We start from the raw sequence: 118,325 nt of genomic DNA on the forward strand, positions 1-118,325 counted from the left end.
TATCTGTTGAAATTGCTGAAATGGAAGGGAAAATAAAAAAGGGGATGATGAAGACACAGAAATATTCACGAGGCAAATATTCATGCAATTACGTGAAACAGGGAACAAGAACTTGCACCCCTTTTCACCCCAGAAACGTACAAGGTCATGATGCGTTCAGACCCCCACTGAGCATGCGCAAGGGTGCTGATTTGAATCGTTGAATTCCATCGGTGTGGTAATACAATTTGCACTCACTCCGCTTTGCTTGAATCCGCACCACGTGACTTGCCTTGGATTCGATTCCACCTCGATTTGGAAAGGCAACCAAGTGTGATAAAATATTCACATTATAATGTGAATTTGCATAGCTGAACCAGGAGTCACCCCGGATCTGAGCTGCAAAAACCTCCATGTGATAAACACCATAGTTTACGACTTACGGCAACCCTATCATGGGGTTTTCTTGGCACATTTCTTCAGAGTCCCAGGTAAAGTAGATCCATTGATTCAGTTGCTGAATAGTAACTCAACACATAAATAAATACTGTTTATTCTAGTTTGGACTAGCAACGGGATTTAGGACTTCGTGTGATAATTTTGCGCATTAAATATCCGCAGATTTCCTATGATCTGGGCATATAACAACATGTTTCTAAAGTATGTGCTGGTATCCACATACTTCCGTCTGGGTACCTATACTTTGTGTGCATGTGTGCCTTGCTTGCTTGAGTGAGATGTAGAATGCAAATACTCCCCACATTAACAGAAGGAGGGGAACTGTTTGCTGTCAGGGTCATTACTGCCACAGTGAGGCTAAGTCTTATGGAGTAGAGATCAGAGGCAAAAGGGCTTCTCTCCTCCTCAGTGCTGTCTTTAGGAAGGGGTGTCCCTTTTAGCCAGCCAGCTGCTTCTGTTGTTCAACAGAAATTTTTCAAGCTGCTGAAGATCAACAGATGTCTCCTCGTCTCCCCAAAATGGTAAGTGACAACAGGGGAAAGCGAGGGCTGCCATACAGTGCTGTGAAGGTCTGCACTTTTCACTTGCTCTTTCAGGCTCCACTGCACAAGGAAGGCATTGGTGGGAGGGCGGGACAGACACAGTGCTTCCGCTCCCCAAACGGTATTGTGCAACTTTATCTGCCTTTCTTCTGAAAGGACAAGATTTGTTAGCAGACAGCAGCCCTCTCTCCCATACATATTGCTTCTTCTCATGCACCTGGAACTTAAGGGCGAGGGAGGGAGGGAGGGAGGTTGGAGGATGTGGTTCCTCTACTTTGAAAAGTAGGGAGGGAGGCATTTTAGGACTGGGGTGCAGTTGGTCTCACCCATGCAGCACCCTAATGCCACTTCAAACTTTGCCAGCAAAAATTCCCACAAGCTTTATGCATTATAACTCTTTAAAGCCGTGTTGTCTTCTGCAGTTGATAACCCTAGCATAGCATTCTTCACATTTCTCTCTCCTCCAACTTTATGCCACTGCTGTGTGCCTCCTGCTTTCTAAAATCTACCACCTGAGACAGATTGTCTTAATGATAAGATCATGTACATGATCTTCCTTACCCAGCCTGGGTAAGGAAATTTTTCCACCTGTCCTGAATGGGGTCACGCTCCCCGTGAAGGACTCTGCTCGCAGTCTGGGGGTGCTTCTGGACTTGTCACTCCACCTAACATCTCAGGTGGATGCGGCGGTCAGGAGCACTTGTTATCAGCTTCGGCTGATACGCCAGCTGCGTCCCTTCCTGGGCCGGGGGGACCTTGAAACCATGATACATGCTCTGGTAACCTCTCGGTTGGATTTCTGTAATGCGCTTTACATGGGGCAACCCTTGTACCAAACTCGGAAGCTTCAATTAGTGCAGAATATGGCTGCTAGGCTGGTTACTGGATGTTCCAGGGCCAGCCATATAACACCAGTATTGAAAGATCTCCATTGGCTGCCTATTCGCTTCCAGGCTGAATACAAGGTGTTGGTTATTACCTATAAAGCTCTAAATGGCTTGGGCCCAGGGTACTTGGAGGACCGCCTCTCCCCATACAGTCCGCCCCACACCCTCAGGTCGGGTGGGAAACATCTTTTGAGAGTTCCAGATGCTCAATTTAGTTCATCTCGGAGGGCATTTTCAGTTTCGGCCCCTCAGCTCTGGAACTCTCTCCCCCATGAGCTCCATACAGTCACCACCCTTGATGGTTTTAAGAAGAACCTGAAGACCTTTTTATTTCGCCAGGCTTTTCCCCCACGAGCCTGTTGTCATCTTTTCTCCCCTGGCAATGTAATTGGCAGATTCCATCTATCCAGCCATTTGTATGGGGTTGTTTTGTAGGGTTTTAATTGTTTTTAATTGTTAATTGTTGTATTTTTATGATATGATGTATGTTTTACTTGCTGTTGTACACCGCTGTGATCCCTGGAATAGCGGTATAGAAATAAATTAAATTATTATTAATTATTATTATTATGTACATGATGCACGAACAATTGCCTAAACGACCTGGAATTTGATTCTTGAAGTAACACCTCTTCATATATATGTCTGCCTGAGGACTGAGTTCTATCAGAGAGGCCCTCCTCTGGGTTCTGCCAATAAGGTGCAATGTGATTGGGGAGGACACAAGAGAGAGGAGACTGGGGCATCCCACTTGTGGAACTGCCTCTTGTTGAAGGGCCGACTGGCACCAATGTTGATTTCCTTTTGGTGCCACATCAAGATATTGATTGATTAATTGCTTGGTTATTTAATAAAGATAAGACTCTTTATTAAAACCTTTAGGGCCTAATTTACCTTTAGGCATATGTGAGCCCTCCACATTCGCTGCTGTTAGGGGTACAGAACCCCTGTAAAAGGGGGAAAAATACAAATAAAAAAACACTATTTTTTTTACTTGAGAGGACACTACTCTAGGAATCTCTAGATCCTCCAGTGCAACTCTATGCTCAACATCTATCATGAATTGATCATAGAATTACACTAAAGGACCTACAAATGCCTAACGAAATATTATCTCTAGGAATTTCTTGGCCTTCCAGCATGATTTCTAGTAGACTTTACTAACTGAGCTGGAGGACCTAGAGATTCCTAGAGAGAACATATTAATCAAATCCATGAATATTTAAAATCTACAAAAGTCAAAGCTACAAATGTGGAGGGCAAATAATACATGTTTTTTTAAAAAACTCTTTTAGCTTTTTAAGCTATTTTAACGTGGTTGAATTATGCAGTATCTTTTTATCTTGTTTATATTATTTACTGATTCTAATTTGTAATCATATGAATTATTGATATTGTTTTATCTGTTTATCATCCTGAGATCGCATAATAAAACGGTGGGATAAAAATATTTAAATAAATAAGTAAATAAATACAATTTTTGAACAGCTCTCTCCTGTACATGCCAGCCTATACTTTGAGAATTACTATCCTAGGCAGAAGACTTTCTGGGAAACACAGTACTCTTGACTTAACCTCTGGGGAAAAAAGAAAAGAAGAAAGTTTGGCTCAGTCACTTCCCGGATGTCTAACAGAAACAGCTTACTGCAACAACCAACATGTAGAAATTTTTAGGGTCTGAAATTTCCAAAATTAGTACATAATCACCTGCTAGCAATAAGTATACACGTACAGAACTACATATACTCTGCACCTTCATTGTAATGGTATAATTTTTAGCTTGCACACAATGTTGTCTGTGACCATTAGACTATAAACCTAGACACCTGCTCCAGAAAGCCACTTTATGCCACAAAGGCAATGCAGATGTCTGTGGATGTTTGGTTTTTTATCCAAATGAATTCTTTATTCAGTCAAATGCCACATACATGAATAATAATTTGTAATTTTTATCTACCACTATAAAAAATAACAAGACTGTCTTACCAAATGCTTCATCCTTATACATTTAGTTTATACTCCACCTTTCTCCCAGCTTGGGATCCAAGACAGCTTAGATGATAGACTCAAGTAAAATACAACTAAAACACTATGATTATAATTTTAAAAGTTTTAAACGGTTAAAAAAAGTATAATTTAAAACACTTGGAAAGCATTCAAAACCAAATTACAAAAATAGAAGTAGAGCACACAGGAGCATGCACACGCACATGTACACACATATACAACATGTACTGAGAGGCTTCTCAACAGCAAACTAATGGTCTAGTCCAGGAATGAGCAAAGTCTGGTAGTTTGCAGCCACATTGTCTTGTTTTCCCTTTGGCTTGATGTGCTCCTGACTGTCCTTATGCCCCTGATAAGTTTATATAACATTAGTCAGGTTGTTGACTAAACTATCCTAAAACAAACAAAACACATACAATCCTCAGGCATTGTTAGCAATCACTAGAGAAGAGCCACTGAATGAATGACAATTTACCTATGTGTTGACTCACCATTTAACCATCAGGTCAATTGGTCTACTCTAGATGGGACAAACCAATAGGATTTTAGCCAGTGTTTCCATACTGGAATCATGACACTGTGGAAGCAAGACAACAATTCTAGCCCATTGTTTGGCTACACATGTTCTGGTTTTCATCTGAAGAACATGCTACAAACAGGCTTTATTACAGATCAGTGCTCACAGAGAAAATCCTATCCTGCCCTGCCCTGCCATGCCTTGCCCCAATTCCAATATCAGTTATGTTTTCTTTTATTTCTCTTATGATCAACTGCAAGTAAAACCACAAAGTATTCAGATTAGCATGACAGACATAGAAAGCAAGCCCAGAAATCACTTTCTCCAGGATTCTCTTGTATTCTGCAGTCTACAGTTGTCATATTTCTGGGTTCATGCTGAGCTTGTTTTTCATTATTACAACTCCCAGAATCTCCAATCCATCTTGGCCAACTGTCATGCTGGCTGGAGTATTGTGAGAGCTGTACACCAAAACACTTTCATTTTTCTCCATTCTGCATTCACCTGTTAAGGTGTAGGCAACAGAAGAGATGGGAACAGGTGTGTTCATGTAAACCATACTACTGAATGATGCTGCATTCCAGACTACTGCACATAGAGCATGAAGGTTAGTATAAGATACTTTACACTCAGTTACAGAGCTCCTCGCTCAGGAGCCTGCTCTTATCAGGACCACCAGTCATGGGAGTCACAGTGAGCCCATTGCAGTTACAGAGCGCTGTACAATTTTTCATGGTCTACTTTGAGAGGTCTACAGTGCTCTTAGGTATACAGCCATGTCCCAGGGAAACTTACACTTGTGCTCATAGCTCCAGTTTAAACCTACCATGCAAGCAGGGAAATGTGAGGTTAGATCTTATGAAGGACCTAAAATTAAAGAAATCAAATCTCCAAATGTTAAGCAATCACATCATTAGAATGGGCACATGAGTTCAGAGGTAACAGAAAACAGAGAATTTGCTTTCAAAAACTCTTTATTGTGGAAGTTACTCCTTGCAGACAGCAATCTCTTCTCTTCTCTCTCTCTCGCTCTCTCTCTTTCTCTCTGCACATCAAATTACCTAAGGACCTTTTAATTCCCCGAGTGCTTAGAGACTGAAGTACAGTTCAGTGATAAATCAAATAAGGCCTTGCCTGACTGGCAAGTATTCTGTTTTCCCTCTCAGCCTAGTGCTGCCCCTATGTGGCAAGTCACCCAAGGTCAGTTAATCCACTGAAATGTGGTTAGAGGATGGGAAATGCAGGCTGTATAGAAACTGCAAATGAAATGTTTTTAAACCAACTAACCTTCTCCTATATCTATCTAAAGTATCTAATCCCACCAGTTATATCCCTTCCCCTTGTATTTCCCCCTTTAAAATGTTTTCAGTGAAGTTTGTTAAATGTAGGTGAATCATTTTAGGGTGACATGATGAAAAAGAGAACAAGAGCTTTTGTACCTTTAATAGATGTGCAGAAAAGATATTTCCATACTGTTCCTCATGGACTCTGTTCAGCTGTTGAAGGACTGAGCTGCTTATATCACAAGGTTCCTTTTAATGCACCTGCAACCTCAGCTGCAGTGGTGGACATGATTCCATTACCAGGGGGACCATAATTCAACTTATTTCAGCCCATTGAGCTTCTCTTTATGAGCATGGAAAGAGTCCTTTGCCTTAAGTTATAAAATGCCTTGGGCTGCTCCTGAGTCTGCTTCTGGAGATTTCAATTCATTCTAAGGTTACAAGATGAGATTCCAAAATAAAACCAGAGGACTGGTTCACATATAAAACAGCTGTCATGTGCAAGTGCTAAAGAAACATGCTTTGGTTTCTACTAAGTTCACACACTGCGTGTTTGTTTTGCAAATAGTACCCTTGAGCTTCTGTCTTCAGGGGAACAAAGGCATTCCTAGCTGGGGAGATTAATTTATTTCTTATGTTTATATTCCACTTTGCTTCCAAGAAGCTCAACGTGGCAGTGTATTTACCCTCTGTCCATTTTATTCTCACATTGGCACTTCTGAGGTAAGACAGGCTGAAAACACACTGAAGGTCATCCATATAATTTTTAGGCTGAGTTAGGATTTGAAACTGAATGTTCCCCAATTCCAGTCCAATAGTAACTCGGACATCACAATGACTAAACAATAATCACACAGGTTCATGATGCCTACTGTGAACAGAGCCAGAGATCAAACAGTGATCCTACTCAACCCAGAGACATTCAAACTGGTCCCAAACAAATACTCCTATGGCCTAGTACAAAAACTAGAATACACACACACTCATATATACATACCGTGCACATTTGATAATGTCACTCATAGTTTTGATGTGGTTTTCATAATTCTAGAGTATGATAGCTTCTCTCAAAATAAAAGGCATCTGGAAACTATGCAACTATACCCTCCAGGTGTCCCAATTTGGCAGGCACAGTCCTAAATAATCCTCTGTAATACTGTTTTTTCATATGCTTTTAAAATGTCCTGTGGATGACCAAAAAGAAACAAATGGTTCCTAGAACAGATCAAGCCTGAACACTTCCTGGAAGCCAAGATGACTAAATTGAGGCTGTCGTACTTTGGCTACATCATAAGAAAGCATGACTCATTAGAAAATACAATAATGCTAGTAAAGATGGAAGGCAGTAGAAAGAGAGGAAGGCTACATGCTAGATGGCTAGATTCAACCAGAGAGGCCATGACCCTGACCCTGCAGGACCTAAGCAGAGCAGTGAAGGATAGGGGATCTTGGAGATGTCGCATACACAGGGTCACCATGGGTTGAAGTCTATTTGAAGCTAGTTAGCAAATGCAACAACCAGCTGATGGACCTTGGGATTCTGATGGAGTCTGGTGTTCTAAATGCAACATGGCTGAAGTTCACTATTCTTGAGTAGAGAGATTCAACCTTGCCCCATTTCACAACATAACATTCAGCAAACAAATTTCTGTAACTAGTCACAACTCTCTGCTGGAACAGAGAGGTGGGACTAGGTAGGTGTTCTGAAGGCAAACAGTCCCCTTGTTGTTGTTGTTTAAATGTTTGGGTGATTGTTCAACTTGTGTTCATAACATTGCTATAGTTACTGTATTAAGTTTTTTTAAAAGGTGAACCACAACAAAGGCTCACAGGAGACCCTGTATCATTGAAACTTAAACGTTCATGTTTGCCGAAAGCATACTTTGCTGAGACTTGTACCCCTCTCCTCCCATTAAAATAAGGGTGCAGAACTGGTTTGGGATGACATATCAGATCCCCATTCTGCTTATTCCCACCACGGGCCAGATAATGTCAGAGGTGTCGCACATTCCATCCGAGCAGCAACATCAGGGACACTCAGCCAGTGTTTTGGAACTAGTTGAGTTCTGAGATGAGGACCAATAAGCCACCACCTGAGTGTACTGTTTGTTCCCCTTTCACATATGGGTCAGCCAGCTTGGATACCTCCCTTGGATACCTTCTGAAGAGGTAGGGCTTAGGGGTGAATCCCTGTGGATTGGACTAGGAATCCCAGTGGGCTGGGTTAGGCTGGGAGTTCCCTCTCAGCCTGGGCTAGACTGGGAGTTAAATTATTTGATCCACCTTTCTCCTGAAGGGTACTAAATGCAAAGACATTAGAAATTATAATTGCAGGTCTAATTATTCTGCCTCTTGGGGCAGAAGTTACACTGCGAGGTGTGATCATCATCTCGGCCTCAGAGGGAGCCATCAGGCAGACCCAGCAACATCAAGGTCTGCCTGAAGGAAGAGGCCCCTCCCTCTTCAACTGTCATCTCGGCCACAGAGGGAGCCATCAGGCAGACCCAGCAACATCGAGGTCTGCCTGAAGGAAGAGGCCCCTCCCTCTTCAACTGTCATCTCGGCCTCAGAGGGAGCCATCAGGCAGACCCAGCAACATCGAGGACTGCCTGAAGGAAGAGGCCCCTCCCTCCTCAACTGTCATCTCGGCCTCAGAGGGAGCCATCAGGCAGACCCAGCAACATCGAGGTCTGCCTGAAGGAAGAGGCCCCTCCCTCTTCAACTGTCATCTCGGCCTCAGAGGGAGCCATCAGGCAGACCCAGCAACATCGAGGACTGCCTGAAGGAAGAGGCCCCTCCCTCTTCAACTGTCATCTCGGCCTCAGAGGGAGCCATCAGGCAGACCCAGCAACATCGAGGTCTGCCTGAAGGAAGAGGCCCCTCCCTCTTCAACTGTCATCTCGGCCTCAGAGGGAGCCATCAGGCAGACCCAGCAACATCGAGGACTGCCTGAAGGAAGAGGCCCCTCCCTCTTCAACTGTCATCTCGGCCTCAGAGGGAGCCATCAAGCAGACCCAGCAACATCGAGGTCTGCCTGAAGGAAGAGGCCCCTCCCTCTTCAACTGTCATCTCGGCCTCAGAGGGAGCCATCAGGCAGACCCAGCAACATCAGGGACTGCCTGAAGGAAGAGGCCCCTCCCTCCTCAACTGTCATCTCGGCCTCAGAGGGAGCCAGCAGGCAGAGCAGCAACATCTTGGACTGCCTGAAGGAAGAGGCCCCTCCCTCCTCAACTGTCATCTCGGCCTCAGAGGGAGCCATCAGGCAGACCCAGCAACATCTTGGACTGCCTGAAGGAAGAGGCCCCTCCCTCCTCAACTGTCATCTCGGCCTCAGAGGGAGCCATCAGGCAGACCCAGCAACATCAGGGACTGCCTGAAGGAAGAGGCCCCTCCCTCCTCAACTGTCATCTCGGCCTCAGAGGGAGCCATCAGGCAGACCGGCAACATCCTGGACTGCCTGAAGGAAGAGGCCCCTCCCTCCTCAACTGTCATCTCGGCCTCAGAGGGAGCCATCAGGCAGACCCAGCAACATCTTGGACTGCCTGAAGGAAGAGGCCCCTCCCTCCTCAACTGTCATCTCGGCCTCAGAGGGAGCCATCAGGCAGACCCAGCAACATCGAGGTCTGCCTGAAGGAAGAGGCCCCTCCCTCTTCAACTGTCATCTCGGCCTCAGAGGGAGCCATCAGGCAGACCCAGCAACATCGAGGACTGCCTGAAGGAAGAGGCCCCTCCCTCCTCAACTGTCATCTCGGCCTCAGAGGGAGCCATCAGGCAGACCCAGCAACATCTTGGACTGCCTGAAGGAAGAGGCCCCTCCCTCCTCAACTGTCATCTCGGCCTCAGAGGGAGCCATCAGGCAGACCCAGCAACATCTTGGACTGCCTGAAGGAAGAGGCCCCTCCCTCCTCAACTGTCATCTCGGCCTCAGAGGGAGAGATCAGGCAGACCCAGCAACATCTTGGACTGCCTGAAGGAAGAGGCCCCTCCCTCCTCAACTGTCATCTCGGCCTCAGAGGGAGCCATCAGGCAGACCCAGCAACATCTTGGACTGCCTGAAGGAAGAGGCCCCTCCCTCCTCAACTGTCATCTCGGCCTCAGAGGGAGCCATCAGGCAGACCCAGCAACATCGAGGACTGCCTGAAGGAAGAGGCCCCTCCCTCCTCAACTGTCATCTCGGCCTCAGAGGGAGCCATCAGGCAGACCCAGCAACATCTTGGACTGCCTGAAGGAAGAGGCCCCTCCCTCCTCAACTGTCATCTCGGCCTCAGAGGGAGCCATCAGGCAGACCCAGCAACATCTTGGACTGCCTGAAGGAAGAGGCCCCTCCCTCCTCAACTGTCATCTCGGCCTCAGAGGGAGAGATCAGGCAGACCCAGCAACATCTTGGACTGCCTGAAGGAAGAGGCCCCTCCCTCCTCAACTGTCATCTCGGCCTCAGAGGGAGCCATCAGGCAGACCCAGCAACATCTTGGACTGCCTGAAGGAAGAGGCCCCTCCCTCCTCAACTGTCATCTCGGCCTCAGAGGGAGCCATCAGGCAGACCCAGCAACATCGAGGTCTGCCTGAAGGAAGAGGCCCCTCCCTCTTCAACTGTCATCTCGGCCTCAGAGGGAGCCATCAGGCAGACCCAGCAACATCGAGGACTGCCTGAAGGAAGAGGCCCCTCCCTCCTCAACTGTCATCTCGGCCTCAGAGGGAGCCATCAGGCAGACCCAGCAACATCGAGGACTGCCTGAAGGAAGAGGCCCCTCCCTCCTCAACTGTCATCTCGGCCTCAGAGGGAGCCATCAGGCAGACCCAGCAACATCTTGGACTGCCTGAAGGAAGAGGCCCCTCCCTCCTCAACTGTCATCTCGGCCTCAGAGGGAGAGATCAGGCAGACCCAGCAACATCTTGGACTGCCTGAAGGAAGAGGCCCCTCCCTCCTCAACTGTCATCTCGGCCTCAGAGGGAGCCATCAGGCAGACCCAGCAACATCTTGGACTGCCTGAAGGAAGAGGCCACTCCCTCCTCAACTGTCATCTCGGCCTCAGAGGGAGAGATCAGGCAGACCCAGCAACATCAGGGACTGCCTGAAGGAAGAGGCCCCTCCCTCCTCAACTGTCATCTCGGCCTCAGAGGGAGCCATCAGGCAGACCCAGCAACATCGGGGACTGCCTGAGAGCTGGTGGAGGACTACTTCTGCCGCTGCCCCCCCCCCCATGTCACCTGGGAAGAAGCTCCCCAGAACTGCGGAGGACTATCTTGCCGCTGTGGTGGCTTTTTACCAGGGGGGAGGGGTCAGTGAGAGAGGGGTGTTTTTATGTATTCTTAATTGTTTTATTGATATTTGCTGTGAACCGCCCTGATCTATGGAAGGGCGGTATAAAAATAAAAAAATTATTATTATTATTATTATTATTATTATTATCACTTCCAGACTGAACCTCAACATTTCTCTTTCTGGTAAGCATGTGTGCCTTTGCTGGTCAGTTTCCTTTCACTTGCAATCTCTCATGCTCCACCCCACACTCACGATTCCTAAATAATGTTATCAATTCTTCTGACAAGATAGATAAATTTTGCAAAAGCTGAGCTGTTAAGCAGAGTTTCCTGCAAGTCTTCAGCTCTGCCTGCAAGCTAATGAAGAGATAGATCGGATTTTCAGGAGCACAATGGCAAGTGAACTATGGGCAGAGTACACAACCAGCAATAACTTTGCTGGTTGTGTGTTTTGTCTGGAATTCAGCTTGTCCCTAACTCAGATTCTTCCCTTCAGCCTTAAATCCTAGCACTACAAAGTGTCTAAGAGCTTTTCCTCCAATCTCTCTACCTTGAGTACAGATTTTTTTAAAAAAGTGATAAACATAATTGGTTGGTTGACTGAATTTTAAACATCTTCTTTACAAGATGTTTAAAACATACAAACAAAACACAGCAAATTATATTAAAACACAACTGAATTTAAAGTAATATTTAAAGCCCTAAAAAACCCAAAGTGAGGTACTCCAGCTTTCCACCAGAGTATTATATCAGCAAGTCCAATAAACATTCTCTATGTACTGTTCCACCTCAGTCTTTTTTGCCTCTAGTGCCTAAATAAAACTATCATCACTATCACCACCAGCAGCAGCAGCCTCTTTATTTATACCTTGCCTTTTCCTCAAAACTAGAACTCAGTGCAACTTACAAATTAATATGTAACCCACATGGAGCTATGGAGAGACAGGTTGTGGGAAAGAAGACAAAAATGCCTTCTTACACATATCCTCACATCCTGCCTCAGGTTGCTTTTTATATTTCTGTTTTGAATATCTTTGCTCACATTCACCCTCGTGTAAGAAACTGCAGAACTCAAATGTATAACCTCAAAGCTAAATGCACTACAATTACTCTCTTGAACATTGGGTTTTTGAACTGCAATACTCATCATTCTCAACTAGCATAGCTATGCTGGGTGGAGCTGACAACTATTGTAGTACAATGTATCTAAAGGATACCAGAGCACCAAAGGCTGGGTTAGATTGTTCCAAACCACACCTTAATTCCAACTCAGAGCATGCCTGTCTTGGTTATACATGCTGTAATAAACCACTTTGTACAATCTCACACTTCTAGAATGAAATCTTGCTTGTATACTCTCATGTATGCATGGAATTTGCTGCCTGTGCATATCTGGGACCCACATACAATTTTTCTACAGAGTACTTATAACACTTCAAGTTGCACTGAACACCTAGAACACTTTAAACTGCTCAGAAAGTATGCAAAAGAGCAAGGGTCAGAGAAAAGGTCATGACAGTTGGTTATGTGCCATACCTGTGAAGGCCACATTTTCTCTAGAAAAACAGTCTCAAAAATGCACATTCCCCAAGCCATTTCACAAATAAGCACAGCACCATTTTTGGAAACCCCAATTCTTGTGGCACACATTCTTTAATAACTCCTGACCCCTTACACACTATCATACATCCAGAGCTTAGGAAAGATACCTTCTGGCTTGCAGCTCCCAGAATCCTCTTACCACCTAGGTCCTATTCCACTTGTAATGTTAATTCACTCTTTTACCACCTATCCTTTGAGGACTGAAAAACCAAGAAAGTGACATCAGTGATATACCAAAAAAACAACAAATTGTCCTATAGTATAAGATCAACAGTAGTTGTTTGAGCATTGGACTACGACTCTTGAGAACTGGATTTGAATCCACACTCAGCACACACAGAAACCCACTGGGTGATCTTGGGTAAGTCACACTCTCTCGGTCTGAGAATGCAGCAAAGGCAACCTCCCTCTGAAAAAACTTTGCCAAGAAAATCCTATGATAGGGTAGCCATAACTTGGGAAAGACTTGAAGGCAGACAGCAACAACGTATGATCAACAGTATACTGTAGTATGATCAAGAAATACACCAGACACAGAAAATAAAGTGGCAGACAGTGCACTGCCTGATATCTGGAGTTTCATTCACACTCATCTACATGCAGTGTTGGTGCTGTTGTCTGCCTTCAAATCAACTCTGATTTATGGCCACTATCCATATTCTAAGAGTTTCCTGACCAGATTTGTTGAGAGGTGGTTGGTCTTTGCCTTCCTATAAGGCTGAGGGAGTATGATTTAATCAAGGGCACCCATTGGGTTTCCATGACTCAGAAGAGAGTGGAACCCTGGCCTCCCAGAGTGCAGTTCTAATACTCAAACCACTACACCACACTGCTCTCAGAATTATGTGTACCAGAAACATTTCCCATTTTAGCAATCTAATGTCCAAAAGATCCTAGACTCTGAAGATCTGCAAAAATACAGGATGACCATGTAGCCAGTTTTGCAGAAGACAATTCTGTATGAGGATACGGTATCTTCTTTTTCAAGTCTAATCAGGTCCAAGTCCAACTCAAAGTGCTACCAGGAGGGCAAGGAGAGGCCTTGAGGTTACCTATCCACCCACAATGAACACCTGGAGCAGGCAGGAAAACACATAGGTGACCTGGCCACAATCCTCTCCACTATGGTAGTACCATTTAAATTACAGTCATTACCTCCATCTATTCATCAGGATATGCAAATTTTATATACAAATGACCCTCTTTTGCAGGGAATGTTACAAATCTAGCAAACTGCACCTAAAAAGGTGAAAACAGGGACAATACTTGATTTACCACCAGGACCAGAAAATAGGTGCTACTGCTGGTAAAGTGGGCTATTTGGACCATGAGGTACTACCAGTTGATATAGCAATATGGGAAGTTCCTGTCTGGATGTAAGTAGTGTTTCTTAATTACATCACTTAACTCTCCAGTCTTAAACATTTGTCAGGGTGCTATGCAATGCAACCACAGCATCATAGAAATACTGATGTAGCAACATACACACCCTTTGACTGACATATTGTCTGGGTACTTGTAAGTCACTGCAGCACAAACAACATTTTAAAACAAATTGTCCAGTTTCATTAAAATGACACTCTTAATCAATTAAATAAAGCTGCCTTGCCTACATTTGGCCAGACCAGGAAAGGAAGAGTTGGCTTACTTACAGTATAGGCAGCGCATGTAGGCTTGCCATATCCCGCCTGGGGGCGGGACTTTCCCAGTTTGGGGCGGGGCCACATGGTCCCACCCCAGTTTGGCCCCTCCCCCGGGACCTCCCCCCCCCAGCAAGGCCCTGGAGGCAGCTCCAGCCCTCCCCATGGCTGTGTGCCACCCATCCCTGCCTCCCTGCCTGACTTAAGCCTAGAGAGCAGGTCTTCAAGACATCTGCCACTCAGAGCTATTGCCAGCCCACTTGGTATATATACCCTGCAAAAGGCATTACTTTCAGGTTACAGTGAGCAAAGAAAAAAAGGCCATCAATCGTTCCTGTTTCCCTGGGAGTCTAAATGCCTCCTCATCTTTTAAATGTCTACCACTCAGTATTCTTGCAATTCTTTATCACAGGGTCGTTTTTGAGGCCCTAAACACCTTTACTTGGAATATGCAAATTTCTCCCGAAGCTGACCAATGGGAAAGAAGCAATCAGCCCCCCTCCACTTGGGTTGGTTTTCAATGGCTTGGTGAAGGAAGAGATTTTGCCTTGCAAGTTGCTGGTAAATAATAGAAGGCTTTGGGGTAGCAAAGGCTGCAGAAATAGTTTGACCCCCCCCCTTAAAAAACCATGGCTCAGTGCTATGGGATTCTGGGAATTGTAGTTTCTTGTGGCACCAGAGCTCTTTTGACAAAAGGAAGCTGAATGGTCCACAGAGGAGGCGTTGGCTGGGGGCAGAGCCTCTTGCCAGCAGTCTTCGGTGGAAGAGAGGAGGCTGATGGTCCTGGCCACTTCCCTTGGCTCCATCCCTCCTCCTCCTCTCAGAGTAGTCACAGCCAAGATGAGCTTCTCATTCACTCTCCCTGGCTTTTCTCTCCCCCCCCCTCTGCACTTTGAGACCCCTTTAACTGCCAAAGCTCAATGCCACAATAAACTACAATTCCCAGGATTCCATAGCACTGAGCCCTGGCAGTCCAAGCAGTGTGTTTTGGACACAGAGATCCTCCAAATGAATCCAGTCCCTAGCTTTTATATCTCTCACACACACTACAGGAATAATAATAACCCACTTTGAGACTGCTTTAACTCAGTGCTAGGGAATCCTGGGAATGCTAGTGTTTGGGAGACATTGAGACTTCTCTGTCAGTGATGGCTCTGAGGCCACAATAGACTACAATTCCCAGGATTCCCCAGCACTGAGCAGTCTCAAACTGGACCATTTCCTCAGTGTGGATGCACCTGGGGAGGAATTCTGGGCACTGCAGTTCAACTACGTTTGGAGGGTTATGGGACTCCCTGTTAGAGATAGCTCTGGGGCCACAATGTACTACAATTCCCAGCATTCCCCAGCACTAACCCAGGACAGTTAAGTCACTCTCGAACTGGATTATTCCCTCAGTGTGGATGCAGCTTTGGTGAGGAACTCTGGGCATTTCAGTCCAGCATTGTTTTATTTCTGCAGTGTATTTTGGACCAGAGACAAGGTGACCAGGCATCCTCCTCCTTTTCCAGGACATGTTCTCCATTTGGATCATGGCTAAGAAGCATGGATTTATAATTACATGGGTGTTTTTAGCTTTTATTTTTGGCCATGTCCTACATATTTTTGCTTGGGTGCCCTACATTTTGAGGAGAGGGCATTGGTCACCTTGGTCAGAGAGCTTTCCAGGGGTTAACTGCCATTCTGCTGTGGTGCTGGAACAAACCACCATTCCCAGAATTCCATAGCATTCAGCCAAAACAGTTAAAGTGGTCTCAAACCAGATTATTTCTCCAGTGTAGATGCAGCCCAAGCCTTTTGCCTCTCTTATGCCTGAGATTTCAAAGCCCAGCCTTGGCACCACAACAAACTACAAATCCCAGGATTCCATAGGATGGAGTGATGAGTGTGAAAGCAGTGTGGCAGCAGCCTAAGTGTGCTTAATGCAGTTCTTAACATGGTGCACCTCTTGCCTACAGAGTCTGACAAGACTTTTTTGTTTAACAACTTGTACCCATTAACTCCATTTCATGTCTCCTTTATTTAGTGGGGAGGAATACAGACAAAACAAGTCAAAATGAAGAAAAACCAAAGTCCCTTGACCAAAGGGTTTGGTTGTGGAATAAGCCTCTGAAATATGCAAGAGGCAATGTTAAAATAAAGCCATGTTCAATGCTCAAATGTGCTGTTTGGAATGGGGAGAGGGAGGTGGCCAGAAAGGGAAGAACATTTCCGTGATCTGTCTACGAATAATGTCAAAATGTCCTCCATTTTGATCATGCCTAAGAAACATGGATTTATATTAACATTTCTAAAAAAGCCTCAATTTTTTTGCGTGTCCTCCATTTTTATAAAATGTGTCCTACATTTGAAAATGTTGTCCTGCATTTGTCCTACATTTGTCCCGGTTTGGAGGTCCTCACTTATGGCAACCCTAAGCGCATGGTGGCCAGGGGATCTCCCCCATCATTTTTGAGTGAGCCCTCCCCCTCATTTAGTCCATGATCTGCAGAATTGGGTAGAATATTGCCTACATGTTTTATTCAGTGCTATAGATAAAGGGCAGGATCCAGCTGTATTTTAGCTTGCTTAAATTCTACAGATGTCAACAGAAGGGTGTCAAGCACATGACTAACTCTCTCCCATATCAAAATCTGTGGGATTACATGTGCTTAATCTGTATTGGATTATTCTCTATTCCCTTACCCTTGTTGCCGTTGTGGCAGTCAAAGAATGCAGTGCGATTAGCAAACTAAATGTTTAGCCACAGAGTAAAGTTTGTTCCCACTGTCCAGTTAACTGTGTGGCTAACAATTAGCAAGCAAGAAAGCCCCATGATCTAAAATAAAAGGCAGCCAACTAAGCAGGAAAAATGGCCTGATCTGCTCCTGTGGTTTTAACATCCCCAGAGGTCAGCTGCTACTGTGTGCAGATTAGCACTACTGCCTGCTAATGTTGCCTCTGCTGCTGGGGCTAAAGACAGAGGAGCAGAGGGCAGGCAGGAAATGGCAACATTGCTTGTAGGCCATTCCAATAGACTGACTACTTTCTCCTCCAAATTAAAAAAGAAGCAGCTTTTTCCTGCTGGTTTGTGTCCATAACAAACAAACACCCTTTCGGGGAAAAGCCGTTTGATCTGGATGTGCCATGATGGTTAGTTACAGTAACTTCATTTCTAATGTCAGCATAGCTTTTATTTTTATTTTTCACACTGCTGCTCCCTTCCCACATGTTGTGCAGGGCCCTCCTTGAGGTTCAGTGGCATACAAATTGAGAGTTAATTGATTTTAGACCCACTGAAAGATAGAGGAACACAAAATATCCTCAGCACAGAAAGGCCTAAGAGAAACTTCTTTCAGATGGATGAAATCTTCCTCCTCCATCCCTTTGCAAGCCCCAATGCACTTACCTCGCACAAGGCTCAGGGAAGTCTTGATGCTGCTCTTCAGCTGAGGGTCACCAATCAGCTCCACCAAACGGAAAAGTTTGTTGAGTTGCACCTTAACACCCTCATACCTCTGTGCCTCAGCCCTGATGGCTGCAGATGTCAGCTGTCTTTGCACATTCATGATGGATATGGTTTTTGGCAGGATGACTGGTCCAAGTTCTCTCAGGACATAGTGAGTAACCTACCCTCCGTTCTTTTTGGCAGACAACTTGAGCAGGCCTCAGGCAAAGCTACAGTGCTGCCCACCTCAGGAGTCTAGGCTCCCTTCTTCCTCTCTCTCTCTCTCTCAATCTCTCTGTCAGTTGCACTTCCTGAGTGTCACATTTCAAAGCCACAGCTTTCATTCGCCCCATCCTTATCTGATTCTGACATTAGGCTCGGGCGTAGTTCTCAAGAAGAAGAAGAAGAAGAAGAAATAACAGCCCAGCTGCTGCTTCCCAGCCAGACCTGTGAAACATCTCCCAAGATCTTAGGCAGAGCTGGGAACTCCCAAAGCAGGAGAAACAGGATTTGCAGGTGTTTTTCCTTCCCCCAAAGGGTATAATTAGTTCAGTGCATTTTTGGCAGCTGCATTCAGGTAAACAAAAAGCCATGTGGAAGCACAACAGGGGAGGCCAACAGCCATGCTGTTGACGTCATCATCCATAAACGCCCATCCAACTTCTCTGTTGTGTTATCATCATCTTCCTATCATAGCTCACCAACATTTTTAAATTTATTTATTTATTTATTTATTATTTATTTATTTATTTATTTTCTACTTGGTGCTAAGTGGAAGATAGTGCCCTTCCCGTCCATGTACAGAAGTCAACTAGACTCTGGCAATGGTGCTCCACTAAACCTAATGGCAGCTAGGCCAGTTTAAGAGTGGAGGGCAGGCTGTGCGGCACACTCCACTTTTTCCTCTGAGAAGGGGCAATTGTGAGGGGGGGATCCTGGAGGAATGGCTGCCACTGCTACCCAGTAAGTCTCAGCATCTGATGCCTGAGCTAGAAGAAAGTGGCACCAGGCAGTGAGATGCCCAAAAGTCCACAGTGGGCCTTGCAGTGCTCCTGATACATGTATTAATCCAGCCCCTGATACACATATTAATCCAGATAAAGTTTGATACAATGTTAAAGCACCAGCATAAGTGGACATGATATGTGATGACACATAGCACTAGACACGGAGGGGGGGGGGGGATGAATGGTACATAGCCTCTGCTGTGTGGAAGGATATGGGGCAGAGGAACCTTACAAGATAGAGCACCGACACCCCACCCCACCCCACCCCACCCTGCATTTCTGACTGAAACCTACAGCCATGGGATGAGTTCTTTCATATCAAACAAGACTAAAATCCTGTTTTATCTTTTATGTGTTCCTCAGCACCCGCTGCATGTCCTCACATTTTGGGTCATCCACATCTTGTCTTCATTTTGTAAAGTCTATGAAGTATCACTGATAACAAACCTTCTCATTTCCCAAATACCTAAACAAGCTCTTCGCTTTAGAAATGTTCTCAGGTTCTGTCAGAGGTAATCAAATGTTTGGTTTTCTACAGAACATTTACGGATTAAGGATATAAATATTACCCTCAAAACGAAACCTGGTTGTGACAGTTGCTGCAGTCAATTTATTTCCACTTGCACTGTGACTACTTCCTCAGACTTTTGTCTGGCTGCCTTTGTCCACTCTGCCTGTCTCTTAAAGCTGCTCACTCAAGCCTCGCAGCTTGAGCTTCTCTACCTATTAACTCTCAATGGATTCTTCCTTCAGAATCAGTAATTACACTCCCTCTCCTAAGCCTCTATTCCTTTAATAAAAGTTCATATAGTTTCACATGCCTTGGACCCTTATCAGTTATTACCAGTATACAGTGGTACCTCGGGATACGAAATACCCAGGTTACGAAATTTTCAGGATACGAAAAAAACCCATAGGAAATTATTGTTCCGGGTTGCGAAAGTTTTTTCGGGTTACGAAAAAACTTTTGGTGCTTTTCTGCGCGATTTCACACGGAATCGCGGCTTTTCCCCATTAGCGCCTATGGGAATTCGGCTTGCGAAAGCCTTTCGGGTTACGAAATTGACAGCGGAACGAATTAATTTCGTAACCCGAGGCACCACTGTAGCTGGTGCTGGATCCTGCAAAACCTGTTGTCCCCTCTTATATAGCCAATTTCTCCAAACTAATTATAGATTGTTCCTGGTGGTGGAGGCTCTACTAGCTGCATACATTTAGGGTAGCAACCTTGAACTGATGACTTCCTGTTGAAGAGATGCCATCTCATTCTTGGCCACAGGCAGCAAAAAGTCTAGCGCTTGTACACGTGGATTCAGGTGTAGTGGGGAGTGGTTATGCTTGTTTGCTGGTTAGCCCTTCCTCTGTCCCTTTAGGTACAGCATAAAGTATGAATGAGTAGAGCTGCTAGTTCAGGAGTACTCTAACCCTGATATTTCACTGCCAAAATCTGAGATTTAGGGATGAAATACATTCCAACAGTCCTGGCAGGGACAGCCCTGGTTAATCCTTTGCCATCCTACTTTCTCAGCTTTCTTCTCCCTCCCACTTTCACTCTTTGTACTCATTTTACTTCAGTTGCTGAAAACTGAGTTCAAGATGCAAAAGTAGTTTACATTTAGCTAGCTCAACTGGAGGGAGGAGAAATGAGTGTGGAGTGTTACTCTTTTTACCAGATCAATTTGGGTCACCCTCCCTTTATTTTTGGCTTTCCTATATGCAATACATAAAAACCAAACAATATATATATATATATTGCTTAAAACAGCATTTTTTGTGTATTCTTCCTCATGAATAACTTTTGTTCTTTTATTACCCTGGCCACACCCTTTCGACCAAACTGTGATGTCACTTGGCCCAGGTAGGTTTTACCTGTGAAATGTATGGGATGACCCTTTGTGACATCACAGAGGGTGAGCCCAGGTGATGACTTTACAAGAAGCAGGAATTCCAAGCTTGAGTTATAGCTAACTGATGCCCTGAGATTCCTCCCCATCATCCTGAGGACCAGAGATTCAGGGCCAGGACTTGAGATCTGGTAATGCTATAAATTAGCCTTCAGAAAACCAACGTGTTTAGGCCAGCCACTCTACGCATATAACTTGGAACTCGGGAGAGGAAGGCTAGGAGCTCAGGTGAAATTCCTAAGAAGATCATTTGTCCTATATAATTTTATTTTTAGCCCTTTCCCCAAAACAGAAGGCAATTTTGAAGATTATTCACAAAAGTTCTCTACTATTTCTTTTGTGCTGGTTTTAACCCCTACCCACTCCACCACCCCACAATGCTGCAGTATAGTGCTACTTTCAAGGCATTGTGGGAGACACAAAATGCTGGTCAGGCTACTACTGCAGTAAAACAATAATAGTCAAAATAATGATAATCCCATATAGAAGAGGTTGAAAAATGTCATGCCACAGCATCCAGGCTGATCTACTTCCAAGAAACTGTAGGATAACTTTTCTTCCCCTTGGAGAATATTCAGCAAAGTAGTGCCTCCATTTTTTATGCTTGCAAATACTGAATTCAAGGAGGCTGTTTTTGGTTCAGTTCTAAATAAGAAACCCAGTCGATGGCATTTAGAGTATAATCAGAAAAATCTCAAAGAAATCTCAAAATGTAAAAAGCCAAATTAAGGACATTATCACATGAGCCCGAATCTTGCAGGAATTGTACCAGTTCTGGTTTCAAAGCAGCCAGTCTTGCACACCTTATCAATCATGCAACTAGGGCTGCTTCTGCCATCATGCCATCTCTTCCGCACTCCCCTTTATCTATGTCAACCTGCCCTATGCACTACCCAGCATGTCTTCTATTTTTTAAATATTATTTTTATTTTCACTTTTTCATGCCATTCCAGAGTTCTGTTAATGCAATTTAAGTTTAAAAAAAAAGAAAGGAAAGGAAAGGAAAAAAGGAATAGAAAAATCAGTAAAGCCAATTGGCCTGCTTGGGAACAGTGAGGTGGAAGGGGGAGAGGGGAACAGGAGGAGACATGGACACCTGGCTCTGGGAACTAGTGCAAGGAGGTCATTGATGGGTGTGCCCCATCAATGAAAAGGGATATTTTAACCACACTTTGGAGACACAGCAGCTATGGGTTAGAGGCACTGTCTTGTGATAAGCATCTACAAAAGTGATGTTTTTTTCTGGCTGTAATCATGACTTTAAAATTGCACGTAATAATCTCCTGAATCACAATATGGATATTTGATAGGTCCAAGAATGAGAGGCAATACCCAAAAGGAACCTCTTTTTAAGCCAGGCTGCAGCAGGTTGCACCACGATGGACATCATGAACACTCTTTCTGCCTTTCCTCCACCCTTTTCTCTGCCCCTCTTTTCACCTCATGCACGCCAGGGAAGTGGGGTCAGCTGAAGATATGTACAAGCCCTATCAGCATAAGCGGGTCCATAGGATTACATATGTGCACACTGTAGAAGTATTATCCTAACAATATTGTAAAACTTGACATTTAGTAAAAACAAAAAACTCTAATTGTAATTCAAGGTCTCTTACAATCTGAGGCCATACATAGTAGTTAGCTTGTGTGCAAGTCTGGCACTGCTGGAAAGAAACTGATTGGTTGGAGAGGGCTTTGGAAATTAGGCTGAAGGCTGTGGGAGACCCACACTTGCTCTAGGTGCTTTAGAAAGGTTAATTGTACTACTAGAAGGTGATGGTACCATGCTGGTACCAACACACACACAGGGTACATGCCCAGTCTCCATGGCAAATCAAAGCTTTTGCCTGAAGAAGGCATAAATCTTTGCAAAAAGGGTCTTGGGAGAGATTGTGGGAAACAGGCAGTAAATAAAGGCACACTCAAGGGAGTGATGCTTTCCTGCCTCCAGCCTTGCTTTCTATCATGTAGCAACTGGCAGGGAAGAGATATTATTTGGACTTCTTGTTTTGAGTGTGTGTGGGAGCAGGGGGATCTATGGCCATCTTTGTCTGACATTGTTTTCAGTGCCAGGGCTTAACAATGGACAAGAGCTACAGCAATTATGTCAATAGCAAAAATTGATATGGTTGGACTGTTATGCTGAATGAGAGATTTTGGAAATTTTAAACCAAAAAAGGGAAGTTTTTTTCACCCTGGCTGGATAGCAGCCCAGAATCCATGGATATTTGAAAGGCTTACTGAGCTGACTCATGGAATGTCATGCCAGTCCTAACTCACATCTTCTGTTACTCTTCTCATTCTTGGGAGATCAGTGATGAGGGTGGATTAAGAATCATGGAAGTAGGAGATTGGCACACTTTTGTGAAGAGAAAATCAGATCTTTTGACCAGGCAGAGGTATGTACGTGACCCAATAGAGCTAAACCCCATTTTTTTTAAAATGGAAATGCCCTCCTCATGAAGGAGCAAGTGAGCAGAATATGTATATGTACTAAGCAATTCACTTGCCACTCGATAAGCCGGGTAGGGTTGTCAAGTTGCCATACTGTATACCAGGGACATATTTTGTGCCTTTAAACTGCAGTGGAAGACAAGACATCCATGGAATGTGCTGCCCACCTATCCTCCCTCAGTTTGGTGTACTTCCAATTGCCAGCCTGAAGTTGCAGCATGCATGAGTTCTTCCTAATTTAATAGAAGCCAAGAGGAACAGGAAGAAAAAAGCATAGTGCAATGCAGTTACAGTGTCACCAGCTGCAATAAGAACCACAGTGGTGCAACCTGTCATCCTTGATATATCCCAAGCACCCTACTACTATCTCACTACAACTAGAGTTAAAAGGTTTCTAGGAGGGATAAGCAAATTGATTTCAAGACATAGCCTTGGCACCAATAATTTTCAGAAATCAAGGCCTGTACACCTGTACCCCAAAGGATTATTTGATGACTGAAATACTGCAGGGAAATCCTAGGGGTGTCACTCCCACCTCTAGCATGGAACCACAGAACCAGAGAAACTGAGGATCCTCTTGTAGTTGGCTGGTGATGCAAGAAATTATCTGGATTTAACAGTCATTTACATACACACATACACATACAGAGAGGGTGACCAAATGGTGAAGGTTCTGGAAACCATGTCCTATGAGGAACGACTGAGGGAGCTGGGGATGTTTAGCTTGGAGAAGAGAAGGTTAAGAGATGATATGATAGCTCTGTTTAAATACTTGAAGGGATGTCATATTGAGGAGGGAGCTAACTTGTTTTCTGCTGCTCCAGAAACTAGGACCCAGAGCAATGAATGCAAGCTACAGGAAAAGAGATTCCACCTCAACATTAGGAGGAACTTCCTGATAGTAAGGGCTGTTCGACAGTGGAACAAACTCCCTCAAAGTGTAGTGGAGTCTCCTTCCTCAGAAATCTTTAAACAGAGGCTGGATGGCCATTTGTCAGAGATGCTTTGATTGAGATTTCCTGCATGGCAGGGTATTTGACTAGCTGGCCCTTACGGTCTCTTCCAACTCTATGATTCTATGATTCTAAGAGCAACTCATGCAGAAATCAGCTGCTGAAGCTTTTCGCAGCATGGAAATGAGCCTAACCATAATGACAGCCAATCAAGGCTGTGTTAAGGATACAGCTGAAGAGCTGTTTTTGTAATGTGCCTTCAAGTTGACTTAGGCGGGATACATACCGCCATTTAGTACGTATAGGATACGTACTAGGGTTAGGAAGGGGCGGTGCTTCCGCACCCCCCTAACCCTAGTACGTATTCAATTCGTACAACATGGCGGCGCCCCTTCTACATGGGCGCCGCCATCTTGACGTATCGGACGCTGAGCGTCCGTACGCGTCGCGGGCGTTGTGACGTAGCGAGTGCGCCCCTGGCGCCTCGCTACGTCGCAAACGTGACTCAAGAAGCTCCATTTTGGAGCTTCTTTTTCAGTCTGCACGGGAGCCGCACCGTGTGGAGGCTCCGGCTCCCCCGCAGACTAACCGGCGGCGGCGGCAGACCGCCGCAAAGCGGCGGTTTGTATCCCACCTTAGTTTATGACTACCCTAGCCTAGGCTTTTTTTGCCGAGATTTATTCAGAGGAGACTTACGATTGCCTTTCCCTGAGGCCAAGAGAGTGCAATTTGCCTAAGAAGGTCTCCCACTGGGTTTCTGTGGCTAAATGGGGATTCATACCCTAGTTTTCTTGAGACCTAGTCCAACACTCAAACCAGTACACCACAGATTGGCTGAAAAACTGCTGAAATCCTTTTCTTAAGGATGTTTCAGGGAACAGGCTGCTGAAATTTTCTCTTTATAGCCAGAGGATGAAGTCAAACAGCCATGCAGATGGACTAGGTCTATTTGAAGGGCCATTAAATAAAAGTCCCATGTGTGAAGGTGCCCTTGGTGTGATGGGCTGTCCAGGTCTGCTTTAAAGATAATCAAAATCAAGGAGAGTAGGACCCATTAGCAATTATTATTAAAACACAGAGTAGGAACATAAATAAATAAAATAATAATAATAAATAAAAACTTTATTTGTATACCGCTTTTCCGTAGTGATCAAAGCGGTTCACACGACCATCAAATACACATAACATCAAATACAGTTGCACATTATATCAAATACAAAGTAAGTAAAACCACGAGTACATATGTAATTAAACAAGCTTCCTTAAAATCACGTATAAGAACATGAATAACATCTGTCAGTCATAAAGAGCATCTTTCAACAAGGAATAATTTCTACAAGGGTTCAGAAGGATATGCAGACCGGAAAAGATGGGTCTTTAAGGCTTTCTTAAAGGCATCTAAGGAGGAACTAAGCCTTTTCTCCTCCGGGAGCTTGTTCCAGTATGTGAGAGCTGCAGATGAAAATGCTTTTTGGCTAGTTGATGCCAATCTCGTCTTAGGATATTCAAGTAAGCATTTCTCTGTAATTCTGAGAGTGTGGGGCGGATTGTATGGGGAGAGGCGTTCCCTCAAGTAACACGGGCCCAAGCCATGTAGATCATCTGGTCACCCTCTCTATAGTAAGAGCTGTGTAATGTTATTATAACATTTTATGCTAAAATTATGTGGCTCTCCGGAAGTTAGACTGCAGCATTAGCATTCTTCAATGTTAATTATGCTGGCTAGTGGTGCTGTACGTTGCAGTCCAACCACATTTGTGAGGCCACACAATTTCCACTCTTGCTTTAAAGACCAACACATTTATTAGAGCTTAAATGTTTGTGAACTACAACCTGCTTCATTGGTTGCATCTGATGCCATGGACTATGTAGTCCACCAATGCTTATGTATTTAAGTCTTTAAGTTGCCACAAGTCCGCTTGTTTCTGGTTTGTTTGTTTTGTATGCAACAGATGTAACGCTGCTACCTGTTTGGAAATTATTAAATTATAGTCTATATTCTTAAGTTTATATGCCTCTGTTTGAGCCTACATAAGTTTTATGTAGACATCCACAACTTTTTTGTTGTTCTGTTTTTGGAGGTGCATAAATGGTTACCCAAAGTTGGCACCAGGCAGGTTTATCTCACAAAAAATCTCCAGTGAGACTGCTGTTCAAAAGCAATAGGGATAATGAGGATTTTTTTTTTTTAAAAAAAAGATAAGTGCACAGCCCTACCAAAGAACCAACCATGCTTTATTATTATTATTATTATTATTATTATTATTATTATTTTGTGCCTGCATAACAAGCTTTTGGATTTGGACAGCAAGAAAGGTCACAGACCATATCGCACAGCTAACACTGTATGAAGCTTTGGGTACAGATGTTAACTGTAGCCTTTAGTCATCGTTAAATGCTAACTGCTCTGGCTCATTGCAGAAATATCTCTGGTGGCAGGTGAAGAGATGTAAGGTTTCTTGATAGATGGCCAGCAGGGGACAAATCAGTGTTCTCTTTCACAGCAGCCCAGGCACAAGGTCATTGACAATTACAGGACTGAGGGCTGAAGGATCAGGGCCTCCACTCAGTAGACACACACTTGTGCATGTGTGTGTATATATCAAGTGCACACTACAACAGTGTTTGTGCGCATGCATGCCTTTTTTGTGTGTATTCCTTACCTTTTGTGAGATGTTGGATATGATGGGTAGATATGTTCAGCTTTCCACTGTTTAGATTTCCCAGTTTCTTACCTCTTCCTGCCCCCTGGAGGCATGGAAGAGCTATAACATCAGCAAACTAATTTCTCAGTGCCAGTTTTTAAGAGGCTCTAATTAAATTCTACATTAAAGCAGTACTCTATAGCATTAACTCTGTGTGTGTGTGTGTGTGTGTGTGTGTAGACTCTCTCTCCGTCTCTCTTTCTCTCTGTCTCTCTCTCTCTCTCTCACACACACACACACACACAAAGAGTTAATGCTATGGAGTACTGCTTTAATGTAGAATTTATATATATAACGGTTTCTCAACTCAGTCAAAAACAGCAGAGATGGGAATCATGCATTTTCCCCTAAGTGATTGGATTTCCTCAGCCAGCATAGCTAGTTATGAGGAATTATGGGAGTTGCAGTCCAACAACATCTGGATGAATGCTTGATCCCCACCCTTGTAAAAGACATAACAAACACTGTATCAGTAACATGACAACTTGATAATATATAGGCCAATGCCATCTTCCGAGAAGGAAAGCTGAACCTTGTTAGAAACCATGCCCTATGAGGAACGCCTTTGGGAGCTGGGGATGTTTAGCCTGGAGAAAAGAAGGTTAAGAGGTGATATGATAGCCTGTTTAAATATTTGAAAGGATGTCATATTGAGGAGGGAGCAAGCTTGTTTTCTGCTGCTCCAGAGACTAGAACACAGATGCAAGCTACAAAAAAAGAGATTCCACTTCACCATTAGGAAGAACTTCCTGACATTAAGGGCTGTTTGACAGTGGAACATACTCTTTCCTCAGAGTGCAGTGGAGTCTCCCTTCTTGGAGGTTTTTAAGCAGAGGCTGGATGGCCATCTATCAGGGATGCTTTGATTGAGAGTTTCTGCATGTCAGAGGGTTGGACTGGATGGCCCTTGTGGTCTCTTCCAACTCTATGATTCTGTAAACATTATTTGCTTTGGTCCTGTGTACCTGCAAGTCATTTTCAACTTGTGGTGACTCTATGATGACCCTACTCTGGGGTTCTCTCAGTAAAATTTATTCAGAGAAGGTTTGCCATTGTCATCTGAGGCTGAGAGAGTGGGACTTCCCCAAGGTCACTCAGTGGGTTTCCATGGCTGTGAGGGGACTCAAACCCTGGTCTCCTGGAGTCCTCATCCAATACTTAAACCACTACACCGCGTTGGCTTCCTTGTTAACTGCTCATAAGATGCTCTAACAGGAAGAGGGAACTTTGTGAAAATATTATGTATGTTTTCACCTTTTCAGTCTTTTGTGGCACAGTTCCTTGGATTATTAGGCCAGTGTTCTAACAAGTTGCATCCTTGCTATATAGAACAAGTGTTACCTTTGGTTTCCCATGGTTTTTCGCTTTGGGAAAGCTGCTAAAGCAGTACACGCTTCTGCCGCCATGTATGTCTTGCCCTGGCACCTGTTCTGTTCTGCACCCATCCTATTTCCTCCCTCACACCAAACCACCCAGTCCTTAACTTCAAGTGCCAGAGCAGTGAAAGCGCACAGCCTGCTTCAGCGTGGCTACAGAGTCCTACATGAGATGAACAACATGTGTGTTTATTCTTGAGGGCCCCAGCACATAAAGCTAGAATGACTTCTCACAAACATTGTACCTCAACATGCCCAGGACATTTTCCCAACTGAGGTGAAGGACAAGCTCCCCACCCACTTCTACCCACAACTCTATTCACAGGAGCTGACCAGACTAATGGTTGAATCTAACCTGAACACTGGCAATCTTAAAACAATATCAATACGCCTAGTTCAGAGGTTGCAGGAGGTGTTGAGCCTCTTCTGCTTCCTTCCTGGTATATCTGTACAAGTATGTTGAGAGAGTGTGCCAACAGTATCTAGTGTCCTCTCCCAGTGGCAGCAGAAGGGGTGGGGTGGGGTGTGTGAAAGCAAAGTCTAGCTACCTAGGGGCAGTGGGGAAGGACACCACACCAGGTGTATTCTGGTGTATGTGCTTGAAACAGGTGGTGATGGTATACCCTCAAACTGTCTTGGCAGGGACAGTCCCGATTAATTCTGTCACCCCACTTTTTCAGCAGTTTCCCTCTCCTTTCAACCTCAGTTTACTTCAATTTCTACAAATGGAATTCAAAGTGAAGAGATAATCTGTACTCTGTTAAATCAGCAAGGGGGAAAAGAGAGAAAGGAGGGAAGTCTTGCCTTTCCCAGTAGACGCAGGCAAAAGTAAACTATTGCAGCCTGCCTGGCTCGTCTATTCCTCCTCATTAGTAACTTTTCCCATCCTGACCACATTCTAATGCTTGCTTGGTCACACATGTTCAAGTTTTCATCAGTGAAATAGTCAAGAGTATGGGATGGGAATGTGACTGGATGCCTTTCTGAAATTGTGGCTGCTTTGCAGGGGATTGAGGAATTGCATAGTAACAGGGTCTGGGCTGGGAGTCCTAGAGGTTGCTTTGCAGAGATGGCTATGCAATACACCTAGCAGCCACTGAAGTGCATGATATTAGAATTAGTTTTGCCATGCCCTGCATCCCACTTTCAAACCTCATTTGGGGTACATCCTGCTGTTCAGTTGATGTGACTTTGAATACTTCTAGGTGGAGTGGGGGGCTTTCCTTGCTATGGCTCTTGTTCTACTCCACTATATTGGAAACATCCATAGCAATAGTTTTCTGCCTCTAGAGCACTTCCAACAGGGATGAGAAGTGTGCAGCCCTCCAGATATTGTTGGACTGCAATTCCCAGCAGTCCTAACTAGTAGAGGTAATGCTGAGTGGCACTCCACACAGTTCCCATCCCTGATATATAGACATGGAGAGGGAGCTTCTGAGCAAAGTGATTCTCTAGATGTGTGCTGAATGCTGAAGGTGTGTTCCAGTCACTTATAACACATTGGATTGTACTGCTGTACTGCAGGTGAATAGGCATAGTCTATTCTGGCTATCAGGCTTTATTTCACTTTTAAGAGTAGCAGGTGCTAACACCTCAGTCCTCAAAAGGTTTAGCTTCCCTGCCACTGTTAGAGATACAGTTATAGAAGCTGGTTTAAAAGCTAGCAACCTTATTTTACCTTACCCCAAACTTTCCATTCCTTAGGGAGTGGAAGAAGCATGAAAAGTCTCCAACAAAGATTTGAGCATGTTCCAAACATTGCACAGATCCATCTATGCAACCCACATATTGAACACAGCAGTTCAGTTGTGTGAACTGAACTTGGCTCATCATCCTCCACACTTCTGGGATTGGATAGCACAGAGTGATTCTATACCAAGAGCTTTCAGGGAGCTATTTGTGCCTAGCATTTCTCATTTAATAAGCCCTTCCCTGCTTGGGAATGGAAACAATTGCCCACCGCTTGACAAAGGATTCAATGTGCCAATACTGGCAACTGCTACAGTACAAGGAAGCAGAAGAAAAGCTGGAAGCCACTGAGGCAGTTTCCCCCAAATTCTGATGCTTGGTATTTTTCAGCCTGGTAAGAATGCAGAGAAACAGCTGTTACTTCCACAGCTAAAGGATACTGCCAAGATGGGTGGGAAGAATGCTGCAAAACAAGAACTGAAGTGCCAGATGCAAATGATGACAGGGATCTTATACTTTTACATCATGGCATAGCAGAGGGAATTTCAGCAAGCTGAAGCTTTTGTACAGCTGCTGGAATCCTTTCTATTTAATATTTTAGACAGGAAGCACACAAATAATTCAGGAAATCTAGGACTTGTCTACACAATTAAAATACTCCTCATTCTAATTTAATAGATTGTGACCCAACTATATGTGATTCAGAAGAATTTGGGATTTTTAGTGGGAGGAGGAGAGGCTAAAAACGACACAAACTCTGCTGGAAAAGGATTTGCTTTTTTTTTTTTTAGCAGAGTATCCTCAAGGAAGCACATTATGGAAGTGTGGCTGTTTGTTCACTTTCCATGGATTCACATGGCTCTGTATTTTCAGCAGGAGGGGGGTTGAATAGATGTGAATTTGCTCAGGAAAATGAAGACAATTAAGACAATTAAGAATTGATACGAATGGGTGAAAGCCCACAACAATTTGCACAATACGGTTATGTGTAGACTAGCCGTGGGCTAGGAGTGAGCAGAGAAATTCTCCAGATGTTGAAGTCCCAGGAGCCCTGGTCAGCACATCTAATGGTGAAGAATACTGGGAATTGCAATCCAGTAACATCTAGAGGGCAGTTAATTTCTCATCCCCCACCTGGTCACGTAAATCTTGCTGATTTCTGCAAATCACCTTATTGTTAAAAGCTCAGGAGCAGAGTAGAGTCTAGGTGGCAATTGTAGCCTACCATGACTCATAAGCATATCTTCTCCAAGGTAGCATAATAACAAAACAAAACCTTGAGCCTCTTCAGGTGGAGCAGCCCCCTCAAAAAATCTGGTCATTAGGGATGAGCGGGTGGCTTTCCTCTCTGGATGTTGCTGGGCTGCTGTTTCCATCACAACAACTCACCATTTGCTATGTTCCCTAGGACTGATAGGACTTGCAGACAACATACACATTTCCCCATCCTTGTCTTATAGGGTCAGGCAGAATCTTATTGACCTCATGTGTCACCCAACAGTACTACATTCCAGCCTGCAGCATTTTGGTAGCACCAAATTACTTCGATGGGAATAAGCCAATGAATACCAGGTGCTGTAGATTGTATTTTAAAGGAAAGAATTCGTAAGAAGAAGGGCCCTCCCTCAAGTTCATTTGCCATAGTCCAGGCCTCAGAGGGAGAGAAGAACTGCTGGACTTATTCCCCTTCCACAACGCCATTCCCTTCTCCTTTTGTGTTGTGTCTTTTTAGATTGTAAGCCTGAGGGCAGGGAAATGTCTAATTCACTATCTGTAAGCGCCCTGAGAGCCTCTGTGGCTAAAGAGCAGGGTATAAATAAATAAATACCATCTCTGAATATTCCTTGCCTAATAAAATCCTGTGAAATTCATAGGCTCACCACCATACATCAACAGGCAACTGGAAGGCACACACACACAAAGTACATGAAAAAAATAACAGTTCCTGATTTTGGTCAGCTGCCATTGCAACACAAATAGCACACAACTGAAACACTGCCTTTCCTCTTGGAGGGTAGAAAGCAACCTGTTTGATGCAGATAAGTTTTTTTTTTCATTTGGGTGTGGTCAGTTTAAATATGAAGCCATCTGAACTGTTTCAGAGGGCTAAACTTGGACCTGTGGAACTTGTGGCTCTCCAGATGTTAAGGAACCTCTGCTCTGGGGTGTAGCTATGGGGGGCAAGCAAGAAGAAGGCATTGCCCTTCCAGTGAGAATTCTGCCTATCCTATCCAAATGAGCTTTTCCTTCAAATTCCAAATTTCTAGCACTGTAGAGATGGGGACACTGAAAATCATTCACACTTAGTCACTTTCATATTTGCTGTGTTCATGTTTCCTTGGTAATTGTACTTGCTTTTTGTTTTTGCATCCTTAAACTCTGTTTCTAAATGCTCAACTGAAATTTTAAGCTACTGCCCTGCTAGAAATATTGGGACTGAAGGAAAATTATTTGAGGACAATGCCCTTCTTTTCCTCTCCCAACCCCACCCCATAGCAACATCCCTGCTCTATTCCCACTATCCTTCACCACTGAAGGCTGGCCAGTTCTGATGAGCAACATCTGGAGAGCCACCAGTTCCCCCCAAACTGGGCTAATCTAAACCTCGTATTATGTAGGACAGGACTGGAAAGTATACAATTCTTCAGATGTTGTTGCAACAGTAGTTCCCAGCACTCTTCACCTTTCGATATCCTATTCTGGGACTGCTGAGAGTTGCTACTCCACATCATCGGGTGGGCTGCATGGTTCTCACCCCAGCTACAGGAGATCCTTTATATTCCATTCTTATCATTTGTATTTAAAAGCAGTTCAGATGGATGACAAGCTTTGTCAAAATCAGGCATCACTTCCTTCTTTCTAGGGAAGATACAAGTTTAAACCCATAGAATTGTTCCTGTCATGTCTAGTTTGGTCATGATATTCATCCACTTCAGTGGCAAATTAGGAAGTGTCGCACATAGTGTAGCAAATAACATAATCCAGATGTATGTTTTTAATTAATGAGGCCTAAACTGACAGGTTAGTGGAGCACCGAGTCTTGTCTTTAGCTGTTACACCAAACATTCATCTTTTAAAGCTAGAGCTGAAAGTCTGACTTTAATTATTCACAAAGGCATGTCTGAGCCTGACATATGTTCTCTTACAATATATGTAATGGCACTAGGAAAACAGGGTTGCACTTTGTCAAACTACTTTTTGCATCAAATTTCCCAGGGCTCTTTGGCACAGTTGAAGAGTAATCTGTGAAATCTTATTGTAAAACAGAGTTGATACACAGCCAAGCCTGGGCAGCCCCAATACAATTTGGTATCTCTTTTGTGAAGAACAAGTTTGAGAAATTTCCTGTGAAGTGAGATGTGAACATTACAAGTGGAGAATGTGTTAAATAGAAAGCATTTGGCTTGTTTTGTTTTGTTTTGCTTTGCTTTTTCAAGGGCAAGTTTCAATAGGAAGCCACATTATGCAGTTTAGGACGACCATGAAGCGTTAATATTTCTGGCATTCTTGACTTCAGGAGTTCTGTGGTGCATTTCAGCCTTTGATGCTGGAAAAAACAGATAACTGCAATTTGAGAAAATAATTCCAGTGTACATCACTACTCGCTCTAATCCTGAACTTGGATAGAGTATGCCTTCTACAGAGGGGGGAGATTTGAATGTTTCCTTTAGATTTTCAGAAATACTAAACAAACAAACAAAAAGATTAGAACCAAAACTATTATTTATTATGTGAGTAGCTGCAAAAATAATAAATTAGTTCAGCCCATGACAAAACAGTTTATAAGCAGTTTATAAAACAGTTTATAAAACAAAAGGCACAAAGAAGAAGGGGAAAAGAAACAAATATGACTACATTAAAAGTTGTGAAGTCGAAGGCTTTCATGGCTGGCATCCATAGTTTTTTGTGGGTTTTTCGGGCTATGTGGCCATGTTCTAGAAGACTTTCTTCCTGACATTTCTCCAGCATCTATGGCTGGCATCTTCAGAGGATGTTTTAATAACATTAAAAGTTATTTGAGTGACTGGTGTAGCACAGTGGCTCTTCTTGCCATGTGTTTTTATTCGCGCACGAACACACAAAAATAGCATTTGTACATGTGTAACCATTGGCATAGGGTTTATGGGGGCTTTTAACCAAAGGTGTGCTGCACACACAACAGATTGATGTGTTATGTTCTTATTCAAATGGATAATATAGCTATTTACTCAAATTGACAATAGCTAGCTTGAGTGCAGCACAGACTTTATTTCTTTCGGTTTTTGGTTTAAACAAACCCCACATGTATGTGCATATTGTTCCAGAAGAGGAAAATGTTTTGGTTTGTATCTCTTACCGTTAGCTTGTAGTTGGGCCTGTATCCTTTTGCAAGCAGGCCTGTGTGATAGAAAAGACAAGATAATAGGGGATATCAATGTTTGGCCAAGTAAGGAGCTGAAAGTGACAACAGGGAAATGGAAATGCTGGGGACAATCAAGGCGATACATCAACTGCTGTTTTGTCAACATATTTCCTCCACAATTACAAGCAGTATGCCTCTTCAACACTGTAATCTCTGAGGAACACCACCAGGCAGTGCTAATGCCCTCATGTCCTGCTGCTTGTGACCTTCCCCTTAGGGGAGTTGCTTGGTCATTATGGGAAAAGGCTCTTGGACTAAATAGGACTGTGGTCTAATCCAGCCCAGTTCTACTCATATCATCAGGGCAGCTCTAGGCCACAGGGGTTGAAGTGGGTAGAATCAGAAGGGATAACTATATTTCTTTGCCACCATGACGGAGGCATGGAAATCTGAAAGGACTTGTCTTCCTGAATGGTTTCCAAAAACTGGAGAATTGCTGTGGGCACAGATTACTCACCACGGGTTCATAAGATTAACTCTATTTTTTTTTTAAATTAAATGGGACTTACCTCACTTTAAGAAGTCCATCTTGAGACCATACACCAGATACTTAAGGACAAACACCAATAGTTGTTCTGAACCAAGGAAAGCCTTAATTACAGATTATGTTAGCTACTTTAAGTTGAAATGTAAAGTGGGGAGTGTGCTAACCCTTGCCCACCTGAATAACTGGTTTCTGTGTGGAGAATGACAAGTGGAGACCTCTATAAAGAGAAGAACATCTCTTCAGACTATTCCTCCACATGTGAGAAGAGCAATGAAAGAAGGGGCAGAATAGCATGTTCCTCTGGGAGAGCTTGAAAAATTATCTTTTGGGGGCTACAACTCCCAGAATACCAATGTCCTACTATTAGGTGATAATTTTTGCCTAGGCAGCCACTTTGCGTAGCAGACGTTTATTCCTGATGCTTGGCCAGCATCTGTAGCTGGCATCTTCAGAAAATGCTGGCATGGAAGAGAATGAGGTGTGTGTGTGTGTGTGTGTGTGTACACACACTTTGTGACCCTTGGTTGAGAGGAAGTGATTTACACGTTAATCTGTGAGTTGGTCTGTTGTTGAATGGCAAGGCCTCAGGGTGGGAGGATATGCAAGGAGGATTTGTGTCTATTTAATTAGTGGTCCATTGTCTGCTGGGAAACACTCCTCACTCTGGGTGGTTTTCATTTGTATTTTGCTGGGTCCTGATTTTGGTGTTTTTCAGGACTGGTAGCCAAACTCTGTGTACTTTCAAATTGACTTTAAATTTCCTGGACTTTGAAAATCTCCCTATTGCCGCATGGCCAGAAGGAGGAGGAGGAGCCTGCCTGCAAAAGATATCCTCCCCAACATACCATCTTTACTAAGGACTGAAACAACATGTAGGCATCTGACTAACCTCCCCCTTCTGTTTGGTTTGTAACACTTTGCCTGATGAAGAAGCCCATGGAGCTTTGAAAGCTTGTTTTCTGCTGCTCCAGAGACTAGGACCCGGAGCAATGGATGCAAGCTAGAGGAAAAGAGATTCCACCTCAACATTAGGAAGAACTTCCTGACAGTAAGGGCTGTTCGACAGTGGAACACTCTCCCTCGGAGTATAGTGGAGTCTCCTTCCTTGGAGGTCTTCAAGCAGAGACTGGATGGCCATCTGTCGGGGATACTTTGATTGGGATTTCCTGCATGGCAGGGAGTTGGACTGGATGGCCCTTGCGGTCTTTTCCAACTCTACGATTCTATAATTCTAAGCTTGCAACAAGTATATTGTGCATTCCAGTTGGCCAATAAAGGTATCACTGATGGATTTTTGTTTGGTATATATATGTGTGTGTGTCTGTTTTATTAATAATTAAAACAATGATTTACAAAACAAGAATATACAATAGTCGTGATCATCTGTACAAGTACAAATAACCCCATTTAGGTATGTCTGTATGATATGATATGGATTTGTTAAATGGCCAACACAGCAAACACCCCAGCATGTTTTCTGTTTACTTCCAGGGTTTCTCCTTTCCTGATGGAAGTTGTCCAGGTGTTTATGGATTTCAATTGTTCAATTATTTTTTAAAATTTATATTTATATATATTTATTATTCTCATCCTGTTTTTTAATTGTATTGTTTTATGCATGTTGTCAGCCGCCGTGAGTAGACTTCCATATAATCCGCCCCGCACACTTAGGTCCTCTGGGATGAATCCACTGCAGCCTAAGAAGACCAGATTGGTTGCAATTACCCAAGAGGGCCTTTTCATCTGCCCTCCTAAACTCTGGAAAGGCCTGCTGGAGGAGATCCATCACATTACTACCTTAGATGCCTTTAAAAAGGCTGTCAAAACGGATCTCTTCCGGCAGGTCTACCCAGACTGACCTCCCAATCCACTGACATTAACACAAATAGCTGTCCTCCCCCAGGAAGATGTTTCACCTCTAGCTTGATGGTTTTGTTATTGTATTTAATTTTAACTTGAATTTTACATTGGCTCTGAGGGAGAAAGGGAGATTACTTAATTTGGTGGTTTTATATCTATGGGCCCAAACAGACAGGCCAAAATAAACCTGCTTTGGGTCACTTTGGAGGTATGCTGTTTAAATGATGCATGCGTCCTAGGAGGCTGGAAGCTGCGCCAAAGCCACGCTCCAGTCCTAAGAATTCTACTGTAGCTTTGGCGCAGCTTCTGGCCTTGAAAGACGCGTGTGTCATGTAAACAGCATATCTCCAAAGTGACCCGAAGCAGCTTTATTTTGGCCTGTCTGTTTGGGCCCTATATGTATTTTATTGTTGTTTGCTTATGCTGTGACCCACCTCGATCTGCTGGGAGAGGCGAGCTAAAAATAAACTTTATTATTATTATATAAAATAATAATAATAATAATAATAAAGGCTTCCCTGTGCATCCTGACCTGATAGCTGCTGGCATGGTCCAGAATTACAGTGCTTTCAAAGAGCCTTCTAATAAACAATTAGAACAACAGTCTAAATAAACAATTTCTAAGCCCTGTCTAAAGAACAGGGTATAAAATACAACAAAGTTGTCATAATTGGGTTTTTTTTATTAATTGTGATAAATTGTAGTTTTGATGTTTATTATGTTATATGGATTATGGTTTTGACATATTGCAATTGCTATTTTTATGTTTTCCCCCCGTGTTACGTTTATATTTAATTTGCTTAATATTGTCTTGATGTGGACCTGTGCCAAGGGGTTGGGGAAAGGATTTTCTATGAACCTTGTTTGACTTGTGTAACGTTCTTACGTTTTCCTATTGATCGCCACTGTATTGATATTGCATGTTGTTACTGTCCGCTTTATATGGCTGGGAAGGGATTAGTTTGTTTTTTATTGTATTCTTATTGTACTTCCACTGTTGTTTGCCGCCCGGATTCCTCATTGATTGGGTGGGGTACAAATAAATTTATTATTATTATTATTATTATTATTATTATTAATGATTTTTAATCCTGAGAGGATAGGAAGCCCCTGGGCTGGGAAAATGGTGGTGGTGGTGGTTGTGTTTGTAGTTTCTCCTGAGGCAGCCAGTGTCTTAATAGTGGATACCTGAGGGGAAGGAGAAAAGGTTTGTTTGCCACAGTGACTGTACTTAAGGGTCTCCCTCCTCCTCCTGCTCCCTTCTAATTGCCCGCTAGAGGTCGCGCTGATAGGTGGAAGAGATTGGCGCGCCGTCCAGCAACAGGAGGCCGGCAGCCAATCACCTTCCGCCTGGGCCCTGTGCAGCCATCGGGAACCGCCTGTCGCTAGGCGAATTTAGGACTGCAAGGCAGGGAGAGAGGGAGGGGCCAAAGGCGCCTTTAGCACTGCATCCTTCCTTGGACCAAGCCCACCCTCCTCCTCCTGCTCCCATTCATTCCAACGCCCCAAAGGGGGTTCGTGCACCCAGGGGACCGAAACAAACAACATGCAGGCATCTGATCTGACTGACATCTCCAGTTGTTGTTGTTTTCCTCCTGGACACGCCCTCCATTTCATCCCTTCTGTCCAGGAAGCATGGGCTTAACATTGATAGCTTGTGTTTTTGGCTTTTGTTTTCTCTGCATTTCTTCCTCCTGGTCCATGAGGAATTAATTCCCCAAGGCCCTCCATTTTGAGCAAGATTAAGAAGCAAGGGTTTACATTTATATTTATATTTATATTTGCATTGACATATATTGTGTTTTATTTTTATTTATTTTGTTCATGTCCTACGTTTCATCCTTATGTCCAGGAGGAATTCCCAAAGGTCCTCCCTTCTGAGCAGGACTAAGAAGCAGGCATTTACATTTATATGTTGTGTTTTTCATTTTGTCATGTCCTACATTTCATCTTTATGTCGAGGAATTCCTACAAGTCCTCCATGTTGAGCAGACTAAGAAGCATGGGTTTACATTTATATCTTTTGTTTTGGCATGTCCTACATTTCATCCCCCTCTCCAGGAGGAAGTCCTAAAGGTCCTCCATTTTGAGCAGGGCTGAAAAGAAGGAATTTACATTTATATGTTGTGTTTTTGGCTTTTGTTTTGTCATGTCCTACATTTCATCCTTGTGGCCAGGAGGACTTCCCAAAGGGCCTCCATTCTGAGCAGGGCTAAGGAGAATGAATTTACATGTTTATATTAGTGTATTCAGCTTTTACTTCATGTTCTACATTTTCCTTGAATGTCCTCCATTTTGCAGTGCCTAGCCCTCCTTTGCAGTTAGGATATCTGCCTACCCTGTTTACAGACCAAATCCAAACATCATTTAAAGAGGCTGTGTGGGAGATATGTGGACTGGCCCTAAAATCCCATACGTAACGCAGGGAAAAGGCCAGTTGAATCCGATGGGACTTACTTCTGAGCAGAGGTTCATAATAAGAATCTTGGTGGACCCTCTCAGGCTGCATCTGCACTGCAGCAATAATCCAGTTTGACACTGCTTTAACTGCTATGGAATCGTGGGATTTGTAGTTTGCTGTGGCACCAGAGGTCTCTGACAGAGAAGGCAAAATGTGCCACAAAACTACAATCCCCAGAATCCCATAGTATTAAGGTGTGGCAGTTAAAGCAGCATCACATTGCATTATTTTGGCAGCTCAGGTGAGGCCTATGTGGATTATGGAAAGTTGTACTTCAGAGTCTGCTGCTAATGCTGCAGAACTGCAAAGGAGGACAAGGCACATTCAATATAAAAAATACAGGACATTAAATAAAATAAAAGCTAAAAAGACTGCTATAATATAAATTCATGCTTCTTGGCCATGCTCAGAATGGAGGACATTTGGGAATTCCTCCTGGGCAGAAGGCTGAAATATGGGATATGTCCTGGAAAAGGAGGATATTTGGTCACTCTGTTTACAGAACTGCAAACCCCAGAATCCCATAGCATTGAGCCATGGTAGTTAAAGTGGTATCAGACTGCTTTATATATCTCCACTGCAGATGAGACCTATGTGGATTGTGGAATTTTGTCCTTCAGAGGGTGCTGCTGCATTGCAGAATTAATGCAGTATTAAGGCAATTTGACTCCATTTTTACAGTCATGGCTCCATGCTATGGAATCCTGGGATTTGTAGTGACACCAGAGTGCTCTGACAGAAAATTGAATGTCTCACAAAACTACAAACCCCAAAATCCCATAGCACTGAGCCATAGCAGTTAAGGCAGTGTCAGACTGCATTATTTCTGCAGTGTAGATGCAACCTCAGTAATAGAAATGCCGCTGTGGGGAGGCAAACAAAAGGGTGTGTTATCTTTTCTGCCTCAGGCTTTCCATATCAAAATCCACCATCACCTTCTCATTGTCTGATAGCAAGGTGAAAGGAACAGATAATGAAACAAGAAAGGAACTGAAAATTCACATCTGTAATCTAGGTTTAGTTCCTCCTGTGAATGATGCTCACAGTAACTTACTGTGCAAAGGCTGAGGAGTTAGAAGTTGTATGAACTGGCCCAATATCAATGCTAGGGGGCAGTGTGATGATTCAGGGGCAGTGTCAATATCCAACCAAGAAAATAATGTTTTCAGACCACATGCAGAGTGTACTGCCTCGACCGCTGAGTTGGTTGCACTCACATGGCACCTTAACAACAGCTTTCAGCAAAAACAAGAACTGCCTTCTGAGTCGTATATGCTCATATATCAGCATACGTTATATACAGGATCATATACACACCAGTCTTGTTGTGAAAGGAAAACCGCTCCTTTATTAATTATCTGGCAAGGAATTGAACAACACAGTTAAAGAGAGAGAGAAAATCCTATAACTTCAGCTGTTCATAGACCAGACACAAAGGGGTTTTCTCTGAATTCTCATTACATTGTTATCCCCACCACTACATCTATGGCAGCATCAAAGTAGAAAGCGCAGGAACTGATATTTTAAATATGGAAATACAAAAAGTTGATATGCTGCTATGGTTTAGTCAACTTTAGTGTTTTTCTATGGTTTATATGTTGACATGGATATTTACAGAAAGAATAACTAGGGAGAAACTAACAAAAGGATGAACTATACTTTTAAAACAATGTCCCAAATATATGGTCATTGTATATATGGTAGAGTAGTGGTTTCATTCCTTGGGAACATTATTGTAATATAGTTCATTATTTTGTTAGTTTCTCCCTAGCTATTTCTGTTTTCAGTGAAACCCTCCTATTGTGTGTGAACTGGATAGTTAAACATGCCCTGCTTGGTGGTTTTACAAAAAACTTGTAAGCCCAAAGTGGCCTAGATTCCTGTACTTTTAATGCTTGTGGCTGTCCTTGGAAAGGGTTTGGAAGCTGCAGATAGTGCAAAATGCAGCAGCCAGACTGGTGTCAGCTGGGCATTTTAGAGACCATATAACACCAGTCCTGCATGAACTGCACTGACTTCCAATTTGCTTCTGAGTTCAACTTAAGGTGCTGGTACTGACCTACAAAGCTCTAAATGATTTTGGGCCAAGATAGCTGAAGGATCACAACCTTCCATATGAGCTTGCCAGAAATCTGAGCTCTTCAGAGGAAGCCCGGTTGCGTGTCCCAACACTTTGTGAAGTTAGATGGGTGGGTACATGCAACAGGGCTTTCCTGTTGTTATTATTATCATTTTAACAAAGGTGTTCTATTTTAAAGTTTTATCTCCCTCAGTCCAGGGGTGAACCTTGACTTTCTGAAACAGGCTTTGTTCTGGAAGTGAGTCTTGATTGCCTAAAAGTTCACTTGATTCAGGTTAATTCTGAAAGAGTCTAGACTCTAGAGCTTGAAATGTCACTTTGGGGGGATTACAGTGTTGAGAATCTCCCAACCAACTGGCCAACTGCTCTGGGTTTCTGGAAAATGTAGACGTTCTGGGAGTGGTAGGCCAAAAAAGTCAGTTGACCAACTTGTGGACATGCTAATAATAATAGTACAAGATAGTTCTCAATATATTAATAGAAGACCATTTGTACTACATGATACATCATTCCCACCCACCCCCAGTTTTCCAATTTAATTTTACATTGACCTGCCAATCCCAAACAACATTCCTGTGGTAAGAAACACTGAAATGCCTAACACACTCCTTGCAAGACAGCAGCCATTCTATCATAGTCCTTTGCTCCCCTTATCAGTGTCTAAAAACAGCTAATCTGGGAATTTGCATTAATTTGTCAGGGGAAATTCCTATATTATCTCTCATGAGTGAAGTGACCTAGATAAGCCATGGCTAGAAGTGCTTGTTCTTTTTCCTTGTGCAAATGTAACTGCCAAGAAGCTTCCAGTTGAGATTCTGGGGGGCTCTTACAAGTGAAAGAAAACCCACAGTTGTGGCCTTATTAAAGAGATGAACTGTTATTCAAAAATAGACAATTGGGAACAGGACTACACAATATTGCACTGTATGTGTGTGTTAAAATTTGCAAGAGAGGATTCCTGTTCAAGGTTCCAGACAGTCTTCTTCTAAGGGTACTACATGATTTAAGGTACAGATGGGGAACCTCAGGCCATGGGGTCAAATGTGGCTGCTCTGGTGTTCCAATTCAATCCCCAATCGCCATACTGCTTGAATTGGGACACCACAGCAGCCAAATTTGGCCCCAGAGCCTGAGGTTCCCCACCTGTACCATGGATCATGTAGTACCCTAGAAAAGACCTGCACAACATGACAGTAGGAAGGGGCCAAAGTTAAAATAAAAAGCTGCAGATAGGTTTTAATTAAATATTAATTAATAATTAATAAAAATAAATATTAATACTAATTCTGCCCTCCTACTCTGTCTGGCCTTTTCCTCAAGAGAAAGCTGAGCAGTGGAGGAGCCTTGTAGGGCAAGTATTTGCCCATCTTCCTCCGCCTCCCAGCCTCCTCCTCAGAAGAAAGCCAGATGGTGGAGGAGCCTTGCCTGGCAAGAATTTGCTCATCTTCCTCCTCTGCTGCCTGGCCTTCTCAGGAGAAGGCCAAGCAGCAGATGAGCCTTGAAGTCATTTCACATCCTCGCGGGCCACCCAAAATCCTTCAGCGGGCACCGTGCAGCCCCCAGGCTGTATGTTTTAAAGGCCTGATCTAGAAGGTGACTGTCTTGAACAGAAATCCTCTCTTGAAAAAATTTACCTTTATGTGGTTCCCTAGCTTTTGTACAGCTCCCCTTATCCCACTCCTGAAAGGTTGAAATACCTCTCTAAAGGATTAGGCTGAATCTGTATTGCAGAATTAAGTTTGATTGGCACTGCTTTAACTGCCATGGCTCAATGTTATGTGGACAAGATGGAGTGTGTCAAGGTCTGGTAACCATGCTCTGAGGAGTGGCTTAGAGAGCTGAGGATGTTTAGCCTGGAGAAGAGAAGGTTAAGGGGTGACGTGAGAGCCATGTTTAAATATTTGAAGAGGTGTCATATTGAGGATGGAGCAAGCTTCTTTTCTGCTGCCTCAGAGACTAGGGAGTTTATCACACAGGGGAAATCCTGTGCAAAAATGGGTTTTAAAAGCTGGAAAAAACTCGCAAAAGTGGGTTGATTTTCACACATGTTGTTGTTAAACTGGTGTTAACCTGAACGGAAAGTAGACAAATGCTACTCCTTTTTACTTTTCGGATTTTCTGAAAGTAAAAAGGAGTGGCTTTTGTCTACATGGTAGAAAGTATAAAAGTAGGCTTGCTACCTTGACCATGGAGGATCTGCATAAATTGAACCTAGACAATGAGAAAATCGAAATAAAGATTTCTTGAACCTTGGGTCAAACATTGATCAGAATGGAGACTTTAATCAAGAGATAAGAAGAGAACTAGGAATGGGAAGGGCAGCCATGAAAGAACTAGAAAACATTCTAAATTTACAGCGCTTTATAAATAAAGGTTAATAATAATAAAGAGTAAAGACATACAAGTGAGCACTAAAGTTAGAACTATCCAAGCCATGGTATTCCCCAGCACCATGTATGGGATGGGAGAGCTGGACAGTAAAGAAAGCAGATAAGAAGAGGACTCATTTGAGATGTGGTGCTGGAGAAGAGTACTTGAGAATATTGTGGACAAACAAACAAACGGTCCTTGAATAGATCAAGTGTGAACTCTTCTTGTAAGCAAAGATGATCAAATTGAGGCGGGCGTACTTTGGCCACATCATGAGAAGGCATGACTCATTAGAAAAGACAATAATGCTAGGAAAAGTGGAGGAAAGTAGAAGGAGATGGACTCTAGATAGATGGACACAATTATGGAGGACACAGGTCTGAATTTACAGGAACTAAGAGTAGTGGAGGACAGGGGGTCTTGGACATGTCTCATTCACAGGGTCGCCATGAAGGGCAGTTAGCAACAACAAAATTGAACTCGTTAGGAAATACATGTAAAGACATCTGTAAGCAAGTATCTGATATAGAAAGTGTCTTTCTTCAACAACTCTGATGTGGTATCTAGCAAAACCAAAATGTCACCGTCTATATTTTAAAATATTTTTCCTTTCTCATGAAATGGAACATTAAAACATTTGTCATTTTGTATGAAATGCAATACTGGAAAGCTTTTAGTAGATTACTCAGAGGGATGCCATTTTAACAGTTTAAACTTCTCATTCTAGAAAAAGATTTTTAGATGTTATTATAGGCAATTGGAAGAAAACTGTTAACTGGTAAGGATTTCAAATTAACATATGCATTTTAGATTAGTAGCATCCACTGATTACTGTTACTGCCCATTTACTCTGGCATATGGGTTAAATTAAAAATGTATCTTAAAGTAGAGGTCTCTTCTCTTTTCTAAGAGGTATTTTAAACATCTTTGATAAAATCTGTTGACATGACCAAATATTATGGCAGCTAATACTAAGTCTAACCAAAAATAATAATAAAAGCCCAAAATATAAACACAACTATGAAATCAATTTCAAAGACAATAAAAATACATTAGGACAGACTAATGAGTTCACTGTTCCAGCCTTTGGTAAACCCAACGAACACACAAATCAGGGATGGGGTATACGTGGTACCTCAAATGTGGGTTGACATTACCCTTTCTCAGTTCATCTACTTGTGATGGATGATGGGAGCTGCAGTCCAAAATCTGGAGGGCTGCCAATGGTTCCAGTTCACTACTCTGGTTAATTTTCCTCTACCCTTCAATTTAAAGAAAAAACTACTGAAGTGGAAGATGGAGGGGGAGCAAAATGCAGTTTCTTTGAGAGGAGATACCTCTACTGCAACAGTTGCCTGGTGAGTGTAGGTGGTGGGAGGACATTTTCAATATGGCATAGCATGGGGATAATAAATAACTTGTAAAAATGCTTGTCCTTATGTTAAGAGCTGTGTAGGTGGAAAGAGGACTGTGAGTGTGAACATTACAGCATCTGTGACATACGATTTCCCATCAGTGAGGGCTACAGAGTCCTGTAGTGGAAGGATCTTTTGTCCTCATTTCTTTATTGAATTTATATCCTACCTCTCTTCAAGCATGGGAACTAAGGAGGCTTAAACCATAGATTAAAATGAAGTACAGTTGATAACCTGATAGTTAAAACTATTTTAAAAATCATTACATAAGCAATTCTACTAACAAAACTCCCATTAATCAGGAAAGAAAGCACACAAAACATACAAATACACACACACACACACATACTGAGAAAACCTAAAATCATCTATTAAAAATGAAACTGTTTTGCCTTCAGTTCTAGATGGACTTCAGAGCTAATCCGACCATCTAATTTCTTCCCCTTTCTATTACACAATTAGTTTATCACACTGGGGCTGATTTTGACATTAAAGAGAGATTAAAACGCATTTAAAGCATCCCGCAAATGAAACGGAAATGGCGAGTAATTGCTTGAATAATTCACACACAATTGCGCAAATAGTGATGTAGGAAATGCGTTGTCGCTGAAATCCCGAAAGTAAAAAGATGCGTATTAATGCTTCTTTGTGACCACTTTAATGATGGGTTTTGTGCAGTGTCATGTGAAATTGTTTCACGTAATTACGCAATTTTTCCAGGATATTCACAGGATAAACTCCCAATCGCCTTTGTGTGATAAACTCTGAAGACCCTCCAAGTCAGTGGACTCCCTGGAAACATTTAAATTTTTAATGATGGGAAACAGGACTGTTGTCCAAAACAGAACATGATTCAAAATTAACTCTTTTTCTTCTGGAGAAGGAGACTCTACTAATTCCTCCCCTTTGGGCGCCATGCACACACAGTTCAGGGGGAAATTCCACCTTGAGGGTCTCTGGGCTTCATTGGAAGTAAAGTCCCTCCATCTTCAAATGGAACTTTCTTCCAGGGAGTCTAAGGTCCAAAGCACACTAGAAGTATGTGTCCTGGTTCAGTGCTAAGGAATCCTGGGAACTGTAGTTTATTGTGGCACCAGAGCTCTCTGACAGAGACTAAACATCTCACAAAGCTACAGTTCCCAGAGTTCCGTAGCACTGGCCCAGGGCAGTTAAAGCAGTCTCAAACTGAATTATTTCTCCAGTTTTTTGTGGGTTTTTCAGGTTATGTGGCCGTGTTCTCGAGCAGTTTATTCCTGATGTTCTAGAGCAGTTTATTCCTTAGTTGCACATGTAACAAAAGAATTCTCCACAGAAAAGGTTTCTGACTTCATGGAAAGGGATTTGAATCATGATCTCCAGAAACCTGGGAGATTTTCTCACAGGGAAAAGGACATCCTTTTCCCGTCCTTATCATGTAATTGCACGAAGATTATCAGATCACGTCACTCTTATCTGGTCATTATCTTGTCACTGAAGTGGGATTGTCTGCGATAGCACAGAAGACTATCAGATGATGTGCCTATCCCATCATTATCCTGTCAGGGAAGCTGAATTGTCCTGTCATTTTTCATTAACAGAAGTTTCTGTTATTTAAAAGTGACAGGACTATTCCACTTCATTGACAGGATAATAACCGGATAAGCGTGACGTGTGTGATAGTCTTTCATGCGATAAGGATGGGATAAGGAATGAAGCGATCTGCTTTGCTCTTATCCTTTGTCCCCCCATCTGATAATCTCCCTAGTCCAGCGCTCAAACCACCGCACCATGCTGGGTCTTGTTGCTGTTATTTGCCCTTAAGTCAATCCCAACTCATGCCAACACTATGGATGAGATATCTCTAAGGTTGCCTATTTTCCACTGCTCTGCTTAGGTCCTATAAATTTATATTGTGACCTCCTTAAATAGAATGAATCCATCTACTGTGCGGTTTTGCTCTTTCAACATCCCTCCACCTTTCTTAGCATTATTGTCTCGTCCAGTGAGTAATTCTTTCTCATGACGTGACCAAGGTACAGCAGCCTCAACTTTATCATCTTGACTTCCAGGGAAATTTCAGGCTTTATCTGTTCTAGGACCCATTTGTTTATCTTTTTGGCTGTCTATGGTATCCTCAACACTCTTCTCCAGCACCATGTCTCAAATGAATCGATTTTCTTCGTATCTGTCTTCCTCACTGTCCAGCTCTCGCAACCGTACATGGTGATGGGGAATATAATGGCTTGTATAACTCTGACTTTCGTGCTCAGTTGTATATCTTTGCATGTTAGGATCTTTTCTAATTCTTTCATAGCTGTCCTCCCCTTTCCTAATATTCTTCTGATTTCTTGACTGCAATCCCCATTCTGATCAATGTTTGACCCAAGGTACGGGAACTCTTTTAGTATTTCAATTACCTCATTGTCTAGATTGAATCTGTGTAGATCTTCCATGGTCATTATTTGCACTTTATTCCTTGATCTTTCTTAGTAGTTGTTCCAGGTCTGTGAACAACACTGTGTTGTTGTGTGCCTTGAAGTTGTTTCCAATTTTTGGATTAGTTCAAATCACTGCATAGCTGTGTGCCTTGAAGTCGTTTCTGATTTATGGTGATCGTAAGGCTCCCTATCCCTATCATCAGATTTTCTAGGGCTGAGAGAGTGTGACTTGCCCAAGGTCATTCCATGGCTGAGCAGGGAATTGAACCCTGATCTCCAGGGTCATAGAAGCACTGTTATCACTATTTGTTGTTGTTGTGTGCCTTCAAGTAAATTCCAACAAATGGTGACCCTAAAGTGAACCTATCATGGGGTTTTCTTGACATATTTTGTTCAGAGGGGGCTTGCCCTTGCCATCCTCTGAGGCTGAGAGAGTGTGACTTGCCCAAGGTCACCCAGTGGGTTTCCATGGCTGTGTAGGGACTCAAACCCTCGTCTCCAGAGAGCTGTAGTCCAGAACTGAAACCATTACACCACCCTTGCTCCCATTATCCCTCTGGCTCTGTCAGCAGGGGTGAGCCTTGGTGGTGTCATTAGCCACCATACATGGAGAACCTGCCATTGAAATAACAGCACCACATCTCACAGAAATGAGAAATGTGGAATGTAATGGGCTGTGGGAGAGCGTGGTTTCTGCCCAGTGGGTTTGAGAGCCAAGCTGGGAATGGAAACCTGGTCTCCAGAGTTGCAGTCTAACACTCAAACCACTAGGGCACACCGCCCCTCTTCACCACAGCGTCTCTTACTATCTCTGATCATCACCTTGCATTATTATCTCTTATTATTATTATTATTGTCTTATTATTCTCTTATTATTATCATTATCTCTTATTATTATTTCTTGTTATCTGTTATTATCATTATCGCATATTATTATCATCTCTTCTTATCCCTTATTATTATTATTATTATCACTTATTACTATCTTATTATTATTATCTATCATTATTATTATTATTATCTCTTATTATTATCATCTCTTATCTCTTATTATCATTATTATCTCTTATTTCACATAGGAACCCTGCGCGCGAGACTTTTTAAAACGACCCGGAAGCGGAAGTCATCCAGGTGGTGGGCGGGGTCTCGTCGGCTGTTCCGCCATGTTTTTCCAGCCCTGCTTGGATGCTGCTCTTCCGCCACTCACTCCCTTGGTACCAAGTGCCCGGATGAGAAAGCGTTCGCTATGGGCAGGGTTTGCGCGCATGCGCTTGGGGCGGCCTGTGTATAAGGTGAGCCGGCCGAGAAAGGAGCGCGCAGGCGCAGTGGCGGCGGAGGAGGGCTGAGGTTTAAAGGGGGTAGGACCCTTGGCCGCCGTCTCTCTCTGTGTCGGAGAGGGAGTTAGTTAAAGTATTCACCTGGGAGCGGGTTGGGCTGAAGGGCCTTTCCTTCTCCCGCTGCTGGGACCATGGTTTGCGGGGGCTTCGCCTGCTCCCGCAATGCGCTCTGCGCCCTCAACGTCGTCTATGTGGTGAGTGGACCAGAGGAGGAGGAGGAGGAGATGGAGGAGGATGGGGCCCCAGGGAGGCAGGGCTGGAAGAGGAAGGGAAGGGCCCGGGGGACAGGGGCCCCAGCCTCAGAGGGGGACAAGGCCCCATGAAATAAGTGGAGGAGACTCAGGGGAAATGGAGGGCATGGCCAGAGAAAGCCAAAGACACTTCTCCCATGACTCTAAATCCCTGCCTCTGAAAAGTCATAAAGGACGCTTTTGAAACGCCTCCTGGACCTTGGTGACCAGGAGTCCTGACTGCAAAGGAGGACCGGGCACTGGGAGGGGGAGGGCATGGCCAAAGAAGAGCCAAAGACACTCCTATCGCTATCCATGTTTCTTGGTCATGCTCAAAATGGAGGATCTTTTGGGATTGCTCTTGGACAGAAGGCTGAAAGGAGGAGGACACGGCATGGGCAGAGGGTTGGAATGTAAGATATGCCTTGGGAAAGGTTCTAGGGCTGCCTGTGTTGGCCACATATCAGACGCAGTCACATCCAAACCATGATACCTTTATGGGGCCTACCTAAATGCATAATTACATGTTGCAAGTTTTTGAAGTCATACTGACTTCATCAGGCAAATAGGAGGAAGAAATGGAAGATGTTAGTCATAGGCCTGCATCTTCTGCCCCTGGGCTTAGTTCAGATGGTAGGGGGAGGGGGCTGTCTTGGAAAAGGTTGTTCATCCTGGGAAGAGGGGCAGAGAGGCAGGGCAGGGCTAGGCTAGAAGGGGGCTGTGTGAGTGGGGAGGCTTGCCTAGATCAGGGCCACTGTTGGCCCTATGGGGGGACTGGGGTTGGGGTGAGGGATACAGGAGGGTGAGGGTAGCACACTTAGGTCAGTGTGGTGTAATGATCTGAGGGTTGGACTATGACTCTGGAGACCAGGGTTTGATTCCCAGCTCAGCCATGAAATCCACTGAGTGATCTTGGGAAGCTCACATGCTCTCAGCCTCCTTTGAACAAATCTTCCCGAGAAAAACCCATGATAAGTTCGCCTTAGGGTCAATGTAAGTTAGAAATGATTTGAAGGCAAACGCCATATGCACTGGAGAAGAGTGCTGAGAATACTGTGGATGGCCGAAAGGACAAACAAATGGGTCCTTGAACAGATCAGGCCTGAACTCTCCCTGGAAGCCAAGATGACAAAACTGAGGCTGTCATACTTTGGCCACATCATGAGAAGGCATGAATCATGAGGAAAGACAATAATGCTAGGAAAGGTGGAGGGAGATAGAAAGAGAGGAAGACCACATGCTAGAGGAATGGATTCAATTAGGGAGAACATGGCCTACCTTTCAGGACAAAGTCCAAATGAACACTCATCAGTTCCTGTGCATATCCATACAAAATACATCTAGCTAGATGCATTCATACACTTAAAATACATTAGTTCTCTCATATAACAAGCACACATAGAATTTATGTCGGATGAATGTTACACTGTGTTTGCAGGACCTAAGCAGAGCATTGGAGGATGGGGGTCTTTGAGATGTCGCATCCACAGGATTGCCAAATGTCGAGGTAGGCTGGAATGCAACTAACAACAACAAAACACTGCAGAAATAAAGCAGTTTGACACCACTTTAACTGTCCTGGCTCCAGCCTGTAGAATCCTGGAATTTGTAGTTTGGTGAGATATTTCAACCCGGTCTGCCAGAGAACTCTGATGCCTCACAAACTACAAGTCCCAGAAGTCTGTAGAATAGAGTCATGACAGTTAAAATGGCCTCAGCTCCTTCGTAGAGGCTACTTTTCACAGAGGTAGCCCTGTTAGTCTGTTGTAGCATAAAAAGGGGAGCTGAAATAAAGGAAATCTAGCAGCACCTTTAAGACTGATTTTCATTTTAGCACGAGCTTTCGTGAATTCCATTACACTTCATCAGATGTTATACAGGATTATATAATAATAATAATAATAATAATAATAGGTTTTATTTATATACCGCCCAATCACTGGGAATCCGAGCGGTTTACAATAGAGGGGATAACAGACAGTTCCCTGCCCACAGGCTTACAATCTAAAAGACACGACACAAAAGGAGAAGGGAATGGTGAGGAGGGGAGGGAATCAGGTCCAGCATTCTTCTCTCCCTCTGAGGCCTGGACCAAGGCAGATGGACCGGAGGGAGGGCTCTTCTTCTTCAGGCTAGCCCCTGATGGAACTGGGCCAGCCTACTCTCTCCCTTAGAGGCCGAAAGATGACAGTTAGGGAGGGAGGAGCCTCTTTCTTCAGGCTGGCCCCTGATGGAACTGGGCCAGCCTTCTCTCTCCCTCAGAGGCCGAAAGATGACAGTTAGGGAGGGAGGAGCCTCTTTCTTCAGGCTAGCCCCTGATGGAACTGGGCCAGCCTACTCTCTCCCTCAGAGGCCGAAAGATGACAGTTAGGGAGGGAGGAGCCTCTTTCTTCAGGCTAGCCCCTGATGGAACTGGGCCAGCCTACTCTCTCCCTCAGAGGCCGAAAGATGACAGTTAGGGAGGGAGGAGCCTCTTTCTTCAGGCTAGCCCCTGATGGTACTGGGCCAGCCTTCTCTCTCCCTCAGAGGCCGAAAGATGACAGTTGGGGAGGGAGGAGCCTCTTTCTTCAGGCTAGCCCCTGATGGTACTGGGCCAGCCTTCTCTCTCCCTCAGAGGCCGAAAGATGACAGTTGGGGAGGGAGGAGCCTCTTTCTTCAGGCTAGCCCCTGATGGTACTGGGCCAGCCTTCTCTCTCCCTCAGAGGCCGAAAGATGACAGTTGGGGAGGGAGGAGCCTCTTTCTTCAGGCTAGCCCCTGATGGAACTGGGCCAGCCTTCTCTCTCCCTCAGAGGCTGAATGATGACAGTTGGGGAGGGAGGGCTCTTCTTCTTCAGGCTAGCCCCTGATGGAACTGGGCCAGCCTTCTCTCTCCCTCAGTTAGGGAGTGAGGAGCCTCTGTCTTCAGGCTAGCCCCTGATGGTACTGGGCCAGCCTTCTCTCTCCCTCAGAGGCCGAAAGATGACAGTTGGGGAGGGAGGAGCCTCTTTCTTCAGGCTAGCCCCTGATGGAACTGGGCCAGCCTACTCTCCCTCAGAGGCCGAAAGAGGACAGTTGGGGAGGGAGGAGCCTCTTTCTTCAGGCTAGCCCCTGATGGAACTGGGCCAGCCTACTCTCCCTCAGAGGCCGAAAGAGGACAGTTGGGGAGGGAGGAGCCTCTTTCTTCAGGCTAGCCCCTGATGGAACTGGGCCAGCCTACTCTCCCTCAGAGGCCGATGGGTATCCACAAAAGCTCATGCTCAAACAAAAATCATTTAGTCTTAAAGGTGTTGCTAGACTGCCTCCTCCCGTCCACTTTTCTTTTTTTATTCATTGAGGCTAGTAGGTGAGATGAGGCATTCTGGGAGAGAGAGGATTATTCCGTCTGGGCTCTTGTGTGTGGTTGTGTGTGTTTAAATTAGAAAGAGGGAGGCTGAAAAGTATGTGTGCTTCCCATTTTGTTCCCTGGGATGTGATGGGTGCAGGCATCAGAAGGGAATGGGAGAAGACGTGTGGGGCAGGAAGGAGTGTTCTCTCCTTGGAAATAAGAGTTGAGTTTAGCAAAGGTGGTTAAATCTGATCATGTTGTCTCACTGTGCCATCAGACTGCCATAGGAAAAAAGATGTTTGCAGTAGTAAAATGTCTTATTTTAAAAGGTGGTTGGAGTGGGAAACTGGAAGTCTTGTGTTGGTTGTTTCTTTCCTAGAGCTAACCCTCCTTGCACACACACCCATGCTTATTTACTGTTTTTCTGACCAATCTTGTAAACTGAGATTACTACTGCCTCCTTATTTTTTACTTTTTGGTATGTGGCTCTTATCAGAATTGGCCAGAAAGCTACCAACACAGCAAAACTATCTGTGTTTGGAATAGGCTTGAGCCAAACTGCAGGAGGGGCTTGTCTTCTGAGGCTTTCAGATATGAGCAATAACCTGAAGTGATGTAAAAGACCTCTTAATAGAAGTGTAGTATTTCTTTTTCAGTAGCAGGACATGTTGTGTAATGATGTTTTTAGTATATCCTTCCTAGTATGTGATGGACCACATTCAGTAAAGTCTGCTTTCCCTCTCAAGAAAAAAAAATTACCAGGAAAATGTTAGGCATGGATAGTGAGTATGTGAGGATGGGTGGTGAGACCACATATGTGTTGTTATGAAGTGTAATGTACAGTGCTTGAACCTTGGGTGGAAGAAAGAACAGAACTCTTAAGAGGGCACTAAGACTGATTAGTTGGCTAATGTAGGATGCAGTCCAAAACATACTTACTAGGGATTAAGTGGTATTGGACACAGCTCTTATGTCTGGGTAAACACGTATAGGATTGCTACGGAAGGAAGGAAGGAATGAGTAACATGAGTAATAAAATACTGAAGAAAGTTGCCAGGTGCAGAATTTAGTCTCTTGAGTCTCTCCCAGAGGAATGTATTCTGTGTCCACAAAGCATATGCTTTCCCTTCCTTCCCCTCATGCTGAAGTCCCTGTAGGCAGTAGGAAAAGGAGGAGTCCACATGGAAGGTGAATTGATTCAATCAAGGAAGCCACAGCCATGAGTTGCAAACCTGAACAGTGTCATTGATGGTTGGAGATCATGGAGGTGTCTCATTCATGGGGCCACCTTAAGTCAAAGCCAGCTTGATAGCATATAATAACAATTTATTGACTAGGTGGATATTTTCTTCTATAACATAGATAAGGAACATTTCAGCTACATGCCAGTGGTGCATGACACCAAAGTGCATACTAATATGAACAATATACATATGTTTATACAAATCCACACATTTTATTTATTTGACAAGTCACCTTTCAGGACAAAGTCCAAATGAACACACATCAGTTCTCTCATATAATAAGCAAACATAAAGTTTTTGTCAGCTGAATGTGACACTGTATCACTAGGGAGCTAAGGAATGTGTAACAGATCTTGTTTCCACCACAATTTATACCCTTATGTCCAACACTTGCAGGCTGTAATCCAGTCAAAGGCATCTGTCTTTTTTTTTTTAAAAAAACACCTTGTCATTATATGGTCCCTAATGTTTTGAGAAACTTTATGCATATTATTTTGATTTTCCATCATAAGGTTACATGGTAACCATTTACTTATAGAAAAGAAAGGAGGGTGTTCAAGGACACCATTGAACTGGAAGCTGTTTCAGCTCCTTACCTTGGCTTAAGAATCAAGAACGTGCCCTGTCTGTCTAGCTCTGCCTGCTTATCTGCAGAGTCGCTTTCTGGGTTGGTTAAAAGCCATTCATCCATTTTAAAAATCTGTAATTAGTTAAAGTGTATTAAATAGGGAATTATGAACCTGACTTCATAGCTGGAGAGAGTCCTTTGTCATGGCAAATATGAGAGAACCTCAGTGGAAACATTCTTTCCTTCCTCCCTCTGCAGATTGTTTTCCTGTTGAATACCTTGGGACTTGCAATTTAGGGGGCATGAGATGTGCATAACCTGTGTTGAATTTGCGTTAAAGTACATTGACCATATTTCTGGTCTACACACCATCTCCTTCTTTGGACCTGTTCTCCTTGTATTGAGCATAGTGTGAATCAAACCCTGAAGTACAGTGGATCCTTGTTATACGCTGGGGTTTGGTTCCAAGATCCTCCGTGTATAACAAAATCCGTGTATGCTCAAGTCCCATTAAGTATAATGACATAGCAAAATGGTGTCCCTAATAAAAAATGGAACATCAAGGTAAATTTATACTTTTTTGGAACATTTTCAAACCGTGTATGCTTAAATCCGTGTATAAAAAATCTGTGTATAAGAAGGGCCGACTGTACCTTCTCTTTTAAGTTGGCCCTTATATGATTCAGAAGCACTTTTCCTTGAGCAATTTTCAAACAGTAAGAGTAAAATAGATGAGAGTCACAGCTTCAGCGTTTTGTTCCTTCTTTTTTGCCCTTGGATGGCAGAAAGACCTCAAGTCCTGGAGGGAAGGGCTTGCATACACAGAAGGCAACTGATTGTTCAGTTGTCAGCAGTCTGGAGAGTTAGACTAAAAGGCAGTACAAACAACAGGCTGTGGGTTTTGGGGGGGAGGAGAAGAGGAGAGTGATACATAGCATTGCTTTGGAGCAGCATCAGGAAAGAGGTAGAAGCAACCTTATGTAATTACATTTTCTATTATATAAGCTGTTTCAGGAATCCCTCAGGATCAGGAGCCCTGGTGGCGCAGTGGTTAAATGCCTGTACTGCACCCATTCACTCAAAACCACAAGGTTGCGAGTTCAAGACCAGCAAAAGGGCCCAAGCTCGACTCAGGCTTGCATCCTTCCGAGGAGGGAGCTAAAATGAGTACTCAGACTGTTAGGGGCAAATTAGCTTACTTGCTAATTAGCTTACTTGCTGTTCACCGCTATGATCCTTGGAATAGCGGTATATAAATAAAACAAATTATTATTATTATTATTATTATTATTATTATTAAAAAGGGAGGATAGTCATTAACAAAATAAATAAAATACCAAGCAAATATCTGAACAAATGAAATTCAGATGCAAAGCAAAAGTTGAAATCAAAGCATGCTGCCTGTCTAGAGGATGTGGGAAAGAGGTTAACAAGAGTTTGAGTTCTGAGACAAGTAGTAAATGAAAATTATGTTTATGTACAAGTCCTGGAATTTGCTAAGTTTACGTTCATCTACACCAGTGGTTCTCAACCTTTGGTCCACCAGGTATTTTGCCTTCAGCTCCCAGAAACTCTGGACAGTGATTAGGGATTCTGGGAGTTGAAGTCCAAAACACCTGACAGTTCAAAGATGCAGAACCACTGATGTACACTGTACACAACCGTCAAATGTTTCCTGGATGGTTAGTGTACAGTGTTGTAGTTTGAAGTTCAACATATTTTTGCTTTCTAGGTTTTTTAGGCTGACGGAAGGATAGTCCCTTCTGCTTATTAGGAGTGTGACACCTTTGATTAAAACAGCAGAATAACCTCTGGGAAGACCACTTTTTAAAAACAGTCCCAAACATGTATTAGGGCAATATTAGACCAACTCACATGGCACAAAAGATAGTACAAGCTTTCAGGGTCACCAGAGCTCATTACCAGTCTAGATGTTAAACAAAGTAGAAGGAGATGGTTGATTCTGAAGTTAGGACTCTTCATTTAATCACACTCTTAAAGTGGAATGTGGGAAGCATTTGTAGACTTTTAATCTATATGCTCTAAGGAGTGTTTTGCAGCTTTCAGATTGCATCTACAGTTGTCCCTAGAACTACTGAGATGAAAGAAGCAATTGCTGACCCTCCACTTTTGAAAAATTATAAATCTAGCTGTTAACTGAATCTGTCTCCACCATTAAGTGAGATAGGTTTGTTGGCAAGTAAAAGCAGAAGTTAAGAAAAACTAGTCAACATAAACTAAAGTCAAGTGCTAGATTACAAAAAGTAATTAGAAGCGAAGTTGGGTAGTGTTCCTAATAGTTGGAGGAAATGTAGCTATAAACAATAAAGTACCTTTCTCAGATGATACATAATTATGTTGCTCCAGCTGTTGAATGGCTAAAAGGTGCCAGTATAGGCTGAATACAAGCAATTAAGTATCAGTAGTGTGCAGAACTGCTGCTAAATGTCGTGTCAATAACTATTGTCTAACACTGTAAAATTAAAACATTCCTAAAAGTTAGCCTCCATTTTTGAGATCCTTTAGTATTACATAAACTCTTAAGGAAGAGTTCACATCTTAAGGAAGAATTAGACCATTTGAGCAGAAAATGCTCAATGTATCATCCTACACTGCAAATAATCCTACATATAAAATATCCTCTCCTGTTGTATTCTCAAGTCAGTGACACAGCTGGACATGGCTTGCTACAGCTTTTCTATCCTTACTTGACTTTATAACCCACAATCTTAGAGGATTTTAAAACTATTTCAAAATAATTGACATGATAAAACTAAAACTTAGAAATCTGTTTGTGTGCCCATAGGCTAGTACAAGCCTGTCTCAGGAAAAATTCTTGATGGTTATTTAAAATTGCTTAAGGTAAACTTGATTGCCCTTTTAGGCATCTTACTATAGCTATTTTTTCTAACTGTGCTCATTTTGATAATCTGTGTTATGTTTATAATGGCATTGGCAATGTCCTTTATGGAACCTTGGTGGGTGGGGTTTGTGGCTGCCTTTTATTTGGAAAGAAGCTCCTCTGGTTGGTTATTGGAATTACTTTCCTGTTTTCTTTAGTCCTGGGACTTTTGAGGGCATGCAAAACACTATAAAATGTGTTAACATTCTTTTTAAAAACCTATTTTAAAAATGTTTTTCAGTTGCTTTACAAATATGTTGGTACATGACAAAGAAAGTTTTGGAAGCAGCTCACGCAAAATCAAGCCACAGATACATCTTAACCTGCTAAACCCACTGTTTATAATTTTTAATCAGATGTTCAAACCTATTAAACTGGCTTATACCTAAAGTAGGTTGGTTTTTTGATAGGGCTGTATGCTGCACTTTAGCAGCTGAAGGAGAGACTGTATAATGATGATTAAGATTTTTATTTCTGTCGCATTAAACATACAAAAAAGTTAACATTAAAACTGTGTTAAACCATTGGCAGTATTAAAATCATTTAAAACTACACTTATAAATATAAAATACCATCAAAACATTTTTAAAGAAATTAAAACAGCTGCATTTAAAACAGCACAGCACCCTCAGCCCATTCTTTAAAAACTTTTTGTTTTAAAAGACTGATGGAATAAAAAAGTCTTTGCCTGGCGATGGAAGTATGGCAGGGAGGGTCATTCTGGATCCCTAGGAAGGGAATTCCATAGTCTAAGGGAAGCCGCTGAGAAGAAGGTAGACACTGTATGACACAAAGGGCCTGAGGATATGTATTAATATGTTTAGTTAAAAAGGAGGAAAACGTCAGGGTTACACTTGTTTTTTTCTGCTTCTGACTCTTCCATTCTTTCCCCCCATCCTCAAATCTTTCTTGCTTTCCAGCTGGTCGGGCTGCTGCTGATTGGTGTAGCTGCCTGGGGTAAAGGCTTCGGCATTGTTTCCAGCCTCCACATCATCGGAGGGGTCATTGCTGTGGGTTTCTTCCTGCTTCTCATCGCCATCGTGGGGCTCATCGGTGCTATCAACCATCACCAAGTCATGCTCTTCTTTGTATCCTTCTGTGCTGTTGGCAAGGCAGAGTTCATTGCATCTTACCATGCTTTGCAGTGGTGAGCAGAAAAATTGATACATGTGTTTGAATAGTGTCCAAAAGGGTGAAAGAAAGTCACAGTTCAAGAAGAGTTGTGATTTTATTTTTGCCTTCATTTGTGAGGTCTTGAAGGTATTGGGAACATAAATAGATGCATGAGATCCAGGTGGAAATGGATCTAGATAATCCATCTTGTTCAGAAACCTGTGAAGCTGGGAGGTCACCATACACTCCAGAACCTTGCCCTGAAATGGAATGTCAGAGACTGGTTTATAATTACTCAAAATGGTGGGATCCAGGGAGGCCTTTTTTGGTAATGGCATAATTATAGCCTCTTTTAGGCAGGATGGAAACCTCCCTTACTGCAGTGAAGCCTTCACTACTCCCCTTACCCACTAGATCAATCCCCCTCTAGCTGCTTTCAGAAGCCAGGAAGGGCAAGGATCCAGTATATGTGTGATGTTTCTCATGTCTTCCACCATCATCACTCTAGTCTACATCCCACTCATTTTACCACCACCAGCTCCTTAGTGAACCATGGGGCTTGCTTGGCTCCATTTCTTGAGAGGGGACACTTATAGGAAATTGTCCATTTCCCTGTTCCAAAGCTCTGCCATGACTTCGACAGGATCATCTGACAAGTCAGTGGGAAACTTCCCAAGAGCTATCAGGAATCCATCTGGATCCGTAATCTTCTAGGGTGAATCATCTTAATTGAGCCCACATTCTTGCAGAGGATCTGAGTCCCAGTGAATTCAACCTCCACTAGTTAATGGCACAGGAACTACAGAAAGCTCTTCCATACCTAAATCACTGTCATTCCACCCAAAAAACAGGCCCAGAGTGTGTTCTGTACCATAGGTGGCACCAGATATTACTTTGAACATCCCATGGTTGTCATGGTGCCTATGAAGTCCTGAGCTGCTCCTAACAGGGTAATCTCTGTGTGGTTGTTGAAGTCCCCCGGTACAACACTGTGAGTGGAATCCAATACCACTGCCAAGACCAACTCAGACAGCTCAGGAAGGGAAACTGTTGAGCAGCAGGTTGTCCCATCCACCTTCAGAAACACACACTTGAACCCAACATTGTGGGCCAGGGCACCTGGTAAGGGAGATGGAATCCTGATGGACTACTGCCACCCCACCTCCTTGCCCCCCAGGCCTCACCTGCTGCTCTACAGAGAACCTAGATGGACAAAGCTGGGAGATATTAATATCCTCCCTCCCCCGCTTCATCCAGCCAGGTTTCCATAATACAATACAGATTGGCATCTTCATCCAAAATCAAGTCCTGGTTCAACGCTGTTTTTCCATTCACCAACCTGGCATTGAGCAGCAGCATTTTCAGCCCAGGGGCTATCTGGACTATTTGGGGAAGGGGAGGGAGTTAACCAACCCCCTGTGACTCTCCCTTCTACCATGATAATAGGACTGGTTTCCCACACCATATTGCCTTTTGACTACCATTGTCGTAATGGAGCTTCCCTGGGCTGCTTCCCTTCCCATGCTCTCTATGTAACTATTTATTTATTATTTTATTTTATTTTACTTACAGGTAAGTTGTTTAAATATTTATAAAACCCAGGCACTCCTCCCCCTCCCAACTAAGGGGACTGGCCTTTGGCTTTGCTCCACCTCTCAAGCAGCTCCCCGGAGGGGTGTCCCTGGTGATGGCAGTCCCAGCACAGCAGTCACCCAGCTTTTTTCCCCTTGAAGATGGGACAGGTCGTCCTCTGCTTTCTTAGCCAGCAGGTATCTTAGCCACCAGGGGCCTTGTTCTGCAGGAAGCGCAGAAGCCTGAAGCAGGCTGCAGTCCACCAGGAGAGATGTAGAGTGGCAAGCCAGCAGCAGACCTGTTTCCTGGGGTGGTGGTGATTGTGTTCTCTCTTCCACATGTGGACTTTCCTCAATCACTACCTCTTCTTGCTGCACCACAACCCTTTGTGATAGCTGGAGTCACCCACCTCCCACAATAGCTTGTACACATAAATTGTGGTGGAGGAGAGATGAATAATGATGCTCTGTGCTATGCGATATTTTATCCAATACAGATGAATACTTGCATTGTATTATGTGGATATAAGCCACAGGAAGCTGTAGCCAGTTGTTTGCTGTGTTGAATGCTTTTTGGAAAAGACTTTGTGTTTTGCCCATGTAGCACATATGGCACAGACATATAATGCTATATATCTCCTCAGAATCAAGTCCCACAGAATTAAATTGGACTTCTAGGTAAACATGTCTCTGAATGACATCTTAATTTATTAAGCAATTGTCAGTTGTCCTGATGTTTCAAAGTGGCCTGAAGGATTTACATAGTATTATTGGACCCACTTGTTTGTCATTGAAGCCATTCAAAAAATAAATGAAAAATAATTTTCTATGAAGCAGTGGTGAAAATTTGCACTTTAGCCAGAAACACTGAATCATCCCACCTACTATTGAAAATTAATAGGAAGCTGCAGCTTTACAGAGTTAAATATCACATAACAATGTGATATTATTTTTAAGCTGTAGATACAGGGCTCTACAGGTAAATATTTTTATTTTATTCTTTTTGAAGCATTTCCACCCTCTTTTCAGACAAATAAGAATTATAAAGCAGTTTGCAAAGACTATTAATAAGACAGTCCCAGTCTTAAGCAGAATTCTGCCTTGTACAAAACTGTGGAAAGGACATTGTTGGTTCATTCAGATCTTGACAAATCCCATGTATAGCCATTCATACTGTACAGAAAAATTTATACCTGCAGAGACTAGTCATAAAACTTCCTTTATACTCTTCTCACCTGATACGCCAGATAGTAAGCAGTGTCTCCTGTGTTAAAAGCATATGTCATACATGTAAAGAGGATTACAAATGCCTCTGGATTTTCCTAAGCTGATTAAAATCCACAAAAATGTCTGAGAAACATGTAGGAGGAAGAATATTATCTTGGTGACAGAATTATTTCCCAAGACTGCAGAGCTTCCTTGCATCAACCCAAATATTAGATTCTGGTGGTAACCCACAAATAACACCCCCTGAAACATGATGGTTGTTACAGTTTTTAAAATTTGACCTTTTACTAGAATAGCAGAGGTTCAAAATACACTGCAGAAATAATCCAGTTTGAGACTGCTTTAACTGCCTATGCTCAGTGCTAGGGAATTCTGGAAACTGTAGTTTTGTGAGATTCATAGCCTTCTCTGTCAGAAGGCTCTGGTGCCACAATAAACTACAATTCCCTGGATTCCCTAGCACCAAACCAGGGCAGTTAAAGCGGTCTCAAATTGGATTATTTCTGCAGTGTGTTTTGGGCCAGAGAGAAATGCTGCGATCTAGAGGAACTGATGAGAGAGATACAGTCTTAATGAAAGTTGTGCAGTTGGAGAGAAATGAGTTGTTAGACTGCTAAGTTGTATTGAAGGCTTTGTTTCAGAGAAGGACCTTACTCTAAGGAAATTTTACTCTGTGAGCTGATCTTGGTTTTCTGATTGATACAACTGTGTTACTGATAAATAGTTTTGTTAGTAAGTTTGTTTGTTTGTCTCTTTTTAGGGAAAAGGGAAATGGCTTTAAAAGGAAACCTCATAGCCTAGTGATTGTGTTTGGAGGCAATTGGCAGCTGTGTCAAGATCACAAAAAGGTGATTTGAAAGGCTTTGGTGTTTCTGTGCTCAGTCTGATAGGCTGCAGCATTCATTCTGTTTAATCATGATTCTGTGGATAACCATCTACAAGAATGCCTAGTTTAGGGGATTTTTGAAAGAATTACAGAGTTCATGGATGGCAGGATGTTCTGGGGTAGTCAAGCTAAGAAATGTTGATGGAGATTCTTGTGATAGTTATTGTAAGGAGCAGGAAATAGTGGAAATGCTTCTGGCCACAGCTTTGTTCAGGCTGTTGCTTGAACATGTGAAAGATTAAATGGGTAGTAAGAAGCTCTCCCTTGAACATCCCTATACACTTGACAGTTTCAGATACAAAGTAGGGATTCCAGGCCTGGGAATTCTACAGACATGATTGGCCATATAAAGCCTTCTGCAGTGCATAAATATCTTTGATAGTGTTCAGATCTCCAACTTCTAACTTTTAATGACTTTTCAGCATCAGATGCTTCTAAGCATTTCTGTTCTATGGTATTTCAGGAAGTTGTATGACTTCATTCTAAGAACTATAATGTCTGAACCTCTTATTTGGGCTCATAAATTGAGAAGACTATTCCTGTAGCTCAGTGAAACAGCTATGTATGAAGAAGGGAATTGGTGGGCAGTGTCCCAGAGGAGGGCTTGTATCATGCTTGAGATGAACATAGGAAATAAGCAGTGTACACTGTCCAGTCTGCACTGATACCAAACTTAGTTCATCTGGGTTGATGAGGACTATCTTTGATTAAAAGAGAGTCCTATAAGTTTAGGGGCAGAGTACATGATTTACAGGCAAAAAGTCCTAGCAATTCAGTTTCTGCCATCTCCATTTAAAAAGACCTCCAGAGTGCTCCCCTGTCTCTTGACCTACAGGTCCTCTGAGTCCTAACCAGCATTGCCATTAGTATGCTAAAATTAGCAGTCCAAAAACATCTGGAGGGCCATAGTTGCCTACTCCTAATTAACACATAATAAAAGCACATCTGCTTGTTTCACTGCATGTGCATAATCCCACAGGAACTCATGAAGTATTTGTCATAAGAGATTTTTATGCACAGTATTCTGTATGAAGCAAGTAACATGTAGTAAATATATTGTTCAAAGCAGCTTGAAAGCAACCTGAAAATGCCAAAAGCAGCTAGTCAGAGGACCTCAGCACACTTTTCTGTATTGAGATGGTTAGGAACTGGAAGTCTCTGACTGCTTTCAAACTAGAATAGTGGTAAAAGTGTTTTGCCTTATGTTACTTTCTGTCCTATTTGGGCAATAAAACACTTGGAAGCTTGTTTCAAACAGGAACCACTAATGGAAGGTTGTCTCAAACAGGAACTAAAAATGTACTGCCATTCCTAACACACCTTGTCTTGGCTGGATCATTCTGGTACCCATTTCAGCAGGCTTCTCTTTCACTTCAAGACTCTGTAAGAGCCCTGTTGGATTGAAAGAGTCAATGTCATTTGGACGTCTTTTAAATATTTCTACAGAACACCAAGTTTTAGAAGATGCTGCTGCATCTTTTTTAGTCAAACGTGCTTTACTGTCAGTTTCCGTTTGCTGATGATGAATGGCAAGTCTCCTGTGCCTTTAATCTGGCAGTCCTACAACACTGTGTTTGTGGCTGGCAGAGAAGGGCCAGGGTACCTGGGAACATGAAAGGACAGGAAGATTTAGATAAAGCCTTAAAGCAAACTTTGGTTTCTTTTGAAATCATTAAAAGCTAAGGCTGACAGATGATACGAGAAAGAATACAAAAGGTCTTTTGCTACTAAAGAAGCAACATAATAAGTGGAGGGGGTTAAAAGGCTTTCTCTGTGACACAGGCATTTTGGCTTTTCGGTCTCACTATTTTCCCATTCATTTTCTTAATGACACATTTTCAGTATATGATAATTCTAGGGCTAGTCTTTATTTTCCAGTTTGGAATTTCCTGTTCATGTCTGGCAATCAAGAGAAGTAAACAGGTAAGTACACTTTCTTGCCTGAGTTCTGTTCAGATTTGGAGGGAGGTTTAAAATGTTTAGCTTGCACATCAAGCCACAACATGTTCATTTGAGAGTAAGGCTATTCTGGTTGGAAAAGGGCAGATTGAACTGAGAAGTGGAATAGAGAATAACAGATAGGGTTCTTGAGGATGAAGCTTGCACTTCCTGGAGCAACTGTTTGGATCCTTTAGAACTGTGTTACAAATTTAGAGATCTGGAATCTGGTGCATTAATAAGAAATGAAACCTACTGGGAGGAACTGTCATGCCGTGGTCAGCAGAGTTGCAATCAAAGGGTGGATTTCCTGTTTGCTTTATAAGTTTAGCAATAGGGAAACATTTTTTGCTGGCTCCAGCAAAATGTTGAAATCTTCAACTTTGCATGTGGTTTCAGTTCATCAGCCAGCTGATGTTATTGTGGGAGTCTACTACAGACCCCCGAGTCAGATGGAGGAATTGGACGATGCCTTTCGAGAACAGATGACCACACACTCAGAAAGGAGAGATATAGTGGTAATGGGTAACTTCAACTATCCTGATATATGCTGGAAGTCAAACTCAGCCAAATCCTCAAGGTCTAGCAAATTCTTCAATTCCTTCGGAGATAATTTCATTGTCCAAAATGTGGAAGAGGCAACAAGAGGGTCAGCTATTTTAGATCTGATCCTAACCAACAGGGATGACTTGGTTAATGGGGTGCAAGTGGTGGGATCATTAGGTGGAAGTGACCATGTTCTCCTGTTTGTTTTACAGTGGAAAGGAGAAGTCAGGCATATTCAGACACACATTCTAGACTTTAGAAGAGCTGATTTCAGTAAACTTAAGAGAAGTTCTGGGGGTGGTCCCGTGGTCAGGAATACTAAAAGAGAAGGGAGTTTAGGACGGATGGGAGTTTCTCAAAAGGGAGATACTGAAGTCACAATTTAAAATGGTTCCAGTGAAGAAGAAAAATGAGCAGTGTCTCAAGAAACCAGGATGGATAACTAAGAAACTTTCAACCAAGCTAATGAAATGCAGAGATATAGGATGGGGGACACCTGGCTGAACGAGACAACGTGAAAGGGATCTAGGAGTCCAAGTAGACCACGAGTTGAACTTGAGTCAGCAGTGTGATGTGACACCTAAAAAGGCCAATGCAATTTTAGGCTGCATCAATAGAAGTATAGTGTCTAGATCAAGGGAAGTAATAGTGCCACTCTATTCTGCTTTGGTCAGGCCCCACCTGGAATATTGTGTCCCGTTCTGGACACCAAAATTTTAAAAAGGACATTGAGAAACTGGAGCGAAAGTAGACCACGAGTTGAACTTGAGTCAGCAGTGCAATGTGACACCTAAAAAGGCCAATGCAATTTTAGGCTGCATCAATAGAAGTATAGTGTCTAGATCAAGGGAAGTAATAGTGCCACTCTATTCTGCTTTGGTCAGGCCCCACCTGGAATATTGTGTCCCGTTCTGGACACCAAAATTTTAAAAAGAACATTGAGAAACTGGAGCGTGTCCAAAGGAGGGCGACTAAAATGGTAAAGGACCTGGAAACCATGCTCTATGAGGAACGACTTAGGGAGCTGGGGAAGCTAAGCCTGGAGAAGACAAGGTTAAGAGGTGATATGATGGCCCTGTTTAAATATTTGAAGGGATATCATATTGAGGAGGGAGCAAGCTTGTTTTCTGCTGCTCCAGAGAACAGGACCCAGAACAATGGATGCAAGCTACAGGAAAAGAGATTCCAGTTCAACATTAGGAAGAACTTCCTAACAGTAAGGGCTGTTCAACCATGGAACACACTCCCTTGGAGTGTAGTGGAGTCTCCTTCCTTGGAGGTCTTCAAACAGAGGCTGGATGGCCATCTGTCGGGGATGCTTTGATTGAGATTTCCTACATGGCAGGGGGTTGGACTGCATGGCCCTTGCAATCTCTTCCAACTCTATGATTCTGTGATATCTGCTATGAAGCATATCCAATCTTTCTCTTAAACCAGTGAGTTTTTGATATTAGTCAGGGATGGTTGCTTAAAAATTCTATTCAGCTTTCCTCAGTAGCATTACTACAATTTTTTCATTCTATAGCTGAAAAATGTACTTTTTTTTTTTTTTTGGAGTGTACACCCCAGAATTCCTAGCTAGTGATGTGAGATTTGTCCAAAAAGTAACCTTTTTAAGCTCAGTTTCTGAGTGCAGTTTAGTTATTTGTCTGCACTTACTCTCTGTCCGTCTGTCCCAGCCCCCATATATCTGTCCATCTCACTAATAATACACAGGTTGAGTCTCCCTTACCCATAATAATTGGGACTTTACGTGTTTTAGATTTAATAGGTTTTTTTTATTTTATTTTAGACTATTTGAGAAATTTTGGAAATGGGACCCAAGTCTGAACATGAACTTAATGTATGTTTTATATACATACACCTTATACGCATAGTTTGAAGGTAATTTATGCACATTTTTTAAATTTTTGTGCATAAAACAAAGTTTGTGTACATTGAACCATTAGAAACAAAGGTGCCACTATTTCATCCGCCTATGTGGACAATTTTGGATTTTGGAATATTTCAGAATTCTGGATAAGGGAGACTCGACCTGCATTACACTATGGTTTAGTTGTTGTTCCATCATGAACTCCCCTTCCCCCTGGCCCATGTAACTGCCAGTCATTATGAGCTGAATTGACTAAGGGTAAGAAAATTTGTGCTTCGTTCTTCTAAACTAAGAGGGTTGTACTGTACTTAAACAATGCAGAATGACCTTCTGCCCTGGGTACAAAGATCTCTTTTCTTTTCTCTTAGGAGAGTCTTTTGAGTGGTGGCTGGAGATTAGTGAAGGAGAACACCAAAAAATCACTAGAAAGCAACTTAAACTGCTGTGGGCTATTCAACAAAAGTGCATCTGCTGAAACATTCAAGAGTGATGTTGAATCTTGTCCTGCAGTAAGTATATACTTTTGGAATACTTTGGTCCTTTTAGGTAGCAGGAATCATTGTATAATTCTAACCTGCTTGGCCTTGTGTTTTACACACTAAGTGGTTTCAGCTAATACTGTGCTTTGCAGAAGTATTTGTACACTTTTGACTTTCCCATATTTTGTTGTGTGGAACTGAAAATGGATTTAATTGGAACTGTTATGATATACACAGGATACTTCACACTGTGTAGGTGCAAAATGTTTTTATTGCAGTTTAAAAGTTAAGTAAACAAAAACAAAGTAGCACTTGTTGGTTGCATTAGTGTGCACCCTCCTTTTCTCTGACATACCAGTTAAATCCATTTGAGTTCCAGGTTGTACAACAGAAAAATGGCGAGGAAGGGGAGATATCTCCTGTAAGGCATTGTAGTTTTAGCTTAAACTAAGGTCTCTTGGGGAATGTCAGTATGTGACGTCAAAATGGGAGTGGACAGGAATCTCAACCAGTACGGTCGGCCCTTCTTATACATGGATTTTTTATACATGGATTCAATCATACACGGTTTGAAAATGTTAAAAAAAAGTTTGATAAATTTCAAATATCAAACCTTGATTTTCCATTTTTTATCAGGGACACAATTTTGCTATGTCATTATATTTAATGGGACTTGAGTATACACGGATTTTGTTATACACGGGGGGGATCTTGGAATCAAGCCCCAGCGTATAACAAGGGTGCACGTTATATTCAGTTTGTCAAAATTTATATGCTGTGTTTGTAGATATTAATTATGCTAGAAGTGATGGGTATGCAATGGAGTGCTCCTCTTGCTTTGTGCTATTGGCTGTATTTTTTTTCTAAAGCAGTGGTTCCCAACCTTTAGGACTACCAGTGTCACTGGACTTCACTTTCCAGGATCCCTTTTGACCACTGGCCATGCTGATTGGGATATCTGGAGGTTGAAGTCAAAATATCTGGAGACCCAAATTTGCTAACTACTGTTCTAAAACATCCACTGATTCAATTAAAAACAACAACAACAACAACTGAGGTCTCTGTACCCTGATCATTGACAATACTTGATATTTTAGTCAAAAATTGTATATGAAGGAACCCTTCAAGGATAAGTAATAATTGCTTTTTGTGGGGTTTTCGGTCCATGTGGACGTGTTCTAGAAGAGTTTTCTTCCTGATGTTTCGCCAGCATCTGTGGCTGGCATCTCCAGAGAACGCTTGCCTAGAAAAGAGGTGTGTGTGTGTGCGCGCGCGCGCGTACGTACATACATACATACTGTGGCCCAATCTAGATGGACCTTTGTGGCGCCCCTGTCACGTGCGAGGACGCACCGTCAAATAAGAAAATATGGGCGGGGTACAGACCGCCGCTTTGCGGCGGTCTGCCGCCGCCGCCAGAAGGTCCGCGGGGGAGCCGGAGCCTTCAGACGGCCCGACTCCCGCGCGGACCGAAAAAAGAAGCTCCAAAATGGAGCTTCTTTTTGCGTCGCGTTTGCGACGTAGCGAGGCGCCAGGGGCGCGCTCGCTACGTCAGCAGCGGCGCGACGCGTCTGGACGCTGTGCGTCCGATACGTAAAGATGGCGGCGCCCATGTAGAAGGGGCGCCGCCATCTTGTACGGACGGAGTCCGTACTAGGCCATGGGGCGTCTAAAAGAGACGCCCCTTTTTTAAAATGGGACGTCCGGAGGACGTCCCAAATGGCAATGTAGAAAGCCCCAGAGTTACTGGACAAGGAAGCTGGAGGTAGGGATATGGACTGGGCCATGTATTTAAAGTGTATCATATGGAATTTTAAAACATAAAGGTCTTCTCTGTTGACAAGGTTGTCAAGTCGTGTCCGACCATAGGGGCGGTGCTCATCTCTGTTATTAAGCTGAAGAGCCAGCGTTGTCAGAGGCTACTCTGTGATCATGCGACCAGCATGATTGCTCAGAACGCTTTTTACCTTCCCACCAAAGTGGTACCTATTTGTTTACTTGCATTTGCATACTTTTGAACTGCTAGCTTGGCAGAAGCTGGGACTAGTGATGGGAGCTCATCTCATCATGCGGTACCCGGGCCTCAGACTGCCAACCTGCCGATATTTTGAGTTATATTCTAGGACATACCACAACATGGTTGCAATGGGTTCTATAACTAGTGGCAAAATGGCTGCCGTGGGGGCTTAAGGCACAAAAGATACATAACTTGATTAATTTTCTGAATAGATCTAGATAGGGATGGTCTGTCTCTTCCATTTATTTCCAGTCCTCAAAAGAAAGAAAAATTACACCTGGCCCAAAGGGAAAGCAAACACTATTCTTGCGGTCTCATCATGCCAGTCCTAAAAAATGCTACTGACATCAGAGCCTTTGCCAATCAAGGGAGAGGGTGTTGTGACAGAACAGGAGAGAAACGAGCTGGGAAGAGAGAGAAATGAGAGAGAATGTGAGGATAATGGAGCAGAGTTGGAAGAAATAGTAAGGTTGTGAGGTGAAGGAAGAGCAAGAAGGAATGCTATATGGGCAAGAAGATAATTGGGTTAACCAGAGAAGCAGCTCTCCTTTTTCTGCCTTGCTGGACAGCTGATCAACTGCAAGTTCGGGGACAAAAAAGTAAGCCTGTACTCTGTAACTTCAGAAGCGCTAGGAATGGAAAGCCTCTTGGTGAAACTGGAGGGGCTCAGTGAGTGCTATGATATCCACAGATGCCATATTGGAGACTTCTGCACTATTTCTTCGTGTAAATGTATCCTAGGAGACACCCTTGAAACTATGAGTTATAAGAAAGCTTGACAAAGATTGCAAGCTGTCTTTTCAGAGAAGATGGTTCTCCATGACTGATTTTCCCAGAAGGCTTCCAAGGACCCCAGCATTCATCAGAAAACAGTTTGAAACCCACTGAGTTAGTTAACCAGTCATTGGAAAATTATGCAATAATAATAATAATAATAATAATAATAATAATAATAATAATAATAATATTTTTAAAATTTCTATCCCGCTTTTTGACAGGCAGTCACAGCGGCGTACAACAGGTTAAAATACATCCATATATACATAATGTCCCCCCTTAAAACAAGATTAAACAATGTAAGATTAAAAACTACATATTAAAACCGACTAAGCTAAATAAAAATCATCATGGGCAGAGTTCACTGGATGGGAAGTCTTATTTGTGGCCGAGTATTTTATTCCGGGAAGGCTTGCCGGAAGAGATCCGTCTTAATGGCCTTTTTAAAGCTCTCTGGATTGGTAATTTGACGGATCTCGTCCGGCAGGCATTCCATGCTGCTGTTGATCATCCATTCTGAGTTTACCATGGGGTTTCACATTTTCAAATTGAGAACCAAATTGTCCAGATCCAGCAAGCCTAGGACCTACTCCAGGTGAAACCTTATACAATCACATTATCTGATGAACCCCATTGGAGTATCTGAAGACCCTTCCTTCTCATTACATCTCAAGACAGCATGTAGACTGCATACTTGAACATCAGGTCTTCCCACCTGGTTTGCCCGTGGAAGGGCGCTAGAGCAAGGGTCCTCAAACTCCGGCCCTCCAGATGTTTTGGACTTCATCTCCCAGAAGCCTCAGCCAATTACCGCACACAAGCAAATTTCCTTCCTACCCCAGGATTCTACAGTCAATCTGAATAGACTTCCAGAGCCCCACAAAGGCTCCTCCTTCCTCTTTGTCCCTCAGCCAATCACTACCCACATGCAAATTTCCTTCCTACCTCCTAATGCCCTCCCTGACAGCTTGGCCAATGATCTGGGATTTTGGGAGTTGAAGTCCAAAACATCTGGAGGCCTGGAGTTTGAGAACCCCTGCTCTAGAGATTTCAAACATGTGCCTTTTGTGCTGGCCTGTTGTTATTACAATTTGGATTTTGGAATATGTCTTATGGTCTAGACTCAGGTGACCAGTTGTCAGGACTTGGATGGCTGCATTAATCACCCTTGTAGGACCCTGCAATACTGTTGCCTCCATTGCCACCTTCTGTTCCCCCACTCCAAATTGGGGAAGTCTGATTTTTTTTGGCCACACAGAATGGCCAATATCTCTTCCCAGGTTTCTAGGGGGTGCAGTCCCTGAAATCCCTTTTAGGCATTTCTTTTGGAGCAAGAAATAGTTCTGGGACCATTTTAGGGGAGACCCTCACATTTGGGTGTGCAAAATGGCTTTGGAGCTGCAGTGTGCCTGCTCATCGCTTATATGGCTACATGTTTTTTTGTGTTCTGTTTAAACCTTATTTCTAAAGCCCTTTGCTTCTTTTTCTTGCTTATTAAATTGTCTGGTTCTTATCTTTCCTTCAGCTTTTCATTCTGTTTTTTATTTTATGCTGGCAGTAACGTTCTTCTGTAAGGAAAGTTAAATTTCTTTTTGCCAGTATTGGAAGTCATGTGTTTATTTTCTAAAGGGCCCAAGCCAGACCTCTTGTAATTCATTTGTTATAGCAGAGGGAGTGTCGTTAGAGTGCAACTCACATCATCCCTTACTATTGGTTGTGTTAGCTAGGACTGATGGAGGTTGCAGTCCAATATCTGGAGGGCCACATGTGTCCCTGTGATGCAGAAAAAAAAGTTTGCTTGCAGAGTATTTTCACAGAGAAGAGATCATCTGGCAGGACTTTGGTTTTAATAATACAAATATCAGTATGAAGGTATCCAAGGTCCCTTAGACTTTGACTTACATTAGGCATGGGGGATGTGTGGCCTTGCCAAAAGTGATTGGACCTTTAACTTTCATCAGCCCTAGTCAGCAGTAACCGGAGGACTACCTGTTTTTGCTTGCCATATAGCTAATTAAAGAAACTAGAGCTGTCCTGACTTCCTGTAGTTGCATGTTAAATTCAGCCACATTTCAAGGTATTATGCATTTTCCAGCTTTACTTTGGAAAGTAAATTTCATAACAGCTCCAGATTTATTTAAGAGTAGAACACAAATTATTAATTAGATCTAAAGGCTCTGTGTACATTGTTTTTGCTAGCATATTAGTGGTTAACTGTCCCAAACACAGGTCTCCTCCTTTGAACCAGGGTTCAAAGAGATATCTTTTATAATCAGCAAAGTAAATTCCTACATAATTTCTCCCAAAACACATATCCTGACTCAGGTTCTGTCAAGCCTTTTCAGGATGTTAATTTTTTTGAGCATCTGAGTGTCTCCAGAGTTTTGAGTTGGGTACAAAGTCAAGCAACAGTTGATAATGCAATACAAGTGATAATGTAAACAAAATTGCTATTTTGTTTACTTTCACGTTGGCTCAAGTCTTTCTGTTCCTCCCCAAGAAAGTATTTTTACCTAGTCAGATTTGAGTCAGAATCTTTGGTCACACCACAGTGAAAATACATGATATTTTTCTTCCTTCTTACTCCCACAGCATTTATTTTTAAAGAGACTGGCCACCAGCCTTCAGAGGGAAACTGAAGTTGGTTGTTTTTGTTGTATCTTCAAGTCATTTCTGATTTATAGTGATCCTAAGGTGCCCTATCATGGAGTTTTCTTGGCAGGATTTCTTCAGAGAAGGTTTTCCATTGCTTTCCCCTTAGGCTGAGAGAGTGTGACTTGCCTAAGGACACTCAGTGGATTTCATGGCCAAGCTGGGAATCAAATCCTGGTCTCCAAAATCAGTTCATCACTCAAACCAATACACCATGCTAGTTCAATTCAATTAAGTATGTCTTTGAAATAGTAGCAGACTATAGCCAGTACATTCACTGGATATAGTTTCACTTGACTAAAATCTTTGCTGTCAGCAATATATCAGATACAAGACTGTTACAGCTTTTGCTGTTGGGCAAATTAGTGGGTTTTTCTTTAGTCACTGCCATTGGCTTTGTGTGAAAGTATTTCAAAATTTGTGATTCCCTCCCTACAACTAACAGTCAAAGTAACAATTATTTTTGTCATCCTCTGCAGGCTTGCAAAAAAACAAGGTGCCTCAGTTGTGGTGAGGTAATGATGGAACATGCAGGTGAAGCCTTGAAAATCCTCGGCGGAGTTGGACTCTTTTTCAGCTTCACAGAGGTAAGGATGCCTATTAGGCCAAAGAGAGAGGGAAGCAGGGTTGCTGACTCCCTCTCCCCCCACTTTGGTCTCTTTCTGTGCTGCCATGAAGGCATATTTCAAGAGGTGTTAAACTTCTGCTTGCCATATAGCTAATTAATAAAGAAACCAGAGCTTTCCCAGAAAGGCAACAACCAGAAATGTAAATAAATACTGTAATAATCAGTGTTGTAGAAATTAAATATAGTAAACACAGTGACTTGGTATTACCTTTTGAATGAGGTCTCATAGCTGCTTCCTTTTTCCTCTCTTTTTCAGATCCTTGGAGTGTGGCTTGCCATGCGCTACAGAAACCAGAAAGATCCCAGAGCCAATCCCAGTGCCTTTTTATAGAAAATTCCCCTCCCGCTTCCTCCTATACCCTCTTTTAGTTAACTGCTTATCCCCTATATTCAAGGTATCCCATTTCCATCACTTAAAAACAAAAGTATCCTTTGTGGACCCTTTAGGGAAAGTGGACTTTGCCATTATGCCAAACTGCTGATTGGGAGAAATAGCAGAGCAAAGGCTGCATCCTTGACATGAAGCCTTTGGCAGATGGCAAAGGGGACCCTGTGAAATAAACTAGGGTCCTTAACTGACATCAAATGATGTGACCTGCAGTCTCCTTTGCCAAGATATACATGTCATTGCTGCTCCTTGCTACAATCATTCTGGTGTTTCTAAAGTATGTTCGAATTGTTGCATCCCATCTCACCTAGGGGAAGGCATCTTGAAAAGTTAGAGGGCTCAGTGCCATTAAGTGGGCAGTGCAAGAGACAGTGCCCCCCCCCCCAAAACTGCTTTTCACTTTTTGTTGTAGTCTCACTTGGACTGATGTAATAGACAAAAAGTCCCAGGAAGCAAATTCAGGGGGAAGGTTTACATTTTAACCAAATACAAAGATTAAGTGAAAGGTCTTATTTTTATCTTTTTTTAGAAAAACAAGCAAACCTCAATTGACCTATTCCTGAATTCCTCACTTACAATCATATGTACAGGCCACCTATTTCTAGTGGGAAAGGAGGGGCCTGTGTAAACCTGCCCAGAGAACTGGTTAATTCATTATGTCACTAAGCCTTTATCCAATTTACAGATTTACAAGCTGGCTTGATAGTGGTTTTTCTCCTGGTTTGTTCTAGCAAGAGGAGACCATCGACAGTGCTGTTACTCTATTAAGAGTGAGAGTTCTGGTCCCTTTGTGGTACTACTGTCCCTATGATTCCTTGATTTGACAAACTGTTGTATATTGTGGTGTAGATAAACCTTTCTCTGTTTGGAGTCCTATCCCTGTGTTCATATAGTGTAAGGATGTATGAGGGAATTATAGATAGTTCTGTGGGGTGTTGTGTTGTTGTATTTTGAGCATTAGCCCAACTACTTATCTCCAATTTTACTCCATTGTCATTTTGAACTCCAAAATAATTTTAGTTCTAGATGAGCAGGGACTGGAGAAACTGTAACCACAATTCTGCTGGACACAAAAATGCTGTGAGCTTGCACAAAGCTCCGTGTGCACTACTGTTCTAGACCCAAGAAAGGATTTTATTGGGCTGTGAGTCCATTCTCCTAACCTGTTCCACCCTTTAAAGACTTGGCTGGTTTAGGGAATTCATGTATTCTCATGGAAAGATGTTGCCAGGTTCCTACCCAAGAAAGGAAAATCAGTGCTTCTATTTACTAATGAAAGATCTTACGATTCCTGCAAAGGCCACATTCAGATACCTAGCACTGTATCATCAACACCCATTGGAAAGCATTCATCTTCACTTCCTTCTGGAGCAGATACTGAAAGGAGGTATATGACTGGTTATGACAGCAGAGCAAAATATCAAATACTATTCAGCATCACCAGAGACTGAGAAAGGGCAGGTGTGACTCACTGCCTTCTTTAAAAATAAAAATAAAACAGTTACAGTGTCAAGGAAGGGAAGATGTTGATTGGAACAGGAGATGGGTTTGGGAAAGGACTGCCTTCCTGCTTTTGTTTTCTGCTCCAGCACAGCACCCAAGAGTGTTCTGTTCTCTTTCCTATAAGCCACTTCTTAAGGTCAGAAAAGAGCCTCACAGATGAAAGAAGACTCGAGTTGCTTTTGGATGGAGAGCAGCAGTCTGTTCCCTTAAGTACCAGTGCAGCAATGGCGCACACCCACCTGCTCTCAGTAAATGCTAGCACTTGATGGAACATGGAGATAAAGGCATCAGACAGAAAGGTAGAAGTAAAGGTGAAGATACTATGTTGAACCATAGGAAATTTTGTATAGCATATCTTTAGGATAGTTTGAACATTCACAGTCATCATGCTATTTATTTTGATGTGGCCTAATCAAGGGGAAGGTACCTTTTGTAAAGCAGCACCTAAGTATGGAACAGATAGAAAAGGTTGGCAGCTTATTACTGAGGGTGTGCTGTGCAGCTCCTAAAAGTATCATACAATTTAATTGTTTGAGATTAGCACTGTGGGGAATACTCAGCACTAAAAAGATAAGGGAAAGTGATATGCTTCCTTCTCAGAACCATAGTTAGTAGTAGGCATTCTTATACTCCACTCCTCCGCTGTTTAAATTTTCAGATTGGGTGGGGAGACTTTTGCTGATTTGCATTAGTACAGGGATTGATTGAAACAAAGTAACATGCACTTTAAAGGAGCACATTAAGATTTACTCATAGTTGGGGAGTATTACAGATGTATCTCCTCCTATTCATGTTTGGCTAGACCAGTGGTTCCCAAACTGTATTCTTTAAGGGATTTTGGACTTCAGCTCCCAGAATCCCAGACTATTGGTCAATATGGTTAAGGCTTCTTGGAGTTGAAGCCCAAAATCTCTTAAAGGGCACAGTTTGGGGACCACTGGGCTAGACAGATGCCTGCTCAGTTACTTTTTTTTTTTTACACAATGAAGGGGAGTTTTGCTGGCTACTTTCTTTGATGGGTGACTAAATGCTGCATATTTGCTAGAGACTATCCTTGCCATTTAGTTGGTGATGGACAAGGAAAGAACACTTGCAAAAAACTGTGATGCTTGAAAAGTTTCAAGTCACTAGCTGGCTTTTTTGAGAAATACATGCTTCTACCATCATGTACACCTGGACTACTCAAATTGTAGACTGCAGTTACCCTATTACAGGCCATTTGAATAAATACATTTCTGTGAAACTCAAACCTCTCTTATTCATTAATTTGTGTGTCTCAGGGTGGGGGTAAAAATACAAGTTATAGAGAGAATTCACTTTCAGTAGTGTGTTCTGAAAACAGAAATTTAGCTTGAGGTGTATTTCCTTCATTTCTCTGCTGTTATTAAACTTATCTTCAGATACTAGTCTAATGTTTACTAAAAAACAGGGTTAACGTACATCTTTTTCCAAGACATGTCCTTTTTTTCAGAGTTAACATTTCTGTCTGGGAGGATTTTTTAACTTGTCTTTGCTTTTTTTACAAGGTCAGGACTTGAAAAAGCAGACGCTCAGGTAGCTCTCAGGATGAGGAAATCATGCCAGGTTCAAGCAGGGCCAGGGAAGCCTTCAAAGCAGGCAGCCTCAGTATTATTTGTGGTAATTTGAGCATCATTAATTTTGCAGTTAGTTAAGTATTGAAAATTCAATTATAACCAGATAATTGTTGGTATTAAACACTGCTAAATAATTAAAATTCTTGTTTAAAATACAACAAAGGTTAGAACGATTTCTAGTAGCAATTATCACAGCATACATAGTAGGGCATTTAAAGTGACTCATCATAGCAATAGCTGGTCTGAAATGGCCAGTAAATGTGTCCTCTTTTTTACTTTTCAAACTATGGTAACCATACTTGGGAACAAAATTAGGAAGTTTTGAAAGAACATTGCCCTTCTCTGCATGTTTTATCTCCATTCCTTCTAAGGGAAAAGGCAGGAACAATAGCATCTCCTTTTTGTTTAGGTCAATTTAGGTTATTACAGAAAATACATGATGGCATTTGAAGACACCTAGTTGTTGGCCTCCACTGAGAGCAGACTGTGCTGAACCAGCCCAAGAGTCCACATAGCCTGGTGGTCCAATTTGAAAAGCAAGCCAGACAAGGCTGACCAGGGCCTTGCAAGTTAAATTGTCAAGGGATGGGCATTGCATTGCTATTTCCCCATAGCAATAACTATTCAGATGTAATAGAGTTGGCAGATTTGGCAATCAGGCACTGAGGAACATGCAGACCTGTATAGTCAATCTGTTAATGTGAGTGTTTCAACTAGAAAGAGAAACTGATTTTAACACAGTTTTCATTTTATGATTGCTACCCGTTTAGATGCTGGCCCAAAGTAAAAACTGAAATTGGAAACAAGAATATCCCAGAGCCAGGTGCACATCTGGAATTTTTTTTTACAATGCACACTTTTTTTAAGGAAGGGAAAAAAGTAAGGATCTTGGCTGAAGATGGAGCATAGGTAAGGACACAGCACTTCTTTCACCATAGGCAGGGTGAGATGTCAAGAAGGAAGGTTTAGAGTGGTTTCCTAACCCCCCTTGTGACAATGGGAAAATGTTTTGATGCTGTCAGGCCCTGATGGCGCAGTGGTTAAATTCTGGTATTGCAGCCACAAGGTTGTGAGTTCAATCCCAGGTCTCCAAAGCTGAATAAGCCTTCTTTCATATGTCGGTAAAATGAGTATTCAGCTTGTTGGGGACAATTGGCTTACAGTGCTGAGTTCACTGATAAGTGATATAGAAATGTAAAGAAATGCTATTGCTGTTGAAGTAGTATGGAACAGAAGTGCTCATCCCAAATCTCAACATTAAATAATGAGCATAGGTAGAAACATTCCCAAGTGCACCCCCTCCTGCAAGAATACAAGCTTAATTGAAAACCCACCAAATAAATATCTTCCTCACAACACCTTTTGTAAACATTTCCATTATAGAACAAGATGAATAAGATGAATTCCCAAGTGTCTAGTGCAGTGCATTGACACAAGAGTGCAGTGTTGTGTTTCATTCTGACAGCTAATACAGATGAGCTGAACTCAAGGCAACTATGGCTGCAGTTTCTCAAAAGGAAGTATTTAGAGACTCAAACTGGCCCAGATACTTTACTCTTTCCCCTCAGCATACAAGAATGGCAGTTTACTAGTTGTAAACTACAGGGAATAGGGTGCTTAACATAAAAAAGAGGAACAGTAATATCCAGTTGAAACAGATTCTAGATTTTTAAAATTAGTTTTACATTTTTATTGTGATGTTTTAACGTTTTATCTTGTGAGCCGCTTTGGGTCCCTTTTTTGGGAGAAAAGTGGTATAAAAATGAAATAAATAAATAAATAGAAGGAAAAGGAGGCAATTAACAGAAAGGACTGGTGCTGTAGGAATAGTGCCAAATATCCAGCATTCTTACAGCATAACAGCAAAAAAGCAGCAGTCACTAGACTTAGTTTATGGAAGCTTTCCGTTTAAATCCAGCAGAAGTTGACAGACATCCATGGTATAAAGCTACCTGACCCTGTTAATGTGGATCAGTGCAACAATCTCACTAAATTCCAGACTTCATAACTATCATAAGAGTTAAGATGGATGAGACCCAAGCATCTATCTAAACTAACATGCTGTTGCCCTGTGGCCAATCAGGCCCCGATGGGGTATGAGTTCAACAGCACCTTCCAACACTAGCTCTGTAGCAACTGATATCCAGAGGCATACCACCTATGACAACGCACTCATATATAGCTATCAAGACTAGTAGACATGGAGAACTTTGCCATGAAATTGTCTAATCACTTGTTAAATCTGTCCAAGTTGATGCCTGTCACTGTGTCCTGGTGTAGTGAATTCCAGAGTATAATTTGTGTTATATGTAAATGATTGTTCTTTTATTTGTCCTCAATTTCCCACTACTGTTAGCTTCACTGGTAGACTTCAGCAAGTTTAGGTATCATGGAGGAGAAAATAATTCTTCTTCATTGCCTCTGTGATTCACACAAATGGGTCATCCACATCTGTGCAGTGCATCATTCAGAACCTTCAAGAGCTGATAAATGAGCATTTTGACAAGCACGATGCACAGCAATCCCTGTTCAGTTCTCAGTTCTTTTTTATCTACCGCAGCAGCATCATCATCAAACAGAACACACTCTTCAGAATATATTATTATTAATAATCATCATTATCATCTTTGCTTCAGAATTCTTTTGTCTGATTAAAGACTTCTGAACTATGAACTTGATTGTTGTTCTTCATGGTCTCTGTGAATCACACAAATAGGTCTGCCTATGGCAATTCAGAACATTCTGGAATCACTAGGCAGGTTTTTGAAGCACCTCTTAGTTCACCCCTAGTTTCCACTCATTTAGCTTAATTCCTTTTTGTCCACCGCGCTTGCAACATCGAAGGAACTTTGTACTCGGAATCACTTTGAATTTTACCTCACGATTTGGCTTTTCGATTTTTGGACTGTTTTTTACTATTCTTTTGGCTTTTCCTACTGGACTGATTTTTAACAGCTTTGATGTGGACTGTTCTACTACAGTTAGTGGAATGTCAACTTGTTTGACCTCTTTTAAGAGGTGGGATGAGTGTTGGGCCAAGCTCCCGAGCCAGGATGGCCATTTTCGTTGCCTTCTTTTTTTGGGCAAGGGTCACAACGTGAATACTTGTGCCCACTTCAAGGCCTTTACACCTCATGCGAGGAAAAATCAGGAGTCTATGTTAAGGGTGTTTCTGTATGAACAGCCCTTAAAACTTTCCGTGTTGGCCCCACCAAGTTTTGCCTCCATGGGTAAATCCACTCGCTCACTTGAGGAATACTATCCTGAGGCTGGCAGACATGCTGAGTCCAAGAAATCTTGGCATCATGTCAGTACTGACTTGGTCTCGAAACACCGTGTGAAACCTGACAAGGTGCACTGGAGACTGAAAAAGGGCTCAATACCGAGTCTTGATGTTGAGGTAACATCCAGGAAGGACTCTGTGGCTAGGGGTGAAGTCCCATTGGCTCCGGTGCAATCCCTTCAGCCTGAGATTACCATATATACTCATCTATAAATCTAAAAATTTATGCCCAAAATTGACCCCAATTTATTTCTGGGCATACATTTTTTTTATTTATTTATTTTATTATTACTTTTTGTTGGTTTTTCACAAGACATACATAACTTCACATTAAAAAAACACAAACTTAACATAATTATATACATATATACATACAAAGTACTCATTCCCGTCACTAATGTTTACATATTTGCCTACTCTTTCTTCATATCTTCATATTCTAACACGTCTTTTCTGATTTCTGTATCTTAGTTTGTCTAATTTCTTTACTAACATATATTGTCTCTCTTGAGAGTTACCGTAAAAAACATTTAACACGTAGGATCTACTTCCTGCAACTTATATTTTTCTTATATTCCTGGTTTGTTTGTTTTTGCTTTATCTTAACCATTTGCTATACGTTCCCCTCACCTTAACTGGTTAACTTTCCTTTACAAATTAATCCATTTTACATAGTTTCCTGGTCAGATATTTCTCAGTTAACTAGCCTAGCTTTTGTTTATTCATTAAGTAAACTTTTGTTCAACTTTTAAAAAATGACGTTTGTTAATGTAATTGTGCACTACGTCTTTTCAAACAAACTTTCAAGCGTTTGTCTTATCTTTTTTACAACATAAACTCTCTGTAACCTTTTATTATATTTCTTCCTTTGTTTTAGCAAAAAATAACATTGTTCCATCTTTCGTTTTAAAAAATATAAAAAAGGTCCCATTCTTTTTTAACCTGTGCTTCACTCTTTTCTCTCATCCAACATGTCATCTTATCCATCTCTGCCACCTCAAATACTTTATTTAACCATTGTTCTATAGATGGAATTTGTTTTGTCTTCCATAGTTTTGCGTAGACAATTCTTGCACAGGATAAAAGATGAAACAATAAATTCCCATATTTCTTATTCAGCTCATCATTTAACATGCCTAACAGGAATGTTTCAGGTACAAAAGCCATTTGGATTTTCAATTCCAGTGTTATTACCTTATACACCTCTACCCAATATTGATTTGCCTTCTTGCATGTCCACCACATGTGGTAGTAAGTTCCAATTGAAACCGTTGTACATGCTCTGGTAACCTCTCGATTAGATTTCTGTAATGCGCTTTACATGGGGCAACCCTTGTACCAAACCCGGAAGCTTCAATTAGTGCAGAATACTGGATGTTCCAGGGCCAGCCATATAACACCAGTCCTAAAAGATCTCCATTGGCTGCCTATTCGCTTCCAGGCCAAATACAAGGTGTTGGTTATCCCCTATAAAGCCCTAAATGGCTTGGGCCCAGGATACTTGGAGGACCGCCTCTCCCCATACAATCCGCCCCGCACTCTCAGGTCGGGTGAAAGACATCTTTTAAGAGTTCCAGACGCTTGATATGTATCAGCTCAGAGGGCTTTCTCTATTTAAGCCCCTCAGCTCTGGAACTCCCTCCCCAATGAGCTCCGTACTTCCACCTCCCTCAATGCTTTCAAGAAGAACTTGAAGACTTTTTTGTTCCACCAGGGCTTCCCCCCGTGAGCCTTGTGGTCATTCTCTTCCCCTTGGCAATGTTTTTGTGTATTCCATTCTACACAGCCACTTGTATAGGGTGTTGTTGGTTTTTACTGTTCTTAATTGTTAACTTTGTATTATTGTCATGCTGATGTTTTAATTGTCTTACTCTTTGATGTTCACCGCTGTGATCGCTGGAATAGCGGTATAAAAATAAAAATTTATTATTATTATCGCATTTCCAACAATATGGATTATTATTTTTATACACATATGCGATTTTTTGTGGGGACAAATGCCATCTATACGTCATTTTGTAAGTATTTTCTTTTAGCTCTTGGTTAACTGTGTATTTTGTACCTCTCCAAATGTTTTCCCAATTCTGATATTCCAAATTTTTCCCTATATTTTGGGCCCAGTGAATCATGCTTTCTCTTATCACTTCTTCCTCCATATCCCATGTTAATATCATTTTATAATATTTAGTAATCCTCTTTTTCTTGCCCTTTTCTATTATTTCCTCCCATTCAGATGTTTAATTATTAAATTTATGCCCATGCTAATCAAACAATGGGCATAAATTTTTAGATTTATAGACGAGTGTAAGGTTGACTTATTTATGGGTCACTATAGTAATGTGATAGCAGCTCTTTCAGATTTCCCCATGCAATTGGCAGAACAGTTTATTTCTCTCTTCTGCCAAGCAGAAAGCGTCGCGAATGATTGATATTGCTGTTTAAGAGTCCTCTCCCGCCCGCATGTCTAGCTAAAACGAAAGCTGAAACAATGAAGCAGAAAGTATCAATGAGAGTCTCTCTTGCCGTACACACACATACACACTCTGAAGGAACCTGCCAGTTTTACCCTCGATACCCACGGGTCATGGCAGAATCTATAACTTTGGCCCCAAAACGTGACCTTAACTTATACATTATACTTATACATCAGTATTAGTTTTTTATTGATTGTATTTTGTATTATGTATCATTTTAATGATGTAATCCTACCTTGATCTGTGGGAGAGGCAGGAAATATAAATAAACTTATTCTTCTTATTATTATTGAGCTCAATTTATAGTTGAGTATATATGGTACTACTGGCCATCATTCTGGAGAGTCCAAAAAGAAAAAGAAGAAACACTAAGCATTCATCTGAGGAAAGCTCTCATCCTGAGTCTCAGAAGGCCTCTACATCTTTAGCTCCTCAAGATGCAGAGCGCCATGAGCCTGCCTTGGTTTTGAAACTGCTTTCCCCCGATGTCTCCTTCCAGGTGGTTGAGGTACAGGTTGGCTTGGTGTCAGAGGGACTGTGGAATCTCCCATGCAACTGGCCTCTCCATGTCGGGATTTACCTGCTCCCCCACCAGCAGTCTCCAGGGTGAGGACCTCTTCACACATCCCAAAGGATTGCTTAAGCACCTTGTAGAGTTGGATCAGCTATCTGATCTTTCTCCCAGTCTCCTTCACCTTGGTACTGAGAGATCTCTTCAGCACTCTGTATCAGATGTACAGCCTTGGTACTGTAGCTTCTCCGGATGTTACAATCTCAACTCCCATGATCAGTATGTTTTGAGGTACTCTCCAGCTCATGTTCGAGTGTCTGTGGAACTAGTGTTTGATAGAGAGACTGGTTGGTATTTGCTTCCTGCCACACATGGATTCGAAGTGCCTTATCAGCACATCTATGACCTTCCACATGATGTGGTGCCTTCTCCGACCTGATTGATTGTCTTTCAGTGGGTACCAATTACTCGGGTTCGATTATCTCGTTCTCTGGCAAGGGTGTCTCAGGAAGACCTGTTTGTGTGAATTCACAGATGACCACTCCAAAAACTAGTTACAGGTAAGCAGCCTTTTCTTTCAACTTCTCTCTCCTAAGCGTTTTAGCATTGTTCTTTGGCATCTTCTCAGCTGTGACACGGACTGAGCTGACTCTTCATCTTCAGGCGTCCTCTGCTTGCCTCCTACAGGTTTTGATGGCCCCTACCAGCTTGTTTAAGAGGTGTTCCTCCTGTGGGAGTGATACCTAAAAAGGACAGCCATTTCAGTTGCCTCTTGTGCTTGGGAGAGGAGTACAATGTAGGGACTTGTTTGCATTGCCAGGCATTCCCTTGCCCCATGTGTTGGAACAGGTCTTCTTGGCTAAAGGCTTTCCTGGGGGGGGGGGGGGGCTTTAGGCTGCTGACCTTGCTCTGTATTCTTAGTCAGCATTTCTTATCTTTCTACTTCTTCAGCTGCTCTGAGTTCTACATTGTTATGAGCCTCTTCAAGTTCATCTGTAAGACTCATGCTGAAGAGATTGTTACAAAATTCAGTACCAAGACCTACAATGACTTGAGAGGATACAGATCATTCCATCTCCAGGTTCACTGAGCAGACTGTGGTCCCCTTATTCCAGACAGGTCTGTAGACATCAACCTACTCCTCCAGCTGAGACCCAGGAGCACAACAGCCAGAAAAAGCACAAAAATGATATTGGTGGTCTCTGTCCTCATTCCTATTTTTCCATTTCACTCCCTAAGGGGTCCTTCTCTTAACGTGTTCCACCTAAGTGTGTTCAGGACAGGGTCTTCTTTCTACCTATCTCCATAACATCTCAACATTCTTCTTAATTACCTACAGATGACTCCTATTCCACCATGTAAAGAGCCCACACAAGAAGTCTTTTTTATTGGTGCAGCATCAGATGCTGAGATTCTCAATTCGTCTCCATGATGTCTCCAAGGCTCTTGCGTGCACTCTTACCTCAAGACTACAGTAACTGGACGCTTCCACCTTCTCAACACGATATTACTCAGTGTTGTACTCACTCAGACAGCACTGGCAATCCCATCATTTGCACTTGAGGTCAGGCAGCTCTCACCACATTTTACCAAGTTTTCACTTGAAGCAATTGAAACTATGTATATGCAAATACATTTAGGCTGTGCACATGATATTATAATTTAAAAGTATAATTTTAATTCTGCTAGGTTTTTTGTGTTGCAACTATTACCATTACATTCAGTTCTTGGTAATGAGTAACATTAGTACAAAACATTAGAAAGATTCTGTATGGTGCAGTATAGGAGGCAGTTAATGGGGTGGTGGTGGTGGTAACATCATGAGTTACTGTACCAGGCGACGCCAACCCTGGTGATGCCACTGGTCCTACAATCAGAGGCACACTGGCTGGCAACCCAGTGGACTCACTCAGCTCTACCTGTTGCCAACTGTAGTGGCAAGGTCTTGGCGGGTTCTATAGCCTTCTGCTGCCATGCCTGTGTCTGTTCTTCTGGCCTCTCTGAGTGAAAGCTAACATAGAGGATCTGCCCTGTGATAAGCAGGGCCTATTTATTTATTTATTTGTGGTATTTATACCCTGCCCTTCAGCCCTAAAGGCTATCAGAATGGCTTACAATTATTATTTTTAATTAGACAGTTCTCTGCCATCAGGCTTACAATCTAAGGCATGACACAAAAGGAGAAGGGAATGGTGGTGGGAAAGGGGATGAGGTCCAGTGGTTCTTCTCTCCCTCTGAGACCTGAACCAAGGCAGATGGACTGGAGGGAGGGCTCTTCTTCTTCAGGCTAGCCCTGGTGGAGCTGGGCCTGCCTGTTCACTTCCTCACAGTCTGAAGGATGACAGTTATCATAGAGGGATAATGCAGCCACTGATGAGATGCTAGAGCATACTCACAAGATACGTTCCACAGCAAAGAGGGTTGATATCCAATCCCAAACCCAGTTCTCCAGGCTTTGATCTTGGGCTAAACATTCTTCTTTTAAGAATTCCTATAGTCGCAGAGGTAACTGTCAAATCAGGTCTACTCCTCTGCCTACTGCTTCTTGAGCCAACAAATATAGGTCAGTTTTTTATGAAAAGGTATTAGGACCTGGTAACCAGTGCTGTTGAATTTCATTGCAGATGCTTGACATTGTTTGAAGAGGGGTCATGCAATAGAGTTCTTCGGTGGGGTTCAAACATAGCTCTCCATCTACAGTACTCATCAAGGACATGATGTCACTTTTACAGAAAGATGCAGTACAACCTGTACCTATCATCTGCATCAAGGTTGTTTCTCCCAGTATTTCACCATATTAAAAAAAAAAAAAAAAGGGGGGGGGTTGCACCTTATTGTAAATCTGAAACATTAACTTGCATGTGGAGCAGAGGTGGTTCCTTCCTGTAATACAAAAGGGAGAGGGGATTGATTTAAAAGACTACTGCTTTAACATTTCAATCAGACTATGTCATAATTACTTCTTCTTTTTTGCTGTTAGGAGAAAGGCCTACTGATTTAATGTCCTATCTTTGTACTGCTTCCCATGTTTTTACAATGTCTGTGGCTATCATGACTGTTTGGAATCGAATGAGGGATGCAATAACTTTCCTGTATATAGATGACTGCTTTCTTGTTGCATTCATCTCATCAACAACATTCAAGTCACATTACATCTCCTTCCTGCATTCAGCCTAGTTGGCAATTTTGAAAAATCTGCGTTGAGATTAGAATCATAGAATCATAGTGTTGGAAAAGACCACAAGGGCCATCCAGTCCAATCCCCTGCCATGCAGGAACTCTCAATCAAAGTATACCAGACAGATGGCCATCCAGTCTCTGTTTCCAAGGAGGGAGACTCACCACTCTCTGAGAAAGTATCTTCCACTGTCGAATAGCCCTTACTGTCAGGAAGTTCCTCCTAATGTTGAGGTGGAATCTCTTTTCTTCTCGAAATGCAAGAAGATTTCGAAGTTGAAGGCTTTCATGGCTGGAAGCCATAGATTTTGGACTATGCGGCTGTTTTGGAAGAGTTTATTCCTGATATTTCATCAGCATCTGTGGCTGGCATCTTCAGAGAATGCTGGCATGGAACAGTGGGAGATACACACACACACACACTGTGACCCTTGGTTGAGAGGAAGTGATTTACATGTTAATCTGTGTGTTGGTCTGTTGTTGAATGGCAAGGCCTCAAAATGTCTGTTTAATTAGTGATCCATTGTCTGCTGGGAAATCCTCCTGACCCAGGGTGTTTTTTGTTTGCATGAGCTGGGTCTTGATTTTGGTATTTTTCAGGACTGGTAGCCAAACTGTTTACTTTAAGGGTTATTTCTTTCCTGTTGAAGTTGTTCAGGTGTTTGTGGATTTCTTTGGCTTCCCTGTACATTCTGACTTTATAGTTGTTGGCATGGTCCAGAATTTCAGTGTTTTCAAATAGCATTTTATGCCCCAGATAGTTTGTGTGTTCTGCTGCTGATTTTTCTGGCTGACCTAGTCTGCAGTGTCTCCATGTACTTTGCTGAGCTAGTATTTGCTGGATTTTCTTGGTCACTTTGTAGATCATCTGGAGGTTATGTTTCTCACCAGTTTCCCTATTTGCTCTGTGACTCCTTTGATGTATGGTAAAAAAATACCTTCTCTTTGAGTGGTTGTTTGACTTCACGCCTATCGGTTTTTCTGGGCCTGGCAGCCCTTCTGACATATCAGCTGGAGTAACCATTAGCTTGTAGAGCCCAGTCTAGGTGCTTTAATTCATCTTCCAAGAAGTGGGGTTCAGAGATCCTTTTTGCCCAGTCTACGAGTGTTTTTATTGTGCTGCTTTTTTGTCCTGGGTGATTATTGGAGTTCTTGTGTAGGTGTCTGTCTGTGTGTAGGTTTTCTGTATACTGTGTGGTTTGGTTTGTGGATGACTAGGGCATCTAAGAATGGCAATGTTCGTTCCTTTTCTTTTTCCATTGTGAATTGGATGTTAACTGTAACTGTGGCTCCTTTGAGTGGTCACCTGTAAACTAACACAACCCGACCCTTCCTCCCCTCAAGTGTCCTGCTTCTCTTAGAACTTTGGTTGTTGCTGGGGCGCCTGGGGAACTGAGGAATTAAGTGGAAATCGTGCTGGTCATCACATTGAGAAGGGGTGGGGCTATAACCAAAATGCTCATTTAATAATAATAATAATAATAAAATTTATTTGTATCCCGCCCCTCTGAGAACAATCGGGGCGGCTAACAAAGTTAAAAATACAAAACATATAAAATCCCTGGTACCCTCCCCTCCTTAAAAAAAGTATTAAATCCAATGCAATATTTAAAAAACAGAACAAAAAACAACAACAAACATACAAGTTAAAAACAGACCAGAAGGTCAACAACATCATACCAACAAACAATCAGTGGGAGCAGCAGTATCTTTCCCAGACATTTTTCTAAGGCCAGGTTTTCTATTCTGGGAAGGCCTGCCGGAAGAGATCCATCTTAACAGCCTTTTTAAAGCTAAGGATGTAAGTAGACGGATCTCATCCGGCAGGTCGTTCCACAGTCTGGGGGCGACGATGGAAAATGCCCTCTGGGAGGTAGTCGAAAGCCTAGATGTTTGTGGCTGAAGTAGGCCTCTCCCAGAGGAGTGAAGTGTGTGGGGAGGATTGTAGGGGAGAAGGCGGTCCCGGAGATAGCTTGGACCCAAGCCATTTAGGGCTTTAAAGGTGATAACCAACACCTTGTACTGGGTCCGGAAGCTAATGGGCAGCCAGTGGAGGGACTTTAGAACTGGGGTAATATGGTCCCTCCTGGATGTTCCAGAAATTACTCTGGCTGCCATATTCTGTACTAGTTGCAGTTTCCGGACCAAGCACGAGGGTAGCCCCATGTAGAGCGCATTACAGAAGTCTAGACGTGAGGTTACCAGTGCATGCACAACAGTCTCCAGATCCCTTACTTCCAGAAAAGGGCGCAGTTGGCGTATCAGCCAAAGCTGATAACAGGCGCTCCTGACTGTCGCATTTACCTGGTTTGACATCAGGAGCGATGAGTCAAGGAGCACCCCCAGACTGCGAACACATTTCTTAGGTTCTGGATGATGCACTGCATAGAAGCAATCTGTTCTTCCTATCCACTTGCTCTATGATTTTTCTGTCATTCATCATACTAAACATAACAGGAGACATTTTTAAGAGATGGGGAAAGCCAAGCTTTGGTCTTACCCACGTTCTTTATTGAAATTTCATAATTTCTGAAAGGATTTGTGTGTCTCTGTAAGAATAAGGTTTCACATCAATTACTGGATTCAAAAGAGATACAGTTGATCACCTCAGCAGCAATCCTATGCCAAGGTACTCAGTAACATAGGTCTGTCCTGACCAGTGTCTTTGTAATTAGGAACAAAAAATAATAATGGATAGTGAATGCTTATACAAAAATATTCTTTACTTTTCACAGGATGTCTGTAACGAGTCAAGGCAAGGCTTTAGTGTCAAACTGTTAGCCACAGGTATGTGATAAGGCAGCAACATTATTGAGTGTAAACTGTTATAATAAAAAAATTACTTTTAAAAAAATGTTATTAAAGAAATACCTTTGGCAAGGAACCCACAGACGACTGAATGAGATGCCTCAAACAGGGCTCTCAAACACAAACTGACCTTCAACAACATCACTGGGGATCAACCCAGGAACATTGAATGTGTGTGAATGGTGGCTCAAAGACACCACTAGTGTCCTAGCACTTCCAGGGTGGGAAAGATTTCAGTGTTGCGCTTCCTGCAACATGCACTGTTTAATTTTCCCCACGCATGTTGGCAACACTTCCCCCCACCCCCACAATCCCAGCACAGCCAGGAGGGTGTGAAGGCTGGTCTTGCGGCGGCCTCTCATTGGGGTGCAAATGATCCTCATACACACAAAGTCTTTTGCAGAGTCTTTTCTCTCCCTGCACCAGGGATTGGTGGGGTTGTTACCCTTCACCTGCACTCCTGTCCTGAAAGTACTGGTGATGCAGTGCTTTGAAAGCAGAGATTCGCTTCAAGGGATTGAATGTCAGCATTTCCTAGAGAGAGACAGAGACATAAAATATATACAAATGAAATGCATTCTGCTAATCTCTCTCACACACTTTTACCTGAAGGCCAGATTCCAAGCCATAACTGAATGTGAGATGGTATAAAGCAGGTGTGTGTGACTCTGGCCCTCTATATACATTTTGGACTGCGTTCCCCATAAACCCTAACCATTGGCTAGCCTAGATTCTAGGGCCTACCAGGAACTGTAGCACCAAAACAACTAGATGGCCAGAGTCTCCCAGCCTGGTTTGGAGTTATGTAAAACCCAAACTGGAATACAAAGTGAACAATATGCATTGCTCCCATCTTCACCCATTCTTGGCCCAGGTTGCCCAGACCTTTTATTGAATATGTGGAAACAACAAACAGTCACACATACACAGAGTTCCAAGAGAGCTTGTCATCAATACTCAATGCCTTTTTACCTCCACAGAGAAATGCACAGAAAATGTGGGAGTCCTACAAGACAATGACTCTACCATGTGGAGACAAAGCAAGCTAAGAACTCCCATTCATCTATGGCACCATATTCATCTTTATAACTGTATATCATTTAAAAATATTGGACTTTATATAATTTAGAGAGAAAGAGCAAACATCCTCATATGCTTATATTCTTGCTCTCCCTTTTTTCCTCTGCAATTATATTTTTAAAATTCAGTTTTAAAAAGATCTGTACATGCCAGTACTTCTACACAGGCATCCAAGGCAAGAGGATAAATCCAACTGTTAGCGTAACTAAAGTAGGCCCACTGCAGCAATGAGAGTTTGGTAAATAAACTCTTTTCTAAGTTTCACTGATCCAACAGGCTGACCAACTGGAATGTAAAATCTGATTTAGACTAAAGAAAGCATCACATAGCAAAACTCTTATTGAACTGTACCATCACCTCAGACTACAGTGGGCGGCAGGGACAGAGAAAGAGACCTGTTCCAGGTATTTGAAACTTAATGTCCACTCAATGAATGTATAAAGACAAACGAGGCACAAAGAAGCTGAATCTAGAGCCATTTAGTTTTCTGTATGCACGAGTTTCTCTTTAAACATACCAGGGAGCATTTAATCATGAAAGTCTCCCCACCACCAGCCCCCTCCATAAACCAAAGTGATATAATCTGGGAATGGTTTTATTTGTTCAGGCTAAGCTGCAGAGTGTATTCAGAAATTAATGACATGCATGACTAGACGAGATTGAGGCTAGAATATTGGTGACACATGTTGGCAATAACATACCCACCCACCCACACACCCGTATGCCATTGTCGGTACTTTTTGTGCAGATGCACAAGGAGGTATCCAAGTGTACTCTCCAACCATTGACCAGCTGCCAGAGCATGCCTTGTGCACCTGAGGAAGAAGGAACAGCATTGTTTTGCAGGCAGAGGCTGATTTTGCTTCCCAGGATGCACAAGAGCTCTGCAGCAGCCCATCAATGGCTGAGGGTAATGGAGTTGTGTCAGGGAAACCCCCATAGTGCTGTTGTGCACCTGTGGAAGGAAAAAAGGGTGCATTCCCACTATCATTTAAAGTGAATCACTGATCAGGTTATATGACCATCGTTCCCATTTGAAACTGGTTCCAATCCTACTTTGATTGATAAAGTGAGGCAAACACAAAAAAAACCAGTTTTTCCAGACACTAGTTTCCTAGCAGTTCTTTTGGAAAGAATAGATTACTAAGTGTTTCAATAGTGGTAACAACAGATCTTTATCGCATCATTCTGGAGGGGAGGGACTAATGGTAAAAGGGGTGTTTACCACCCCTCCTCAGTTTTTGGTAGATCCACCCCCCCCCCCCCCAGTGCTGCCTTTGTGCTTGTGGTGTGTGACCTATGGGCCCATGATTTAAAAAAAATAAATGAAGATTTGATTCATTGATTTTGCAGCTACAATCAGTGAGGCAAGTAGTTGCAAAACCAATGAATCAAATCTTCTATCATTTTTTTTAATTGATAGAAGATTCGATTCACTGATCTTGCAATTACATATGCAATTTTATGGCAGTTCATAGTGAGGCAAGTAACTGCAAAACCAATGAATTGAATATTCTATCAATGTATCACACACACACACACAGTTACCAAGCCAGGCTGCAACTTACATCACTGATGACGCACAGATGATTGACATGCATTTTGAAGCGGCACAAACTAGTGGGGATAATCATTCCAAAAAAGAAGCAATTACAAAGGGATAATGAAAAGATCAGCTTTCATAGTGGGAGCGACGGACCTTTTGGGATCGATTTACCAACATGGAGCAAAGGCGAATCGCAAATTGGTTTAAATGTAAGTGGGAATGAGCCCAAAGAGGAAGAAATTGCCCTGCCCCCAATACAAGTATACTGGCAGAGATTTATGCTCCTCCACCAGGCTACGTAGATGTTGGCTTGGGTAGGGTCCCTGTCCTGCTTTCTTGCCAGTCGTTAATACCAACACTGCTTTGAGACGGCCATTCCAGTGCCACACACTGCTGTTTGTCCTGTAAAAACATACAAGGGAGGCTCCTACCACTACTACTTGGGGAAAGATGTTGCACAAATGTTAACTGCTTGAACTGCCTTACTGAGTTTTCCCTTAAAAACCATTCCCTACGGCAGGGAGTTGCAACAAATCTATAGCTGACTTGAGATTCAATCCAGGGTTGCTTTCGTGTGAAGAGGATGCTCTTAATTGCCCTGAGAGACCCCCCCCCCCATCGCCTATTCCCACCCACCTTCCTGGAACTTACCAAAAGCAGCTGGGCTCCCAGAGGGTCTATTTCTGGCACAAACTTCTCAACAGACTGTGAGGAGCGGGGGGCAAAGGCACAACGCGGCAGGGACACATCCAAAGGCCAGTCCTCCTCAGATGGGAGCCCAATTAAACTAAGAGTCAAGATGAAAACACAGATCAGTTTGGGGTGAATAGTTTTGAGACAGCACTTCCCCACTGCTAGGCACTACAAACCCTAGAAAACACCCTAGCTCTCACCACAATGGCATGCCAGTTTCTGAATTACACAAGGCAATTTCTTCTAGCATGAAGCCCGTGTTCTCAGGATTTCCCATATTCCTCTTCATGGCTAACCCATCTGTGGATATGGCTGTTCTAAAAGGTATTGTGTTGTATCCAACTCCCTGCTTTTCAGCCAAAGTCTTTCTCCCATATACCCCTCTTCATTTATTCGTGTCTCTGTGACACCCTCTCATCACAGGGGTCACACACTCGTAAAGTCATGCCATGCAGTGGTTTCCATGAACCAGTTTACAGCAGTTCAAATTGTTGAAAGAAGCCAGGGGGTGGGTTAAAGAGGAACCAGAAATAGCAAAAGGGAGGAGGAAGAGGCCAGAGCAGAAGTGCAGGCCAGAGAATCAAGAGGGTCAGAGAAGAGGGAAGGACAGGATCCTCCGTAGCTATATGGAGAGCTGGGGATGCAGATGTGCCAGTGCCCCACCATTCAGCAGAGCTGTTGCCAAGGGCTGGAGGATACACCAGCCAGACATGGAGTTGAGGAAGCAACATTGCCAGCTTTGGGATCCCAACAGGGATGCGATATCAAGTCCAGCCACAATTTCCTGAAGATTTCTGGTGTGTTTAAGTCTTCATGGGCAATGAGTTGAACTACTATATTTATGGGTGGTTTTGGCGTGTTTTCTTGTTAAAAATTCCCCCCAATTAGGCACAGACAATGTTTTTAAGAATGGTGTATATATGGAAGGAACTGGTAAAACTACGTGTGTGCATTCCTTAGCTAAGAAAAACTTTTGAAATTCAGAGTAGCCATATGTCAACAGGCAACATGAAGGTGCATGTGCACACACACATCCAGGAGTCTCCAGAACGACTTTGGGGGCCACAAGTGTAGGAACTGAGAGCTGCATGTGGCCAGTAGGTCACATTTCCTCCATTCCTGAACTTGGACATCCAATTCGCACATTATCCTAGATCAGAATTAATGCAAAAACCATGCTGATCCGTGAACAAAAACGAACAAGGGCCTCATCTCCCTTTGTAAGTTTTTTCTAAATTGCTATGGTTAATAGAAGACAAGCCGCCTTTAGCTTCCAGTCAAACAGTTCCCTGTTTTGTCAGAAAGGTCAATGAACGGAGATTACACAGCCACATCATCTTCCCTGTTTCCAGACTCCCAGAGACAAGCCACAGGCCTTGCTTGGCCCTCTCATGAAGTGCTGAGACAGGCAAGCCCCTCTGGATTGTACTGAGTAATCAGGATGATCTAACTCTCATTGAAAGAGACTTCCCATTTCTTGAGGGCTTGGCAACACATACTGTCTGGAGCAAGAAAACCCAACCAAGCAAAATTTCTCAAAAGAAAGTGAGGTGGTGAAGGCAGGACTTACTCAAAAATCTTTCCCAGCTGATCAGCTTCAGAGTTGCCACAGAAGAGAGGCCTGCAGAGAGGACATAGGGAATTGTGGGTTACTGGGATATAGGACATTGTAAACTCTGTGCCTCTAAGCCTAAACCATTATTTCCATATCACAGTCTCTGTCACCATCTTGTTTGAGTCCAGATGTAAGACTTCAGGGTATGCGCTTTCTGAAAGAGGTATGGTAATGTGAGGCTGTATCCCAGCTGTGCCCAATCTTTCAAGGCAGCTGTGACTCACTCCACTGAACTAAGAGGAACATTTTAAATGCCATTGTATAGACAGGCTTTGAATTCTCTAGAGAAGCTGTATGGACCAAACCAGACCCTGGATGCCTGGGATTAGTAAACAGTGGGGAAGACAGAAAGAAGACATTAATGGGACTACTGGTCCAGGGTAGTCCACTTCCTCATCCCACTGGTCAGTCTAAATACATCCTCACCAGAAGTCACTTAGTACCATACTTGATTAATGGTCCCTTGTGCTTCTAATTTTAATTTTTGTGAGTATTACTGTGTCTTTGGACCACAATAAAGAATTGGACTTACTGCAATATAGTGAATGCCCCGTCAGTTCACCACACCCAAGTAAGGCCACAAACTTAAAGCACTGGGACTGACAATTCCAGGTCCCCACAATGCTATGAAAACTCGGTGAGTTTGGGAGAGTCACTATCCCTCAGTCTGTCCTACCTCAAAAGTCTGTTGTGGGGATAAAGTGCAGAGGAAGAGAGCTATGTATCTGACCATGAATACACTGAAGGAAAAGTGGGACATAATTTATGCTAATAGATACACTAAAAATTGCCACGATTTTAGCAAACTTAGCAACCTTGCCAATATCTTTATTGCTGTGTGCCTCCAAATTTTTCCAACCTTAGGTGAACATATCATAGCATTTTCTTAGCATGATTTGTTCAGAGGAGGTTTCTTTCTTTCTAAGGCTGAGAGAGTGGGACTTGTTTCTAACTTATGGTGAATTTATCACAAGGTTTTCTGGGGCTTAGTGTGTGTGACAGGCCTAAAGTCACCCAGTGGAGTTCCATAGCTGACTAGGGATTCGAACCTTGCTCCCCAGAGTTGTAATCCAATGCTTAAATCACTACAGCACATTGGTTCTCTTTCTTACACACATAGAAACAAAATTCTGAGCTAATGAAGTCTCAGTGAAGGGAAACAACTATCAAAATTAAGAGCATTGTTTTAAAGGCCCACACAAGCAGCATATTTCATGAGTGGCTATGCTTCCACTATTACAAGTAACTGCCTGTGGCAGAACTGGATTCACACAAGGCAGAGAGGTCCCTCAGCTGCACTCTGTGAAGCTAAAACCACAAACCATGGGGCAGGTTTCTTTTGTCAAGATACAAAGGCCAAGGCCTGGCAACTGTACTCAGATCCAGAGCTAGAACAAAATTACTTGAGGTAACTAACGACAGACTGGCAGAAAAGTCATTCTAATGGATATAGATGAGATGTATGAGCCAGTATATTTTTGTTGTGTGTCTTCACATTGTTTCTGACTTATGACAACCCTAAGGCAAATGTATCACTGGGTTTTCTGGAGTTGACAGTCTGTGACTCACCAAGGTTATCCAGTGAGTTTCCATGGTTGAGTGGGGACTCAAACCCCAATCTTCAGAATCCTAGTCCCCCAATACTCCTAAGTAAGACTCTGAAGATTGGGGTTTGATTCCCCACTCAACCATGGAAACTCACTGGATGACCATGGGCGAGTCATACACTCTCAGCTCCAGAAAACCCATAAGTTGGAAACAGTAGGAAAGCACCGACAAAAATATGTCTGTTCTTAGAGCATGTTTTCCAAGCCCAGAAATTCTCATACCCACAAAAGTCTCAATCTGTGTGACTACCCTGCAAACACTGGGAAGCCTGGACCATCAACTCTGTATGGCCAAGTCAACAAAGCAAGAATGTACACCATTTTGTAGTGTCTATGTGTGTTCTCCCTCCTGCACACATACAATCAAGCACCCCTCCCTTCCCAATTCTCCCCACCTTTCCACATTTGTCTGCTAAGCTGGTGAATCAGAAGCACAGGAAGAGTTCTTGCAGAAATGTCTTGAAAGTTGGCACCCATCTTTCTGAGAGCTACTTCCTACTACACAGCACCCCCTGCCAGATTTGAGCAGACAGAGCAGCTGCACAAAACCTCATTGCTAGGCTTTCAAATGGAAGCAGTCCCAGGTACAGTGGACCCTTGCCTTATGCGGGGGATCCGTTCCGGACCCCCCCCCCAGTGTAAGGCTAATTTCACATATGCATGAGCCCCATTCATTTGAATGGGGCTCGTGCGTGGCGGCGCATGGGGCGCCCCATGCGCCGCCACGCACACTAGCCCCATTCAAATGAATGGGGCTCATGCATACATGAACACTCCCCGCGGCTTCAGCGCGTACGCTCAAGTCCGCGTATAGCATGCCCGTGTATAACCCAGGCGCACTGTACTACCTTTAGTTTAAATATCACTTTAGAGACCCAGTTCTTAATTCCCACATAAATTTGCATAGCAGCAGACTGTGCCGAGATATAGCACGGCGCAGTGGTTTGAGTGTTAAGACTACGACTCTAGAAATCAGGGTACGATTCTCTTCTCGGCCTTGGAATCCCATGGGGTGATCTGGGGCGAGACACACACTCAGCCTCAGAAAACATAGGTTTGCCTTAGGTTCGCTGTAAGCCCGAAATGACTTGAAAGGCACACAATAAGAAGACTCTGCTGCTGTTGCAATTCAAGTTTTAACCCAGTAGTGACTTCCACGTCACACTGAGTAAACCTGCCTATGGCTGTAAATTAACATGAAACTGAACACCAGATCATGTTAATAGACACTGAGAATCAGGGACAATAAGAAGGCTTATTCTCTTGAGAAATACATGAGTAATCCACTCAGGTGGAATTCAGAGACAGCCATGTTATTCTGGAATATCAGTATGCAAAGGGATCTTATAGCATCTTTGAATATAACTGTGTGAAAGAATTTATAGCTAAACTTTTGTAGACTAGGTCTACTTCCTCAGATGCAAAACAGATTTCCCAATTCAGCTTATGCTACAACCTTCTAATCAATTCCTCAACTCATTTAATCTCCCAACTCAGCTTATGCTACAGCTTCTTTCACTCAGTCTCAAAGATGCTACAAGATCCCTGTGGGAAATACATGTTTTGATAGGCAGCAATTTCTCATGGCATGAAGCTTTGCATAAGCACAGAACAGAAGTATGCAACAGAATGAACACAAGAACATGAACACAAGGGGTGGGAATTGTCCTGCCATCCAGAAGTTGTCAAGAGTGCAATTACCAGGATTAGTCACTACTGGCCACTCTATCTAGGCCAATGGGAGCTACAATCAATGTCATTTAGAGGACCAAATGATTCCTGATCTACACACATGTTGCACATTTAAGGTGCTTGTGCCAAAAAAGTAGGAATTTGTTAACTTGTGAAGCACCCCCCCCCACCCCATTTGTAGCTCTTTTACTTTCAGGAGTTCAAAATAGGGAAATGCATCTGATCATGAGAGACAACTTTGTGGATTCCCTCACAGCTTGAAAAAAATTACTCTCTGAAACTCATAGACTACACTACCCCATTCAGAGCCAATGTTCTGATTTCTCTCCACGTATCTAACAAACAATTAGGAATCCTTTATTTTCCCCCATTATGTTTAGAACATCTGTTCTTGTCAACAGAAGCCCAAACAATAAACCCAGGGATGTCTGGTTTATATCTGCAAGGTGTAGGGGAGACACAGAGTGACCTCAGCTTCACTGCATCTCTAATCCTAACTCCTAGTTTCTGTCTGCCCCCCAAGATAGACTCAGCATCAATTGCTGCCACATCATATTCTGCAGATTAGGTCACCAGCTCCTCCCTGCCTATCAGCCCTTAAGCCTGACTGATAAGCAAGACAGAGGGCTTGGACAGGCCCAACCCTAATCTATTGTCTCCCAGCTGTGTGGCGGTATCCTGCAAGCAGCATGTGCTCCAGGAATGGTCTATTCACAAGATCACGCTCTTAGCTGCAGTTTGGAAATATGTGGCTGGAAAGCAAGAGTGCCAGTGCTGGCATCTTGCCAGGCACTGGGTAGGGGTGAGAAGCCCACAGCCCACTGAATGATACTGGATTACAACTGGCTCTCCTGACCAGAAGTGTTGGGAGACTCAAAATTTGAAGGATCTGACCATGCTGGAGTGGGAAACTGAATGCCTAGGCCCATATACTGGGAGCAGTCAGGAAAAACAAATAATGAACTCTGGGACCACTTTACACTACATAATTATAGCCCTATGGTTCCACTTTCACTGTCACGACTGGGTCCTATGCATCTTTAGTTTGGTCAGGGACACCAGAAGAGCTCCCTGACTGAGGATCCTAAACTGAGGTTTCTTTCCACCTGAATTGGAAACCCCAGGCTTCCAGAGGTTGTTGCCATGGCAGTTAAAGAGGAATCACAGTGCTGCAACTGTGTAGTGAGAAAGATCCCTAGCTTGTGCCCCTGGCTCAACTGCTCTCCACTTAGAGCCAGGAAGAACTGATAAACAAGTCACGGATATTCATTCTGCAGTTGGGCGGTCCTGATGCTTGGTGTTCTCTGGTTTACTGTTCGGTGTGGAAGTCAGCAGCTCCAATTCTCTGGCTTTCTTCCTCCTAACAAGCCAGGGAAACTAACCAGTAATGGCAAGTAAACAAGGAAAAAACCAAAGAATAGCAATTGGTGGTACCAAGAGGTTGAACCAGTTGCAGAGCAATGAATGAATACTAGCATGTTCCTTGGGAACAAGTCAAAATCCAAGAGGAAATCTGGCTTCTTGTGGCACCTGAAGATATTCACCATGTCTTGGCACCTGTCTGACCTCCTAATCTTAATGTTCTCCAACTACTCCACCCATACTGGCCCTTCCTCACTGCCTGTTCTTCAAGTGGATCCCATTTAAGAGGTCAAAAAGGAAAGTGAAAGTGTATTTAAAAATTTAACACACCTTCTACACAGAAGATTGTAAACACATCTCATTCTTATTTCTACAAATTGTTAAATAATGTGATTTTGTGCAAGCATACCATAAAGTAAAAAATTCACAAGAATGAATGTGAGTAGAAAGTGTCCTTGGAGTAGAGTATCTCTGTCTCTAGCTGCTATGGACAATACTGCTACTTACACAAGTGCTGTAGTAGGAATAGGGAGCTGATGGCCTATCAAAGGCTAAACTACACCTCCCAGTGGCCATGCTTTCTAGGGTTCATGGGCATGATGAGAGAAGCATCACTACCACCACAGCCTTCCTATCATACTCACTTTCTTCTAAACATCTCTGCAAAGATGCAGCCAACACTCCACAAGTCCACAGGGGTAGCGTAGGCTGACTGGAGCAGCACTTCTGGAGCACGGTACCAGAGGGTGACAACCTGCAGCAGGAAAGATTGAAGCCATCAGTGCAGGTACAATGCACAGCTGTTATGTCTACTTTGTTCCATGAAGCACAAGGATAATGAAGATCCCCACCCTAAGGCAGGAAGCTTGATCTCTGGACTTACCGAGATGCTTATTTCTCAAAACAGTTGCTAGTAGTGGGTCCAGCCCTACAAAGCTGTAGATCACAAGCTTCTGATGTTTTTCCTTGCAATAATGCTTAGCCAGCACATTTGACTTCCCCTTCTCAGTGAGTGACCCAGCTAACTTGTTTAGGAACCAGCACAACCTTGTTATCTGCAACTAAGCTTTCTAGACAGACAGACAGCAACCCTCTTAGATAAAACACACTGTAAATCTTCTGGTATCTCCCTCTACACTGCACTAGGGTCAAAAGGAGGGAAAAAATTTCCCACTCAGCCAAGGACACTCTAAATGATGGAAATATATGTTTCTTAAGAGATTGTTCAACTGAAAAGCCCAGTACTGACTATACTGCTGGGATAGCTGATACTTGCAGTCTGAGGAAACTTGGAGGGCTGCATAATTTCACTCCTGCCCTAGTCGATCTCCCAATTCAGCTACGCTAAAAGCAAGAACCAAAAATTGACTTTTTATTAAACTCAAGACCTGTTAACTCACTAGAGGTGTCAGAGCCATCTGGCAGCTGTATATCCGAGCAAGGCCAAAATCAGCTAGCTTGACTTGACCAGAACTGGTCACCAAGATATTTTCTGGCTTAAGGTCACGATGTACGATGCAGTTTGAATGCAGGAACTCCAAGCCACTCAAGAACTGATGCATCATATCCTAGACATAGATTAAAAAAAAAGGGGGGGGAGGGGTGCAGCATCAATACCAGTGTTTGGAAATCCTCATGCAGTCTATATTAGGATACCTGCCAAGAAAAAGGGTACCTCCCCAACTATAATCCATGATGACACTGGGGATATTTACCTTAATCACATCTGCTGGTAAACCAGGAGGTGGAGTTTTTTCCAAAAATGCTTTCAGATCTTGATCCACGTGCTCAAAGACCAACGTTACTTTGGTCTCACGCTCTGTCCGTGTCATTGTGCAAACATCCATTAGCCTATAATGCACAGAAGAGAAAAGTGCATAGTATGTGTTCCAGAGATACAAGGATAGAGGCAGAGGAACAATTGGGATTACTAAAACCAGGAGTTTATAGTTTTAAAACAAGTTTTAAACATGCTTAAAACAAACTTGTCAGAGTTTGATCAGGCACTTATCTTAACATGGCGAGTGGGAAACTAGACTGGGAATGTTATTGAAGGTCTGGGGAATATGTGGGCCTCCAAATGTTGCTGGATTGCAACCCCAATTAGCCTTAGCCACCATAGCCAAGAGTGAGGGCTAATGGGTATTGCAGTACAAAATCCAGAGGACTAGCCACCCACTAACTCTGTTAAAAGACACCTCAGGTAAGCAGAAGAAGAAGTTTGCCATTGTCTTCCCAGAGACAGAGAGCCTATCACTTGCCCAAGGTCACCCAGTGGGTTTCATGGCAAAGCTGGGAATTGAACCCTGGTCCCTACTCTGATCCAAATCATTAGAACCGTTTAATTGAGAGTTTCAGATTTATGCTTTCCCATCTACAAAGATTATGCATGGGGCCCCAGTGTCAACATTGCTTCATCATGATTCTACTTTCACTGGATGGACATTCCACTCCTCATACAATCTCCCCATTTACATCCCTATGACACTTCTTATTCCTATCTGCTTTGGCTTGAAACTTCCCATAAATCACCTACAGTTTCTACTGTGCACCATATCTTAAAAACAAACACTGTAAGAGTTGTAAACCTTCATACTGAACCAAGTCTTCAAACTGTTCCTTTGTCAGGAGACATAATAGAAAATTAAGTGGGGAAAAACAGCCTGATTCATTCTCCAGCCTTCATGTTGGTAAACTTCTCCAGACCCCTGATTTGGTCCTAGAACTCTTTCTGTCTATATCTCCTAATGGTGTCCCTTTGTAACTTTTCTGACTCTTTAGATGACAATAGGCATGTTCAACCCAACCTGCAACTAGTTTCCTACTGCTTTTGATTGGCTAGGTCAAGTAGCTGGTGGAAATGCAGGCAGATGTGCTGCTGGCAGGTAAACAGTGAAAAAGAAATAAGTGGAAGTGTGTTCTGAAATAAATCAATGTATGGCAGGAATGGGGTACATGCTGAACTTCAGTGCCCATCATCCCTCAAAACTGATTATCCTAGCTAAGGCTGAAGGGGTCCAATAACCTCTGGAAGTGCACATATTCACCCTGCTCTATGTATTTATTAGTGCATTTATAGCCTGCCTTTCCTCCAACATGCTCAATGTGGAATACATCTTCTGCACTTAATCTTCACAGTAATCCCATGAGGCAGATTACAGAGAGAAACAGAGAGCGGTCTAAAGTAAACATGTGAGTTTTTTAGATCAATGGAGACTAAAACATGGCTCTCCCACATCTCAGCCCAGTATTCTTAAGTTGTACACCACACTGGCTCTACATGTACAATACTATGTGGAATATTACCCACTTTTTCCAAAGTCCAGGTCTGCAGGCATGCATGGACAGAGCTGCACTAGGTGTGGACAGTTGTGAGGGAAAATGATCTACTTCCCATCCCTCCATCCTCCAGTTTGTGCTTCTAACTCAATCAGGACCTGAACATCACACTATCTTTCCCGTTGCCATGGGTGTTGGGAGAGAGCTCTAGGGCCAACCCTCATATTTTTCAGGGTGGAGGATCATGAAAGGGAGGGCATTAACCTCCCAATGGCTTCTATCTTGTAGCTGTTAGGATTCCACTGTAGGAGCCTGTGGCCCTGATCTTTTTCTCCCTGGATCTCTAGTTTCCAACTCTAGGATCAAAACAAGGTTCCCTTGCTGAGCTCACACAAATATCTTTTCCTTTGTCTTAAATAACTGTGAGGAAGCTTAAACTAGTTTTGCCTGCATTCTGGAGGCTAAGACCCTGCTCAGGCCCAAATGAAGCTACTGAGGCAGAGGAAAACCTGAAAACCAGGAGGAGTAGCAAGTCCAGGAGGCATCAGGTGGTTTTCCCAAATACACGCTCAGCTGCTCCATGCCTGGTCCTTACTGCAACCGGATGCATGTTGACTGTATTCAGTGGGGCTCATTCACCAGTAAGTATATGCTAAGATTGTACTTTCATAGACCTTTTTCCAAAGTAGAATTATGCATATTGCCTGACACACACAAAATCCACAAGCCAAAGGCACATGTGGCTACCAGTTCAAAGGCTTTCTCCTCCTACAGACTCATATAGCTGCACTAAGACTGCCCTCTCCCCTACCACTTTCTAATGCAACCATCTCCTCTTCACCAGGCTTGCAGCAACTCAACCTAAAACAGGTTCCTCCAGATATTTTAGATCACAATCCATTATAGAATGCAAAAGGATCTTGCAGCACCTTTGAGACTAACATAAACTTTCATAGAATAAGGTCACAAGCAGACAGGACAAAAGGAGCAGCCAGAGGCTGCTCCCGCTCTGATCAATGCAGGACTGCAGTGCACAGACGCCGCAGTCCCAAGGCCAGCCACCGCCAGTTGGCAATGGATGGATGGCAAGGAGCACTTCTTTTGCACTCCTTTTTGTGTCAGGTTTGGGCTGCTTTAGGCAATTGCAGTGCAGCTTCAGCCTGATCATTGGGGGGGGGGCATGCATCATCTGAACGCTACACCCTGAGATTGGGCTGATGCGGGAACTTTTGGCCCATCTGTTTCAGGCCTAAGTCTACTTCCTCAGATGCCTGGAGTGAACTGGTGCCCAGAAAGGACCTTTACTGTCAGATTGTATGAACAGCAATAGAAATGCAAAACTTGCGTGCATATGTTGGCAAGTTCATTTCTATAGTTGTAAAGGGACAAAGGCAAGAAGAAAGATGTTGCCTGAGGCCAGGGGGGTGGATTATTATTATTATTAACCTTTATTTATGAAGCGCTGTAAATTTACACAGCGCTGTACATGCAATCTTTTTAGTTAGACGGTTCCGTGCCCTCAGGCTTACAATCTAAAAAGACATGACACAGAAGGAGAAGGGAGTGGTGACGGGAAAGGGTAAGAGGTCCAGCAGTTCCTCTCAACCTCCGAGGCCTGGACCAAGGCAGATGGACAGGAGGGAGGGCTTGGCTTCAAAATGGAAGGTTAATCATTATCCAGGGAAAATACATACTCACAAGTAGGATAATACATATACAGTACATAGCAATACAGGAAATGGATCAATAAACAGTCAACAACAGAGCGGAGGCAGTTTGGGAAAGTGGTGTGTGTAGGCAGGGAATCTGAAATGACATGTGTTCAAAGACCACTGTCCTGAGGTCAGAGATGAAGTGTTCTACAACAGGTTTTTGTGTACAGTTGTCTCTCCATATTCGCTAGGGTTAGGGGAACAAGACCCCCGTGAATATGGAAAAACCACAAATAACAAAAACACTGTTTTTACCTGAGAGGACACCTCTCTAGGAATCTCTAGGTCCTCCAGTGCAACTCTGTGGTCAATGTCCAACATACACTGACTACAGAATGGCACTGGAGTAGCTACAAATGGTCTTTCAGTGCAACTTTTAGTTAAAGTTGACCAGAGTTGCACTGGAGGACCTAGACTGTCCTAGAGGGAACATATTAATGAAATCCGTGAATAATCAAATCCGCAAATATGGAGGGATGACTGTATTTCCATTTCTAGAGTCTGATTTATGTCCGTTTATCCTCTGGCACGCTCTTGTTATTGTCAATTAGTCTCTAGCACTCAATTAGTCTCAAAGAGCACTACAAGATCCTTTTGCATATTCATATTCCAGACTAACACAGCTACATCTCTGAATTCTATCTCCATAGCTCTTTATCACTGGCCACACTTAGAGAGAGCCAAAGGTTGCCCATAACAGCCTCATGGAAAATGAGTGGAACTGAAGTGGCAGCACACATAGAGACAGATCAAATACAAACATGATTCTGTGTGCATTTTTATAAATATCATATGCACATATATGCACACGTTTTTAGAACTCAAGTTTTTTTTAAAGACAATACTTCTAAGATGATGCTGTGCCATTCTTAACTGCTTTTATTATTTTTAATTAAATGTTTTACATAGCTTTAATATTGCGAACAGTTTGGTTCTATTTTAATGTTGACTTTTTTGTACATTTTAAGCTATATTCTTCTTTTTTTTTAATACACAAGCTACTTCGAGTGCCAGCTTCAAAAGAAGGCAGGATATAAATAAAGATGATGATATATAATGCTGTATCTGTGCATCTGTGTGTATATGTGTGTGTGTAATGCATGTGTGGTAGGAAGGAAGCTGGTTCCTAAGGGTGTGTATTTATTTATTTTTTAATCTTTCCATGATGATGATGACGATGATGATGCCTTTTTACCAGATTGAGACTCAAAGCAGTTTATGATTAAAAAACCTTTCCATTTCTTCAGAAATTATTTAGAAATTGAAGTCAAAACACTTCACAGGGCACTGGTCCACAATCAAAGGCCCTCCATATCCTTCCCATGGGAGCCATCTTCTCTCAGCTGAGCCACTCATGAAGATCTTTGCCCTCTCCTCTACCAATATCACTTTCTTAAAAGGCACTCTGGCAAAACAGCCACTTCAACAGCCCAGCTTCAGAAACTTCAAATACCAATGAGTGCCAAGTATTCTATTTCAACCTCATCTCCCAACCTGCAGTAACCCAACTTCTATAGTGGACTACAACTCTCATCACCCACTGGCCATATTGACTACAGTGATGGGGGTTGCAGTCCAGCACAAATGTGGAGCATCTCTGGCTCTATGTGTGTGTGGAGGGGTTGCTGTCCTATTTCAATGAACAGAATGTTATACTCCTACTATTCCCATTGCTAAATAAGGTTGCTCAAACATTAGAATGGACTTAGCCCAGGTAAGGAAGCTCCTCCTTGCCTTCAGAAAAAAAGTTCATTTTCTCAACCCAGGGCTTTATTTGAACCAAATCTTAATGGTTTCTATGTGCCTTCAAGTCCTTCCCGACTTATGGTAACCATAGTAAGCCAGCGTGGCATACTGGTTTGAATGTTGGACTATGACTCTGGAGATCAGGGTTTGATTCCCAGCTTGGCCATGAAAAAAATAAAAAACCATGGCACCTGACCCCATATTCAATGCTAGACCTCAACTGTTAACGCCACATAGTTAACAAAAACACTGTTTGTGCCCTTATGGTGGCCACCTTTGAACAAAGGAATTTTAAAAGGGAAACTACACCAGTTCAGTTCTATTCATCTGTGCCTCAACAGGGACAACCATTTCCTTTTGCATCCTGTTAATTGCCTCCGTAATGCTGGGATAACCACATTAATCACCAATTTCTGCTGCTCTGAAGGGCCATGGGGCTTATTTTGCATGCACATATGCTCAAACTGAATCACAGAAGACTGCTTTTTGTATTAGTTGTCATTTAACTCCATCATATGCATGTTTTTCCTTAACAGTTTGGATGGAAGTCATCCAGCCATTTAGATATTTTTGGACTGCAACTCCCAGCACTGCTAGTCAACATGGCCAATGGTCAGGAACCCTGGGGGTTTCAGTGCAAAAACACATCTGGAAAGGTGTATGATTCCCATCCCTATTTTATACCTAAGCTAGTTGAGAATTACCCTTTGTGAATGTGCTCTGCACCAATGCTGGCTGGCTAATTCTGAGAATTATAACTACTAAAAAAACATTTGACTTGGACACAATCTGTCTCTACACATTTCAGATTAAGAGGCAGGTCTCTTAGTTTGCAGGATGTGGTTTCAGGGAACCCTCAATCCCCACAGAACATGCCGCTCATGTGTTCCACACAGCACCCGGAAAGTCTGCTGTCACAGATCACATCCTCACCGCACAACATTGGGGTGGTCAAAGTTTTCCAGTCGTTTCAGCAGGGCCACCTCACGGACCGTTGAGTGCGGCAACCCATTCTCGCTATTCTGCACCCGCACATTCTTAAGGGCTACAAATTTGCCACTCTGAAGGTCCCGGGCCTTGAAGACGGTGCCATAGGCGCCAATGCCAATTTCAGCCACAGGCTCATACTGTTCTCGTGTCCCCATGGCCATCCTGGCAGTATGCTTAAAGGGGCCTTTGTAGGCTCTAAGAGATCAAAGGAAAGGAACAGAGTTAGCCAAACAGTCAACAACCCTGCCAATATATCCTTCCATATATTCTAAACCTTACAACATTTTTCCTTGTTCTTAAATAAATCTTCCTATTCTTTCCAGGCAGAACTTGGAAAATTTACCTTCTTGGATTATGATTGCCAGAATCCCCATGTTGTCTGGAAGATTCTGGGCCATGTAGTCCAAAAAAGTAAGTTTCTCCTATTTTGCAAGCTGCAGTTTTCTACTATTCTTATTGTTCTGTGGCTTCAAGTCATTTCTGTCTTATGGTGACCATATCTTGGGGGTTTTTTTGGTAAGATTTGTGCAGAGGAAATCTGACATTACCTTCCCCTGGGGCTGAGAGTATGACTTGCTCAAGGTCACCCAGGGAATTTAAATGGTTGAGCCGGAATTCAAACTCTGATCTCCAGAGTCTCGGCCCCTTCATACCCCAATAATATATACCCAAACAGCATCAATGCTCCCCTCCCCACCCCATTTCTTAGTTATCAACCTCATAATCTTTTGCTTCCCCACCTGCACAGGGAAATTAAGAGAGAGAAGCTTGGCTCCCTTGTTAGGAGATGAGTTTGGAGGACCTTCTTTCCTGTATAAGACAGACAGTCTGGCTTAATGGCTAGTGTTGGCCTTGAATTTTTCAAAGTCTCTTAGTATGAATCTTGGCCTATGCAGACTAAGGCACCTGGGGACAAAAGAGACAGCACTGCAGCTATGCTTTTAACCAGGGCTGGGGAGTACTGGTGATTTTAGGGTTATTCCTTATCCTACTCCGAAGTAAAACATTTTTTCTTAATCTTCCTCCTTCTGTAAAAATCTCTTACTCCTTTACTCCTACTCCCCAGACCTGGGGAAAAGCCCCAGGGTGTGTGTGTGAGGGAGAAACTCTTTTCCTCCCAATCCCTTCTCCAGTGCAATATAATAAAAAATTTTTTGTGTGTGTTTGCATATACAATATAACAAGAATGTTATTACTCCTTATTCCTACTCCTACTTCTACAAAAACCTTACTCCTTACTCCCCAGCCCTGCTTTTAACAGTCATGTAGAATAGGGAATTTCAACTGGTGTAAAATTTCCCCTTGTGCATAAGAGTTAACAGTCCAAAATACACTACAGAAATAATCCAGTCTGAGACTGCTTGAACTGTCCTGGCTCAGTGCTAGGGAATCCTGGGAATTGTAATTTACTGTGGTACCAGAGCTCTCTGACAGAGGTGGCTAAATATCTCACAGAACTAATTCTCAGTATTCCCTACCATTAAGCCAGGGCAATTAAAGTGGCCTCAAACTGGACTGTTTCTGTCGTGTGATTTGGACCAACAGCACTTGGTAAAACAGGCATAAAGCACTAGAAGTGCAGGACCCAAATCCAAGTCCTGAAAGATTTTCAGTCAAACCCTCTTTTTACCCAGAGGGTGCAACTAGTCCTTCTATAAGTGCAAATGTGTACACATGCCCACAGTGATCCACAACGCCTTTATTTTTTCACTAGCATAAATGGAGCATGTGACTTGAACAGTGCTGGAAGCTCCTGACTGTTACCAGACACACAGTGATATAGGACTGCAGTTGCTGATGTTTTTGTGTGCTTTCAAGTCGTTTCTGATTTATGACGACCCTAAGAACATATTGTGGGGTTTTCATGGCAAGATTTGTTGAAAGGAAGTTTGCCATTGTCATCTTCTTAAGGCTGAGAGTGTGTGATTTGCCCAAGGTCACCCAGTGGATTTCATGGCCCTCAGCTACCCATGTTCAGAAAACTGTCTGCATACATCTCCTAAGTATGGATAAACATGTGCACCCATACAAACAGAGAGCTTCAGTAGGCTGCGTATGTGCAGTCAATGCTCAGTAACAGTTGGGGAAAGTTGGTGAGCTTGCGTAGGCCTGGGCCTACTGCCACAATCTCACTCTTCTCAACCACTCTGGATGTCAAACACGCACACTTCTGCCGCCTGGATGCTGTGTCATGATCACAGGGGTGTGGAACGGTGTGTGTTTGCCTCTCCCCGTACGTTCAATACTTACAGATAAAATGAGAATTCCAAGTCATGACAAGGATTAGCAAGTACAGGATAAAGGGGGATAAAGAAACCTGGGTACAAGAGCATCATTTTGTGTGTTGAATCATTTGTTCCTTTTGTCACAAGGCGCCAGAGTGAGCCAGTGTGGCATAGTGGTTTGACTCAGGGCCAGAGTTCAAATCCCTGCTCAGCCATGGAAACTCAGTGGGTAACCTTGGGCAAACCACATGCTCCCAGTGACAGGGAAAGGCAATGGCAAACCTCCTCTGAACAAATCTTGCCAAGACAATCCCATGATCGATTTATTTTAGGGTCACCATAAGTCAGAAATGACTTGAAGGCACACAACACACACACACCAGTAACTTAAGATTGTTTCTTTCCTGTTCTGTGAATGCACCAACCTCTCAAATCCAACTGCTCTGAGTTCTTTTCATGCTACACAATTATAATATTACGATTCCACTTTAACTGCCATGGCTCCATCTCCTGTGGAAACCCAGCGATTTGTAGTTTAAGTAGGCACTAGAGCTCACTGGCTCTAAAGGCCACTCCTTCAACTGCCAAATCCAGAATTCCACCCAATGTTGCCATGGCAGTAAAAGAGGAATCACAGGGCTATAATTCTGCAGTGTAAAAGGATCCCTGGGTCAATATCACATTACACTGTTATAGTCCAATTATTCCATTTGAACAGCGATGGTTCCCTCCTGTGGAATTCTGGAATTTTTAGAATAATAGAATCAGAGTTGGAAGAGACCCCAAGAAGAGCAATCCAGTCCAACCCATTCTGCCATGCAGGAAATCACAATCAAAGCATCCCCGATAGATGGCCATCCAGCCTCTGTTTAAAGACTTCTGAGGAAGGAGACTCCACTACACTCCAAGGGAGTGTGTTCCACTGTGGAATAGCCCTTACTGTCAGGAAGTTCCTCCTAATGTTGAGGTGGAATCTCTTTTCCTGGAGCTTGCATCCGTTGCCCTGGGTCCCATTCTCTGGAGCTGCACAAAACAAGCTTGCTCTATCCTCAATATGACATCCCTTCCAGTACTTAAAGAGGGCTGTCATATCACCTCTAAACTGCCTATCCTCCAGACTAAACATAGCCAGCTCCCTAAGTCTCTTCTCATAAGGCATGATTTCCAGAAGCTCCACCATTTTGGTCACCCTCCTCTGCACACACCCAGCTTCTCAATATCTTTTTTGAACTGTGGTGTCCAGGTGAATACTGGACACAGTATTCCAGGTGAGGCCTGACTAAACCAAAATAGAGTAATACTATCACTTCCCCCGATCAAGGCACTATATTGTTGATGCAGCCTAGGATCATATTGGCTTTCTTAGCTGCTGCTGCATCACATTGATGACACATGTTCAAGTTGTGGCGTATTTGCAGTCTAGTGAGGCCTAAGAGCCCTTTGGCTGGGATTTCTAAATGCCCCTCCCTCAACTGCAAATCCCAGGATTCCACAGGAGGCAGCCATATCACTTCAAGCTGAATAATAATAATAATAATAATAATAATAATAATTTCCTTCCTGCCTCTCCTCAAGGTGGAGTACAGCATGTTAAAACACAGTTAAAAATACATAAACCCATAGTATAAAATATATTCATAAGAGTATATATAGATTCATAGAGCTACAGCAGAGTAGTGTGATATTGTTTCTGTTGGCCTTTGACAAGTCCTGATGGCCAGTACCTTGGATATCTTTTCGCCAATACATTAGGCACTTTGCATAAAAATTCTGGCAACATATTTTGCCTGTTGTAGTAACAAGAACAGGGCTGGAATCCTATAAATTAACAGACCTATATAACAAGCAGTCTTCCCCAAGGGGCTGCGCAGAAATAATCCAGTTTGACACTATGTTAACTTCCATCATAATCATCAGCTGCTAACAGAATGAAAACATTTTAAAAATGTTACAATAAGAATTTAAAAGCAATTCAAATCATCTTCCATGGCTGCGTGCTACGGCATTCTGGGATTTGTAATTTGTAATTTGTTGTGGTTCCTGGCCTCTTAGACCGATAAGGCTAAATGCCTCACAAAACTACAGTTCCCACTGAGCCAGGGCAGTTAAAGACTGCAACCGTACTGCAGAAATAATCCAGTTTAATACTGCTTTAACTGTCCTGGCTGAATGCTATGGAATTCTGGGACTTGTCATTTGTTGTGCCACAAGAGCTCTCTGACAGAGAAGGCTAAAAGTCTCACAAAACTATGGTCCAAAACACACTGCAGAAATAATCCAGCGTGAGACTGCTTTAACTGCCCTGGCTCAATGCTATGGAGTTTTGGGAACTGCAGTTTGCTGTGGCACCAGAGCATTCTGACAGAGAAGGCTTGAGAGTCTCACAAACGCTACAGTTCCCAGAATTCCCTAGCATTGAGCCAGGGAAGTTAAAGCGGCCTCAAACTGGGTTATTCTTGCAGTGTGTTTTGGACCATAGTTTTGTGAGACTTTCAGCCTTCTCTGTCAGAGAGTTCTCGTGCCACAACAAACTACAAGTCCCAGAGTTCCACAGCATTCAGCCATGGCGGTGTCAAGCTGAGTTATTACTTCCTGCGGCATGGACAAGAAAGGTACCACAGGCAGGCTTATTCCTGCAGGGCAGATGCAGCCCCCCAACCAAGATGGTGCATGCTGAATAACAACTCCCCAAATCAGATGGGGATGATGGGAAACGTAGTCCCTGAGTGTTTGGGGAAAGGCCAGTGTGTGGGGAAGACCAGACTCTCCTTCGCCAGCTGGAAAACAAGGAGGAGAAGGAGAAGAGGCCCTGCTTTGCAGGGGCCTCAAGCAAAGTCCCCTCCTCCACAGCCCTTACTCCATGCTTCCCTCTCCTTCTGGCCCCTTTGTGCCAGCTGTGCCCCGCCTTCCCCACACGAGGCTGGCCCAGTCCCACCCCAACAAAGCCCCAGGGTCGGTTCCCAGCATCAAGGCAGGAAGGAAGGGAAGGAGGAAAGGGAAGAACACCCCCACCCCCACATTTCCAGCCCCCTTCTCCTCCTCCTCCTCCTCCTCCACCAGCCCTTGAAGGAACCAAGGTTTTGCAACCATTGCAAAGTAACTTTGCAAACACACACAGACATAGACACACAGGTTTTGCAAAGTTATGTCCTATGGTTGCAAAACGTTTGATCTATCTATCTCTCTATCTACCTTATTCTTCCATCTCTCTCTCTTTCTCTCTCTCTCTGTTCCCACACATTACATGCTTGTGATCCAATGTTGTTCTCATTTGTTGTCTGCTATATTTTATTGCGTGAATGTTAAGATGTATTAATAATATCTATCCTGCTTAATTATTTTCGTAGAATATACACCACAGACAGGGTTGTTTTATCTATTTTAATTGACTGTACGCACAGCGCTGTGTAAATTTACAGCACTTTATAAATAAAGCTTAATAATAATAATAATAAATTATATAATTATATAATATTAATATAAAATATATATTGTATAATATATAATTATATAATATATATTATATTATTTAAATAACTGCAATATATAATAAATAAATAAAATATATAAGCATATAATATATATGTATAAGATATAAATAAATAGAATATATAATAAATAAATATAATACACACAGATATAATATATATAAATAGTGAATACGATTGCAAAATACTTGTCCCCTAGCTAGCGATCCTATCTTTCCATCTCTCTCTCTCTCTCCAGGCCCAAGCTCTCCCTCCTAATGCTGCCTGAACCCCCTTCCCCCAAAACCTGCCCAGGAGCCATGCCTTCCTCTGGTGGGGTGCAACACTGAGACTCCCTCTCCAACCCCCCAGCAGGAGCCAAGGCAAGGCCCTTACCTACCGCTGCTGCTGCTGCTGCTGCTGCTGCTGCAAAAGGACCTCCTCTCTGCGGCTCTCCCTTTCTCTCCCCGCGCGGCGCTCGCGCCAAGGGGAAAAGGGGGCGGGGCGGAAGACCGGCAAAAACCAGAGAGACTACGCGGCTAGAGTGGCCGCCGCCGCCGCTCTGGGCGGAAGTGCGTCGCCATGGTTACTGGCCTAGCCCTTTCCGCCTCCTGTCTCCGCCTCCTCCACTAGAAAGCCTAGGCCCAAAACAGGCAGCAGGAATAAATAATAATAATAATAATAATAATAATAATAATAATAATAATAATAATAATAATAAATCAATAATGAACATAAATAATACTAATATAAATATAATAAACACAGTAATGAATATAATAATAATAATAATAAATATAATAATAATGATACTAGCAGTACTGTAAAAGTGTAGTGCTGCAATCTCTAGGAAATTAAATAGATTTCCTGTTTATTATTTCTGCCTCTGTTTCTGACTTATGGCAGCCCTATCTATCATGGGGTTTTCTTGGCAGATTTTATTTTCCTTGCCTCGCCCTGAGGCAGGGAGATCTCTTCCTCCAACTCACCCAGGGGTTTCATGGCTCAGGTGGGATTTGAACCCTGTGCTCCAGAGTGGTAGTCTAACACCCACTGCCTTGGATCAAACATTGATTGGAAAGGAAAGTGCTGTCAAGAAATAAGAGAACTAGAAATGGGAAAGGGCAGCCATGAAAGAACTAGACAAGATCCTAAAGAGTAAAATATACAACTGAGCACTAAAGCCACAATCATCTAAGCCATTGTTTCCCCTATTATCATGTATGGATGCGAGAGCAGGAAGAAAATTAATTCTTTTGAGATGCGGTGCTGCTGGAGAAGAGTGCTGAGGATACCATGGATGGCCAGGAAGACAAGCAAATGGGTCCTTGAAAACATCAGGCCTGAAATTTCCCTGGAAGCCAACATTACAAAACTGAGGCTGTTGCAATGAGGCACATCAGGAGAAGGCATGACTCATTGGAAAAGACAATAATGCTAGGAAAGGTGGAGGGAAGTAGAAAGAGAGGAAAGACTGCATACTAGATGGACATATTCAATCAGTCCTGAATCTGCAGAGCCTAAGCAGAGCAGTGGAGGACAGGGAGACTTGGAGATGTCTCATCCATAGAGTTGCCATGAATCAAGGTCAACACGAGAGCAGCTAACAACAGCAATGACAATGAATTTGTTAGTCCAGCTTTTCTTATACAGTGCGCCCGCATCATATGTGGTTTTCAGCATATGCTGAAAGCTGCGCCAGAAAAAACAATGGTGCATGCTGGAAGAAGCAATGTTGCCCATGGCATTCACATCGCACTGCACCACAGGCATGAGCCACATTATTTTTAATGGGGCTCCGCCTCCACCATACGTGTTTCCCTGATGCTGGGGAAGGGGGTCCGGAATGGATCCCTCGCATAAGGGAAGAGCCCACTGTGCGTCTGTGAAAAGCAGCCCTGGTACATTGTTTCTGAAACGCCACTATTAAAAGATGGTGGTTGTTGTGTGTCTTCAAGTCCCGTCTAATGGCAACCCTAAGGTGACCCTCTCACAGGGTTTTCTAAGGCTGCAACTGTGTGACTTGTCCAAGTGGGTTTGGATAGATAATGGACAAGCGGGGGCCATACTCTATCTCCAAAGGTTTCCAATTTATGACCTTCACCATATTGCAGAGAAACACACAGAGACACATTAAGTTGTGTAGAGACATACCCTCCTAACTAAAACATGGGGAAAGGGACCTTGAACATTAGCTGGTAGATTTCCAGAACTGACTGTAACTTAAAACTGCAAGAAGTACAGTGGATCCTTGTTATACGCTGGGGTTTGGTTCCAAGATCCCCCGTGTATAACAAAATCCGTGTATGCTCAAGTCCCATTAAGTATAATGACATAGCAAAATGGTGTCCCTAATAAAAAATGGAACATCAAGGTAAATTTATACTTTTTTGGAACATTTTCAAACCGTGTATGCTTGAATCCGTGTATAAAAAATCCGTGTATAAGAAGGGCCGACTGTATTTTTAAGTGCTTCTGTACATATAAAAAGGCATTGCAAGGCTATGCCATCCTCCTTAAACATCATGGTAATAGAAGATCAACCTAGTTCCATCCATCTGGTGTTGAGGACACAGTTATTCCAATGGTCATTTTCTTCTTACATCTTTCTTTTGTTAGTAGTGTAAACCTGCAAGCATAGACTGTCAAATATTATACCAGCCAGCATTTCCCAGCCAGCATTGCTGCTGGCCATATTGGTCTTAGTATTGCTTTCAGTTGGTCTTAGTAGTAATTATGTGTTTGTAAAGACTGATGGGTTGAAAGGTGTCAAAAGATTTCACCTTAATTTGAGAGTATGAAATGCTGAGATTTTATTTAAGTTATTGGCCTTAAAAGATAACTACTTTGAAAAACACAAATTTAGCCACCCAAGAATATGAATTCTAGAACTAGATGGGATGGAAAGCAATAAAAGAAGCCATCCATTTATGTTACTGTCTTAGATAAACTGGGTTTTAAGAGGCAATAACATCCAGAACATCTGTTTCTGGGTTATACTGCCCAGTTTGGATGCTGTTGACTCTATAGGCAACCTTTGTGTGTTTTCTAAAATTAATCTCTGATGTTGTTAATAAAACCACCATGTTTTTCTTTATGCCTATTTCTTCCTTAATGGAAACTGCCAGTTTTTGTGTTGCCGAAGGAATATTCTTAATTTGCTTCTTTTCCCGGTGTGCCTTTGTGTAACTAATGTTCTCATACAACAACATCATGATATTAACTAGAACATGTCCCTCTCCTCACCTGTACTCTTTTTCATCTTCCTTTAGGAGTTTCTCCTACTCTACACTTACTTTGTTCCTGATAAAGCCATTGTTTTATTGCCTGGCCTCATCAAAGTCTTAGTGTGAAATTTTTCTAGAAATTTTATTATAGGTGCCTCAGATCTCATTGTCGTGAAAATCTACTGTGCGATGTTCACTCAAATTTGTTCTTCTGTGGAATGAAGTCATTAAATGTTTGTGGCAATTTGTAGTGTTTGTGTTTATTTACAAATACAGGTTAAGTATAGATGATATTACAGCATCCAGCTTTGCGTATTGAGAACATCTGGCACCCAGAATGATGTCAACTTTTTCAGAGTCCAGATTCAGCTTTCTAATATCTCTTTTGTGTCTACCTTCAAAAAATGCCAGTCTGCCCTTTTGTTTTCTGGTCTCATGAATCCCTATCCTGGCCATTGATAAGAAGAGCCATTAAGTATATCAGCCTGCAGTTTCATTAACAATGGAGGCCAGCGGCCAGGCTAAACTTGCTCAACCAGTCTGACTTTTTTAGCCCTACTTAGTCACAGAATTTAAGAGTGGGAAGAGACTTTGAATCACTTTTCAAGCACAGCCCCCTGGTTATAGTTTTGCATGATGACATTGTGATGGATATACAGTCAGCCTTCCATATCTGTTGGGTTTTTTACTCACAGATGCAACCATCCATGGCTTGAAAATATTTTAAATATATATACATTCCAAAAAGCAACACTTGATTTTGCCATTTTATATAAAGGACACCACTTTACTATGCCATTGTATTTAACGGGACTTGAGCATCCACAGATTTTGGTATCCACAGGGGTCCTGGAACCAAACCCCAGCGAATACCAATGGCCCACTCTATATGTGTGTGTGTGTGAGAGAGAGAGAGAGAGAGAGAGAGAGAGAGAGAGCCAATGTGTTGTAGTGGCTTGAGTGTGAGACTAGGACTATGGATATCAGGTTACAATTGCCACTTGAGCATAAAAACCCACTAGGTGACCTCATGCTCTCAATAACATGCTCTCAGCCTCAGAGGATGGCAGTGGCAAACTGTCTCTGAAGAAACATGCCAAGAAAACCCTATGGGTCACCATAAGTCAAAAATGACTTGGAAGCACACAACAACAATGCATACACTCTAATCGTTCCAATTTGGAAGGGACAGTCCAGATTCATCTTTTGTTTTTCCACTTTTTCAGCTGCTTTAAAAATGTCCCAATTTCTCTCTCCCCCCCCCACTCCCTCTTTACCCTCATATTGCTTTAATTACTTCAAATTGCTTTCATTACTTCAAAGTGCAACAATAGTTTGGACTCAGTTAACCCAACAGACGGTGGAACCTTGGCCTTCCCAGTAGGCTTAGGCAAAAGCAAACTGCTGCGGTCTCTCCTAGTTTGTGTGTTCTTCCCCATTTATAATGTTCTCCATGTTGACCCCACTCTGATGTTGCTTGACCCTTCCATGTTCTGCTTTTCATCTGTGAAATGTTGGAGGGCCTATATATGTTTATTAATAGCAGAACTTATCAGATACTGAGTTTTTATGGCTTTCAGGAGGGAGGTATTGCCTACTGTAGTGTCTCTCCCAATGTCCTTTGTCTGTACAAAGACATTCTGTAAGAAGCAAGGTTTACAAAGTTATTTTCCTAATTATCCCTGTATGGAATGTGTGGGTTTTTTGTCACAGCAGCCACATATGGTGTTAACATTTTCAATTAGCTTTCCAGCATAACCTTCATATCTCTTTTCTAGTTAGTTGCCATCTGTTTGGACTTCACCAGGGTATATGTGAAGTTTAAATTTTTTGTCTCTTTATACATCAACTTTACATATGCTTACACCGATCTGTATTTACCATTGTAATGCCCATTTCCCCATTTGGAAAAATCATTTTGAACTCTATGGACTATATGCTTTTGTTTTAACCAGCTTGGTTAAAACCACCAACATGGGTCCAAAACACACTGCAGAAATAATCCAGTTTGAGTGCTTTACTGCCCTGGCTCAATGCTATGGAATGTTGGGAACTGTAGTTTTTTGAGACATTTAGCCTTCTCTGTTAGACAGCTCCAGTGCCACAATAAACTACAGTTCCTATGATTCCCTAGCACTGAGCCAGGGCAGTTAAAGCGGTCTCAAACTGGATTATTTCTGCAGTGTGTTTTGGACCATGGTGGTCATCTTATGATAAGCTAAACAACCACTTCCAATATAATCCTTCTGGAGACCCACTGTTTACATCTTCCTGTGAATGGGGCTTGCTGTCTGTGGAAGTTCAAATCTGCAGATGGCAAGCCTGCAGATAAGAAAAGCCCATTGTACATATGTATGTGTGTATGTGTGTGTGTATTAATGTTTTCTCTCCTATATCAGCTACATACCCGGAAAGCATCTGGAAAACTGTATTTTCAATCTTGCTCTCTGGCAGAGAAGTTTCTGGTTTTATAGGCGTTGGGAATGTTCTCGTGACCGACTGTTCCTGCTGCTCCTTCCCACCACAACAAATAAGCACCAGGCAGCTTGTCGCACCATTAGTTCATTTCAGGTGCCTGGTCTCAGTCCAGGATTCCCAACTGACGCACCTGCTGACGGGGGTGGGTTACCAGTTTGTGCATCTGCGTTGAGGTCCCCTCCAGTTCTTTTTCTACCAGAAGCTTGAAACCCCGGTGGGCCTGACTCAGCAATGCATGTTTCTGTGGGAGATAATCTGAGCTCTGCCAGTCTTCTGGGAATAGGCTTCTGTCCCAGATAAGGCAGGAGGCAGGTTGTGAAAGGGAGAGGCCTCTAAGCAGAGATTTTCTTGCTAAATAATGCTGTGTGTCTTTGCATGTTTCAAAGAGATGTGTTTTCTGGAGAGATGTCACCTGATTGATAGCATGCAGACAGCCAATTCTGCACAGTATTTCTTCATTTTTGTTCACTGCCAGAAATATGAGAGAACTAGGAAAGACATTAGGGCAGAGAAAGAAAGGATTGGTATGGAGAAAAGTGAAAACCTGTTACTAAGTTTATAGCTAGTGTGGGGACAGGGAGCTAGCTAATAGTGCATGAGCTGATACTGGTACAGTCTGGTTAGGCCTATGTGTATGCAATGCGAGCCATATAGATGTGTGTGTTTTTGTGTTTTGTATGTGTGTGTGAATGCATATATGAGATAATTCTGTACTTAGGCTATTCAAATTCTCTATGGACTAAAGTGGCACTTGGCAACACATATTCAACAAATTTGCATGTTGGTTCTGCATAATTTATTCTGCAAATTTTATTTTGCTGAATAGTTTTTACTCTGGTTTTGCTAGTCAAGGCAAGGGGAGCAAGCAGCTATGTAGGGCACAGCAGATTTTTTTCTAACTATGTATTTTAAATCATTTCCAGCCACTGAATTCACTGCTACATTTTCAGTAGGCATGGCCCACATTCTCTTAAACAAAACTTCAGAACCATAGTACATAGAAACTTCTTAGTCTACCGTAAGCAGAAAATCTTTGCTTAGTGACCTCAGTTTCCCCTTCACAACCTGCCTCCTGCCTTATCTGGGACAGAAAGCCTGGCAGATGTGTCAGGGATATTTACATCTGTGAAGATATTCATTACTTAAATCCTGGAAGCCAGGTTGAGAGCATCTAGGTAAAAATTAAGGGGGAAGAGAAACAACAGTGATATCACTGTGGGGATTTACTACAGAGCCCCCAAGACAGACTGAGGACTTGGATGATGACTTCTTGGAACAGATGACCACACATGGGTGAGGATGGGTGATTTCAACTGACATTTGCTGGAAATCAAATTCTGCCAAAAATGAAAGGTCCAATAAATTCCGTATTTCCCTTGCAGACAGTTTAAT

General features: G+C 42.8%; 2 protein-coding genes across 6 annotated transcripts; one reads left to right on the forward strand and one right to left on the reverse strand.

Moving 5' to 3' along the window:
• Positions 1-48,485: 48,485 nt before the first annotated feature.
• LOC149322694 (tetraspanin-31-like) lies at positions 48,486-88,260 on the forward strand. Of its 3 annotated transcripts, XM_089481713.1 has the most exons (11): positions 48,486-48,713; positions 57,689-57,856; positions 63,408-63,488; positions 66,291-66,431; positions 72,327-72,434; positions 72,732-76,004; positions 76,732-76,870; positions 82,218-82,789; positions 83,181-83,793; positions 84,854-85,000; positions 88,142-88,260. In XM_089481713.1, exons 1-6 carry the CDS (start codon positions 48,651-48,653, stop codon positions 72,804-72,806), a joined length of 636 nt encoding a protein of 211 aa, XP_089337839.1. In that variant the 5' UTR covers positions 48,486-48,650; the 3' UTR covers positions 72,807-76,004; positions 76,732-76,870; positions 82,218-82,789; positions 83,181-83,793; positions 84,854-85,000; positions 88,142-88,260. The 3 variants fall into 3 exon arrangements, with proteins under 3 accessions (XP_089337839.1, XP_089337843.1, XP_089337832.1); XM_089481717.1 differs by lacking the exons at positions 83,181-83,793; positions 84,854-85,000; XM_089481706.1 differs by lacking the exons at positions 82,218-82,789; positions 83,181-83,793; positions 84,854-85,000.
• On the reverse strand, positions 86,874-108,467 carry LOC149322695 (cyclin-dependent kinase 4-like). Of its 3 annotated transcripts, none has more exons than XM_089481699.1 (8): positions 108,448-108,467; positions 105,480-105,731; positions 99,525-99,660; positions 99,210-99,377; positions 98,454-98,563; positions 93,104-93,154; positions 91,492-91,627; positions 86,874-88,748 (listed from the first exon to the last, which is right to left on the reverse strand). In XM_089481699.1, exons 2-8 carry the CDS (start codon positions 105,695-105,697, stop codon positions 88,656-88,658), a joined length of 912 nt encoding a protein of 303 aa, XP_089337825.1. In that variant the 5' UTR covers positions 105,698-105,731; positions 108,448-108,467; the 3' UTR covers positions 86,874-88,655. The 3 variants fall into 3 exon arrangements, with proteins under 3 accessions (XP_089337825.1, XP_089337810.1, XP_089337819.1); XM_089481684.1 differs by lacking the exon at positions 108,448-108,467 and adding an exon at positions 108,187-108,324; XM_089481693.1 differs by lacking the exon at positions 108,448-108,467 and adding an exon at positions 106,277-106,306.
• Positions 108,468-118,325: the final 9,858 nt, after the last annotated feature.

This window comes from Sceloporus occidentalis, unplaced genomic scaffold (genome assembly GCF_023333645.1).
Source record: "Sceloporus occidentalis isolate IW3139 unplaced genomic scaffold, rSceOcc1.0.p SCAF_1, whole genome shotgun sequence".
Classification (NCBI taxonomy): Eukaryota; Metazoa; Chordata; class Lepidosauria; order Squamata; family Phrynosomatidae; genus Sceloporus; species Sceloporus occidentalis.

Excerpts from the sequence above, each read along its gene's own strand:
- LOC149322695 (XM_089481699.1), bottom strand. The coding sequence starts at position 105,697 with ATGGCCATGGGGACACGAGAACAGTATGAGCCTGTGGCTGAAATTGGC. Across the intron at positions 99,661-105,479 it reads GACCACCCCAATGTTGTGCG|GCTAATGGATGTTTGCACAA; the intron begins GTGAGGATGTGA and ends TGTGCATTATAG. Across the intron at positions 93,155-98,453 it reads GCAGAGATGTTTAGAAGAAA|GCCTCTCTTCTGTGGCAACT; the intron begins GTGAGTATGATA and ends TCCTCTCTGCAG.
- LOC149322694 (XM_089481713.1), top strand. The coding sequence starts at position 48,651 with ATGGTTTGCGGGGGCTTCGCCTGCTCCCGCAATGCGCTCTGCGCCCTC. Across the intron at positions 48,714-57,688 it reads CCCTCAACGTCGTCTATGTG|CTGGTCGGGCTGCTGCTGAT; the intron begins GTGAGTGGACCA and ends CTTGCTTTCCAG. Across the intron at positions 66,432-72,326 it reads ATGTTGAATCTTGTCCTGCA|GCTTGCAAAAAAACAAGGTG; the intron begins GTAAGTATATAC and ends CATCCTCTGCAG.